Raw genomic sequence first — 115,007 nt, 5'->3', positions numbered from 1 at the left:
TAGTGGTACTTGTAATTTTTGATTGAATACTGGCCATTGTGAATGAGACGTTTCAGAAGCTGTAGCCTGTTATTACCTTCCTCCAAAGAGGGTTTTTTTTTTTTCTTTTCCTGGAAGGCGACTGGAGTATTGGCAAATGTTGATCCTTTTGAGACTTGATTGCAGGCATCGTTAGATCTGGCCTATTGGTAAATTTTTCCCTTTACTCTTAGGGTATAGCTCTTGCTCCTGCGGTTTGGCCTCTCTGGGGTTTCAGTTAAAGCCTCCAGTGTTTACCAAGACCACTGCATCTTGAACTCTGTATTAGTTTCCTGTGCCTGCCATAACAAAGTACCACAAACTGGATGGCTTAAAACAACAGAAAATTCTGTCACAACTCTGGAGGCTTGAAGTCCAAATCAGGGTATCTGCGGACCCATGCCCTCTCTGAAGGCCGCATGCCTTTCCTTTAGTTTTGGGTATTGGCAGCAATCTTTGGCATTCTGTGGCTGCATCACTCCAATCATTCTCTGTCATCAGATGGTGTTTTCTGTGCCTCTTCTCTTACAAAAGCACCAGCCATATTGGTTTAAAGACCCACCCTACTAGAGTATGACCTTATGTTAACTAATTCCAACTGCAAAGACCCTATTTCCAAATGTAGTCACATTCTGAACTTCCAGGAAGAATATGAATCTTGGGAGGACAGTGTCCAACGCAATACAAACTCCAGCCTCTGTCTCCCCAGCACTTCACAGCTGCTAAGTCTCTGTTTGGCTGTTTAGCCTCCTAGCTGCTATTTTCTCCCAGGGTCCCTGAATCTTGACTGTACATGAAAATTTTGAATCAGGTAATGACTTGAGGGGCATTTGTAGGGAGATCTCTTTTTCTGTGATTCCCTTCTTTTAAGGATTTTGCCTTTCAAGTTCAAGATCCTTTGACTGGTCCAAAAGCTGACCTCTGTCTCCTTACTCAACAAGACTTCCATATTCAGCCTGCATTCATTTCCTCTGTGCTGCAATTGGGAAAATGTGCTGCTGAGGGAAAAAGCCAGGGTAAATGTGGAGCCTATCTCCTGGGTTTTCCTCTCTTGGGGATTGTAGCCCATCAAGTCCTGCCTGAGTTGGTTGTGCTGTAGTGCCTTCTCCGTGCTTTATATATACTTGGATTTGATAGAATGGTTAATCAGATACAAGATAAGTTGGTCATGGCCAGCAGTGGGAGTCACCACCTGAAAACTGTATACTTGTTTACATGTTTATTGTCTCTCTCCCCCTCTATGCCTTCCCCCACTAAAATGTGAACTCTACGAGGTAAGGCATTTTGTATAGTTAAGTATCCCTAGAATGGTTCCAATAACATAAAAGGTGTTCAATGAATATTTATTGTATTCAACAGTCAATCATTGAACTTCAGAGCAAAGGAAAAAATAAAAGCCTGTTGATACTGGAGTAATCCTAGAACCCCAGTACGTCGAATCGATTCTGACTCATAGACTCATAGCGACCCTACAGGACAGAGTAGAACTGCCCCATAGAGTTTCCAAGGAGCGCCTAGCGGATTTGAACTGCTCAGGGTGACCAGGTGGTAGTCACTTTACAAAATGTAAGTCTTATTGTGCATTTTTATAGCCTCAATAAACAAAAAACAGAACTTGCCTAATGAAAACGAAGTCTTCTGTAGGGAGCTGAGACTAGTCCTTATCTTTGCAATCAGTCAAACTCTGAACATGGTGACTCAAGGCCTGATCTGATGGCTGGGAGGCCCAACTTCTCCAGCTTTTTAAACCAAAGCCTCCTGCCCCATTTTTGTAGTTCCGGACTCCTCTTCCTATGGGAGCCCCATTTTCTTCTATTATCCCATAAAAGATTGGTTGCTTACAGAGCTATTTCATGACATCTTTTTCAATGCCAGCTCTGAATTGCTGGGCTCCCTTCTCTACTAACTAGGCCACCTTCATTAACTGTATAGTGTGGTCCTGTATTAATGAACTCATTCATCTATTGGTTCATTCACTTGGGAAGTAAGCATTCACTGAGATTCTATTATGTGTCAGGACCATGAAAGTAATTACAGGTCAGATAAATGTTAAGAAGAAGATAGGGTACGATAGGAACTAACCCAGTCAGGGAAGGGGGAGATCAGGGAGCAGAATACCGTTTATTCCATCTTCAAATAGGAGTGTGTTTACCTCCCCAAATCATAGATTATACTTTTATGGTTTGGTTGAAGCTGGGAATTCTATGCTGTTCTGACTTGCACTTCCCCCATAGTCTCTACTCCTCTCTAGATGGCAGCTTCATTCTCTCAAGCTTTTCCGTGTGGTGAGGGATCCAGCTCTGACAGCCCTGGGGCCATACCTTCTAGTTTTAGGTCCAGCAGAGAAAGGGAGACGACTCTTAGGCACAGCACAATATCTCAGCCAAGACTCCAAATTGCTTAAATTGGATCGTAGCCATTCCTGAACCAATCACTGTGGCCAGAACAATGGTGTTTTCATTTGCATTTCAAATCATCTGCATTTCCTGAGTTTTTTTCCCCTAAAGAAAATTGCCTGCAGTGGTATAAAGATTCTGCTGTTCCCAGAGCATTTATTCTATAGGACAATATCAGGCATTGCATGTATCTTTGGACCTTTTTATGGAAGTATAGAAAAGGCTTTTATTTTAACAAGGTTGAGAACTTAGTATTGGCAGATGGGCAGATCTTAATTTTATTTTCTTCATTGAGTCAAATATTGACTTGTAATGATATTTCTGCATAGTATATACAACCCCTACAACAGATATTTTGTCAGTTTAAAAATTGTGGAGAAACCCAGTCTATAACCAAGAGGACTTTTTTCCCCCTCCATTATCTAAGTTGGTAAATCTATGGTGAGAGCGAGAACATTCCTGCAATTAATTTGATTTTACTCTGCTTTGCTGCCCCTCATCCAGGAGTCTTCTGACCCAAACCCAGCCTTTTTTTTTTTTTTTTTTACTAAGTCTGTGTTAATTCTCTAGAAATGCCATTTTTACTAATTCTGTGTTACACATGGGCCATGCATGTTCTTGTATCTAACAAAATTCTGTTTTTGAAAAGAAGAGTTGATTTCTTTCTGGTAAAGATTCAATTCCAAAATATTTCCTCGAGTCTCAACATGGAAATAGATTAAAGGCAAAAGGAAGTTTAAGTTGCTGAAACTATTCCATTAAAGCTTAAAATCTACAAACTTTTTTCCTTCCTTTAGTACAGCGTTGCTTTTCTTTGTGGATCCCCAAATGAAACCACTTTAATGAAAGAAAGGTGGCAAGGCATGAAGCAAAACTATACATCAATACTTTTCTCTGCTGTGACCTCAGGGCTCTCAATAAAATGTGTTTGCAAGTCCCTAAATAATTTACAAAATGAGTTTTCCTGGCTTTGATCACTTTTGAGCTGTTACCCAGGCAGTGGTCTCATTTTGAGGAAAGGATGCCTTTTCAGAGAGCAGCAAGGTGGTGAAACCCAACTTTGATCTGTGTCCTTTGATTGTGGGAAAAATACGAATGTAATTCACATATGGTTTTCTAATCAAACCGTGTAATTTTTTGTACCTTCAGTTGGCAAGGATAGCTAAGGCGGGTCGTGTAGACATTTGTATTTATGCCTTCAGGCTCACACGCAAAGAGTTCCTACTTTCTAATCCTAACTACATATTTCCCAAGTAATGACAGCTGATGGGTTGGTTGGTGTTGCTTTAAAAAGTGATTTAGATGTCTGTAGTTTCTACTACGTCGAGGAAGTCATTTCTCACTGTTTAGAATTTAAAAACAATTGGTGGAATCCAGGAATTCAGTAAATGCCAACTAGAGAGGGAAATCTAGGCTTGAGTTTTTATAACAATTTGGACCAGATAGTGATTTTTTTTTTCCTTTCTACATCATATACTGAAATACCTACACATTTATATTGTGTAGGTCATTTGTGTCTTTTAAGCTATGTACATTTTCAGTGGGTGGAAAGATTAAATGTAAATTCTGCATTTAATAAATTAACAACTGAATTAAGCGTTAAGTACACGTAAGTCCATCAAATATGTAACATTTATCGATTAGTAAAATGCTAACCTTCATCATGAATTGATAGAATCTTGATTTTAACCCTGTTGTCAAACTTCCCGCTGAAAGGGTTTCCCTCTCTATAGGAACTGGCTGATAAGGCCTTACGGTGTAGCAGGGTGGGAATATATTTTCTATTGTTCTCAGAGGAAGTTAAAACGCAAAAGGTCTGAATGTTCAAATAACTAAAAACTCTAAGTAAAGAGAAATAGAATGTATTTTTTTTTTTTTGGTGTTCATTTCCGTATTAGCCTTAGGACAAAAATTCAGTTTTAATATCATAATAAGTTTGTTTCTATTCAGAATTTAAGGTAATCTGTTTGAGTTTTACCGTGAATTTCTCAGTTGCATTATCTTACCAATTTAGAGTTTAGTCATATTTTTTTTCATCTAAATAAATTTTAGAATAAATTCTGTAATTGCCTAGGTCTTTCATGATACTGAATGGGAAATTAAGTATTCATAACTCTCATTTTGGCAATTAATCATAAACTGCTTGACTATTCACTATATAACTGTCTTGTCTCCACATAAGATTATAAATACCTGAAAAGTAAGGTTAAAACATTGCGGTAATACCCAGCATTTAGAACTTGATTACTTTCTTTAAAATGTTACTAAAATTAACAATAATTTCTAATATTGCATTATCAAGCATATGCCCAAATTGCTTATGGTAAAGTTAAGTAGGAAATTCTTGATCTTCCTTATCTTGAATCCTTAAAAATTGTCTTTTTTTTTTTTTTCAAATCTAAAATGCATACGCATCTTGAATTCTTCATATTTTATGAAGGAGCCATGTAAATTTCCAATATAAATTTCAGAAGGAAGGTGAGAAAGTCTATTAGTTATTCTCACTGATGGCCATTTTTGAGTACTCTAGGCTCTAAAGCCAGAAAAATTCAAGTTACTGACCATCAAAATCCCATAGAGTCCATTGAGCCAATTTGACAGCTGTTCTTTAAGGTAGGAGGAGGATATGATAGAGAAGAAATGGTGAAAGCTTTTTGTCTCTGATCCTGAGGGATGATAAGTAAAGAAGAGAGAGGGAGATTGTGAGTCACATACTTCTAGAGTTTCAGGAGTTCCGTATGCCGCAAAAGGTGACTACAACAGGATTTTTAAAGAAGGCAGCTTCTAATGGCGTTCACACCCTCAACATCAGATTTGGCTCCGAGGATCTTTGGTGAAGCTTTAGAAACCATGGTGCTTAGTTCTTTGCTAGTGGCCGAGGAGCTAAACCCCAGGGCAAACCTTCCACCTGCAGAGGCCCCAAGACCTTAGTCTTCTGGGATCCAACAGCCTCCCCAGGAATTGCCACATTCTTCTCTTACCCTGAGAACAAAACATGTTTCCTCTCATGCATCTCATAAAATGAAGTTAGCTCGGAATCTAGAACTCAAGGATTTTAAGACCGACTATGGAACCCTGGTGGCTCAATGATTCAGAGGTCGGCTGCTAACCAAAAGGTCGGCAGTTCGAATCCACCAGCCACTCCTTGGAAACCCTGTGGGGCGGTTCTACTCTGTCCTACACTGTTGCTCTGAGTTGAAATTGATTTGATGGCGATGGGTTTATCTATCTTAATGAGTCAGAATCATCTAGAAAGCCCTGAACAACAACAACATCTATCTTTAAAAAGAAAATGAGAAAAATGCCTCATGTATTTACGGCAGGAAGAACAACACCAAAAACAACCAAGTGTTGAAATGGCAAATGTTTTATTATATATATGTTTACCACACACACAACTCCCCCTCCTGCACCACCGCCCCCCCCCCCCGCCCAGTAAAACAAGATACCTTATCCAGTGGTGGTGGGTTGGGGGTGGGGGTAGAGGGAAACATTTAAATTTTCTCAGTGGTTAGATTAAAAAAAAAAGTATTGGTTACTTATTGTACTGTAGCCACAGAATATAAATTTTACGGTTTGTACTTTTTGGAATCTACTGAAATGCTCTTAATGCTGCAAAGAGATAATCAGTTCTTTAATTCTTCCAAGTGTTTACATTAACCCATACATTACACATGTGTATACATATATGTCAGTATATTTTAAAAATATACTTTAATTATATTATTCAATTCCTCTAGCAAAAATAATATTCACTATGGGCCAGGCGGAAACCCTGGTGGTGTAGTGGTTAAGTGCTAGGGCTGCTAACCAAGAGATCAGCAGTTCGAATCTGCCAGGCGCTCCTTGGGAACTCTATGGGGCAGTTCTACTCTGTCCTATAGGGTCGCTATGAGTTGGAATCGACTCCACGGCAGTGGGTTTGGTTTGTTTTGGTTTATGGGCCAGGCACTGTTCTAGAAACTTCAGATGAATTACCTCTTAAATGAGGTAACAGCCCTTTGAGGCTGGAGATGTCATTACTTCCACAGGTAACTTGATTGGTAAACTTGGAAACAATGAGAGGTTAAGTCACAGCTAGTAAGTGGCAGAACTGAGTGTGAACTAGGCAGTGTTATTTATATTTTAAAGTCCCTTTGGTTTATGTAAGGAGTTCTGGTGGCACAAAGGTTAAGCACTCAACTGCTAACTGAAAGGTTGACAGCTGCAATCCATCCGGTGGCTCCTCGGAAGGAAGACCTGGGGATCTCCTGTAAAGACCACAGCCTAGGAGAACCTGGGGGGCAGCTCTGCTCTGTCACACGGTTCCCTATGAGTCGGAATCAGCAGGATGGCACCCAGCAATGGCAACACCATGGTTTATGTAGATTTTATTTCAAGCCCTTTCATATTATTTTGAAATAAGTGTAACATGCCTTATTAAGAAATAAAAACAAAATGCTGACTTCAGTTAACCCTCAAATAATACTTAATGTATTTCTAAATTACATATTCCCTCTCTGCTACTTATTATAGTCCCTCCATTTTTGCTTACTTCGTAGAAGTTATCTGAAAATATCTCTGACTTTAAGTATTCTTATATGTTGTCACTTACCTTACATTATTTTTCTCCTTTTCTGTCTTTTTTAAAATTCTAAATATTTAGGAGCCAAAACATTACTAGAACGCCTTAATTACAATAATTTGAGAGCGCTAGTTTGATTTGCCTTTTTAATCTGTGTTCTCTTTGTGTCCTTGCCTGGTTTCTGGGAGGTGCAAGAAAGGCTTTAGCAACCGAGTGACTCATTGGGATCTCCTGAGTCATCAGGAGAGATGGTGCCTGAGGGACAGAAGCTAGACGGGGAGTTAAGAGATCAGGAATCTAACTCCTCCTGGTTGACTGGCTGTCTTTACACGGGGATGCATTTTGATGTGTCATGTTCTATCTTTTCCCCTCTCTAGAATGGCAGTAATTATCCCTTCTCCCTCTACCTTCCCCCCAGAATATAGTAATGATGAATTATTATTTAAAAATAAAATGAAATCATCAATTTCTCCAGAGATAGGTTGGCTATATAAATTCAAGGAACTATTCTCATGGTTTCTTTGGTCTTTCTAGATGGGACTGTAGGATAAGTAGGCACTTGCTCAATGCAAGGAAAGTTTTCATATTCCTTCCAGAGAAGTCTAGCATTCATTTCAAATGGAGCCCAAGGCTGAGGAACCGTGGCATTGTCCTGACTGGTTCTCACTCAGCCAGGCAAGCGTTTCCATGGACTGACCTGTTAAGGTTTTGGCTGGTTTTTCTAGATTTGGCTGTTACTGTGGCATTGTTCTTGAGTTTCTTTTTGTTGCGTATGTAGAACCCCTTTGATTTTTTTTTTCTCTTTTTTTCCACCAACAGAACAACTTCCACATTTACAACTCACTGACATTGATGACATTTTAGAACCCCTATTTTTTTTTTTAATTTTATTTTTGTTGGGAATATAAACAGCGGAACATACAGCAGATCGTTTCTACATATACAATTCAGTGACATTGATTACATTCTTCAAATTGTGCAGCCATTCTCACCCTCCTTTTCTGAATTGTTCCTCCCTCATTAACATAAACTCATTGCCCCCTAAGTTTCTGTAATGGGGTGAATGTGTTTTGAGTGTGGCAAGGACATGAATTTTGGGAGCCCAAAGGGTGTAATGTTGTGGATTGAATTGTGTTCCAAAAAATATGTATTGTAAATCCTAACCTCTATGCCTGTGATTATAATCCCATTTGGAAACAGGTTGCTTTTGTTATGTTAATGGGACAGGATTAGTGTAGGGTGTGTTTTGACCCAGTCTCTTATAAGATATAAGATATAAAAGGAGCAGATTAAGGGTGCAGAGAAGAGGAAGGAGAGATGCCAAACTACATGAAGACAGCCCAGGAGCAGAAGCTCAAAAAAGGCAAGGACCTTCCTTCAGAGCCCACAGACAGCCCTAGAGCCAGCACCCTGAATTCAGACTTCTAGTCTCCTAAACTGTGAGAAAATAAATTTGTTTGTTAAAGCCATCTGTTTGTGGTATTTCTGTTATAGCAGCAGTAGATAACGAAGACAGTTTCCTATCTAATCTTTTGAGTTGCTGTTGTCAATTTGATCCCATACAGATTGTTCTTAAAAGAGCACAATGCTCAAGGCAGACATACTTTACCGGTTAAGCTAAACTATTTTAGAACTCAAAATTTTTTTTTTTTTTTTTTATGATTTTGGAGGTCCCAGTCCCTGTCTGTATCAGCATGCATTCTTTTACACAGCAGAATGCAAGAGCTGGGTGGGACAATTTCCTGCTTGCCTGTTAAGAAAAGACATTTATTGCATACTGTTGTGTTAGACATCTAGTAATGCTATAACAGAAATACCACAAGTAGATGGCTTTAACAAAGAGAAATTTATTCTGTTACTGTCTAGTAGGTTACAAATCCAAATTCAGGTCGTCAATTCCAGGGGAAGGCTTTCTTTCTCTGTTGGCTCTGGAGGAAGGTCCTTGTCATCAGTCTTTCCTTGGTCTGGGAGCATCTCAGCGCAGGAACCTCAGGACCAAAGGATGTGCTCTGCTTCCAGCGTTGCTTTGTTGGTGGTATGAGGTCCTCAAATCTCTTCTTGCTTCCCTTTCCTTTTTATCTCTTGAGAGATAAAAGGTGGTGCAGGCCATGCCCCAAGGAAACTCCCTTTACATTGGATCAGGGAGGTGACCTGGTAAGGGTGTTACAATTCCACCCTAATGCTCTTTAACATAAAATTACAATCACAAAATGGAGAACAACTACAGAATACTGGGAATCATGGCCTAACCAAGTTGGCACATATTTTTGGCGGATACAGTTCAAGCCGTGACAACTGTTATGGGTTGAGTTTTGTCCTCCAAAATGATACATTGAAGTCCTCACCCTGGGTACCTGTGAATGTGACCTATTTGGAAATAGAGTCTTTGCAGATGTGATAAGTTAACATGAGATCATACCAGAGTACCGTGGGCCCTAATCCAATATGACAAAAAAAAAAAAATGTGACTAGTGTCCTTATAAAGAGAGGAGAAGAGACACAGAGAGACAGACTCAGAAAGAATATGGCCTTGTGAAGAGAGGCAGAGATTAGAGTGATGCTATCACAAGCTGAGGAACACCAGAAGCTGGGAGAGGCTGGGGAGAATTCTCCCCTAGGGGCTTCAGAGTGAGCAAGACCTTCCGCACATCTTGATTTCAGACTTTTAGCTTCGGGGACTAGGAATCCCTGGGTGGCACAAATGGTCAAGTGCTTGACTGCTAGCCAAAAGATTGGCCTTCTGAACCCACCCAGACACCTCATAAGACAGACTTGGTGATTTACTTCAGAAAGGCCACAGCCTTGAAAATCCTGTGTAGCACAGTTCTACTCTGCACACATGGGATAGCCTTGAGTCAGAATTGACTCGACTGCCACTAACAACAATAACAAGCCTTCAAGACTATGAGAGAATAAATTTCTGTTGTTTTAAGCCACCTAATCTGTGGTACTTTGTTACAGAAGCCACAGGAACCTAACACTTTTTTTTTTTTATAATCTGTGGTACTTTGTTACAGAGGCCACAGGAACCTAACACATGTACATAAGATGTTCAGAGGTAGGTGTTCCCAGATTGACTGGGTGTCTGGTCAATGTCACAGGGTCCCATGCCCTTTCTTTCCTTCCGCTCCAACATCTGCAGCATGTTTACTTTTTGTCCTTAGGTTTGGTGCTTCACGGTCACAAAATGGTTGCCTACAGACAACTGAGAGTAACAAACTTTGACACTGCTTAAACAAATAAGGTTTTTAATTTTTTTTTTTTTCTGGAATAAGCTTTATTAGATTCTTCACATGTCAGAAGAACATTTTTGGTCTCGATGATGACAACTTGATTTCTTAATAATATTGTGTTTTTGGTGAAAGTTTACATACCAAATTAGGTTCCCATTTAACAATTTCTACACAAATTGTTCAGTGACTTTGGTTACGTTTTCCACAGTGTGAACATTCTTATTATTTCATTCAGCGAGTTCCATTTCCAGTAATCTAGTTTATCTGCCCATTACCTTCTTTTCTTTCTCTATTAGAGTAATTGTTGATTGTTTGGTCTTGTAGATGATTTTTTAAAGGAACGATGCGCTCGTAGGTGATGTTCTTTATTTTATAAGCCAATTTGTTATTTAGCTAAAAGATGACCTCAGGGGATAGTTTCAGTTCAAAGTGTAAGGGGTTTCTTTTTCTTACAATGAGTATAGAGGTCGTCATCTCAATGTCCAACACAGCTTCTCCAGCAACAGTCTCATTGAACCTTTCTGCTTTCCTGTCCTTCGTGAGTAACTACTGAACATCTGAGGACTGTGGTCTCATTCCAGGAACAAAGAAGAGGAAAGATGAAGGGGGAAGGACAAGTGGCTGTATCAGGACTTAGAACATTTCCAGAAACCTCAGCCAAATTCTGCTTATATCTTGGTGTTCTGAACCACGTCCCACAGCCACCTTAACTGCCGAGGAGTCTGGTAACTATAGTTTTTTACCTGGACACATGGCTAGTCCTATAAACATTGAGATTTACTTAATGAGGATAAAATAGAGAAGTGATATTACCTAAACCACTAGCAGTGTCTGCCACACCCATCATAGTCAGGTAAATTGTGGTGCCTGTGGTTTCCTCTGTAGTCAATACTTTGAACATCTATTGCCATAGGAAATGTAAGTCAACATGATTAGATATCAAAAATCAATATACAATTTTATTTTCTTTTTCAAGTTGAACAATAGCAACTTTCTCATTCATGTTTACTTTTGAACAGAATTGAAATTGGCTTTTTTGTTTTGTTTTGTTTTATGGGCACAGTTTTAGATATTTTTCCGCTTTTGTGAGGAAGAGGTTCGTTTAGATGATAAAGTGGATTTGGGAGGGAGGAAATTCATGAGATTGTCAAAGGAGTCTGGGACAGAGACGCCCTGGGACTGCTGCTCCCGCCCACCTCCCCGCAGTACCTGAGCATCCTTGAATCTCCCTTTGGGCCACAGACCCCTCAGTCCTGATGAGACTGGAGATGATTGGAGCTTAATCTTAGAGCAGCCTGTGAGTCGTCAGGTGGCCCTGTACTGTGCTGGACACAGCTATCTGGCTGAGTTTGTATGAATGCTCCTTGATAGTGTCATAGGCAAAAGGGCAAAAGTCTATTTACACAAAGCTGGAGAGAAGCCATGTGTACTGCCCAATTGTGTCACAGTCCAAGGTTCTTATCCTAGGAGCTTACATGTAACAGATACCAAACTCATGGGCTCACTGTGGAGTCATCCTTTTGCAACCATGCCACTAGTTTGAAATTTGTTTTCTCCTGCCTTGTTCTTTCTTTCTTGTGTTCTTTTTCTCAATTTAGATCTTATCTTAAAAACCTTACTAGAAATTTCATATTGGAAAGATTTTGGAAGTCACTTTTCTTCCAAGTTTTCACCCCCATTGGAAAAATCCTAAAGGTCTCATCTGGGCTCCTTCTGTTATACATCTAAAGATGAGGCACTCATTATCTTACGAATCATTCAGTTCTGATTAACATGCACATACAAAAAAAGTGTTTCTTGTATGAAACTGATATCTGCCATTAGATTTCATCGTCTCATACTGTAATGGACTGGATTGTGTCCCCCCAAAATATGAGTCAACTTGGTTAGGCCATGTGTGGTTGTCCTCTATTTTGTGATTTTCCTATGTATTATAATAATCTCTGCCTGTGGTTAAAAGGATTAGGGTGGGATGTAACACTCTTGCCCAGGTCACGTCCTCAGGTCATGCCCTGGATTTAATGTAAAGGCAGTTTCCCTGAGGTGTGGCCTGTACCACCTTTTATCTTACAAGAGATAAAAGGAAAGGGAAGCAAGCAGAGAGTGGGGACCTAGTACCACCAAGAAAGCAGCACTGGGAGCACAGCACGTCCTTTGGACCTGAGGTTCCTGTGCTGAGATGCTCCCAGACCAAGGCAAGACTGATGACAAGGACCTTCCTCCAGAGCCGACAGAGAGAGAAAGCCTTCCCCTGGAGCTAACACCCTGAATTTGGACTGGTAGCCTACTATACTGTGAACAAAAAAAAATAATACTGTGAGAGAATAAATTTCTCTTTGTTAAAGCCATCCACTTGCGGTATTTCTCTTATACCAGCACTAGATGACTAAGACACATACCAACTCTGCAGCTCCCAAGATCCAATATCCTAATGACTGGATATTATGGTTGCTAGGTTTTCCCTTTTGCATAAGCTCTGCTGATTCAGAGAGTGTTAAGTGATAGTTTACAAATCTCTATTAGGTAATCTGGAAGGAAAGGACATAGGAGCAAGGCAACAATTCTGTGTCAAAGCTGAAAAATCTGATGGGGTGTGGAAGAGAAAGAAATTGGTTAGTGCCATGTGCCCTGCTGGCTGTCAGCTTCAAAATTAAAATGTGGAGGGCATGTCCTTGCAGGGATCCTCATTTATATTCGTCTCTATTTTCAGCAAGACTTTACAACAGATTGTTCCTTTCTTTCTTTTTCTCAAGGTTTATAACTTGAGACTTTCAAGAAGGAGAAGTTAATTTGGTTAGGAAGGAAGAGGGAAGGCACTGTGAGTGAGGTGAGACTTGAATTAACCTTGAAGAATGAATATGAGAGTGTTTGTTTGGGTGGGATGGGAGAGTTGAATAAGATACATGGACAAATACAATCTTTTTTTAATATTGTGCTTTAGGTGAAGATTTACAGAGCAAATTAGTTTCTCATTAAACAATTAATATACATATTGTTTTGTGACATTGGTTGCTAACCCCGTGACATGTCAACACTCTCTCCTTCTCAACCTTGGGTTCCCCCATTACCAGCTTTCCTGTCCCTTCCTGCCTTCTCCTCCTTGCCCCTGGGTTGGTGTGCACATTTAGTCTCGTTTTGTTTTATGGGCCTGTCTAATTTTTGGCTGAAGGGTGAACCTCAGGAGTGACTTCATTACTGAGTTAAAAGGGTGTCCAGAGGCCAGCTCTCAGGGTCTCTCTGTCAAACCAGTAAGCCTGGTCTTTTTTTGTGAGTTAGAATTTGTTCTATATTTTTCTTCAGCTCTGTCTGAGACCCTCTATTGTGATCCTTGTCAGAGAAGTCAGTGGTGGTGGCCAGGCACCATCTAGTTGTGCTGGACTCAGTCTGGTGGAGGCTGTGGTAGTTGTGGTCCATTAGTCCTTTGGACTAATATTTCCCTAGTGTCTTTGGTTTTTTTCATTCTCCCTTGCTCCAGATGGGTTGGGATGAATAGATTATGTTAGATGGCTGCTTGCAAGCTTTTAAGACCCCAGCTACTAGTTGTGAAAGTAGGACAAATACAGTCGTTTTTATTAGGTCCCCTTGAGTGGCTTGGAAACTCTGGTGGGAGAGCGGTTAAGAGCTACGGCTGCTAACCACAGGTCTGCAATTCAAATCCACCAGCACTCCTTGGAAACTCTATGGGACAGTTCTACTCTGTCCTGTAGGGTTGCTGTGAGTTGGAATTGACTCAACAGCAATGAGTTTGGGTTTTTTTGTTTTTGAGTGGCTCAGTCACACTCAAACATTCTAGCCACTGTGACCCAAGGTAAACATACAGCCCATGTGCGACCATTGCCCACATCCTTATCCTTTACTTTCAGGAAGGCACAGAGTTTGCTAACACACTGATACTGAGATAAAACTGAATTACCTGTGAATACTCAGTGGTTCTCAACATCCTGCCACTCCCAGGAGACACACATTACAGATCACTTCTAAGGAAGACATTCCCAAAGGTGCACCTTGGATACCTGCCCTTCTATGCAAACTACCTGAAAATTCATCTCCTTCTTTCTTAAAGCAGATTGGAATACAGAGGAGAGTGAAATTGTACAGAAAAACAAATGTAGGTTCTGTGTGTGTTTTTGAAGTGTTGTTACAACTGATTTTAATTAACTATGTTGAAAACCATAGTAGAAGATTATCAAAAGGATAAAGACTACCTAAAGAGTTCATCGAAAGATGTTTATTCAGGGCTTACTATAGCAAAGGAGTCAACTACACTGGCTCCTTTGGGTAGAGACTCAAAGGGATTTGAAAGGAGAGTGGGTTTTCTAGAGTAAAGGAAGAAGTCTTAAGACAGTCTTTGGTCAATGTTCTATTTGGGTGGGGTTTTCTCTTAGAGTGGGATTTTTGGAAGAAATGTGGGGTGGTGGGAGTTGGTGGATTGGGGTTCTCTGATTGACTTTCAAATCCATTTGGTAGTCCTTGATTGGTGCACTATCAACTGGCACATAACTAGGGGCCTTCCAGACTGCAGAAGGTCATAGAGGTTTTCTGTTTCCACTAAAAGAATATCTGATCCTCAGCTTTGAGGTCAGAGTTAATTAAGCAACTCCTCAGGATTGACATATTAAACTGTAAGCTCCTTTTGTGGCAGAGTGTACCTCAGAGCCTGGTATATAGTAAACCAAACCAGTTGCCATTGAGTCGATTCCGACTCCTGGCGACCCCATGTGTGCAGAGTAAAACTGTGCTTTGTAGCTTTTTCAAGGCTGTGACCTTGAGAAAGTAGGTTGCCAGGCCTTTCTTCTGAGGCACCTCTGGGTGTGTTATGGCCACCAACCTTTTGGTTAATAGTTGGGTGCTTAGCCATTGGAGCCACCCAGGGACTTGGTATATAGTAAAGAGCCATAAATATTTGTAAAAAATGAGTTTACAAGAGAGATTTTTTCTCCAACATTTTACTGTAAAATTTTTCAGATATAAAAGTTGAAAGAATTGTACAGTGAGCACCCGTATACCCACCGCCTAGATTCTACAATTAAAATGTTACTGAATTTGTTTTATCAAATATCTGTCTGGTTATACATGCCACAAGAGGAATTTTTATATGCCACTTTTGATTAAACTAGTAAGAAAAGAAAAAAAAAAAGATGGACTATGGCCTTACTGCCTACATGAGGAAATCTAGTTCAAGAGAATAATAAGCAGCAGTTTCAGAGATATCTTACTGTCATAAACCAAACATGGGAGCGGCTCAGATCCTATCTGAGGCTATTAGTGTCCAAGAACCTCCGGCAATTAAGGTATGGATATGCGAAAGGTCCATTTATGGACATTATTGTAGAGCTAGGATGTACTCACTTTAAAAATTATTATTATTAAATTTGTAGGGGGAAATGCCAATTAAAAAAAAACCATATTAAGCAATTTAAGCTTAATGGAGCAACTAGAATCAGTGTTAATAGGAATTTTTAAAGATGCAATGAAAGGCAGCTTAATTCACAAATGAAGGTCAACCCTGTAGGTTAAATGAAGCAGGTGAAAGTTGAATATGTCTGCTGAATCAAATACTATTTGGAGGCTATTCATCACGATATATTTGCGTGTTATTTCCTCCTTTTTTTTTTTCTTGAATGTTGTGTATTTCTGCATTATTGGTCTGGAGTGCCAGATATTTGTCTACTATAAAAAGTTTAGCATAAATGACTTGTTCACTGAAAACTGAAAACATTGCTGAAAGAAATTAAAGAAGCCCTAAATAAATAGAAAGACATCCCATATTCATGGAGTAGAAAACCTACTGTTGTTAAGATGTCAGTACTACCCAAAAGGATCTATAGATTCAATGCAATCCCTATCAAAATTCTAACAGATTTTTTTTCAGAAATGGGAAGGCCAATTCTCAATTCACATGGATTTGTAAGGGGGCCTTGAATAGGTAAAGCAACCTTGAAGAAGAAGAACAAAGTAGGAGGACTCATATTCCCCATTTTCAAAATATGCTATAAAGGTACAGTCATCAAAACAGTCTGGTATTAGGACAGTATCAGGACAGACATATAGACTAATGGAACAAAACTGAGAGTCCAGAAATAAATCCATGCATGTATGGTCATCTTATTAATGACAAGGGTGCCCATGCCCATTCAGTGGGGGAAAGAATAGTTTCTTTAATAAATGGTGCTGGCACAACTGGATCTCCACGTACAAAAGAATAAAGTTCAACCCATACCTCACACCATATGTGAAAATTGACTCAAAATGGATCAGTGATGTAAATATAAGAACAAAAATAATAAAATGTTTAAAAGAAAACATAATGCTTTGAGACTTCATTTTCAACAATGAATTCTTAGATATGACACCGAAAGCACAAACAAGATGAGAAAAATTGGACTTCATCAAAATGAAAAGCTTTTGTGCATCAAAGGACTTCATTAAGAAAGTGAAGAGACATCCCACAGAATGGGAGAAGATATTTGATAACCATATATCTGATAATGGTTTAATATCCAGAAAATATAAAGAACTCTTACAACTTAACAACAAAAAGACAAACAACCCAATCAAAAAAAAAAAAAAAAAAAGGCAAAAGACTTAAATAGATATTTTTCCAAAGAAGAAACATGAATGGCTAAAAAGCACATGAAAAGATGCTCAGTATCATTAGTCATAAGGGAAATGCAACTCAAAACCACAATGAAATACCACTTCACCTCCCCCCCTCTCCCCGGCAAGGACGGTTATTATCAGAAAAATAAGTGTTGGCGAGGATCTGAAGAAATTGGAAGCCTCATCCATTGCTGGTAGGAATGCAAAATGTGCAGTCACTGGGGAAAATAGTTTGGAGGTTCCTCAAAAAGCTAAACATAAACCCATTGCCATCAAGTCAATTCTGACTCATAGCAACCCTATAGGACAGAATAGAACTGCCCCATAGGGTTTCCAAGGTACACCGGGTAGATTCGAGCTGCTGACCTTTTGGTTAGAGGCCATAGCTCTTAATCACTGTGCCACCAGGGTTTCCAGAACTACCATATGACCTAGCAATTCCACTCCCAGGTATATATCAAAAAGACTTCAAAGTAGAGACTCCAACAGATACTTGTACACCAACGTTCACTGCAGTATTATTCACAAGAGCCAAAAGGTAGAAACAACCCAAGTGTCCATCAACAGATGAACAGATAAATATGGTCTATCCATACAATGGCATATTATTCACCCTTAAAGAGAAATGAAGTTCTGATACATGCTACAACATGGCTGCACCTTGAAAACATTATGCTGAGCTGAAATAAATCAGACAGAAAAGGACAAATATTGTATGACTCCACTGATATGAAATATCTAGAATAGGCAAATGCATAGAGACAGAAGTTTATTAGTTGTTACCATGGCTTGGGGGGAGGAGGAAAGGGAGAGTTATTGCTTAAGAGATATTGAGTTTCTGTTTAGGAGGATAAGAAAAAAATTGGAAATGGATAGTGGTGATGGTTGCATAGCATGGTAAATGTAATTAATGTCATTGAATATAAAAAAATGGTTAAAATGGCAAATGTTTTCTATATTTTAACACACACACACACACAGTCTAGCATATGGCCTCTGACCATGGACAGAGGACTCGTGGATTCTATCAGAAGTCAGTGTAGCTTTTGGGGAGTATGGAGTCAGATGCCTTTGGTTTGAGCCCAGACTATGTCATTCTTAGCTAAGGCAAGTCATATAGCTGCTGTGAACCTCAATGTCTCTATCATAAAACTAAGATAATAAATAATGGTACTTACCTCAAAAGGCTGTGATAAAGATTAAAAGAGATAATGCATGTAAAATGCCTGGCTCATAGTGACAATCAGTAAATACTAGTTACAATCAGTTAAAATACGGTAAAAAAAAAAAAAAATATATATATATATATTTGGGAGGAAAATGATAGAAAAGAATTCTAGTTTTCAGCTGGAAGGATACTCAGAAATCCTCTACTCTAGCCCCTTGACCTACAAATAAGAAAAATGATATCCAGACATTAAATAATTTCCCCACAATAACAGTTGGTGCTATTATAGGATGAAAACCAAAGTGTTTTTATTCCCTCAGTAAAGCTCTTTTTATCCCTGGGCATTTCTGATTTGAGGATGCTGAAGACAGTCTGCTGTAGTGGTAAGGAACACAGTTTTTGATCGGTCTCTTCTTGTCTGAAGCAGAAGAGAAAGAAGGAAACTAAAAACTCAGAGAAGAAACTAGTATACAGGACTAACAGTCTACATGAACCACGGTCTCACCTACCCTGAGACCAGAAGAACTAGATGGTACCTGGCTACCACCATTGATCATTCTGATTAGGGTCACAATAGATGGACCCTGATAGAAAGGGAGAAAAATGTGGAACAGAACTCAAACTCTTAAAAAGTCCAGTTACTGGACTGGTTGAGACTAGGAGACTCACTGAGACTATCGCCCTGAAATACTCCATAAATCTTGAACCGAAACTACCCTCTGAGGTTACCTTTTACCTAAATAACAGATTGGCTCATAAAATAAAGAATATTACCAGTGACTACTTCACACTTTTAAAAAACCATCTATAGGAGACCAAATGGTCAGCAATTACTCTAAAGCAAAGATGAAAGGGTAAGGGGACAGGAAAACCAGATTACTGGAAGCAACAGATCCAGACGGGAACTAATGAGAATGCTGACACATTGTGAAAAATGTAACTGATACCTCTGAATAATTTGTGTAGTAATTGTTAAACGGGAACCTAATTTCCTGTGTAAACTTTCACAGAAAATACAATAAAATATTATAAAACAAAAACAAACAAACACAGTCTTTGGAAACAGAGAGACCTCAATTCACGTCCAGTCTCCTGCACTCATTACGTGGCTTTCCATAACTTACACCTTGGTCTTCTCTCTCTAACATGTGTGAGGCGGTTCTGAGATTAAATGAGATGACAAGAATAATACACGTTGCATAATGCTTTGGCATATAGTAAGTTCCCCATTATGGTAGTTATTCTTCATAAGAAACAGGAAAAGGACATGGAGAAGGAGGAGTTTTAAAGGAAGCACATATTCGCTGGTTCTCATCATAGATCATGAAAAACTTAATCCTGAGAAGACTGTAGTGCCATTTTCAGGTCTAAAGAGAAGATGGACTTAGAAGAAAAGAAGAAAAAAGTAGAACGGAAAGAAGAGTAGAATAGATGCTGATGCAAAGTAATCGATGATCATCAAGAATTGCTATTCTTTTGGGGGGGCCTTGAGTTTGGCTAGGGCTAGAAGATCACGAACATGGTACAGTTTGATTCCATTGCAAGTATGACTTGCTCACAAACATCCTCCCTCCACCATAGTCCTACATATGTTGCTACTTTTTCCTTGACTCCTACTTGAGCTTAGTTTTGGGATTATTTGAATACAAAATCGCTGTCTCAGAAGGACCACTATTACAAAGAATTTTAGAGCCAGAATGTATCTCAGAGGTCCTCAGGCTCCATGCTTTCATTTTATATCTGATGAAAAGGTCTTGTCTTGGTTTGGGTTCTCCAGAGGAGCAAAACCAGTGAATCATATATAGATATATATGTGGAGAGAGAAATTTACTTCAGAGAAATGGCTCACACAGTTGTGGGGGTTAGCAAGTCCCAAATCTGTGGGTCAAACAACAGGCTGAACACTTCTGCTGGCTCTCATGGTTGCAGGGTTTGACGAACCCAAAACCTGTAGGTTAGGTGGCAGGCTGGAGGCCCCTCCTGGGTTACGTTGCAAAACACGGAGATCAGAAGATGAGAAGACTGTGGGGTTGAGAGAGAGAGCAAGCTTTGTCAAAGCATCCATTTGCATACTGGAGGAAGGCCACAACCCCGAGAAAACCCCCTTTCTAATTGATTGGTTCCTCCCATCAGATCACAAAATGGGAGACGATTACGTAGTGTCCGTCGAACCACTGAGAATCGTAGCCTAGCCAAGTTGATTTATAGCATTAACCGTCACAGGTCCTATATTAGCAAAAGGTACAATGATTCAGATAAATCAGAGATTATGTGGGCTTTGGTCGGAAGAACTAGGCCTGAACCACCTGTGCATCAAAGGTTCTGTGGATGAATGCTTTTAAAGTTTTAAGCAGCAAGAGTACAAGAAAATATTTAGGAAAAAAGTTCATTGTTAGTTGGATTAGCCTATATAATGATGCCTTTCTACTATCCTATAAATTTGTTTCACTGGAATACAGCACTGTCCAATTGTAATAGATATCAGAAAACTCACTCGTTTCTCCAGTAGATTCTAAATTTTTCAGGGACAGAGAACGTGTTTCTTAGTTGCTTTGCAACCCTTGATATAGTATACTGAATTAAAAAAAAAAAAACGTTTTGCCGTCGAGTCGGGTCCGACTCATAGCAACCCTATAGGACAGAGTAGAACTGTCCCATAGAGTTTCCAAGGAGAGCCTGGTGGATTTGAACTGTCAACCTTCTGGCTAGCAGCCGTAGCACTTAACCACTACGCCACAAAGGCTTAGCTGTGCAAAATACAGTACTACATAAACTGCTTGTTCAGTAAAAGAATGAATTAACCTAAATGTCTTTGGAATTCAATTGAAACTATTAAAATAGACAGGCAAAATGGATAGACAGCTAGAGCAAGTCTTTGTCCATGAGGCAGTAAATTGTGTAGTTAGGTGCATAGTACATGAGGTTTTGACTATGCCACATGGGCAATAAAACTTTCTGTGATGTATGAAACCCAAGGTTGAGAAGGTAGAATGTTGACATGTCGTGGGGTTGTTGACCAATGTCATAAGACAATATGTGTCCTGTTTAATGAGAAACTAGTTTGTTCTGTAAACCTTCATCTAAAGTACAATAAAATATACGTATATTTAAAAAAAAAAAAACTTTCTGTGATGATGGAAATATTCTATATCTGTGCTGTCCAATGGGAGCCACTGGCCACATATGGCTATTGAACACTTTAACTACGGCTAGTACAAGTGAGAAAACCCTGGTAGCATAGTGGTTAAGAGCTACAGCTGCTAAACAAAAGGTCGGCAGTTTGAATCCACCAGGTGCTCCTTGGAAACTCTATGAGGCAGTTCTTCTCTGTCCTATAGGGTCACTATGAATCGGACTCGACTCCATGGCGATGGGTTTTAGTACAAATGAAGAGCTGTAAAAATGGTGCGGCCAGGGGCGTCTGACCTCCTCTAATTTCACAATCAGGGAGGAAAATCAAGATCAACAGCCCAAGGCTGATTCCTATGAGGCGGAGGTTAGATGTACCTCCTTTCTCCAACCTTTTTACCAATTCTGATACTAGCCATCCCTCCCAAAGCACTCTGTACTTCTCTGCTGGGTTCGATCATTTGTTGCAATGGCCACACAGAATTCACAGACGATACTCACATTTAAGGGGTTTATTAGGGAAGTAACAGGTTACAATTCAGGATCAGAAGAAGCTCAGGGTGCAGTTCTTCCATCAGGACAGACTCTTCTCAGCCATGCCCACAGGCAGGGCTCTCTCTGGCCCTCAGCCTCTGCCCTACTCAGGCAAGTGTTACAAAGTTCTTTAGCTCCACCAATAAGTGCCCAGAGGCATCCCACTTTGCCAAAGACTCTCAGCTCTCAGGTTTCTTGGGTTGGCAAGCCTATCTCTGCCAAGTGCCTGGAGGCATCCCACTTAACCAGCAAGCCTCCTGCCCAAAGACCCTCAGCTCTCTCACTCCATGAGTTGGGAAACACATTGTGCTATCTCCTGCCAGTCTCCTGGTTCTGCTGCCTCTGCTGCTGCCGTTTCTCACTGTCTCCAGTGTTACAGCTTCCTCTCTCTGTCTCTTGGGTCCAGGAGGTTCCCAGAGCAGGGATCTCAGGTTCAAAGGACGCACTCTGCTCCCATCTCTTCTTCTTGGTGGTGGGTGGTGAGGTCCCCCACATCCTGCTGCTGGGATGGCTCATTTTAAGCCTAGTGGCGTGGCAAAACTGACCAATACACTCATTAGGGTTCCATTATACCATATTTACATGGTACCACCCCTGCAAGAGTGCCATGCAGCTTATTTGCATTATTATCAAGGTATTCAGTTCCCTTGGTGGGTCACGAGCACCTTATTTGCATAGTCCCATCCAGTCGTTTGGTGGGAGTTGCAAGGCCATATAAAAGCTATCCATCGCATCTGAAGAACAAAAATTTTAGTTTTATTTAACATTAATTAATTAAATCTAAATTTTAAATATAGCTACATGTAACATTGTTATTGTTAATTGCTATGGAGTCGATTCCGACCTGTGGTGACCCCATGTGTGCAGAGTAGAACTCCTCCATACAGTTTTCAAGGCTATGATCTGTCTGAAGCAGATCACCAGTCCTTTCTTTCGAGGCAACTCTGGGTAGGTTTGAACTGCCAACCTTCTGGCTACTAGTCAAGCACTTAACTGTACATATATATAGAGAGAGAGAGAGAGAGACTCACAGGATATATTAAATAAGTCATGTAGGGTTGCACTTCAAGTGTTTGTAGATTTTGGAACACATTTCCTGTGACATCATAATTATAACCATAATTTTAACAATAGCAACAATTATTTATTGAGTGATTTCTAGGCATTGAGCTAAGTGCTTTATAGGCATTATTTCAGTCGATCTTTACAGCAAAAAAAAAAGCAAAGATGTCACTCTGAGAACTAATGTGCACTTGACCCAAGACATGGTGTTTTCAATTGCCTCATGTGCATGCGAAAACTAGACAATTAGGGAAGACTGTAAAGAATTGATGCCTTTGAATTATGGTGTTGGCGAAGAGTACTGAATACACCATGGACTGCCAGAAGAATGAACAAATCTTTCTTGGAAGCAGTACAGCCAGAATGCTCCTTAAAAGCAAAGATGGCGAGACTTTGTCTCACATACTTTGGATGTGTAATCAGGAGGGAACAGTCCCTGGAGAAAGATATCATGCTTGGTAAAGTGGAGGGTCAGTGAAAAAGAAGAAGCCCCTCAAAGAGATGGACTGACACAGTGACTACAATAATGGGCTCTAACATAGCAAAGATTGTACAGATGGCATGGGAGCAGGCCGTGTTTTTTTCTGTTGCACATAGGGCCGCTACGAGTTGGAACCCACTGAACAGTACCTAACAACAACAGTGTATTGCCGTGTCATTGATTCCTACTCATAGTGCCCTCATAGAACTGTCCTGTAGGGTTTCCAAGGCTGTAATTTTTAGGGAAGCCAACTGTCACATCTTTTCTCCTGTGGAGCTGCTGGTGGGTTTGAATCGATGGCGTTTTAGTTAGCAGCTCTGAGTGCTTAACCACTGTGCCCACAGGGCTCCTTACTAGGAAGATATTACCATCCCCATTTTAAGGGAACAGAACCAGAGAGCTTAAGCAGTTTGCTCAAAGTTACACAATGAGCAGCAAAGACAGAATCTGCTGTCTTTTACTCTGAAGTTTTCATTCTGAGGTTTGTTAAATGTCCTCTCTCACAGTATGAGAACACATTTGTTAACTCTTTGTTTGTCCACATGCTTTAAAAAAATCATTAATTGAGAAATCAGTTTTAAACTTGGAAACATTTTGGAAACAGGGATCAGAGTGGCTGTTGCAGAATGAGTAGATAGAAAACATTGTTTGTTTATGCTCCTTTTGATGGTGAAACGTCAGTCTTTGGAATTTGCCCTGGAAAATTTTCCTTGAGAAAGTCTTTTGTTTGGCTTTAGGGTTTCTAGTGTTGTTGCCAACACAAAGAATCTTTCCTATGAAAATGAGCTTCCTATCAATCTTCTTTTAATGAGTGAAGAATTATTTCTTGACTGGACAACATTTCAATAAATACATATTTTTTAAATTGCAGAATTATGTTAAGGAAAAATATTAGTAAATAAATTACCCAAAGTAAAACGGGCACATTTTTTAGTTCTGTCTTGCCTAGAATACCCTTTCCAAGAAGTCTAGGGTTTCCATACACACCCAGTTCTATCTTCATATACTTGTCTTCCTTTGTACACACAGTGCTGCCAAGGTCATCCTTACCACCTTGTTGTCTTTCTTATTCACTCAATTGTTGAAAAGCCTTTACAGAGATTATAGTACACGTTATTGCCTCACCAACAACAATTTCTTCATTCTTTTTTTTTTTTTTTTGACAAAAAGGCCATGTTGGTAGAAATGGCCACAACTAATCTCCAGGGATGGACACTGGTTGGTTTAAAAGCATAAGTGCTTAACATTTGTTAAACAAAACAAAACAAAGCAAAACAAACAACAAACAAACAAAAAGACATTGCCAAGCCCTAAGCTGAAGTAAGAACCTAAAGTAAGTTACCTCAGATTTTTTGAAAACCATACCCACACTTTGTGACATAAATGAAAAAAATGACCCATCAAAAGAAGGACTTTCCAGTTCTCCAAAGAACCAATCAGTGCTCAAAGCCTAGAACCCCTAGTATAGAATAAACACTCCTCTGTTCTTATCTATCCCTTTTCCTTTTCAGCTGAGGGACACTCAATGAAACTGGCTTTTGCCTGGCAAGGAATCAGCAGTATTCATCACATACCTGTTACGTACCAGTCATTGTGTTAGGCATTGAATGAGATAAAAGAGTAAAGAAAAAGAAAAGAGTAAAAAAAAAAGGAAAGAGTAAACAAGAAAAATATGATTTTCATTCTCATGGAGTTTATAGGTCCTAGTTTTTTTTTTAGTGTATAATAGATTGCAAATATCAACTCTGAAAAAAAGCTAGAATAGAGAGAAATTTGCATAGCTTCTTATACATAGTAGCCTTTCTTACAATAAAAACTTCCTCCAAAACTCTTACTGAAACAGAGAGTTGGTCCCCTAGTAGCCCCTAGTAGTGATGTGTAGAGTATTTTTCCCGTTACGACACTGAAAGCCTTTCAGATGGGTGCTCCTAATCTATCACAACTAAGCAGGTAGACATTTACAAATCCTGCTGAACCCTTAGTTGTGGATTTCTTTTTACACTGGAACACCAAGGAGCTGTAAGGTTAATACAAATCTTTAAAATTCTAACGTGTTCACAGACTGGAAACGAAAAATATTAGCAACATTATTTGGATTCTAGGAACTAGAAAATGTGACCACCCTAAGTGGAAACAAAATTTGCAAGACAACTATTATTGCTTAAGAAGAATGTGAAACAAAAAGGTACAGAAGGGGTATATAGCACAAAGCACATTTGCTTTTTTAAAAATTATTTTATTGCAATAGCTAAAGTGTGTTAGCTTATCTGTGGTGCTTTATAAATATCATAATAGCAAGCAAGGCATTAAAAACATGACAATAAAACACAGCCCAACTAATCTTTATCATAACTGCTTCCATTTTTTTTACTAGTTGTGCCTTCCCTAAAAGATATTTTAATTCACTTTATGAAAATTAAATGGTGATACTTAGACAAAGGCTCCAGGAGAGTGCTCAGGAAAACTTTCTGCACACTATAGATTCCATGCATCTGTTCATTGCTCTGGATATAGTTGGGAATACAAAGGAGTATAGACATGGTCCCCATCTTACAGGAGCTAATAGTTTAGACAAACAATACATAATTTCACAACAAGTTAAATCAAAGGTAATAACTGTACCAACAAGTGGTATTTTCATTAGGCAGAGATGGGACCCATCACTGTGCTGGAATAACCAGGAGGGCTTTGTGGAGGAAGGACATGATTGTGTCCAGGAAATGGATGAGTTCTGGGATAGGTATAGAGGAGAAGTGTGAAGGTGAAGCCACAACCTGAGCAAACGTAGGAAGAAGAAGACGTTTTCAACATTAGTGAATTAATTTCCTTGGTTGTGGTATAAGATCTTTTCGTTGTTGTTAGTTACCATTTGAGTGCATTCTGACTCATGGCGACCCCGTGTGTGCAGAGTAGCACTGCTCCATAAGGTTTTCAAGGCTGTGACCTTTCAGAGGCAAACTGCCAGGCCTGTCTTCTGAGGTGTCTCTAAGTGGGTTGGAACCGCAAACCGTTTGGCTACTAGTGGAGTGCTTAACTGCACTACCCAGGCAGTTGGTTGAAGATCTAGGCTGGAATTGAAAATGGAATAGTAAATTGGATAGTGACACTGTGGCAATATTTGACTAGCTGGGGGAGGAACTTGGGTTTTATCTTGTAGATCAGTAGTTCTCACCCGTGGTCGGAAATCAGGATCATCAGGAGAACTTTATAAAAATCGTTCCTGGACTACCTGAGATTATTGCCCTGAAATAATCTTTAAACCTTGAAACAAAACTAGCCCCTGAGGTCACCATTTAGCTAAATAACAGATTGGCTCACAAAATAAAGAATATCATCCGTGAGCACTGTGCTTCTTTAAGAAATCATCTATATGGGACAAAAGGGTCAACAATTACTTGAAAACAAAGATGAGAATGGGGACAGGGAAACTAGATTAATGGAAATGGAACAACTAGAATGGAATATTGTTCCTGCAACCAGAACAGAATATGTTCATGCATTATGAAGAATGTCACCAATATCACTGAACAATTTGTGTAGAAATTGTTGAATGGGAACCTAAACTGCTGTGTAAACTTTCACCAAAAACAATAAAATATTATTTAAAAAAAAAAAAAAAGATTCCTGGGCCCCTTGTCAACTACAGTATCCCCTGCCTATCTGTACTTTTGCTCCTGCAGTTTTAGTTACCTGCAGTCATCCATGGTTCAAAAATGTCAAATGAGTACGTGGCATGATGAAATCTCATATCATTCTGTTCCATCATTCGCATAAGTTTTATTACAGTATATTGTTATAATTGTTCTATTTTATGATTAGTTACTTTTGTTAATCTCTTACTGTGCCCAGTTCATAAATTAAACTTTATCATAGGTATGTATGTATAGGACAAATAGTATATATAGCGTTTGGTACTATCCGAGGTTTCAGCCATCTGCAGGAGGTCTTGAAAAAATATCCCTCTCAGATAAGGGAGGCTACGGCACACCAGAAACTTGGTGAGACCTGAGGCCCTAGAATCTGCAGTCTTTTAAAGTTCCTTAGATGGTGCAGCCCATGGACCAAAGTGAGGGACCCCCTGTTGCAGGTAATGCAGAGATTTAGAACATTTTTGACATAGAATTCCAGAAAAGTTTAGTTTTGCGGAAGTGAGGCCCAGGAGGATTATTGGGGGAAATATTCCTGAGTTTAACAGGTCAGTGGAAATTATCTACTACCTCAGCCCATTCACTATTATCTTTTCAACAGATATTTATCAAGTACCTTCCATGTGCAAGGCATACCACTGATGTGTGGGAAGAGTCTCCTTACCTTCGTGATACACTTAGGCTTGTTTTAATCAAACATTATTACCGAACCTATGAAGTTTAGTTTTTAGATGCAAGGATGAATGATCTCTCATTGTATTGCCTTCCACTGTCTGGAGATCTACAAAATCAGAGGACCTGATAGGTTTAGCTTTTTTTTTCCTATTATTTGCCCAAGTCTCTTAATAGTGTGATCTTTGCTGGTGCATCATAGTAGTCCACAAAGGACAGTGCCTTTCATCTGAGGGTGCAGATATTCAAATAGAGAAGAGCTCTAAACTTGATATTAGGTCAATTAACTGGGGTGTCTCATGAAACCATGACTATAAACCTCCAAACCAACAAACCAAAACCCATGAGGTGTTTGGTTGTACATAAGCAGCCTCAGGAATGCTGGTGGCTCAGTGGTTAAGAGCTATGGCTGCTTGCCAAAAGGTCAGGAGTTTGAATCCACCAGCTGCTCCTTAGAAACACTATGGGACAGTTCTGCTCTGTCCTATAGGGTTGCTATGAGTCGGAACTGACTTGATGGCAAGGGGTTTGGTTTGTTTTTTGGAAGCAGCCTTAGCGGCTGCTCTTTTTTTTGTTTTTTTAATTGTTGTTGTAAATATGTCTATCACACAACTTTTGCCAGTAGCCCAAATGGATTTTTATCTTGCTTAACCAGTTGCCATGAAGTCGGCTATGACTCATGGTGACCCCATGTATGTCAGAGTAGAACTGTATTCCACAGAGTTTTCATGGGGTGATTTTTGGAAGTAGATTGCCAGGCCTTTCTGCCTAGTCTGTCTTAACCTGGAAGCTCTGCCCAAACCTGCTCAGCATCATAGCAGCATGCAAGCTTCCACCCACAGATGGGTGGTGGCTGTTCATGAAGTACATTGGCTGGGAATCAAACCCAGGTCTTCCGTATGGAAAGTGAGAATTCTACCTCTTAACCACCACTGCCCCTGCTTCTAACTGAGGAGCCCAGGTTCTTCATACTTGCAAAACTCTTGAAAGCTCCTCTTGTTTCTGGGACACGACAGATCGTATGTTCTCTATAAATATTCAAAATCCACGAGAAGAGATCTGGAAGTTACAGTTCAGCGTTCACTTTCTCTGACACCCTGAGACAAGTTCCTGAGGCAAAGGAGTCTCCGCAGAAATTCTTGAATTTAAAAAGCACGGCAAGTGTTTGGTTAATTACATCCTGAGTAATGGATTGGAAGTGCCTCTTTCCTCCTGCTTCCCCAAGGGTCCACCCTCTCTGCCATGAATGGTTGCCCCACCCACTCATCCTTCATCTTGCTCAATTGTCACCTACACAAAGCCCTCCTTTATCTTCCAGGCAGTGCTAATGGCTTCCTCCTCTGTGTCCCCCAGCCCTTTGTATGACGCCATATTTAGAACTAAACAAATTGTGCTGTCATGATTTGTTTATCTATCTGTCTCTCTCAGTAAGTGATGAGCTCTTTGGAGCTAAGCACTATGTCCTCATCGTTTTTATACACCTATCTTCTTTTGTTGAATAAATTGTTGCATCTATTCTCAAATCTTTCTGAACATTTTCAGTGCCTGCCCCTTGTCTTCAGCGTAAACTCCAAGCTTAACTCCTGTTACGTACCTCAATACCCCAGGCAGACTGGGAAAACCTCTATAGCCCCCCTCTTTTCCTTTACCAGCAAGGCTCCCTCTGCTTGGAATGCAGCTCCCCAAACACCAAACCACCCCCTTTCCCTGTTCTGGGTTGTCTTTTCCTCATTCTTGAGATTGGTTACGGGCACACCCCTGGGTGTTGCTACAGTATTGTGTGTTTTTCCCAAGATATCATTTAATACAGGCTTATTGTGATTGCTATGTACTTGTCTACCTTGCCCTCTAGAACAAAGACCCTTGAGCTAGCTCGATGCAGAGTTTCTGCCTCCTAGGAGAGACAGACGATGACTCTTACAAAACCCATGAAACTTTGTAATAAAATAGAAAGGAATCTGAAATTAGGAAATGGGTTCTTGTCTAGGTTTTGCTACTTACAGATGGGGAGGAAAAAAAGGTATACAAGTTTACCTTTTTGGTGGTTTCTCAAAAAGTTAAACATAGAATTGGTATTAAAAAAAAACCCAAAAAACCAAACCCGTTGCCATCGAGTTGATTCCGACTCACAGTGACCCTATAGGACGGAGTAGATCTGCCCCACAGAGATTCCAAGAAGTGTCTGGTGGCTTCGAACCACCAACCTTTCAGTTAGCAGATGCAGCTCTTAGCCACAGAATGGGTATGTGGCCCAGCAGTTCCCCTCTTAGTTATATACCCAAAAGACTTGAAAGTAGGAACTCAAACAGATACTTGTTCATGGATGATTATTGCAACATTGTTCGCAAGAGCCAAAAGGTGGAAACAACCCAAGTGAACATCAACAGATGAATGGATAAACAAAATGTGGTCTATCCATACAATGGAATATTTTCAGCCATAAAAAGAAGTGAAGTCCTGATATGTGCTACAACATGGATGAACCTTGAAAACATTACACTGAGCGAAATAAGTCAGACACAAAAGGACAGATATGTTATGATTCCACTGATATGAAATATCTAGAATAGGCAAATGTATAGAGACAAAAATTTAGTAGTGGTTAACGGGCTGGTAGGAGGGGGGAAGGGGGAGTTACTGCTTAAAGGATACTGAGCTTCTATTTGGGGGATGAAAAACATTTGAAAATGGTTAGTGGTGATGGTTTTACAACATGATGAATGTAGTTAGTGTCACTGATTTGTACACATAAAAATGGTTAAAATAGCAAATGTTTTGTTATATATATACACTACCACTATTAAAAAAAAAAAAAAAAAGGTTGCCTAAGCATAAGAGTAATTTAGAAAAAGTAGATGTAAGTGAAGAAAAACAAGCCCCTTCCAGGAAGTAGAACCCAAAATACAAGGACAGTGAAAACAGACAAGTCAGTTTAGCAGCAACTGGGGTTAACAGAATGCCACAGGAAGGGAACGCCCACTCTTCCTGTTACCATAACATAATAGTGGAGGAGCCATAGTGTAGACGTATGCCCAGGCAGGCTGGTGGCACTAAGATTGCCTGAGGAAGGTCTGGGAAAGCATGCCAGGAGAAAGAAAGAGAACAAAGAGTAGGTTTTTGGTTTGTCTAAAGATAGGATGTCAAGCCTGGGGGATATTTGTTTATTCCACTGAAGAAGCTACTGGAACAATCCATGCCAGCCATTGGCATTGCTGCATGGACGAAGATAGTGGTGTTCATGCTTTGACAACACTTGGAACGTGGTCAGGTTGTGGCAGCTGCCTTGACTTATGGCCCTGGGCATGGTCAACTCTCCCTGTGTGTCTGAGGGCTCGCTTAAAGGCTTTGAGCCCTAGAAAAATGAGGATATATATTTACATTACCTGGACCTCTGGTGGCACAACTGTTAAGCACTCACTTGTTAATGAAAGAAAGGTCAGTATTTTTAACCCACCAGCAGCTCTGCGGGAGAAAAGACCTGGCAAGCTGTTTCTGTAAAGATTACAGCCTAGGAAACTCTATGGGGCAGTTCTACTCTTTCCCATGGGGTGAAAATCGACAGCACACGCAACAACGTATTGACATTAGTAACTGTATTCAGCATTAGCTTCGAACATTTGGTAAACATAATATTGCTTAAAACAAAAAAAGCCAAACCCAGTGCTGTTGAGTTGATTCCGACTCATAGTGACCCTATAGGACGAAGTAGAACTGCCTCATAAAGTTTCCAGCGAGCGCCTGGCAGATTCGAACTGCCGACCTCTTGCTTAGCAGCCGTAGCACTTAACCACTATGCCACCAGGATTTCAGCCATGTATATGGCTTATATGGCTGCTCATGGAATTGAATGGAGCTCTGAGGGCCGGACCACGTGGTGTGTCTCTGTGTCACCACAGAGCTGTGCAATGTGGCTCCACACACAGGGGATATTTGAAAGTGGAATTTACTCGGTGACGAACACAGATCCATTTCTCTTAAATTCCTCATGCTTTAGCTACGTTGGCCTTTATTTTTATACCTTCTTCCCTTTATTGGTGTATTCATTCAACAGATACTGGTTACGTGCCTCTCATGTGCCACTCACTGTGCCAGGGACGGAGCCATGAAAAAGTAGTAGTGTGGCTTCATTTAAAGGGGAGAATGATGGTGGTTCGTTTACATCGCATGGGCTCCAGAGTCAGACTTGGAATTATCTCCTAACTCTGCTCCCTGCCATCCGTGCAACCTTGAGCAAGTTACTTACTTCTCCATACCTCAGTTAGTTGTCTAAAAATGAGAATAGCCAAGTACTTGCCTCATAAAGTTGATATGAGGAGTCAGCGAGACAAGGTATGCAGAGCACTAATGTGATCAGCACTCGGGAAATGCCTAGGAGCCTTGGTGGCTCAATGGTTAAGCACTAGGCTGCTAACCAAAAGATTGGTGGTTCAAACCCACCAGCGATTCCGTAGGAGAAAGACCTGGTGATCAGTTCCTGTAAAGGTTACAGCCAAGAAAACCCTATGGGGCAGTTCTTCTCTGTCACATGCGGTCATGATGAATTCAAAACCAACTGGATGCCACCTAACAACAAGACAGGAAATGCCAGTTACTGTTTGTTGTAAAATAGGTATATTTTCCCTACTCTCCACATAGAAGAATGATCCTTAGTCAGCTTAAATTTGAGACTAAATTTTTTATTCAGTGCCTGCCTTGGGTTTTGAACCCAGTTCTGTTCGACTCTCAAAGATGGGCTCCTTTCATAGTGTCATGCTGAACTCCCGGTGGTCCCTAAGCTTAAGGAACTTTCTTTTGATTGGTGGAGAATCCATTGGCCTTCTTTTCTTATTCCTTGCCTTCCAATCAATGCATATTCTCCCTGCCCCCTCCCTTTTTTTCTGGTACAGCCCTAATGCTGTTTAAGGGCCTGCCTTCCTATTCAGGGCCAGATTCTCAGGGAAGGCGATCCTATTCTCTCAGAGTATAAATCCTGAATAGGTTAAGTCAGTCTTAATTATCACATTTTCTCTGGGTAAACAGGCTCCTGGCAGGTTCCTATGGAGTGCAGGGAGAGGGGGAATCTTTTGGAAAGGTTTCCTAACTCTAAAAAGGAAACACAGCTGTGAATGACTGCACAGGACAATGGAGAGAATCTGAATCCTTGATGACTTGTTGCAACCACCCTACCTGTTAGCATATCACGTAACAGAATAATAAGTTATTGCATTATTCTATGAACTTGGCAATATGCAAACAACGTTCTTGGGGAAATGCCTGCTACTTCTGTTGTTTTTCTCCCTTTGTCCTTATTCTCTGTTCAGCATGCTTACCAGGGCACAGAAGGGTGATATGAAACCATCTTTTGACTCATTCTCACATCGTCCATTAAATTATAATTTTGGCCAACCTAAAAAGATGGTCAGCAATTGGTGTTTTAGTTTTGATACTGTTCATTAATAGCATTTCCTTTAGTCTCCACTAGATTCTTCTTATATTGTTCACTTCATTGATTTTTCTGCTCCTAACTATAAACATTTTTATTTCCATAATCCTTGCTGGAGTAACATTCCCTTTTCCTGAGGAAAAGCTTGCGTAGACCTGCTTCTAAATCAAAGGCCTGACGCACTAAAGGTAATCTCAGGACTCCTTGTGGACCCAGTGACAACAAATGGCGTCATTACGACAAATTGAATTCTATTCTCCAAAAGAAAGGCTTGCCTCCTCCCATGGATCTGCTTCTACTTATACCACTGTACCTGCACTGACTTTGTGTGAGCTACAGTTGGTCACGGGATCTGTCCCAAAGTATGTGTGCTGCATGGGTCAGTAATTTTATCATTTCCACGCCTACTACAATTTTTCAATATAGTTGGAGTAAATATTAGGACTTTGGTTTCCCCTCGTGTAAAAAAACAGGGATTTAGGTAAAAATATTTCTCCTTCTTAAGAGCATTAATTCATTCCTTGTTATTTCAGAAGCGATCCATGAAATACAGATTTGTAAAACGAAAAATTTTCCATCATCTCATCACCCACCGTTAACATTATGATTATTCTTTCTAATTTTTATATACATATTTATTTATATAAATTTGTATTTATATAAAAATTAGAAATAATCATATATATATATATATATATGTCCATTGCCATCTACTCAATTCTGACTCATAGTGACCCTATATGACAGAATTGAACTGCCCCATAGGGTTTCCTATGCTGTAATCTTTACGGAGGAGGTCATCAGGTCTTTTCTCCTTCAGAGCTGATGGTGGGTTCAAACTGCTGGCCTTTTAGCCCCTGAGGGCGTAACCGTTTCACTACCAGGGCACTCTTACTCTTTCTCTGTACATATCCTGAAAACATTTTCATTATTATTTTCATTTTTTCTGTGTTTCTTGTGTATAACAAAATGAAAAAAATACTCTTTGGTGTGTGTGTGTGTATATACACACACACATACTATATGGTATATACTATACACAGAAAATGAATACTGTATGGTATATACACAGATGCATGCTTTTCTATGTGTACATTTTTTTTTTTTAAATAACAGAAATGACACTATATACATATTCTGCCCCCCTCACTAGTTGAAATCACCTTCTGGAGACTGTCTTCCTTATCTTATTCTCTACTCTGTCCTAATTCCTAGAGCAGTGTCTAATTAAATAGTTGTCAACTCACTGCTTTTATCCCTGAACAATTTGCTGTAATTTCTTTCCATAATAATTAATACAGATTGTGGGAAACTGAGGAGCTATCTTACGTATATGCCTGGATGTCACAAATGACTAAGCATTCTGCTGCTAGCTGAAAGGTTGGCAGTTCAAACCCACCCAGAGGTACCTAGAAGACAGGCCTGATGATCTGGTTCCAAAAGGTCACAGCCTTGAAAATTCTGTGGAGCAGCCCTTCTCTTCACACATGGGGTCACTATGAGTCTGAATCAGTTTGAATGTGATTAATAGCAACAAAAACATTGTCAGGTAGATGCATGGCCAGGGCTGAATTATCATGTCTGTAGATAAAAGGTATACTTAAAATGATTAATTTTTGATAAAGTTTGGAAAAGGCTTTTATCTAAATTTCTAAGCATTTTTATAACTTTTTATTTTGGAACAATTATAAATTCACAGAAGGTTGCCAATAAATATAAAGAGAGAACCTGTATGCTCCTCCCTCCCCTCCCCCAATGTTAATATCTTCTGCAACTGTAATAGTACCATATCTACACCAACAAACTGACATTGGTACGATCCATAGAACTTATTTAGATTTCACTATTATATATGCGTTCATGTGTGTGTGTGTTTGTATGACATGCAATTTTATGATATGTATAGCCTTGTGTAATCACCACAATCAAGGTCCCATCATCACAAGGCTCTCTTATGTTACCCCTTTATAGCCACATCCATCTCCTCTCCTTATCCCTGACCCTTGACATCCACTTATCTGTTCTCCATCTCTATAATTACATGATTTTATGAATGTTACACAATTGGAATCATGCAGTATGTATCTGTGGGGTAAAGAATTTAACTTTAGACAAAGAATTTGGTTTTTTTCCTTGGTTCCTGAGAAAGAGCCTCTAAAACCTTGAAATTTCTTCAGTGATTGAAGTGTCTTTGATGAGGTCTCCAGACCACTTGAAGGTTTATGCTCCCAAGGTGACTCAGATAGGGGCTGGTCAGGCCAGCAAGCCCATCTCGTGATATCAGCTGACCTCAGGGGAGTGGAACTGATCCAATCAATCATGACTATGTAATGAGGCCCCAGTAAAGGCTCTGTACAACTGAAGCTCCCTGGGCTTCCTGGTTGGTGAAAGACATCTATGTACGTGGGATGGTAGCATGTCCGTTTTTGGGGCATGGAAGCTCTGCATTGGGAACCTTCCCAGACTTCACTCTATGCTTCTTCTCATTTGTATTCTTTTTGCCATAATAAAACTAATTGTAAGTATATTGCTTTCTGTGAGTTATGTGAGTTGTTCCTAGCAAATTATTAAACCCAAGGGAGTAGTGGGAACCAGCAGGTCAGAAGTGAGAGTGCTGGGAACCCCAGAATTTATGGCTGGTATCCTGAGGGGATAGAAGGAACTCTTGAATTTGTAGCAGCAGATCAGAAGTTGGGGTATCATGGGTACCCCCAAGCTTACAGCTAGTGTCTGAGGTCTTGGACAGACTTGGCAGCCTGGAGGACTGTGTCCTTTAACTTGTGAGGCCTGACCTTGCTCCGGATGGTTAGGTCCAGGGGAAGAAGCGCTGCGTGTGCAGCTGGTGTTAGAACAGAAGTGGCAGAGAAGTGAAAAGTAAGGATTTGTTACATCCTTACTTGGGGACCCTGCTGGTGTCATGGGTAAGAGCTATGGCTGCTAACCAAAAGGTCAGCAGCTCGATTCTACCAGGCGCTCCTTGGAAACTGTATGGGGCAGTTCTACTCTGTCCTATAGGGTTGCTATGAATCGCAATTGACTCGATGGCAATGGGTTTTTTTTTTTTTTTTTTGGTACACGTAATGCATTTGATGTTCATATACAGCTTATCTTTAAACTTGGTCATCCTCCCAGTATTGTAGAATTAAAGCTGGTTGCCTGCCCACACTTTCAGAGTTAAATATAATGAAGAAAGAATATTTTATGACATGGCTACTCAAAACTGCTATTTTAGGACTAATTTTATTTGTGAATATTATTTGAATGTGTCAAAGTGCATTCATCCTTTGAAGCATATTGTGATTAATGACATGTTAATTTCCCAAATATTCCTTCTCATTTTGGAGGTTCTTTATTCCAAACAGACGACACCAAACCCCTTGGTACTGACCTTGAGCACTTCTCTGCCAACCCATCTAGGAAACAATTCTGCTTTTTCTTACATTATTGCTGCCTTAGCAATTTATTCCACAAAAGTCTGGACCTTACCAACACCAGCGTCTGTGAAGTTTCAAAATGGATCCCAGATCTTAAAAAGCTACTCAGTGTCACAGAAGAAAATCTTGTCAGCCTAGGCTCTTCATAGTTTCTATCCCAGAGACTTCTCTGGTTCTTCCAGGCATTTGAATTTCTCAATTAAACCACAGAGGGCCTAGATGTGCCTGCTGATGGACAAACTACTCCATGGAACTTAACGTTTGAGTGTCTGTGTGGGAATTTGTGTAGATAAGCTGGGCTACACTTAACCTATGAGTCAGGGTTGACTTACGGCAATGGGTTTTTAAAATCAGGCTAAAAACCACAAGCCAAACCTGTTATAGTTAAGTAGATTCTGATTCATAGACATCTGATGTATTGGACACATTAGAACTGCCTCAAATGGTTTCCCAGGCTGTAATCTTTATGGAAAAAAAACAAAAAATGTAACAAATTATGGATAACATTGCAAAGAATGGGAATTCCAGAAGACTTAATTGTGCTCATGAGGAAACTTTACATAGATCAAGAGGCAGTTGTTTGGACAAAACAAGGGGATACTGATTGGTTTAAAGTCAGGAAAGCTGTGTGTCACGGTTGTACCCTTTCAACATACCTATTCAATCTGTATGCCGAGCAGATAATCCAAAAAGCTGGACTATATGAAGAAGAACGGGGCATCAGTATTGGAGAAAGACTCATTAACAATCTGCGTTATGCAGATGACACAACCTTGCTTGCCGAAAGTGAAGAGGACTTGAAACACTTCCTAATGAAGATCAGAGACCACAGCCTTCAGTATGGATTGCACCTCAACATAAAGAAAACAAAAATCCTCACAACTGGACCAATGAGCAACATCATGATAAATGGAGATAAGATTGAAGTTGTCAAGGATTTCATTTTGCTTGGACCCACAATGAACAGCCATGGAAGCAGCAGTCAAATAATCAAATGACGCATTGCATTGGGTAAATCTGCTGCAAAAGACCTCTTTAAAGTGTTGAAGAGCAAAGATGTCACCTTGAAGACTAAGGTGCACCTGACCCAGCCATGGTATTTTCAATCACATCATGTGCATGTGAAAGCTGGACAATGAATAAGGAAGACTGAGCAAGAATTGACGCCTTTGAATTGTGGTGTTGGTGAAGAATATTGAATGTACCATGGACTGCCAAAAGAAGAAACAAATCTGTCTTGGAAGAAGTACAACCAGAATGCTCCTTAAAAGCAAGGATGGCGAGACTACGTCTTACATACTTTGGACATGCTGTCAGGAGGGATCAGTCCCTGGAGAAGTACATCGTGCTTGGCAAAGTACAGGGTCAGTGGAAAAGAGGAAGACCCTCAACGAGGTGGGTTCACACAGTGGCTGCAACAATAAGCTCAAGCATAGCAATGATTGTAAGGATGGCGCAGGACTGGGCAGTGTTCATTCTGTCATGCATAGGGTTGCTATGAGTCAGAACCCACTCCACGGCTCCTAACAACAATGTTTACGTAAGCAGACTGCCACTTCTCTTCTCCTGCAGAGTGGCTGGTGGGTTGGACCGCTGACCTTTTTATTAGCAGCTGAGCACTTAACTACTGCACCACCAGGGCTCCTTGAATTTAGACCAAAGGCCCAGTTAGTCTGGGGCTGGAATAAAATGTTCTCGCAGGATTTTTAGGCTTGGAGTTAATCCTTCAGGAAGTCATCAATGTGTTGGTAAAATTGAAGAAGCTATTAAACTCACTTGAGAGCTTCCCAAGGGCTGGCTCCTCAGCCCTGCAATGAGCCTGTATTGGATGAAAGGCACGTGCGTGTTGTACAGCGTCCACCTTACCCTGCACTCCCTGAGTACACTGCATCTCAGGGAATTTCATTTAAGTGGGAGTTCTTTACTTGAGGTTTCACGATGGGCTTGAGAAGCTTAGGAAACCACCTCCACATATATTTTGCCAAATGTGCAGTTTTCTGGGGCAAGGGATGTATGACTCCTAAAGGAATGTTATTGTTTGTTACCATAGAATCGGCTCCAACTCATATTGACCTTATGTGTAACAGAACAAATGATCCCTCTTGGTGCAATGGTTAAGCACTCGGGTATTAGCCAAAAGGTTGGCAGTTCAAACCCACGAGTGGCTCCATGGAAGAAAGACCTAGCGATCTGCTCCCATAAAGATTATAGCCTAGAAAACCCAATGGGGCAGTTCTACTCTGTTACATGGGGTTGCTATGAGTTGGAGTCTACTCAACGGCACACAACAACAACAAATAACTAATCAAAATGTTGCCTGGTCCTGTGCCATCCTTACAGTTGTTGCATCCTCATTGTTGTAGCTATTCCTAAAGGTTTAATAAATAACACTGCTTCTCAAATTGGAGTCCATAGGTATGTTCATGAGGGATGTGAAATGTATATGAGAATACTTAAAAGCTGTGTTTTTATTTGAATAACAATAATAAAGAAAAAAAAAACAAGTTATCTGGATGATGCCTTATGTCCTAAAACTACCATTCAGCTTCTGTGTTTGTATTTTTATTTTTAATTGAAATGATTCTCAAGGGTCATTTTAGGTGATACCATTTAACTTCTAATGTAGTGCTTCTCAAACTGTGTATGGCAGCAATATTCTGGGTTGACCTATGAATTCTCAGGTTTGAAGAAACTGCATTAGAGACTGACTAATTAATTCAATAGTTATTTTTAAATGTTTACTAAATCAGTTGCCTTTGAGTCGATTCTGCCTCATGGTGACCCCATGTGTATCAGAGTAGAACTGGGCTCCACAGGGTTTTTAATGGCTGATTTTTTTGGAAGTAGATTGCCAGGCCTTTCTTCTGAGGTGCCTTTAGGTGGACTCGAACCTACAACCTTTTGGTTATTAGCTGAACAGGTTAACCATTTGCACCACCAGGGACTCCTAAATTTTTACTAGGTCCCTCAAATTGTTCCAGTTACTGAAATACAAACACGGATGAGGCCCAGGCTTTGTTCTCAAGGAGTTTTTGTTCTAATGGATCAGAAAGATGAGAAGCTCATATTTATGATCTTTAGAGGTTATGTAAGGGTGTTACAGAAAGCCAGGAAAGAACTGTGAAAGACGAACATCTTGCTCCATTTGGGGGGAGAGCAGGCTTCTAAGCAAGGTGTCACTAATGTGAGGACAGAAGTCAGAGGTCAGAGGTCAGAGCAGGCATTGGCATTCCAAACGGAGGGCAGAATATGCAGAGCCATAGAGGCACATGAGAGCCCAGGACCTGAGAACTGCCAATAATTCTATGTGTGTGGAAGTAAATCATTTGACTATCACCTATCTGCCCATTTGTCATACTTTCATGGCTTCTGAGTTGGTATGATGCTGGAAGCTATGCCAATGTTATCTCACACACCAGCAGGGTTATCTAAAGTGGACAGGTTTCCAGACTAAGCTTCCAGACGAAGGCAGACTGGGAAGAAAAGCCTGATGATCTAATTCCAAGAAGTAGCCAATGAAAACCCTATGGATCATAACAGAATATTGTCCAATGGGCTGCTGGAAGAAGAGCCTCTGAGTTGGAAGGCACTCAAAATACAAAGTGGTCACAACAATGAACCAAAGCATACCAAGGATTGTGAAGATGTTGCAGGACTGGGAAACTTTTTGTTCTGTTGTACATGGGGTTGCCATGAGTTGGAGCCAATTTGACAGCAACTAACAACAACACGAACAACACCACCAACAACAGGACAGTCAAGATTTGACATTCAAGAGGTGCAACCAACATGGCACCCTAACAGATGCATCATGCTGTCCCTCTGCAGCAAAGTCCCAAAAAACTAAACAAAACAGATACAAATGTCAATCCTGGAACTTTAAGCATCAAATGAAGAGATAAAAAAACTAGATCAAACACTAGATGAAAGAAGAAATGGAAGGAAAACAGAACAAGGAAAGATGCAGAGTGGAGGTCCCCGCCAACTAACACAGCACAGCATCACCATCTTGGAGCACCACCAGCAATGACCCTGGACAGGGAGTGCAGGAAGGCAACTTCATGGAGCTCCTAATAGGAGACAGAGCACCTGGTGACCAGAGAAACACACGTTTGCACTTATCACCCTTCTGCCTTCTATGTCACCTGCACCCCTTCCCACTGGGCCATGGCATGCCACCTTGGCTTGAGTGCCACCAGCCCACCACCAGCTCAGGTCTGCCTTGCCTCCATCTGCTGTCTCCCACTGCACAATTTCCTTCCCCTTTCTTTTCTTTCTCCCTCCCAGCTAGCCCTGTACACCACCTCAACTCCTGCCCACCAGGCCATGCTACACCTCTGTGGGTAGAGAGACACCAACCTGCCACCACCCCAGGTCCCTCCTGCTCTCACCTTCTGACTCCTGCTGTGCCATTTTTCCCCTTTGTTCCTTTTCTTTCACCCCTCCCACCTAGCGCTGTATGCTACCTCCTCCTACTTTCAACTGGCCCCTGCTGTGCCACTGTGGATAGAATGCCACTGACATACAGGTCCACCCCCACCTGCTGGCCCCCATCATGCCACTGTTTATATTATTTTATTTTGTTCTTTTCTTTCTGCCTCCCACGTAGTTCTGTATGCCACCCCCATTCCCAATGGCCCCAAGTCTGCTCCCACCAGCTGGCTACCCCCCCTTTTTTCTTTCTCTGTCTTTTCTTTCTCCCCCACCTAACCCTGGACATCACCCTCCCTTCCCACTGGCTGTTGCTGTGCTGCCACAGCTAGAGCACCCTTGGTGCTCAGGCCCCCTGCTGCACTGGGCCCACACAGCTCTTCCTCTCCTGCCACTCAGTCAGCTGCTGAATGGTGGCAAATGAGCCCATACCACTCCCTGTTTGACACCCATGTCTGATGAGGCGCTGTGACCACTCCCACACTGCTGGACCAACATCAGGGGGCAGACAGTGCCCTCCCAGTCTGCCCTTAGCCACTTTGCCAAAACAGTGTACAGGGAAGCAAGCTTGCCCTGCCTGCTGCTACCCTGCCCACCAGACAAGGTGGTGAGACCTATCACGCCCACAGATGAATAAGCAGTAAAACATGCCTGGTCTGAGCATCCTGACATATCAAAACAACACAAAGAAGCAGGATGAAACAAACAAACATAAAATCAATAAATAAAGATACCTTAATGTCTCAGAGACAGCAGACAATATCAGGAGACCCTGGTGGTGTAGTGGTTAAGAGCTACAGCTGCTAACCAAAAGGTTGGCAGTTCAAATCCAAAAGTTCAAAAGGCACTCCTTGGAAACTCCATGAGGCAGTTGTACTATGTCCTGTAGGGTTGCTATGACCCGATTCTAACACATAGCAAAAACATATTAAAAATCAGGACAAGATGGCTCCAGCAAGTGACCAAAATAAAGAATCAGGTGACAGAAGAAAAGGCAGTAGAACTACCTGATATGGAATTCAAAAGTCTAATATTTAGGGCTCTCCAAGAGATTAAGAGGAAACCCTCGTGGTGTAGTGGTTAAGAGTTTGGCTGCTAATGAAAAAGTTGGCAGTTTGAACCCACTGGGCACTACTTGGAAACCCTACAGGGCAGTTCTGCTCTGTCATATAGAGTTGCTATGAGTCAGAATCAGTTCAATGGCAACTTTTTTTTTTTTTCCCAAAGAGCTCAAGGAAAACACAGGCAAAACCAAGGAAAAAATAGACAAAATCATGGAAAACGTAGCCAAAATCAAGGGAAATAGACAAGGCAATAGAAAAATAATACAAGAACAAAACATCAAAATAAATAAAAAATTAGAAACCATACAAAAACAACAACTAGAAAGCCAAAAGATAAACAACAAAATTTTAGAAATGGATAACTCAATAGAAGGTTTTAGGAGCAAATTTGGAAGACAGAATCAGTGAGATTGAAGACAAATTCATGAGTGCCACTTTAAGGAAAAATCAAAGAATGAAGAAAACCTAAGAATTATGTGGCACACAATCAAGAGCAAAATTTGCATGTGGTCAGAGTTCCAGAACAAGAGGAGAAGATGGAAAACACAGAGAAGATTGTTGAAGATTTGCTAGCAAAAACTTTCAAAATATCATGAAAGACAAAAAACTGACCATCCAAGAAACTCAATGAGCCCCACATAGGATAAACCCCAAAATAAAGTCACCAAGACATATCATAATCACACTTGCCAAAACAAAAGACAAAGAAAGAATCCTGAGAGCAGCTCAAGAAAACCAAAGTCACTTACAAAGGGGAAGGAATCTGATTACTTGGCAGAAACTACGCAGGCAAGAAGGAGATGGAATAACATATATAAAACCTTGAAATAATTAAAAAAAAACAAACTGCCAACCAAGAATAATATGTTCTGCAAAACTCTCAAATATGATAGTGAAATTAGGGCATTAGCAGATAAACAGAAATTAAAGGAATTCATGAAAACAAAATCAAACTTACGAGTAATTTTAGAGGCAGTCCTTTGTTTAGAGAACCAGCAAGAAGATCAGTAAACAACTAGAATCTAGGACACAGGACAGCATCAGCCAGATGCCAACTTAAATAAAGACCTCTCAATAATAAAACAAAGCTAAAAGACTTAAAACCACAGAAACAGAGACATCAATCTGTAAATGACAACATCGAAACAACAAAAGAAGGAATAAATAGTGTAGGTATAGAACTTTCAAATGGAGAGGATGTCAAGAGGATATCAAGTAATAAAAGGCTAGTTCATACTTAGGAAGATAGGGGTAAATTTCAAGGTGACCACAAAAAAAGTTAACAAACCTACTCATCAGAATAAAAAAAGAAGAAAAACATAAAGTCTCAGTAAACAAAAAACCTATAACAATGAAAGAAAAGAAAGAAAATTTCACAAAGAAAAGGAACTCAGCAAGGAAAATAAGAGGAACAAAGAAAACGTCAGCACCACACACGCACAAAGCACAATATGACAGCAATAAACTCATACTTATGAATAAAAAAAAAAAAATTTTTTTTTTTTTTTTATGAATAATCACACTGAATGTAAGTGGCTTACATGTGCCTGTAAAGATACAGAGAGTGGCAGAATGGATAAAAATGCATGACTCATCAATATGTTATCTAAAAGAGATACACCTTAGACACAAAGACATAAAAAAAAAAAAATAGCTATGTTAAAAAGCAAAGTATCAATGTATCAAGCAAAAAGTAACCAAAACACGGCAGGAGTGACAATACTAATCTCAGATGAAATAGACTGTAAAGCAAAATCAGCAACAAAAGACAAGGAAGGACATTATATAATGATTAAAACAACAATCCTGCAAGAACACATAACCTTAATAAATATCTATGCACCCAGTGACAGGGCTCCAAAATACATAAACCAAACTCTAAGCACTGAAAAGAGAAATAGACAGTTCCACAATAATTGTAGGAGACTTCAACATACCACTCTCAGGAAAGGAAAGAACATCTTAGAAACTCAAAAAAGGTACAGACGATCTAAAGGCCAAAATCAACCAACTTGACCTCACAGACATATGTAGAACACACCACCCAATAGCACAAAGTATGCATTCTTTTCCAACGCACATGGAACTTTCTCCAGAACAGACCACATTTTAGGCCATAAAGCAACCTTCAATAAAACCCAAAACATTGAAATAATACAAAGCATTCTCTCTGATCACAATACCATAACAGTAGAATTCAATAATAGAAAGAGCAAGGAAAAAAAGAAGTCAAATACATGGAAACTGAATAACACCTTGGTTAAAAACAACTGGATAATTGAAGAAATCAGAGGGAATAAAAATATTCCTAGAATTTATAATGAAAACGCATCACACCAAAGAAAATCTTTGGGACACAGCAAAGGCATTGCTCAGAGGTCAATTTATAGCAATAAATGCACATATCAAAAATAAAGAATGGGGCAAAATTAGCCGTACTACTCGAACAAATAGAAAAAGAATAGCAAAAGAAGCCCTCGATTGCCAGAAGAAAGGAAATAATAAAGATTAGAGCATAAATAAATGAAACAGAGAACAGAAAAACAATAGAAAGAATCAACAAGAACAAAAGTTGGTTCTTTGAAAAGATCAACAGACCATTAGCCAAACTGGCAAAAGAAAAACAGGAGAGGAAGGAAATGACCCAAATAACAAAAGATGGGGGGCATTACAACAGACCCAACTGAAATAAAAAGGATCATAACAGAATACTATGAAAAACTGTACTCCAAATTTGAGAACATAGAGGAAAGACAAAATTCTAGAAGCATACTACCTACCTAAACTAAGACAAGCTGAGATAGAAAATTTGAACAGACCCATAACAAAAGAGGAGATTGAAGTGGTAATTAAAAAAAAACAAAAAAAACAAACTCCCCCCCAAAAAAAGCCCTGGCTCAGTGTCCTAACTGGAGATTTCTACCAAACATTCAAGAAGAGCTCACACCAGTACTACCCAAATTTTAGAGCATAGAAAAGAAAGGGATACTCCTGAATTCATTCTATGAAGCCAGCATAACCCTGATACCAAAACCAGGCAAAGACACCACAAAAAAATAAAATTACCGACCAGTATTTCTCATGAATATAGATGCAAAGATTCTCAACAAAATTTTAGCCAATAGAATCTGGCAAAATAACCATGACCAAGTGGGATTCATACTAGGTATGCAAGGATGGTTCGACATTAGAAAATCAATCAACGTAATCCACTCCATAAATAAAACTAAAGAAAAGAATCATGGTCATCTTAAGCAATGCAGAAAAAGCACCTAATAAACTCAAACACCCACTCTTGATTAAAAAAAAAAAAAAAAACTCTCCATAAAATAGGAATAGAAGGGAAATTCCTCAACATAATAAAGGGCACCAATACCAAACCAATGCCAACATCATTCTCAATGGAGAGAGGCTGAAAGCATTCCCCCTGAGAAGGAGAACAAGACACCACTCTTATTTAACATTGTGCTGTAAGTCCTAGCCAGAGCAATAAGGCAAGAAAAAGAAATAAAGAGCATCCCAACTGAAAAGGAAGACGTAAAACTATCCCTGTTTGTAGATGATATGATCTTATATATTGAGAACCCCAAAGATTCCACAAGAAAACTACTGGAACTAAAAAAAAGATTCAGCAGAGTAGAAGGATGCAAGATCAACATACAAAAATCAGTTGGATTTCTATACACTAACAGAGAGAACTTCAAAAAGGCAATCAGGAAAGCAATACCATTTATAACCAGTTGCTCTTGAGTCTTTTTTATAATCGCCCCTAAGAGGATAAAATACTTAGGAATAAATCTAACCAGGGATGTTAAAGACCTATACAAAGAAAGCTACAGAACAGTATTGCAGAAAACCAAAAAAGACCTACATAAATGGAAAAACATACCAGGCTCATGGGTAGGAAGACTCAACATTGTGAAAATGTCAATTCTACCCAAAGCAATTTATGGATATAATGCAATTCTGATCCAAATGCCAACAGCATTATATATCAAGATGGAAAAACTAATTACCAACTTTATATGGAAAGGAAAGTGGCACAAGATAAGCAAAGCATTATTGAAGAAAAAGAACAAAGTAGGAGGCCTCACACTACCTGACCTCAGAACCTACTAAAAAGCTCTGGTAGTCAGTACAGCCTGGTACTGGTACAACAACAGACACATAGACAAATGGATAGAACCCAGTTATAAAGCCATCCACCTATGATCAGCTGATCTTTGACAAAGGACCAAAGTCCATTAAATGGGAAAAGATAGTCTTTTTAACAAATGGTACTGGCAAAACTGAATGTCCATCTGTAAAAAAATGAAACGGGACCTATACCTCACACCATACACAAAAACTAGCTCAAAGTAGATCTAAGACTTAAATATAAAACCTAAAACGATTAAGATCATGGAAGAAAAAATAGGGACAACACTAGGGGCCCTAATACTTGGCAAAAATACAATAAAAATCATAACTAACAATGCAGAAACACCAGAAGATAAACTAGATAACTGAGAACTCCTAAAAATTAAATGCTTGCGCTCATCAAAAGACTTCACCAAAAAAGTAAAAAGAGAACCTACAGACTGGGGAAAAAGTTCTGACTATGACATAGCTAATCTCTAAATAGAATACTTCAACACCTCAATAATAAAAAGACAGAAAATCCAATTAAAAAATGGGCAAAGGATATGAACACACACTTCACAAATAAGGCATTAGGTAGCTAACAGACAAAGCAATAACAAAGAAGAAATGTTTGCAATCATTAGCCGTTAACCCAGAACCCAACCCAGTGCCGTAGAGTCGATTCCGACTCATAGCGACTCTATAGGACAGAGTAGAACTGCCCCATAGAGTTTCCAAGGAGAGAAATGCAAATCAAAACTACAATTAGATACCATCTCACCCCAATATTACTGGTGCTAATAAAAAAAGGAGAAAATAACAAATGTTGGAGAGGTTGCAGGGAGATTGAAACTCATATTAACCGCTGGTGAGAATGTAAAGTGTTAAATCACTTCGGAAAACGATATGGTGGATCATTAAAAAGCCAGAAATAGAAATACCATACCATCCAGCAATCCCATTCCTAGGACTATGTCTTAGAGAAATAAGAACCATCACACAAATAGACATGTACACACCCATGTTCATCACAGTGCTGTTCACAATAACAGAAAGATGGAAGTAACCTAAGTGCCCATCAACAGATGAATGGATAAACAAATTATGGTACATATACACAATGCAATACTATGTGATGATAAAGTACAATGATGAATCTGCAAAACATCTCACAACATGGATGAAACTGGAGGGCATTACGCTGAGTGAAATAAGTCAATCACAAATGACAAATATTGTATGAGACAACTATTATAAAAACCCAAGAAAAGGTTTACACACAGAAGAAAACAATCTTTGATAGTTATGAGGGAAGGGAGGGGTGGGGAGGGGAAATCACTAACTACGTAATAGACAAGTGTTAACTTCGATGAAGGGAAAGACAACACACAATATAGGGGAAATCAGTACAACTTGACCAAGGCTAAGTCATAGAAGTTTCCTAGACACATCCAAACACCTTGACTGGGGTCTTAAAAGTCATGAGCAGCCATCTAAGATATTCCATTGGTCCCACCCAGTCTGGAACAAGGGGAAATGAAGAAAACCAAAGACAAAAGGGAAAGATTAGTCCAAAGGACTAATGGTCCACAAGTACCAGAGCCTCTACCAGACCGAATCCAGCACAACTAGATGGTGCCCGGCTACTACCACCAACTGCTCTGCCCAGGCTGGAGAAAAATATAGAACAAAATTCTAACACACACACGCACACACGACCAGACTTACTTGTCTGACAGAGACTTGAGAAACCCCCAGACTGTAGCCCCCTGACACCCTGCTAATTCTGAACTGAAGCCCCTCCTGAAGTCCACCTTTCAGCCAAAGATTAGGCAGGCCTGTAAAACAAACAATAAAACATGTGAGGAAAGTGCTTCTTAGTTCAATCAAACATATAAGGCCAAATGGGCAACATCTACCCAAAAGCAGAGATGAGAAGGCAGGAATGGACATGGAGAACCCAGGGTGGAAAGGGGGATTGCAATCAATGTCACAAAACAATTCGTGTATAAATTTTGTAATGAAAAAGTAATTTGTGCTGTAAACTTTCATCTAAAAAACAACAAAAAAAGAAATATACAATTGAACCTGGATTAAGCCATCTACCTACTAAAGGGGTAAAGACTACATTTCCATCTCTGTATGGTGAACAATCAATCCATTTTTTGAATTGAATAAAATAATGTAAGACTTAAAAAAAAATTGCCACACATCAACTAAAAGTTTGAAAATGGAGGTACACAAAGGAATCAGGAACTCTGGTGCTGCCACAGAACATTCTGGGGTATCATTTTTCTTATTCCAAAATAAGGAGGTTGAACTATTTATTTTATAAAGTACCTTCCGGTTCTGAAATTCTGTGATTCTAAATTGCTCTACAGAGCTAGCTGTTCTAGCAGATTTTATAACTGTATAAAATTTCTCTAAGTCACAAATCCAGTGTAAAATTGTTCCATTTCTGTGTACTTTTTTTTTTTTCTTTTCTATGCCAGTTCCACAAAGCGCAGGCCTCTTTTTGTTACAATCACACCTACGATTTATTGTGAGCCAATTAAAATAAATATTTTACCTTGGAAAAGGAAAAAAAAAATTTTTTTTCCCCTAGACTGGTGCCAACCTACATTCCACACTTGGCTCCATCATTTAATCAACTGTGAACTTTATCTGCAGTTGGAAAAGACATTAGGAAATTAATGACTCATGGCCCCACCAGAGCTGTTTTAGGTCAAGAGGACACAGGCTGCACCCCTTCTCCCCTCAAGGGGAGCACGTGGCAGAACTCTGAATGGGAACCATGGCGACCTTTGCTGGAGAGCAAGGGAAATGAGTCATAGGGCTTGACCAAGACCTACTACCTCTGTCTCCAAATGTAGAAACAATGATAAAACCGATGGCTGCCTGATAACAAACGGGAGTTGAAGAGTGGCACAGAAACACAGGAGCATGATATCTTTTGAAGGGAGAACTTTGAAACTTTATACAAGGTGCTTTGCTGTTTTGCCATGCAAACCAGCTGCCTGTCATTTGACTACTGCTGGGATTCCAGGTTCCTCATATGTAGAATATCAGGTTTGGGACAGATGGTGTTTAGAATTAAATTTTTTTTTAGCCATTAAATATTAACCTTAATACTGAATACCTTGCCCATGCTGTTTTTGCAATAAGGAAAGTAGGTATCTCCTTGTTACTGGATGGTAACAAAGCTGCCAGACATATGATTGTTGCTCAAAGAAATATTTATGCAAAGGAAAAGATAAACCCCTATGGTTGGGAACATTAGTCTTGTTTAAGCAAACCAAAAACTGGAGGGCGAGACGGGAGGAGGAAAAGAGCAAAAGGAATTTCGACTGGCGTTTAGATTGGCCAAAGGATTGTGAACCATTAGAAAGAAAGGCAAAGCCATAACCAAGCAGAAACAACTTCTGCCATTACTGTGCAGTGTGGAGAAGCAGGTGTAAATGATGGCGGTGACCAGTAGGAGGCATGGACCCTGGATTTAATCTTTTTTCGACGTTCCATTGATGATGGGGAAGGACTGCTACAGGGATGGCCTCTGTGGAAGTGTCTGACTGTTGCAATCAAATAACCTTGCTGTAATTATTCTTACATTCCTGCTGGGAAACTGCTGTATATATTCATTCCATTGTATGTTTATTGAACATCTACTTATGCGTAACTGAATGAATTGCCTTAGTCTCTATAAAGATAAGTAATTCTTCCTTGCAAGAGGTTTGTGATCAAATGAGGGAAACAGTTAATGACAAAACAGTATAATAAAAATGCTATTGCAGAAGTATAAATAAAAAGAACAATAAAAAAAAAACTATTGTTGGCAAAGGCTTTATGATGATGAAGTTTAAGGTCAGCTATAAAGGATGGGTAAGATTTTGAAAGGCAAATTGAGAGGAAAAGCATTCTAGAAAAATGGAACAGAGAGAACAAAGGCATTCCTTAAGGGACTTTACAAAACCCTTCAAATCTGACATCCGCATAAATTTTCTGCTCACAATTCTCCCCACCCACTGAACTTCTTGTTCTCTCAAACCCTGGGGCTGGGAACACTTTTCTTCCAAAATTCTTCACCTGGAAGACACCAGATGGGATCAGAGGTTGGGAAACATTTTCTGTACAGGGCCCAATAGTAAATGTTTTAGTACATTTAATATATTTATATTTAATATATTGCAGGTTATATGGGCTTCATCACACTATTCAAGTCTGCCTCTGTATGTATACAGTAGTATGAAAAAAAAAATAAAACCCCGTTGCTGTCAAGTTGATTCTGACTCATGGTGACCCTATAGGATAGAGTAGAACTGCCCCATAGAGTTTCCAAGAAGCGCCTGGTAGATTTGAACTGCCAAACTTTTGGTTAGCAACCGTAGCTCTTAACCATTACTTCACCACGGTTTCCAGTATTATGAAAGCAGCCATTAAATATGTTAACAAATGAGCATGGCCATGTTGCAATAAAACTTTCTTTTCCAAAAGAGGAGAGTTTGGGTTGGCCTGGGGATTGTAGTTTGCTGAAGCCCACTTTAGAACTTCACTCTTTCCTGGAATCCTTCCCTGAACTACCCTCTCTAGATTAAGTGTCCCTTCCTATCATTTACAAAACTGGCTGCATTTTTTTGTCCTCCAATGGCCTGAAAGCCATTTTACTCCTGAGTATTTCACTGTGCATGACTCAAGTTGGATGTTCAGTTAATATTTGCTGAATGAATCCATGAAAGGAGGAGTAGCGCAGGAGCACAGCACTCAGGGGTCACGTTGGTTGTGGAGTGTACTAAGAGATGAGGCTGGAAAAGTAGCTTAAGGCCAAAGTAGAGGACGTTGAAGACAATTCTAGATACCAGGGTTGGTTTTTGAGCACAGGAGTGGCATTTTAAGATTTAGGTTTTAGAATATTCTGACAGCAATGTGAAGGATGGCTCGTGGAAGGGTGAGGTCCGAGGCAGTGGGGATAAGAGACATGGGGATAAAAGCAATATGACTTGTGCTTTGTAACTGTTTTGTAGCAACGTAGGTGTTTTCTATCTGTGGTCTCTGTGTTTTGATATTAGAGATGTCCTGCAATGGAAAGCAACAGTGATTCAGAACAGGGTTAACCCTAAGTCTCCTCTCCCCGCTTCCCTTTTCCCATCCCCTTACCCCACCCCAGGAGTAATGCTATTACCGCTGTGCCCAGCACCAGAGGAGAAACAAGGCGTAGGAGAACAGGACAGAAGGCAACTGTGCTATAGTAGTTATTGATTAGAATAAACCATAAGATGCCCCCTTAAAATATAAATCTTGTATGTTAGTGAGGAGGGCTATTCTGAGTTACCTGCAAAAGAGGGGACAATAGGGGACTGAACCAGTGATGAAAGGGAAAGTGCCCAGAAATCTGAGGCTGGGCAGATGGCCCCAAGGGTTTTCAGGGGATTCTTTCCTCACTCACTATGATTCTCCAAATTCTCCGTAAGTCGCTGGTGTCCAAAAGTCCTTTAATGAGAAGAAAAGCCTTTGATTCCACAATTCCACATTGCAGATAACACGACATATTGCATGGAACAACACATGTATATTTCATGGGGTATACTTACCCTAAAAAGTCATTGTTTATCTGTAATTCAAATTAAACTGGTGTCCTGAGTTTTATGGCAATCCTAGAATACACACATCAGAACTTCCAGCCTCTGCTGTATTTGTATGCGTCAAATCTGGCAACCTACTGTGTTGTCTGTAATCATGATTATACACACACGCGTGCGCACACACACACTATTAGAATCTTTAACTTCAAATGCGGAATCTTCCAACAGACATGTCTGATCAAGACATCTCTATTCCTGTCTTCCTGTATTTCTTATTTTACCACTGCCATTTTTCTAGTCACCATTAAATGGTTAAAAAAAACAACTAACAAGACACCTGTTCACCAAATTAAATACAATATACACACTTAGAGCACCTGAAACCAAAAAAATCCGTTGCTGTGGATTCCACTCTGACTCGTAGCGAAGCCACAGGGCAGAGTAGAACTGTCCCATAGGGTTTCCAAGACTGTAATCCTTATGGAAGCAGACAGTTATATCTTCCGCCCATTGAATGGCTATTGGGTTCTAAGCGCTGCTCTTTAGGTTAGCAGCTGACCCAGGTTTCTACTTCGGTCTGGGAATTACAGTATCCTCTGACAATAGTACATATGGATCCCGGAAGTTTTCACTGTGGATAGCAATTTGACACATTTACTGCTCTGGACGTTCAGTTCAATGAGGTTCTTGCAGAAATGAATATTTGTTTGTATGTTTATTTACTCATTCATCCATTATTTATTATTATTATCTATCATCCATATCTGTCTGTCTGTCTAATCTATCTATCTATCTATCTATCTATCTATCTATCTATCTATCTATCTATCTATCTATCTATCTATCTATCTATCTATCTATCTATCTATCTATCTATCTATCTACCTACCTACCTACCTACCTACCTACCTACCTACCTACCTACCTACCTACCTATTTCCCTCTCTCTACCCATCCAACAGATAATTCTTCAGATAGTATCTTTAGTGAGGAAAGCCCCTGAACACACATGTAGCGTCTTAAGCATCCTTTTTAGCCAGCTCCGTGGGTGAGTGGATACCTTGCCTCCCAGGATAAGTATGTCACAGCTTCGATTACAGCCCCACAATCCATCTCTCAGACCTTCAGGAAATGAGATGGAGCCCAGCAGGCATTTGCTTTATTGGTCTGGGGAAAATTAGTTCTTCAATTTCAAGCCGGAGGGTCTTGGGATGAGTTGTGTTCTAGAAAGATAGATTGCCCTGTGTTGCGCTAAACCTGAATGAGCAATCTTGGAGGTGGGTCGAACAACACAGGCTTGGTGGAGTCACTCAGCCATCACAGTGAAGCACAGAGGAGGTGCCTACCTCTCAGGAGTTGCTTCCTGATGAGAATCTCATATGTGAATTAACTAGTAAAACTTTCTAGTGAAATAAGTTCATTCCTAGGGAAATAATAAAATTGGGGAAGATTTAACTAGAATGCCAATACTTTCTTGTCCTCTTAATTTTTAACCTCTTCTTAATTTTTCAAAAACTCCCACGTAGTAGCTGAGGTTTATGAAAAAGTTCGTTAGAGTACACTCTGGTAACCCTTGCCTTGTATCTGGAGGGAGGGAAAGATTATGGTGTAGTTTCACTTTTCTTTTTCCACTTTTTGTATTGCTTGAATTCCTTTCACAGTGAATATATTTTTCAGGTGTATATATATTTTTTGCAATCAAAAAAAGTAATTTTCTTAGCTGTCGTTAGGTGCCATTGAATCGATTTTTGGCTCATGGCAACCAAAAGTGACAGAGTAGAGCTGCCCCATAGGGTTCTCTAGGCTGTAATCTTTAAGAGAGCAGATTGCTGGGTCTTTTCCCCCACAGAGAGGCTGGGTGGATCCCAACTGCCAGCTTTCTGTTGGCGGTTAGCATGAGCTCTTAAGTGTTGCACCACCAAGGCTCCTTTCACAGGTTTGAAACTTCCTATTTCACTGTTCTACATAAAGTCAACTCTTTGAAACCTCCCAGTGCGTGTACACCTTGGGCTACACCGTGGTGCCCTGCACTAAAAAATGCTTGTTTTAGACTGGGTTCTCTAGAGGAGCAAAACTAGTGAAGCATATATGTAAATACATATATACATATAAACATATATATATTATATTTCTTATATTATATACACATACATGTATGTAAACATATATAATACAAACGTATATATTATATATATGTAGTCTAGCTCCCCCCCACCCCCGCTTATCCACGGTTTTGATTTCTGTGGTTTCAGTTACCCACCATCAACTGCGATTCAAAAACTTCAAATGAGTATGTAACTGTCTGTTCCATCATTCACATAATTTTTATTACACCATATTGTTATAATTGTTCTATTTTATTATGAGTTATTGTTATTAATCTCTTACTGTGCCTAATTTATAAATGAAACTTTATCATAGGTATGTATGTATAGTACTAGGACAAATCATAGAATATACAGGATTCCATACTATCTTCGGTTTTAGGCATCCACAGGAAGTCTTGGAACACATCCCCTGTGAATAAGAAGGAACTACTATTCTTTTCTTACTATTTTTTTTTTTTTTTTACTATATAAATACCTCAGGTCAGGTGGCAGGCTTCTCATGTCTCAAGAACAAGAGGTTAGATGGGGAGAGTGAAGGAGGAGAGAGAGAGTTTTTCAGAACACCAATTTATGTATTGAATACGGGCCACACCCCCAGAGAAACTCCGCTTTCAATGGATTGGGTTGCTCACCTCAGATCACAAAATATAGGGTTATGTATAGTTTATAGTGTCTGCCAAACCACTGAGGACCATGGCCTAGCCAAGTTGACGCATACCATTAACCATCACAATGCTCAAGGAGTATTAGCTGAATGAAATAATCAACAAGAAAGCAAATTCGTTTCTCACCATCAGACCTGCCCTTGCCTGTCTTATCGTTGTTATAGACCTGAATTCTGGCTAAAATGAATGGAAAATGAAGGGAGGGGAGAAGCCACAGAATGCAGACCTCAGAGGTGTGTGTAGAGATGCTGCACCTCCCACCCACCTCACCCTAAATAATACTAGAAGATCTATCTTGCCTGTACATGCCTCTTGGTTGTGGTTTTGTTATTTTAATTAGGCATCTGCACCCTGACCTTCGACTTCCTCTCTGCCTCCACCCCCAGTGCAGCCCTAGCTACCTTGTCCTAGCAACCCTGGTGGTAAGGCAGGCTTGAACTCTCTATCTCTGCCATGGGCATGAGGTGTGGCCACAACTGGAGGCAAAGAAGCACAGAGTCATGTAGCGTGCCACGTCTGTATCCTGCTCCCTCGCCACCAACACTCTACCCTGCCTCCCTGGCAGTACCCAGGCACAAACTTTCCAAATGAGCCACCTGCCATGGACAGAGCCCTCTCACAGCCTGACTGCTTCCCTAAAGAGGTTACTGAGCACTAAAAACTCAGTTGTGGACGAGTCAGTTTTGACTCATGGCAACCCCATGTGACAGAACGGAACTGCTTTGTAGGATTTTCTTGGATGTAAGCTTTATGGAAGCAGATTGCCAGGCCTTTCTTCCATGGTACCTCTGGGTGCGTTCAAATTGTCAATTGTTCAGTTAGTCAAGGGCAAACAGGTTTCGCCACCCAGGGCCTGCCCAGCACAAACAAGTATGCTGTTTTTTTTATTCAAAACTTAGGCTTCCAAGTCTAAATCACTTTTATATGTGGATTTTTTCAAATCTTCAAGGAATAGTTAACTCTTAGGTCAATTAAATTGTTCCAGGGCATAGAAAACTTGTCAATTCATTCTTCAAAATGAGAATGATCCTTATGGCAAAAATCTGATGAAGGACTGAAAATTTAGAAGTTCATATACATACATAATTGCTACCTCATAGAATTTCAATTTCAACTTTAAGAATTTTTTAAAATTTATTTCAAATTTGGAGATTGAGAGTTGGACAAAACAGAATTAAAAATACGTTAAAAAAATTCAGTTCAAAACTAAGCTAAGCATGACTAAGCTAAGCAAAACTAAGCTAATCATATCAAGAGAAAAAGAAATACTGGACTTACTTTCTAATAACTCTAAGAAAAAAGCTTTTGCAGCCTCCAACCCCGTTGTCCAGGAGGGCAACCCAGGGAGTGAAATCAGTGATGCCTATTCAGTATTTGTGTAGTAGAACGCAGCCTCAAGGCGTAAGGCAGCATTCACCCCAGCACTTGTCACATGGGCATTTGGCCATTTTCCACTGCACTCAATGGTCAAGGGCCAGGTCCAGGCGAATTGAGGGTCAGCCAAAACAGAGGAGGTGAAGGGCTCACCTGCACCTCAATTGGCTCTGGCAGGCCAGCCATGACCCTTGGTCATAACCAGAACCCTGCTGAGAAACTTAAGCCAGGAACAACCCTAAGTGCCTTAGAGCTCTTGAGAGAGAGCCCTGTTGTTGTTGTTAGGTGCTGTCGAGTTGGTTTTGACTCATAGTGACCATGTACAACAGAAGGAAACACTGTCTGATCCTACGTCATCCTCACGATTGTTGTTATGCTTGAACCCATTGTTGCAACCACTGTGTAAATCCATCTCATTGAGCATCTTCCTCTTTTCCACTGACCCTCCACTTTACCAAGCATGATATCCTTCACCAGGGACTGGTCCCTTCTGATAACATGTCCAAAGTATGTGAGACAAAGTCTTCTTGTCCTTGCTTCTAAGGAACATTCTGGCTGTACTTCTTGCAAGACAGATTTGTTTGTTCTTTTGTCAGTCCATGCTATATTCAGTGTTCTTCCCAACACCACAACTCAAAGGTGTCAATTCTTCTTCGGTCTTCCTTATGCATTGTCCAGTTTTCTCATGCATATGAGGCGATTGAAAACACCATGGCTTGGGTCAGGTGCACCTTAGTCTATAAAGTGAGATCTTTGCTTTATAACACTTTGAAGAGGTCTTTTGCAGCAGATTTGCCGAATGCAATGTGTCATTTGATATGAGTGCTGCTTCCATGGATGTTGATTGTGGATTCAAGTAAAATGAAATCCTTGACATCAGTCTTTTTTCCATTTATCATGATGTTGCTTATTGGTCCAGTTGCAGGGATTTTTGTTTTCTTTATGTTGAGGTGTAATCCATACCGAAGTCTGTGATCTTTGGTGTTCATCAGTAAGTGCTTCAAGTCCTCTTCACTTTCAGCAAGCAAGGTTTTTTCACCTGCATATCACAGGTTGCTAATTAGTCATCCCCCAATCCTAATACCCCATTCTTCTTCATATAGTCCAGCTTCTTGGCTTGTTTGCTCACCATACAGATTGAATAGGTATGGTGAAAGGATACAGCCCTGATGCACACCTTTCCTGACTTTAAACCATGCAGTATCCCCTTGTTCTGTTCGAACGACTGCCTCTTGATCTATGTACAGGTTCCTCATGAGAACAATTATGTGTTCTGGAGTTCCTATTCTTCAGCAACACTCAAGCCCCCACAGTACAACTAACTGACAGGCATGTGGGGGCGAGAGAAAGGCATAATAACTTTAATTCTTTATGATTGAATTGTACAGTATCCACAGATCCTCCTTCCCCTTTGTCATGGATTGAGTTGTGTCCCCCCAAAATATGTGTCAACTTGGTTAGGCCATGATTTCCAGTATTGTGTGGTTGTCCTCCATTTTGTGGTCGTAATTTTATGTTAAAGAGGATTAGGGTGGAATTGTAACACCTTTACTAAGGTCACATCCCTGATCCAATGTAAAGGGAGTTTCTCTGGGGTGTGGCCTGTACCACCTTTTATCCTACAAGAGACAAAAGGAAAGCGAAGCAAGCAGAGAGTGAGACAGGATTGAAAGTTTTGGTGAGGATGGTGGCCTGAAACACAGTTAGCACCCACATTGCAGTCCATGCAGGCAGTGTCCTCATCTGTGGGTGGCCTTGGTGCTTGAACATTCTGTGCGTCAGACCCCCAGGAGCAGGTCTGGAGAAACTGTTCACCAAATCCAGGGGGAATGTGAAGAATGCATGAAATATTTCTGCTTTTTTCCTTCTCCTATTACCTGCTACCACAGTGCTCATTAAGGTTCCTGCTTGACCAAGATGGATAGGAAATGTTTATCACACCATTTCTTTTTGTTTATAGTCCACAGAGTTAAAATGCCTGGGCTTGGACCAGGTCTTGATACAGGGGAAGCCCTGCTCCTGACACATACTCTCCTTGCCCCTACTCTCTGGCCTCACTTTCTGTTCCTTTTTCCCTTTTACTGGCATTAACTCCTTCATCTTCGTCCAGTGAGCCCTTACTTCCTAAATCCTTCTCTGGGCAACTGGGAGTATATAAAAAAATAGCAAGGTGTATATAAATTTTTGTAGGAGAGACTGACTTGATCTGTAAACTTTCACTTAAAGCACAATAAAAACGAAAATTAAAATTAAAAAAAATCCCTCTCTGGGTAAAAACGGCCATCTTTTTCACTCTTTGAATGAAACTTCTTCAAATGAAAAACTGTATTTATCTCTGGTTGTAAGATTATTGTTGTTATTTGTTGTTGTGCACCATGGAGTCAATTCCTACTCATGGCAACCCCATATGACGAGTAGAACAGCCCCGCAGGATTTCCTAGGCTGTAATCTTTATGGAAGCAGAGCAGCAGGTCTTTCTCCTGCAGAGCTGCTGGGTGGGCTTGAACCACCAACCTTTTGGTTAGCAGCCAGGTGCTTAACCATTGTGCCACGAGAGCTCCTATAAGATTATAAGCCAAGTGTACTGTTTGAGATTGTGTGGCAAAGAGCTCACTTTACCCACAGAGGGCACTGGCCTTTGTCCTGGTTCCTGCTGGGACTTGAAATACTAGTAGCATAGCTTCCAGCATCATAACAACTCGCAGCTACCTCAGTGTGACAGACTGACAAACAACCTGACGGACTTCTAGAATCACCTAAATACTGCTGCATCTGTCTGGCTACCAGCCACTTTCCTGTGGCTGTTGGCTTGGCCCACATCCCGGGGCGTCCATGGCTGGTTAAGGGATAACCCTTCCCGAGATGCATGGCGACCCCAAGGACTCGTCAAGTTTTCCAGGACTTCTCCCTAGAGACCTCGGGTTGGGGCTTCCCAGATCTCTGTGACTCTCAGCTAAGTTTCAGGTTAGTTTTGGGGCTTCCGAGGGCACTAACTATGCTCTGGGAATTGGAAATGTGGTATGGAGGTGATGCTTAGGATGAATATTTCTAAAACGTAATTATGTTCCTCTTTGCTTACAAGTCTTTAAAAGCCCTTCATGCCAACACCAACCCTTGCAGCAGAGCGCACCTTGGAACCATTTTCCTATTGCGTATTGTATCCCTTGGGCAGCAAGTTATAGATTACAGATTTAGGGAAATAAAGTTATTAGAGAAAGCAGTCTTTATTTGTTTTACAAGCTTATTTAACCATAGAATCCTTTTGAAGAACTCAATATCTAGTATTTAAGATATTTTGAAATGTTTTAGAGGCAGGAATCCAGGTGGTGCAATGGTTAAGCGCTCAGCTGCTAACTCACAGGTTGGTGGTTCGAACCCACCAGCTGCTCCACAGGAGAAAGATGTGACAGGCAGTCTGCTTCTGTAAACATTACAGCCTTGGAAACTCTATGGGCAGCTCTACTCTGTCCAGTATGATCGCTCTGAGTTGGAATCGACTCCCCAGCAACTTTTTTTTTTTTTTTTAAATCATTAGATGAATAAATGTGGAGAGAAAGAGATGAAGGAATATGACATCTCAAAAAATGACATGGATGTATTAACCATGTTTAAGTTAGCAGGTCTATCTTTATTTTGTTGCACCTGTCTATGTAATATTCATGTAGTACAACTCACAGTGGAGGGATGATGATTTCCTTTAGAAGGCATGTAAGAACAGTAAATGAAGGGTGTTAGATAATGCTTACTAATAAAAAATACCAAACCCATTGCTGCCGAGTCAGTTCCAACTTATAGTGACCTGATAGGACAGGGTAGAAATGCCCCCACAGGGTTTCCAAAGCTGCAAATCTTCACGGAAGCATGTTGCCACATCTTTCTTGTTCAGAGTGGCTGGTAGGTTTCAACCACCCACCTCCAGGTTAGCAGCAGAGTGCTTAACCACTGCTCTACCAGGGAGCCTTTGATGATCAATACCATTACAAAAAAAAAAGCTTCTAAAGGAGGCAGCAGTGCTGGTTTGTTGATAGAATTCTTGCCTTCTGTGTGGGAGACCTGGGTTGAGTTCCCAGCCAACGTGCCTTAAGCGTAGCCACCACCCCCCTGTTGGTGGAGGCTTGTGTGTTGCTACGATGCTGAGCAAGTTTCAGCGAAGCTTCTAGACTGAGATGGACTAGGAAAGAAAGCCTCATGATCTACTTCCAAAAATCAAACAGTGAACAACCTATGGGTCATAACAAACATCGTCAGGCTTGGACACCTCATCAAGAGGGATCAGTTGCTGGAAGAAAGCATCACATTTGGTGAAGCAGGGGGCTGGTGAGGGAGATCCTTGGTGAGATGGATTGGCACAAAGGATGGACTTGAACATGCTGGCGGTTGTGAGGATGATGCAGGACTGGACAATGTTTTATTCTGTTGTACATAAGGTCACCGTAAGTTGGAGTCAACTTGACGGCAGCTAACAGCAACAGTCAAATACACCCTCTAAAAAATTATTTGCTCTTTGAAATACATCTTAAATCATTTTCTACTCCAAAGTCATAAAATCTTTTTTATTTTTTATAAAATGTTTTAATGGACTTGGTTTTCATGCCTAGGTTTTTAATAGACTTTGAATTAGTCTAAATTTGCTAGTCAAATTTATAGTCTAAATTTGTTTCTGATAGGCTGTGTGAGGGATATAATATTTTCTGTATGGATGATCAATTTTCTGTATGGATGACCAATAATTTCTGTATGGATGACCATCATGACGAATATTTATCAAAAAAACCAAGTGTGTCTTTGCTCTCTAAATCACTGGGCTGCTTGCCTATCCCAGCTACACACCCCACTCTCCTGTTCGACTGTGATTTTGCAATAATTCTTATCCAGCAGGCAAGTTTCTATTCCCCAATCACCACTTCTCTTTTTCAGAAAATGTTTGAGCTATTCTTAGCTTTTTGCTTTTCTATAAGAATTTTAGAATACGTGCATCCAGTTAGAAGAAACACCTTGTTGAATTGTTTAAAATTAGAGTTACGCTGATTTTTTTTTTAATTAGACTTTAGTTTTTAGAATAGTGTTGGGTTTATAGAAAAGTCAAGCAGCTAGTACAGAGAGCTCCCATATACCTCCTCCCCACTGTGTAGTTTCTCTTATTGTTAACATCTTACATTAGTATGGTACATTTGTTACAATTAATGAACCGACTTTGATATGTTATTATTATTTTACATTTTATTTTATTTTTGTTGTTGTTGAGAATATACACAGCAGAACATACACCAATTCAACAATTTCTACATGTACAATTCAGTGACATTGATTCGGTTCTTCGAGTCAGGCAACCATTCTCTTCCTCCTTTTCCAAGTTGTTCCTCCTCCATTAAGATAAACTCACTGCCCCCTCAGTTTCCTATCTAATCTTTAGAGTTGCTGTCGTCAGTTTGGTCCTATATAGATAGATCTGAAAAGAGCATAATGCTCAAGGCATACATTCTTCAACTAGTTAAGTTAAATTAATATTATTTTTTAATTTTATTGTGCTTTAGGTGAAAGCTTACAGTACAAATTAATTTCTCAATCAAAATTTTATACACAAATTGTTTTGTGACATTGGTTGCAGTCCTCTCAATGTGTCAGCACTCTCCCGCTTTCCCTTTACACCCCATGTTCTCTATGTCCATTCGTCCAGTTTTTCTGTCCTTTCCTGCCACCTCATCTTTGCATTTGAGCAGGTGTTGCCCATTTGGTCTCATATACTTGACTGAACTAAGAAGCATGGTCTTCACGTGTGTTATATTGTTTGTTCTATAGGCCTGTCTCATCTTTGGCTGGAAGGTGGACTTCGGGAGTGGATTCAGTTCGGAGTTAGCAGGTGTCCAGGGGCCACAGTCTTGGGGGTTCATTGATTTTTTAAAAGATTAAATTCGTGTAAATGTATGAGTCTTTTCATCTAAGAATTTGGAATATGTGTCTGTTTTTTGTGTACTTCAATGACGTTTGTAGTTTTCTCCAGAAAGGTCTTGCCCATATTTTGTTAGATTTCTTTCTTTTTATCTTGCACTTTATGGAACTGCATGTTTTCCCTTTTTTTGCACTTTGTATTTGGTTATAATCTGTTTACTCTAAAGCTATTGCTGAACTCTTTTAGCAGTTGTGCTTGTGTTTTAAAGGGTGATGTATTTTCTGCAAAGTTAAGAATCTTGTATGAATGTTATCTCTAACTTTCCACTTTTTATTCCACTTATTTTTTTTTTCTTCTGACTTTAATTGGATGAGTTAGGGCCCTGATACAATTAGGAAAAGAAGAACCATTACTCGTTCTTGATGTGGGGCCTTCTTGCCCCTGACTTCAGTGGGAATATGTGTTAATGTCTTTAGCAAAAGCAAATGAACAGGAGAGACCTTGTTTTCTTCATCCTTGCTCTGTGGTGTTCAGACAGATCAGAAAAGACACTGAGGAGACAAACAGAAAACTCACGACAAGGAGGGCTTCCAGCAAAATGATTTTGCTCCTATTGAGCTGTTGATCTCAGGCTACCTGTATAGGACAACAAATGACTTTTCAATACTAGAAAAAAAAAAAATTGCTGTCGAGTTGTTTCTGGCTCTTGGCGACCCCGCGTGTGTCACAGTAGAATTGTGTTCCATAGGGTTTTCAAGGGCTGATTTTTCCAAAGTAGGAGATTGCCGGGCCTTTCTTCTGAGGTGTCCCTGGGTGAACTGGAACCTCCAACCTTTCTGTTAGTAGCCAAGTGTGTAACTGTTTTCACCACCCAGGGACTCCCTTTTAATACTAATAGCCATTTATTCAGGATTTTATCAAATTAATAAGTGAACACTATACTCAGAAAACATGGTGGGCAGTACTTAGTATGGCGCCGTGAGAAGGGAATCACACCGACAATGTTCTATAGCTGATGGACACCTGGGAATGCCATGAACGGTAATCTCTTCTTCTAGTGATCTTATAAACAGAGGCAAAATGGTTCAGCCCATGGCTAGCTCATGGTGCTCAAAGCTTCTCCTTTGTATTGTATTTATTTTCTTTATACCGCGAGTTTGGACCTTAAATATAATTTAACCGGGGCCCATGTAACTTTCAAACTTCAAAATGAGCATCTTTCAAAAGTGCTGATGTGGGTCATTAGTAAAATTTGAATATTTGAAATAGAAAATAACTCAGTGAGGCCCTTCTAGAAATAGAAATACAAATGAAAATTAATTCTTACAATAATTTCTCAGGAGAAGGCAGTGATCATAGACTTAGTAAGATTTCTGTCCTGCGTGCAATGTCCTGGTGAATCGATTGTGCATTATTTCCTTAGAACATGCAGAAGGAAACAAATAGGATCTCTTAATGCCACAAAGACAGATGTTAACAGGACCCGACAGGCTCTTGGGCCGTCCATCCGTTGTGCAATTTGTTGCTCGGCTACTAAGCAGGTGGCTGACTGTATTTCTGCTCACACTTAGCAGACTGACACTCTGAACAAATATTTAATTTTAAGAAAGTGCTTGGTGTACCCTCTTATCCTCTTTCTTTTAAACAGATAAGTCTGCCCTGTAAGAAAAGAAATTAGAAAGAACTTGGTGGTGAAAAGAAACCCAACCAAACCATGGATTCCACAGAGGCAGTTTTCTGCTTAATGGTGAATGAACTTTCTGTTTGTTACTGCAAAGCCCCTGAGGCCAAGTCAATGTTCTAAGAAATGGTTTCCTCCGTTCTGTGTGGGAATCTCACAGGGCTGAGTCAGAGCACAGGACACTGAAGTCAGCTATTTCAGACCCCTGTCTTTTCTCTGTGGTTTCACCTTGACTCTCAGAATCCTATCTGTCCTCAGCTGCACTCAAATATAACCTTGAGGCCCAAGAAGGCCTCCGCCTGCCACCAAATTGTCATCATCCTCCCCTTCTTTCTCTGCTGCTCTACTTTAGCCATTTCTACCTCTGATGTTCACGCAGGCTGGCTTGATCACATCCTGGCTCTGTGTCTCACTGGCTGAAGACCACAGGTGTAACTAAGGTATGGCAGGCAGAGTGTGTGACCTGGGGCGCCACTGGAGAAGGATCAGTTTCAACTGGCCATCGCCATTTCCATCGCCAGGTGTGAGAGATCATTCAGCAATTTAAAACTAACTGCCATTTTTTTTTTTTTTTTGCCATAGGTGCTAAGGAGCCTCGGTGGCACAGTGGTTAAAGCAATGGACAGCTAACTGAAAGGTCAGTACTTAGAAACCACCAGCCACTCCATGGGAGGAAGATGTGGCCGTCTGCTTCTGTAGAGATTTACAACTTTGGAAACCCTGTGGGGTATCTATGAGTTGGAATCGACTTGAAGGCAGTTGGTTTGCTTTTTGGTGGCCATAGGTGCTATTTTCTGTAAATAGGTCCCTGATAGAGACCCAGAGTAGGTTTCTTGATTTTATGAGCCTCATTCTCCTCATCTGTGAAACAGAGAAGATAACATCGATTTCACTATACTTGTGTAAAAGTAAATGAGATGTATTTAGATCATTTGACTGGTATTTATCAAACTGAAGTAGGCACTCAATAATCTATTATATCCCTCCTTAAAAAAACAAAATAAACAAAACCAGTTGTGAACAAATTTTGGCTCATGGCAATTCCATGTGTGTCAGAGTAGGACTGTATTCCATAGGGTATTCAATGCGTGATTTTTTGATGTTGATTGCCAGGCCTTTCTTCCAAGGCATTCCTGGGTGGACTTGAACCTCCAACCTTTTGGTTAGAAGCCAAGCATGATAATCATTTGCATCACCTAGGGGCTTCTAATCCACATATAGCCATGGATTCCTTGGCAGATTATATACCTTTTTTAGTTTGCTAATTTACAAGGACTATGTTTTTAAAATCTCAACTTAAGTATGTACATTAAAACAAATGATATTGATTAAACCACCTAGAATTGTATTCTTACGTAATGATCATCAAAGTAGTGCAGTGATTCTTAAGCTGGCATGTACACTGGGATCTCTTAGAGAGTTCTAAAAAGACATGTCTTAGTTTCATCCTTAGAAAGTTAGATTTATGGGTTTGGTGATAAAGCCAAAATAGCTATGGTTGAAGAATATCTTTGACGGAGATTTTGGTGTTCATTTCTTTGCTGAGGACTAGCAATAGACGAAATAATACCGCTATATAATATAAAACTTATAATTGTGATTGTATGATATTTATTGTACTCAGATGACAAGGTCTCTAGCTATAATAAAACATAACAGATGAATCATAAGGCAAAATCACAGTTAAATATAACATTGTCTTGCACGTTTCATTTTTGCAGAGCACTTTACAAGCATTATTCTGATTTGTTCCTACAATGATCATGAATCAGAGGGAGGAAGAATTCTCAGGCCGTTCCTTAGAAGAGAGCAACAGGGAGCAGGCACAGCCGTGTGCAAGTGGGCGTCTTATGGGACCTGATCCAGGTCAATGTTAAGTTTACCAAGTCATGCGGTTTTAAACACACTTCTGGTAGTTGTTATTCATTGCCCAGTGTCTCGTTGTCTGTTTGCACTAAACTCTTAAAGTTACAGCCATCATTGCTAACGGCCTCTTTATCGTTATATTCTGCAATTTAAAAATATTTCCCAAACCTCCAAACCTGCAGCCTCCACCTGGCACCTACCAGAAAGCCCTTCACTTGAAATCAGTCTACTCCTCTAAGATTCTAGCCACAGGAGTAGATAATCTGGCTCTGCCAGATGCAAACCAGCTTGTCCAGGGGACATCAGCTCTCACTAGAGAGTCCAGAACTCATTTGGGAGAGCAGCTTCTGCAGTATTTTAGTCCTGGTACTGGTAATGAGATTTAGATGTATCACAAGCCCATCGTTTCTCCTGTTAGCTGCCTGGCTGAGGGAGATACTCTTATCATAGAGCTTGGATGTTGCTGAACATGCTCCTGCAGAATAAAATGGGATTTGGCTGTGATTTCTAGATTTGGGAATGGATAGTTTTTAGATTCAATATATACTCATTTCCTATGACTGTCTCTAAAAGAAAAAAAAAAAAAAACCAACAGAGATTTTTAACAATGGGTATAAAATCACAATGTCAAGGAAATAATAAACTTGTAATCTTTTAATTTTAAACTTCAATTTTAAAAGCATTTGGCTAAATATAGTTGTGCTATTATTAAAAGTCGTGGCATTCAATTTGTATTCTCTTAGGTGCATAAGTCAACACAATCAATGAGGTATCATTATTTGGTAGTTCTTTGCAAAAACGATGATAATTCTAATAATTCTACTTTTAAGGGGGAAGGGTAGTATTTCATTGTGGGAACAATAAAACTAACTTTCAGCATCAGCTTCTCCAGCACGTGTGCGTGCACACACGCACACACACACACACACACACACACACAGTAAACAAAATATTAACCCCTCCCCTGCCATCGAATCCACCAATAAGGCTTGCTGATTCTATCTCCAAATACCTTGAATCTGTTTTCTTTTTTCTATCTTCCCTGACACATCCTCCTGGTCTGCCACACTAACTTCCTAACCACATCTGGCTTTCCCTGCTTCCACTCTGGAGTCCCTGGGCGGTGCAGATGGTTGACATGCTTGGCTGCTCACTAAAAGGTTGGGGGTTCGAGTCTACCCAGAAGCACATTGAAAGAAAGGCCTGGTGATCTACTTCTGAAAAATCAGCCAATGAAAGCCCTGTGGAGCAGTTCTACTCAGACACACCTGGGAGCTCCGTGAGTCAGCACTGACTCAACACCAGCTGGTTTGGGTTTTCACTTTCTGTACCCCGTCCCTGTTCATTCACACAGCAGTAAAAAAATAAAAAGAAATAAAAAATGCAAATTGGATCACAGGATTCCCCTTGTTCAGTGGTTTCGCCTTGCACTTGGGACCCGGAATTTCCTTTCCCTTCACTCACTGTATCAGCCACACTGGCCTTGGGCTTCTGTGACATGAACTATTAATCTTCCCCCACCCCTCTGGCCTGAGTGGTTCTTTTAGGTCTCCACTTAAATGTCGCTTCCTTGAAGAGGTCTTTTCTGTTAAACTCTGCCCTTTTCTTTTAGTCTCATCACAATGTGTGGCAGCACCAGGGTGGTGCAAATGGTTATCGTCTTCTAGTGCTAACCAAAAGGTTGGAGGTTCAAGTCCACCAGAGGCACCTTGGAGGAAAGGCCTGGCAGTCTATTTCCAAAAAGTCAGCCACTGAAAACCCTACGGAGCAGTTCTACTCTGACACATACCGGGGTGCCATGAGTCGGAGTCGAATGTACCATAACTGATTTGGTTTTTTGGTTATCACAGGGTGCATCGTAAAGTCATGAATTTGTTTACTCATTTAGCACAAGCTCTATGAGGGCTTCCACCTGTCTGCTTTTGCTCATTACTTTGTACAAAACAATGAACGAATGAATATTGAAATATTTCAAATTCGAGTGGAACTTGGGCAACATGCATGATTCTAAGTTACACAGGTCAAAAACTGGCCCTCATTATTCCAATAGGACTTTCTCAACAGGCTTATGTTGACCCCAACTCCCCTTCTCCCTAGAAGAGGACAACAAGGGGAAGCCGGATGCTGTCGAGTTGGTTCCGATTCAGAGTAGAACTGCCCCATAGAGTTTCCAAGGAGCACCTGGTAGATTTGAACTGCTGACATTTTGGTTAGCAGCTGTAGCTCTTAACCACTGTGCCACCAAGGTTTCCAACTCAGAGGGACCATATATCTAAGTTTATATTTAAATTTGTATTTATTTCCCTCTCTCACTTAGTTTCTAGTATTGTTTTTCAATGAGAAATCCAAGTGCATTCTTGTGTGAAGTATTTTTAACAAGTTGATATTTTTTTAACATACTGTAACCATCTATCAGTAAGTCTAAAAATCAGTTAGATATACCCAAAGGTAACATTTTTAAAAAGACAGTGTAATCATTTTCTTTAAGACCTTTGTGCCCAAAAGGAATTTGGGATAATTTTGCTTTGAAGCAACACTGACCTCCTGTGGCCAGGAGAGAGTCCTTTCAAAAACAAGTTTTTTTCCTTTTTCCAAAACCTTTTTAGTCTAATAATTTCTCTATCATGTTAATATTTATTTATTTATTTTCAGCTCACGCAATTTATTTTAACTTAGTGGAAATGCTAAAAGTATGAAAAATATGAAGACAAAATGCCATACTAACAATGTTGAGATATATACCAATATCTATATTATTGTGTTGTTGTCAGGTGCCATCAATTTTGACCCTAAAGGACAGAGTAGAACTGTCCCATAGGGTTTTCTTGGCTGTAATCTTTATGGGAGGAAATCACCAGGTCTTTTTTCCTGTGGAGCTGCTGCTGGGTTCGAAGCACTGACCTTTTGGTTAGCAGCCGAGCACTTAACCATTGTGCCACCAGTGTTTTTATATATACAGGTAGTCCCTAACTTACAAAGTATTCAGTTACAATGAACTGCGTTTACAACTTGTTTTTGTACATCCTACATACAGTGATGCAGTGTGTAATTTGCTGATATTCTCAGATGTTCATTCTCAGATGTTCAAAGATCAGATTTATAAAGATACTGATAATAAAAGGCAATAACAATGAAAACTAAAAAAAAATAAAAGAGGTATTCGACTTACATCAGAACTAATTTATGACGGAGTCATCAGAATGGAACCCCATTGTAAGTCGGGGACTACTTCTCTCTATATATTACTTTCTATATCTATGTTGTTGTTGCTAGGTGCTGTCGAGTCAGTTCTGACTCATAGTGATCCCATGCACAATAGGATGAAATACTGCCCGGTCCTGCGCCATCCTTACAATCATTGTTATGCTTGAGCCCATTATTGCAGCCGCTGTGTCAATCCACCTCGTTGAGGGTCTTCCTCTTTTTCGCTGACCCTGTACTCTGCCAAGTGTGATGTCCTTCTCCAGGGACTGATCCCTCCTGGCAACACGTCCAAAGCATGTAAGATGCGGTCTCACCATCTTGCTTCTAAGGAGGATTCTGCTTGTACTTCTTCCAAGATGGATTTGTTCATTGTTTTGGCTGTGCATGGTATATTCAATATTCTTCGCCAGCACCACAATTCAAAGGCTTCAATTCTTCTTTGGTCTTCCTTATTCGTTGTCCAGCTTTCACATGCATATGATATGATTGAAAATACCATGGCTTGGGTCAGGTGCACCTTAGTCTTCAAGGTGACATCTTTGCTTTTCAACACTTTAAAGAGGTCCTTTGCAACAGATTTACCCAATGCAATGTGTCTTTTGATTTCTTAACTGCTGCTTCCACGGGTGTTGATTGTGGTTTCATGTAAAATGAAATCCTTGACAACTTCAATCTTTTCTCCATTTATCATGATGTTGCTTATTGGTCCAGTTGCAGGGATTTTTGTTTTCTTTATGTTGACGTGTAACATATACTAAGGCTGTAGTCTTTGATCTTCATTAGTAAGCCCTTCAAGTCCTCTTCATTTTCAGCAAGCAAGGTTGTGTCATCTGCATAACGCAGGTTGTTAATGAGTCTTGCTGCAAACCTGATGCCCTGTTCTTCTTCATACAGTCCAGCTTCTCGGATTACTTGCTCAGCATACAGATTGAATAGGTATGGTGAAAGAATACAGCCCTGATGCACACCTTTCCTGACTTTAAACCAATCAGTATCCCCTTGCTCTGTCTGAACAACCACCTGTTGATCTATGGAAAGGTTCCTCATGAGCACAATTAAGTGTTCTGGAATTGCCATTCTTTGCAATGTTACCCATAATTTGTTACAATCCACACAGTCGAATGCCTTTGCATAGTCAATAAAACACAGGTAAACATCTTTCTGGTATTCTCTGCTTTCAGCCAGGATCCATTTTGACATCAGCAATGATGTCCCTGGTTCCACATCCTCTTCTGAATCCAGCCTGAATTTCTGGCAGTTTCCTGTTGATAAATACTGCTGCAGCCACTTTTGAATGGTCTTCAGCAAAATTTTACTTGTGTGTGATATTAATGATATTGTTCGATAATTTCCGCATTCGGTTGGATCACCTTTCTTGGGAATAGGTATAAATATGGATCTCTTCCAGTCATTTGGCCAGGAAGCTGCCTTCCATATTTCTTGGCATAGATGAGCGAGCCCTTCCAGCGCTGCATCCGTTTGTTGAAACATCTCAGTTGGTAGTCCGTCAATTCCTGGAGCCTTGTTTTTTGCCTATGCCTTCATTGCAGCTTGGACTTCTTCCTTCAGTACCATCGGCTCCCGATCATATGCTACCTCTTGAAATGGTTGAACATCGACTAATTCTTTTTGGTATAATGACTGTGTGTATTCCTTCCATCTTCTTTTGATGCTTCCTGTGTCATTTAATATTTTCCCCACAGAATCCTTCAGTACTGCAACTTGAGGCTTGAATTTTTTCTTCAGTTCTTTCAGCTAGAGAAATGCCGAGTGTGTTCTTCCCTTTTGGTTTTCTATCTCCAGCTCTTTGCATGTGTCATTATAATACTTTGTCTTCTCGAGATGCCCTTTGAAATCTTCTGTTCAGTTCTTTTACTTCATCATTTCTTCCTTTTGCTTTAGCTGCTCGATGTGTGAGAGCAAGTTTCAGAGTCTCCTCTGACATCCATCTTGGTCTTTTCTTTCTTTCCTTTCTTTTCAGTGACCTCTTGCTTTCTTCATGTGTGATGTCCTTGATGTCATTCCACAACTCGTCTGGTCTTCAGTCATTAGTGTTCAGCATGTCAAATCTATTCTTGAGATGGTCTCTAAATTCAGGTGGGATACACTCAAGTTCGTATTTTGGCTCTTGCAGACTTGCTCTGACTTTCTTCAGTTTCAGCTTGAACTTGCATATGAGCAATTGATGGTCTGTTCCACAGTCAGCCCCTGGCTTTGTTCTGACTGATGATATCGACCTTTTCCATCATCTCTTTTCACAGATGTAGTTGATTTGATTCCTGTGTGTTCCATCTGGCAAGGTCCATGTGTATAGTTGCCGTTTATGTTGGTGAAAAAAGGTATTTGCAATGAAGAAGTCGTTGATCTTGCAAAATTCTATCATTCAATCTCCAACATTGTTTCTATCGCCAAGGCCATATTTTCCAACTACTGATCCTTCTTCTTTGTTTTGAACTTTTGCATTCCAATCATCAGTAATTATCAATGCATCTCGACTGCCTATTCGATCAATTTCAGACTTCAGTAGCTGATAAAAATCTTTTATTTCTTCATCTTTGGCCTTAGTGGTTAGTGTGTAAATTTGAGTAATAGCCAAATTAACTGGTCTTCCTTGTAGGTGTATGGATATTATCCTATCATTGACAGCGTTATACTTCAGCATAGATCTTGAAATGTTCTTTTGACAATGAATGCAATACGATTCTTCTTCGAGTTGTCATTCCCGGTGTAGTAGACTATAAAATTGTCTGATTCAAGATGGCCAATATCAGTCCATTTCAGTTCATTAATGCCTAAGATATTGATATTTATGCTTTCTATTTCATTTTTTACGATTTCCAATTTTCCTAGATTCATACTTCTTACATTCTAGGTTCCCAATTATTAATGGATGTTTGTAACTGCTTCTTATTTTAAGTCGTGCCACATCAGCAAATGAAGGTCCCGGAAGCTTTACTCCATCCACGTCATTAAGATCCTCGACTTTACTTTGAAGAGGCAGCTCTTGCCCAGCTGTATTTTGAGTGCCTTCCAGCCTGGGGCACTCATCTTCCGGCACTATATCAGACAATGTTCCGTTGCTATTCATAAGGTTTTCACTGGCTAATTCTTTTCAGAAGTGGACTGCCAGGTCCTTCTTCCTAGTCTATCTTAGTCTGGAAGCTCAGCAGAAACCTGTCCTCCATGGGTGACCCTGCTGATATCTGAATACCAGTGGCATAGCTTCCAGCATCACAGCAACACACAAGCCCCCACAGTACGTCAAATTGACAGACACATGGGGGTTATATATCTGTATCTCTATATCTAATCTATGTATACATATATCTCCATATAAAAAAGGTATAATTCTAGCTCACCAAGGCAGCACTTAAGAAAAAACCCTATTGTTCTTTGTTCATTGTCGAGGGCTGGGGGCACGGAGCGGGAAACACGCCCCACTGTGTGGAGCCTCATAATGCAGGGGATATAGTCTTTAGAGTGTGGTTACTCTAAGTATGTGGCGTTTCCCCATTTATGGCTCATTAAGCAAAGATTCTTCAAAGTAGAGATTAGGGAGGCTGTGTAGAGATTAAATATGTTTCTGGTGTCACAGCATGCTAGGTCAAAGTGGACTTAAAGGCCGTTTGCATTTTTTGCTTACTTCACATGCTTCTATGTCGAACTTCAAAAATTTCTAAACTTCTCAGTGACTTACAGATTTCTAATAACTTATGGTTAACGTTAGAGATACTCACAAATGTAGACAATTCTATTTCCAATTTCATATTACAAGCGCTTATCCATATGCATTTCGAAAGGATAATAGTGTGTTATGGGATTTGAGATCATTATAGAAACATACAGAACAAACTTGGAATATCTTTTGGGGGTCACTTATTCAATCCCCTGTATCAGTCTAGCTGCAAAGCCCACATTCTCTCCATACCCTGCTGCTTCACAGCCAATAGCTGTGCCATGCAATTTGGTATTTGATTACATTCTCTCTAGACTTGTAGCTCCAGATTTCACGTGGCTTCATTACATTTAAACTCCTAGTTGTCTTAGTTACCTAGCTCTGTTATAACAGAAATATCACAAGTGGGTGGCTTTAACAAACAGAAATTTACTTTGTTGACAGTTTTGAAGGCTAGAAGTCCAAATTCAGGGCACCAACTCTAGGGGAAGGCTTTCTCTCTCTGTTGACTCTGGAAGAAGGTCCTTGTCTCTTTGAGCTTGTGCTCCTGAGAGATCTTCACGTGGCTTGGCATGTGCCTTCCCCCATCTCTACTTCTTTCACTTGCTTGTTTAATCTCTTTTATATCGCAAAAGAGATTGACTTAAAACACACCCTACACTAATCCTATCTCATTAACATAACAAAAGCAACTCATTCCCAAATGGGAGTAGAGGCATAGAGGTTATGATTCACAACACATATTTTGGGGGGACACAACTCAATCCATAATAGTAGTTAAGTGTTGTGTATACATATCAATCATCTTGTAGCCCCTCCATGCTGAGCACAGGAACCACTCAAGAGGAAATGCCAGGCATTATTACAGTGAAACATTCTTCCATGGGAGAACCTTCCTGGAATCCTACATCACAGAATATAGGAAAGGAGAAACAGTTTTAATTCTTGTGGAATCCGGATTTCTGAGCTCCATGGAGTTGGGTGACCTAACCAGGCCATTACCCTGAGATATTCTTTTGAACCTTAAGCCTTGAGGAAGCTGGTTTCTAAAGTCACTTTTAACTCAAATGACAGCCTAGTAAGCAGCTAGTGGAGACCATTTTGCCTTCGGTTTTAGGCTCTTTTGAAGAATTATCTATGTGCAGTGCAGCCAGTTTTGAGAAAGAGACACTCCAAGATCAGGCTAGAAGCTGTGCTGTAGGGTAAATTGTGATTATACAAAAACCGTTCTGGCCCCGTTTCCATGGCAATGTCAGTAACATGGGGTATAAGACTCTTTTGGCTCCCTAGTAGAATTGTTCCATCAAGTCCTGGAACCTTGTGAGGTGTTTCAATAAATGAATGCAGCTTTGGAGGTGCTCACTCGTCAATGCCAAGACACTTGGAAGATAGCTACCTGGTCAACTGACTGGGAGAGATCCATATTTGTGCCCATTCCAAAGAAAGGTATTCTAGCAGAAGGTAGAAATTATTAAACAATAGCATTAATATCACACACAAGTAAAATTTCACTGAAGATCACCCAAAAGCAATTGTAACAGTACATCTACAGGGAACTGCCAGAAATTCAAGCCTGATTCAGAAGATGTGGAAAGAGGGGTATCATTGTCAATGTCAGTTGGACCTTGGTTCAAAGCAAAGAATGCCAGAAGGATGATTAAAAAAAAATTACCTGTGTTTTATTGACTATGCAAAGGGATATAGCCAGAATGCTCCTTAGAAGCCAGGGTGGCAAGACTTTGTCTCACATATTTTGGACATGTTATCAGGAGGGATGAGTCCCTGGAGAAGGACATCATGCTTGGTAAAGTACAGGGTCAGCGGAAAAGATGAAGACCCTCAACGAGGTGGATTGACACAGTGGCTGCAGCAATGGGCTCAAGCATGACAAGGATTGTGGGGATGGTGCAGGACCAGGCAGTGTTTCATTCTGTTGTGTACAGGGTCACTATGAGTTGGAACCAACTCGACGGCACCTAAGAACAACAACAATCAATCAATCAATTTCTATTACTGGCTTAATATGATTTTTGTTTTAACAGAAATTAGGTGACATCATCTATGGATAAAGCCAATCTTTTATGTAAGTGAAGGACAAGATGTTCTCACACCCAAAAAAGGAAGCATGTTGGGAGTCCTGAGGAAGGCACTAATCCTTATTTACCTTCTACAACCTGCTACATCCCCATTTCATTTCATCTTTACCTAATTAAGGCTTTCTCCATCAAACTTTAGAACAGCAGGGGGAAAAAACAATGAAGCGTCTAAAACAGCTAAATTGCAGCTGATGTGGGCACAGTAGGTTAGCTCAGCAAGATTGAAGAAGACACCTTTTGCCATCCGTTTTGAAAATAATTCTTGAAAAACAATTGAATCTTAAGATATCACACTTCTTATCGATCAAACACAGGCTTTTATTAAAAAGACAAAAACCTAGGACTGTGAGAGAAGCTTCGTCTTTGTATTGTCACTCATATGAGAAAGGTTTTAAGCTAAATAATAAAACTGCTTATAACTTTTAGCCCTAAAGTTCCAATGATTTCTTTCTTTGGTGACTTCACTTGAGGGAAGCTAAAAATAGTGGGATTAATTCTGAACACAACAAAGCCTGATTCAGAATCTCAAAACTCCATTTGCATTTTAAACATTCAAGAGTAAGAGCTTTTGTTTGTTTGCTTTTGTTTTTTGCTTAGCCCTTGAGAACGCAATGATAAAAGACAGCACTTTTAACTAAAATGAAGTGGAGTGTAACTGGAGGCTGACAGGTAGATGGTGGGGGGTCTGCATGAAAGACTTCCCCTAGGATACTCAGTTTCTGAGATTTTCAAGTGGATTGTTCCCCAAAGTGGAGGAAGAGTAAATATATCTCCAGTTAAATGTTTTGTTGGAAAGAAGCAGAGACAGCTTTTTAAAATGACTAGATCAGCGGTGAGAAAATAAGGCAAAGCAGAGTTCCGTCTTCCCGTCGGTTTGCCTTTTTATACCTGTTTTTCTGTTTGGTGTACTCTTTCTGGCTCTGTTCTTGAATATCATCCTATCTTAAAATCATTCTCCTCACAATGTCAATGTGTGAGTTGTCCGAGTTCATCTTTATTTTCCAGTAGGTCATTATTTAATTGTATGTTTTTATCCCCGTGGCTTAGAAGGGCTGTTGTTCGTTTTCTAGCAGCACCCCCTTGTGGCGCTTCTATGCATTTCATAATTCTAAATGGTTTCCCGTTTTCAAGGGCAGGTTAAAAGTGGTTTATAAATGATGTTTTATTTTGTTTTCCAGTTGTCAATTTAATTACTCTTCTCCATGCTGTATCTCTTAGTTTAGCCTAACATCCATTCGTAAAGTGAGGAGAACTAGTCTACCATTATTACATTTATGAATGAAACCTATGGCTTGAGTCTAAAGTTTGTGTAAGGACTGAAGATATTATTGGTATAAAAGTAATTCCGCTGAACACTAAGCCATTGTCAAATATCTGTACCAAAGCTTTTAAACACTTGAGTATTTTAATTCTAAAATACTCTTCTCAAGACCAAAGTATTTTTAATAGTTGTGATTATATGGTATGTTGTTGTTGTTTTTAGATGCCATCGAGTCATTTCTGACTCATAGCGACACTTTGTACAACACAATGAAACACTGCCTGGCCCTGCACCATCCTCACCATTGTTGTTATGCTTGAGCCCATTGTTGCAGCCACTGTGTCATCCCGTTGAGGTTCTTCCTCTTTTTCACTGAACTGCAACTAAGCACGATGTCCTTCTCCAGGGACTGGTCCCTCTTGATAACAGGTCCAAAGTATGTGAGACAAAGTGTCACCATCCTTGCTTCTGAGGAACATTCTGGCTGTACTTCTTCCAAGACAGATTTGTTCGTTCTTCTGGCAGTCCATGGTATATTCAATACTCTTCACCAACACCATAATTCAAAGGCCTTTTTTGGCCTTCTTTATTCATTGTCCAGTTTTCACATGCACATGAGGTGATTGAAAACACCATAGCTTGGGTCAGGTACGCCTTAATCCTCAAAGTGACGTCTTTGCTTTTTAACACTTTAAAGAGGTCTTTTTTTTTGCAGCGGATTTGTCTAATGCGATGCGTGGTTTGATTTCTTGACTGTTGTTTCCATGAATGTTGATTGTGAATCCAAGTAAAATGAAATCCTTGACAACGTCAATGTTTTCTCCATTTATCATGATGTTCTTTATTGGTCCAGTTGTGAGGATTTTTGTTTTCTTTATGTTGAGGTATAATCCATACCAAAGGCTATAGTATTTGTTCTTCATCAGTAAGTGCTTCAAGTCCTCTTCACTTTCAGCAAGCAAGTTTATGTTGTCTGCATATCACAGGTTGTTAATGACTCTTCCTCCAGTCCTGATGTCATGTTCTTCTTCACATAGTCCAGCTTCTGTGATTATTTGCTTAGCATACAGATTGAGTAAGTATGGTGAAAGGAGACAACCCTGACACACATATGCTGATTTTAAACCATGCAGTATCCCCTTGTTCTGTTCAAACGACTGCCTCTGTGTACAGGTTTCTCATGAGCACATTTTAATATTCTGGAATTTCCACTCTTCGCAATGTTATCCAAAATTTGCTGTGCACACACAGTCAAATGCCTTTACATAGTCAATAAAACACAGGTAAACATCTTTCTGGTATTCTCTGCTTTCAGCCAAGATCCATCTGACATCAGCAATGATGTCCTTTGTGCCACGTCCTCCTCTATCTGGCTTGAATTTCTGGCCGTTCCCTGTTGCCATACTGCTACAACTGCTTCTGAATGATCTTCAGCAAAATTTTGCTTGCGTGTGATATTGCTCGATAATTTCCGCATTCTATTGGATCACCTTACTTTGGAATGGGCCCAGATATGGATCTCTTCCAGTCAGTTGGCCAGGTAGTTGTAGTCCAAATTTGTTGTCATAGATGAGTGAACACTTCCAGCTGTATCCATTTGTTGAAAAATCTCAACTGGTATCCCATCAGTTCCTGGAGTCTTAGTTTTCGCCAATGCCTTCAGTGCAGTTTGGATCTCTTCCTTCAGTACCATTGGTTCTTGATCATAAGCTACTTCCTGAAGTGGTTGAACATCTTTTTGGTACAGTGACTGTGTATTCCTTCCATCTTCTCTTGATGCTACATGTGTCGTTTAATATTTTCCATGTAGAATCCTCGAATATTGCAACTTGAGGACTGAATTTTTTCCTCAGTTCTTTCAGCTTCAGAAATGCTGAGCGTGTGTTCTTTCCTTTTGTTTTTCTAACTCCAGGTCTTTGCATATTTCATTATAATACTTTACTTTGTCTTCTTGAGCTGGCCTTTGAAAGCTTCTGTTCAGCTCTTTTACTTCATTATTTCTACCGTTTGCTTTAGCTACTCGACGTTAAAGAGCAAGTTTCAGAGTCTCTTCTGGCATCCACTTTGGTTTTTTTTTCTCCTTCCTGTTTTTTTAATGACCTCTTGCTTTCTTTATATATGATGTCCTTGATGTTAGTCCACAACTCATCTGGTCTTCAGTCTTTAGTGTTCAGTGCATCAAATCTATTCGTGAGATGGTCTCTAAATTCAGGTGGTGTATACTCAAGATTGTACTTTGATTCTTATGAATTTGTTCTAATTTTCTTCAACTTTAGTTTAAAATTGCATAGCAGCAATTGATGGTCTGTTTTGCAGTCAGAACCTAACCCTGTTCTGACTGATGATATTGAGCTTTTTCATTGTATCTTTCCACAGATATAGTCCATTTAATTCCTGTGTATTCCATCTGGTGCGTCTATGTGTGTAGACGCCATTTATGTTGTTTAAAAAAAGATATTAGCAATGACGAAGTTATTGGTCTTGCAAAATTCTATCATGTAATCCCCGGCATTGTTACCACCAAGGCCATATTTTTCAACTAACGTTCCTTTTTCTTTGTTTCCAACTTTCGCATTGCAACCACCAGTAATTTTCAGTGCATTTGATTGCATGTTTGATCAATTTCAGACTGCAGAAATTGATGAAAATCTTCAATTTCTTCATCTTTGGCCTTAGTGGTTGGTGAGTAAATTTGAATAATAGTTGTATTAACTGGTATTCCTTATACGTGAATGGATATTATCCTATTACTGACAGCACTGTACTTCAGCATAGATCTTGAGATGTTCTTTTTTGACGATGACTGCAACGCCATTCCTCTTCAATTTATGGTTCCCAGCATGGTCCAATTCAAAATGGCAAATACCAGTCCCTTTCAGCTCATTAATGCCTAGCATATTGATATTTTTGAGTTCCATTTCATTTTTGATGACTTCCAAATTTCCTAGATTCATACATCGTACATACCACATTCCTGTTATTAATGGGTGTTTGCAGCTGTTTCCTCTCATTTTGAGTCATACCATATCAGCAAATGAAGGTTCTGTAAGCTTGACTCCATCTATGTCAATCATTAAGGTCGAGTCTACTTTGAGGAGGCAGCTCTCCTCTAGTCGTCTTTTGAGTGCCTTCCAACCTGAGGGGCTCATCTTCTGGCACTATACCAGAGAATGTTTCACTGCTATTCATAAGGTTTTCACTGTTTAATTTTTCAGAAGTAGACTACCAGGTCCTTCTTCCTAGTCTGTCTTAGTCTGGAAGCTTAGCTGAAACCTGTCCACCATGGGTGACTCTACTGGCATTTGAAATACCGGTGGCATAGCTTCCAGCATCAGTCACATCCAAGCCACGACTGCACAACAAGCTGACAGATACGTGGGGATTTAATGGTATAGAATTCCTTTAATACTTACTTGAACTCAGGAAATACATTCTCAAGACTTTGTCATTAACCACTAAAATGTTTATCTTGTGTAACACAACAAGCTTGTAACCATTGCTGTCAAATTCCTCGACTCCAGCAACCCTATAAAGCAGAGTTGAACTGCCCCATAGGGTTCCCAAGGCTGTAATCTTTACAGAAGCAGACTGTCACATCTTTCTCCAGTGGAGCCATGGGTGGGTTCCAACTGCCAACCTTTTGGTTAGCAGCCTAGCTCTTAACTACTCCACTAACAAGGCTCCTTAGCTGTAAAAGTTACATCTTAGAAAACACTATGGGGGCAGGTAGTTCTACCCTGTGCTACAGGGCTGCTGTAAGTTGGAATTGACTCAAGGTAAATAGGGCTGCTGTGAGTCGGAATCAACTCGACAGCAACAAGTTTGGTTTTTGGTTTTTTTAATGGGTTTTTGGTTTGGGTTAGTCTTCATGGAAGCAGATCACCACCTCTTTTCTCCTGTTGAGGTACTAGTGGTTTTGAACTGCCGACCTTTTGGTTAGCAGCCAGGAGTTAACTACTGTGCTACCACAAGCTCATAATTTAAATTCTGTTTAAAATTATTTGGATTAAATTGTCTGTTTAAAATTATTTTGGAAATTAAATTAATGAAAATTTCACTTGTGAGAGGTATAGATTCCTCAGACCAAATTAGGACGACCACAGACTTTAAATATCTTTAAAAACCCCATGTTTCAAGTCAAAGAATTAAAACTCAGAATTATGCATTTCATATAAACTGAATATCTGGTCTCACGCTTTGCTCTATCTCTACATATTTTGGTAATCTAATGAAACTAATGTTAAAAATGCTACTTGATGATTTCTTTCTTTTTGGTTCTAGCCATTTACTGTTGCTCTAGCTACCTTTCCATCTGTCCTTCAAGTTTTTGTCTTGTTTGGTTAGTGTAGATTAGGAGGTCATTCTGAAATCATTTAAAATAGGATTTTTTCTAGACTACATTACATTTTACACTTGGAGGGTACTAAATGGATGCTTAAAATAATTGCCATTGAGCCGACTCTGACTCATGGCTATCCCATGTGTGTCAGAGTGGAACTGTGCTCCACAGGGTTTTCAGTGGCTGATTTTTTGGAAGTAGGTTGCCTGGCATTTCAGGTTGGGTTTGCACCTCCAATCCTTTAGTTAGCAGCCTAAGACATTAACTGTTACACTACCTAGGGACTCTGTCTGCTAATATGCCACTGAAGAAATGACACCAGGTGGAGGAATTAGAAGGCAGAAGGAATTCTGAGAGGCGTAATTCTAAAGAATGGGGCCTCTCAGTGGGTGGCTGAGGAACAGCAATGAAGGGAAGGTAAGTCACAGGGTAACTTCTATAAGCAGTTAGGTGGGAAAAGGAGGAGGTGGAGACTTGAGAGTAGATCAAAAAATGATAAGAAAGCGAAAACCAGATTGGTTTTTATTGATTTAAGAACTAGAAGTATTGAGTAGATGTACAGAGAAACATGAAAAACAAGCTGTTTGGTATTGCTGATTTGAAAAGAAGAGTAAATTACTTCATTAAAAAAAAAAAGTGCTTTAAATATAGGAAAAAAACCCTGCAAATTGAATAGAGCTTTCTTCTTCTCATTGTGAAAGGTCATAGCAGTTCTATTTCCAATGTCCAATTACCAGGCACAATCAGCACAGTGAAGTAGAGTCAACTCAATTTCAGTCTTAGGCATTTGCCTCAGCTTTAACTAGCTTTGGTATTACTCACTGCAATTTTCTCATCAAAAAGTTAATTTTAGGAGCAAAATGTCAAGAAAAGATGAAAAAGAAGAGCCTGGTTTTGCGGAGGCTGGTTTTAAAAAAAAATTTGGGCTGCACTTCTAAACTACCTGTCAAATCAGTCACCCATGGAAACTTCTAGAATGTTTTTGCTGTGATGGAGGAAATATAAAGCAAGGTAGAAAGCCAAGTCCAGGATGTGGTTGGCAGAGCTTTTATAGATCTCTCTTCCTTGGAAATCCATGTTCTTTTCTATAGTAGGCAGGTATGCGTATGCTTTCACATGTGGGTGTGTGCACCTACGTGTGGGTGTGTGCACCTACGTGCGTGTGTGCATGCTGGCTTTGAAGGGGTGGGTGGCAAGTGAGAAGGGGAGCGTCGGGCATTTTGCCTTTCTGTGTTTCTTTGGTGTGTGTAAGACGATGGATTCACCTAGTTTTTGATCCTTTCTATTTATCTATGTACAAATCTAAACTTAAAGTCAATGAATTTTTTTTTTATTCCTTTGAAGAACAGAGAAGCAGCTGTCTATTAGAGGTAGTTGTGGCTTGTTGTTTTGTAGACAATTTTACCACCATACAACAGGGGTAAAAGGAAAAGAATCTAACTTTTTGTGAAGAGATCAAATACGCCTTCTTAACTTCTCCACCATCACATCCTGATTGCTCAGACTTTTTTTTTTTTTTTTTTTTTACAAGGTTTGGGCTGTTTCATTTTGAAATGGAAAATATGCAAACCCCTTCCACCCTGCACCCCAAAATTGTTTCCCTGATCCCTTCGTACACACATTATTTCTGACATGGCTGAGAATGGCTGCCGTCCATCCTGTTGTTTCAAGGACTTAATAAAGCTTTAGGATACTGGGTCAAGGACAGAGCTATTCCTTGTGGGAGAAAATCTTGAAGAGTACTACACTGTTATGCCAATTCTTTTTCCTGAATTCATTTAGTTTTTCCAGAATTCAAGGAAATCGTGAATTAGAATAAAATGGAACAAAAATAAGAGCAACATACCAAATGAATTAAAAATCAAACAACAAATCAGGAAAGTATTTGACACAAATTTAACAAAGTGGATTTCCTCAGTATGTAAGAATGCCTATAAATTGACCAAATTTTGATTAGTCTTATTGCTCTTTGTAAAATGATAAATCACAGAATTTGATCGATAGTAGATAATTTTCCCCAGGAAAAAATAGATGAGTAAACTAAGAGCCAGAGGGCCTTACTCATTGTCGCTAGATTAGTAGGAGGACATTTAGAGTGACTGAAGACATGCGGCTAAGTGGTGTCATTGTCATCTGGGCATTGCAGCCTTTCCTTGCTCCCTGACTATCCTCACCTTCTCATGACAGACATGCTGCTGTCATCATTCCAAGGGAAATCAGGACCCTCCTCTGGCCCCTTCTTTTAAAACGCAACTGCTGGGATGCCCAACAGCTCCATCTGAGGGACGCGTGAATGAGTTTATGATGTATACTCTTCTTGGAAATTAACCAGGAAGGCCAAAAAACATTAGAATGTGGGCTGTGGGCTAGATACGAAAAAGAGGAGAGTAACTGAAAAAAAGGGAGAGTATAAAAAAGAAATGCTGCAATTCATAACATTGATCATATATGGGTCTTACACTATTGAGTTGTTTTTGCTGCTGTAGAGCCGGCTCCAGCTCACGGCAACCTTGTGTGTAACAAAATGAAACGTTGCCTGGTCCTGAGCCACCTTTATGATCCTTGGTATGTTTGAGTCCATTTTTGTGACTGCTGTGCCAATCCATCTCATTGAGGGTTTCCCTTATTTTCACTGACCCTCTACCAAATATGATGTGATTTCTAGTGATTTTGGAACACTGGTAGACAGTGGTTAAGAGCTACGGCTGCTAACCAAAAGGTCGGCAGTTTGAATTCACCAGCTGTTCCTCAGAAACCCTACGGGGCAGTTCTACTGTGTCCTGTAGGGTCGCTGTGAGTTGGAATCACCTCGATGGCAACCAGTTTGGTTTCCAGTGATTGGTCTTTTCTGATGACAAGTTCAAAGTAAGTAAGCCCAAGTCTTGCCACTGTACTTCTAAGGAGCATTCTGGTTGTATTTCTTTTAGGATAGATTTGTTTGTTCTTCTGGCAGCCTATGGTATATTCAATATTCTCAGCCAACACCACAATTTGAATGCATCAATTTTTCTTCCGTCTCCCTTTTTTTCATTGTCCAGCTTTAGAGTGTATATGAGGCGATTATGACAAGTAATGTTTAAAGTGTCAACATTTCCCATGAAATAATAAAAAAAAAAAGCCTGTAAAAACCCATTGCCATCGAGTTGATTCCGACTCATAGTGACCCTATAGGACAGAGTAGAACTGCCCCGTAGAGTTTCCAAGGAGTGCCTGGTGGATTCAGACTGCTGCCTTTTGGTTGGCAGATGTAGCTCTTAACCACTATGCCACCAGGGTTTCCATTAAGAAAAAAACCTAGAAATAATTATTTTTTTCATTTTTCAGAAAAGTTAAAAATGTGACTGATTGAGACCGACTAATTTCATTTTTCTCAATTCACTCCTAATTTAAAATGATGACTCCTTCCCGCAGTCATGTGAGAAATCCATTTAATAAATTGGAGGATTAGAGCAACTTGATTTTAGTATATTATTCCTAGTTAACAAATTAGGAAATCTTGAATATGTTAACATTCGAACTTCAGCCTAATGAATTTTTACATGGTCACGAAGTGGTACTAAGAACTTACAAATGAATGAAGAATTCTCAGCCTGTGGTCTAGGAAAATTTTATTTTAATGAATAGACATAGCTCTGAATGTCTATTATTAACATACAAACACTGCCAGGTTCTTTTTTTTTTTTTTAATATGCCATCATTTACAAAAGTTTAGCGTTTTAATATGAAAATTCCACATTAAATCTTCATCAGCATCAATAAATCATTAGCTCTATTAACACCAGGCAAGGCATTGAGGAAATGTGGCAAATAAGGTTGCAAGATTTTTCTTTTGTGCTTTTGGAAAACATCTCTGAAAGATATATTCAAAATAAAAAGTTATACATCTGTCTGGCACTTTTTAGTACCCCAAATGTTTGTATCGTATTACACCACTTAATCCTTATGACAGCACAGTACGTTTGGGAGAGAGAGAGTTTGTATCATTTCCCAGACGAGGAAATGTAGACTCCCAACGCATAAATGAATTGATCAAGGGCACATGAGTAGTAAGTACAAATTTAGGATTCTGCAAAAGGTATTTTTTTTTTCTTCCCTACATATACATCTTTTTTTAAAAAAAAAAAATTATTTTTTGTTGTTGAGAATAGAAACAACAGAACATACACTAATTCAACAATTTCTGCATGTACAATTCAGTTACGTTGATTCCATTCTTCAAGTTGTGCAACCATTCTCACCCTCCTTTTCTGAGCTGTTCCTCCCTCATTAACATAAACTCACTGTCCCATAAGCTTCCCATCTAGTCTTTTGAGTTTCTGCTGTCAATTTAATCCCATATAGATAGTTCTTAAAAAAAACACAATACTTGAGGCAGATATTCTTTACTAATTAAGCTAAACTATTGTTTGGCTTAAGGAAAAACAATAAAAAATTTTAAAAATATTCAGGAGATATTTTTGGTTAATAAGGTTTAAAGATTATTTCAGGGCAATAGTTTCGGGGGTTCATTCAGCTTCAATGGCTCCAGAAAGTTTAGATTCCATGAGAATTTGAGATTCTATTCTCCATTTTCCCCCTTTTGGTCAGGCTTCTTCTATAGAATCTTTGATCAAAATGTTCAGTAATGGTAGCTGGGCACCATCCAGTATTTCTGGTCTCATGGCAAAGGGGGCAGGTATTCATAGAGGCAATTAGACATTCAACACAGGGTTTTTATAGATCCTAATTTAGCGTCCTTTCCAGAAAATTATGGTGGTGTTTTTCTATGTTTAGCCATAAGCTCTATTTATTTTTTGTTTTACAAATTATGTTTACAACATATATTCCCTTCACTCTTGGGGATATATGTTGCTGCTTCTATTTGGAACCTAGGTCCGTAAGATGCAAACCATAGCCATGTGCACTGTCCCCTTGTCCCTCCCTCTGTGCTTAAGGCAGAAAGAAGTCACTGTGAATTAGCAGCAAGGCTGAGCTCACCTGGGATATTTTTACAGTACAGGGTCTTTAGCCTGTGAAGAAAATGAAATGGTAAAAAAAAAAAAGTTATAGCCTGGTAAATTTTTATTTGCACCTGCAAGGCTGCTGTAAAAACTACACTGTGTACTCCCCTTTCCTAGGAGTGTGCAGTTTATGTGTATTTAGTGTTTGTGGAAGGAGCCCTGGTGGTGCAGTGGTTAGGTGCCGGGCTGCTAACTGAAAGGTTGGCGGTTTGAACCCACCAGCCACTTGGTGAGAGAAAGATGTGGCAGTCTGTTTTTTCTGCAAAGATTACAGCCTTGGGAACCCCCTGGGGCAGTTCTACTCTGTCCTATAGGGTCTCTGTGAGTCAGAATTGACTTCGTGGTAATGGTTTTTTTTTTTTTTTTTGAGTGTTTGTGGAGGTGACTGTTTTCCTTTGAAAACTCCCTCATTTATTTATTTGAGTGCCTGATTTGGGGACTGGTTTTAAATTTTTTGATAGCATCATGCCAAGGTAGAGGGAACACACAGGCTGCCTGGGCTGACGGTTGTTGGGGTAATCAGCCTCTCCAGAACCTGGCCAACCCTCCCACCTGTAAAAGCCAAATTTACCTTCCAACCACACGAAAAACTAAAATAAGAGTGGCCAAAGCAACAATGTTGCTCCAAAGCATTAAGATCTTTGCTTGGCCCGACACGCACACAGACTGGGTCTTGGATATTCCGTTCTGGTGATGATTTGTTGTAGCTAATTTAGTTAGGAGGATCCCTGGGTGGTGCAAACGGTTAACGTGCTAGACTGCTAACCAAAAGCGGGGGAGGGGTTTGAGTCCACCCAGAGGCACCTCAAAAGAAAGCCTTGGCCATCTACTTCTGAAAAATCAGCCACTGAAAGCCCTGAAGAGAACAGTTCTACTCTGACACACATGGGGTCGCCATGAGTAGGGGTCAACTCCACTGCAAATGGTTTAATGAAGATAGAGTTGTTAGCAGCATGTACCTCAGGGACTTGGCCTGCAGCAGGGCAGGAACTGTGAAGAATCAAGATGTGATGACACAATGGCCAATACATCTGTGTGAGAAGCAGAAGCATCAGAAAGAGCAGGAAGGGAGCCAAGCCATGCCTGAGGTGGTCTCTTTTATTTTCTGATCTGACTCATATGAGAGACAAGAACCCTCTTGTACTCAGTGTGGTCTCCCTCGATGCTACAGGGCACAGTCACTGGTCTTTGGATTTGGCAAACACAGCACAGCCATGGCAGCAGCAGGGAGACCACAGGAGAGGCCGTGGGCCAGCCGAGGTCCTCAGGGATGGTCCAGCTGGGCCCAGTCCCTCCCCTCTGCTCTGTCCCTTCCAAGCCTGTCAGAGTCATTTCCTGATGCCCCTCTCCTTGATGGCCGATAGCCGGGTATGCTGTTGTTAACTAGGGGCTGCCAGTTGCCCCAAGCTCTCCCTTCTTCCTCGGCTGTCCGAAAGGGCTGCCAAGGAGATCAGCACAGTCTCACATTGATTTACTTTCTCTGCTTCTGTCACAAAATCCAGAGGGACTGTGGCTGAGGCATGGCACTCTCGAGAGCAGGAGAGGCGGGCAGAGATGGAAGGAAGGAGGGCAGACTGGATCAGAAGGCTTAGATTTTACCGGCATAGATTTTATTTTGTAGCCGAGTAAGTGGCATTCTTAACAAACTGATTCTTTAAATAATTTGGGGATATTTTGGGATACTAATATTGCACCAACGTGTCAGACTAACTACCTAAATCAAGTGTTATGAGATACTAAAACATGTTTTAGGGAAGTGGTTAGACTTTTATTTCCTGATATTACTTTACTGAGGGTTCGTAACTTCCTTAAAAAAAAAAACTTTATTTTTATAATTATGCTTATTATAGAGTATTTGAGGAGCCTTGGTGGCACAATGGTTAAGTGCTTGCTAACCTAGAGGTTCACGCTTCAAACCCACCCAGCAGCTCCACAGGAGAAAGACCTGGCAATCTGTTCCCGTAAAGATTACAGCCTAGGAAACGCTATGGGACAGTTCTACTCTGTCATATGGGGTCACTGTGAATTGGAATTGACTTGACGGTACTCAATAACACAACAGCATACAGTACTTGAAAAATACAGACAAATATAACAAAGAAAATATAAATCACCCATATTTCAACCATTTTGGAAGTGTTGTCTTATATTTTTGAAATACATATTCATATCTAATATGATATTTGAAATATATCACATACAGAGATTTTGGATCTTGCCCTTTCTAAAACAGTTTTATTGGGGCATAACTTAACACCACAATATTTGCTCACTGTAAATGTGCAATTCAGTGAGTTTCAGTAATTGTATGGACCTGTGCAGCCTCCATCACAAAGCAGCCTGGAACGGCTCCATCCCTCCAAGATGTACACGTATACCCATCTGCAATGAATTCTCACTCCAATCTGCAGCTCTAGGGGACCACTCCTCTGCTTTCAGTCTCTATAAATCTGCCTTTTCTGGACATTTCACAGAAATGGAATCATAAAATATGTAGCCTTTTGTGTCTGGCTTCATTCACTTAGCTTAGTTATTGAGGCTCATCCATGTTGTAGCATGTATCAATTGTTCCTTCATTTTTCTTGCAGAATAGCTTTCCATTGTATGGATATGCCACATTTTGCTTCTCCATTTCCCTGTTTTTGGCTACCATGAATGTTTCTTGCTGTGAACATTCATGTACATATGTTTTCTTTTCTTTTGGGTAGGTTCCTAGAAGAACTTCTGGATTGTATAGTAAGTTTAGGTTTAAATTTTAAGAAATTGCTGGACTCTTTCTGAAGTTGGCCATACCATTTTAAATTGCCATCAGCAATGAGTAAAGGCTCGCCATACCCTTGTCAATACTTGTTATTGTCTCTTTTTGATAATAGCCATCGTAGTGGGTATATGGTGGTATCCTGTAGGGGTTTTAATTTGCATTTCCCTAATGACCAGTGATGTGAAGCATATTTTCATGTGCTCTTTCACCATTTGTATACCTTCTTTTTGTTCAAATCTTTTGCCCATTTAAAAAATCGAATTGTCTGTCTCATTATTAAATTATATGAGTTCTTCAGCTATTCTTAATACAATTCCTTTATCTGGTATATGGTTTCCAAATATTTTTCTCAGTTTGTGGCTTATCTTTTCATCTTCTTAACGATATTTTTTTGAAGTGTGGAAGTTTTTAATTTTGAAGAAGCCTAATTTATTATTATTTTTTATGGATTGTACATTTGGTGTTATATCTAAGAACTTTTTGCTCAACTCAAGGTTTGTACAATTTTCTCCTATATTATAGAAGTTTTATAGTTTTAGCTTTATAATCCATTTTGATTTTTTTGGTATGGTGTGAGTTAAGGATCTCAGTTCTTTCTTTTTTTGTGTGTGTATACCCAATTTTTGCAGCATCGTTTGTTGAAAAGACTATTTCTCATCAAAATACCTTGGCACCTTAATGAGAAATATCAACTGACCATTGATGCGAAGGTTAATTTCTGGACTTTAAATTTTGTCCTGCTGATCTTGGTGTCTATCCTTATGCCAGTGCCACACTGTCTTGTTTACTGTGGTTTTACAGTCGTTCTGAAATTGGGCCGTGTAATGCTCTAACTTTGTTCTTCTTTTTCAAAATTGTTTTGCCTGTTTTAGGTCATTTGCATTATTAAAATATAAGTTTTGGGACCAAATTGTCAATTTCTACAACAAATCCTGTTTTGATTTTGATAGGAACTGCACTGAAGGTACTTATTTATTTTCTCCTGACATTTTCTCATGTTGTTATGATTCTGATACATTTAACCGGGATAATTTTGGTGCATTCCTGGTGGGAAGAGGGAGCTGGACTAGATTACCTTCCAGTTTTAGAATTCACTCAATATTTGCCCCATGATACATATATTTGCAAAAGAGATCATGGGTCTCTGTGATTGAGACATTTGTGGCTATATGTTTTTCAGTTTTTTTAAAATCTGAATTCTCCCTGGCAGGTTCAGAGGGTAACCTGGAGGAGAATGACAGCTAAAGAAATTCTAGAGGCTGCAAATTAAGTTGATGCGTCCATCAGTACCTCAGGTGATGACTCCTTCTGCTACCAAGAGTGTGGGTTGCCAGAGAGAGCCCTCAAGATGACACAGATGCGTACCACATTGCTCAGCGGGCTGGGCAGACAGCAACTGCTATCAGGAAAGCATCTGGTAGACTTGGGGAGAAAGAGGATTGCTGCTATTTCCTGACAAGATCTGTGGGAGGCCCAGGGATGGAGTGCTTCGAGCAATGAATTGACCCTCTGCCTTCTTCCAGATCAAATGGTCCAGGATGGAGTTTATAGCTCTTATTTCTGATGCTATAAGGTTCAAGGCAGCAACCTTGGGAGCACTTAGGCTCAATTTGATTTTTATTGTTTCATGAAATGGGAATTGCTTTCTGCCAGTCAGTAAAGCAGCAGGTGTCCCGCTCGTGTAATGGATATGGACGGACCATCACTGTTTGTGATAGCAGTTTAACCGCCTGGCAGTCTTATTAGTGGGGATGTTGGAACTACAGGATTTTCATCCGCCTCAGGGATAATTCTTTATCCATGTCAGCATTAACGTTGTTACATCTAACAGGTTATGGCCACTTCAGAAAGAAGGGCAAGTTCAAAGTCTCTGAAGTTTGAAATGCACCAGAAGAGGAAAGGAGCTGAGAGAATGAGGGACCTGAGCAGTCAGGAGGTTTATTGGAAACGTGTCTGAAATGTAAGCCAAGCAATCAAATGTTCCAGGAAATAATGGAAAAGCCAACCTAGCAGGTAAAAGAAACGTTATTGAAGAAATCAGCTAAACCTCAGAAGAGAAGCATAATGCTTAAGGCAAAAATCTTTATTAGTTTAGGGATGGAAAAATGATCAGTCATTTTTCCTGGATGCAAAAAAAAAAAAAAACAAAACATCCGAAATGTCCTCAGTTCTCAATTACCTGCCCCAATTGAGCAGATGTCCTATTGAAGTGTACATGAAAGAACAGGTTATAAAAGGAAGCTTAACTTGGCTTTACCAAAAAACCCACTACTGTCGAGTTGATTTCCAGCTCATGGTGACCATATAGGACAGAGTAGAACCGCTCCATAGGATTTCCAAGACTGTAATCTTTATGGAAGCAGACTGCCACATCTTTCTCCTGTGGAGCAGCTGGTGGGTTTCAACTGCTGACCTTTCAGTTAGCAGCCAGACACTTAGCAACTGTGCCACCAGGGCTCTTTAACTTGGCTTTGGAGGGCAATAAAAACCTCCTCATCATATCGCTGTTAGCTGCTGTTTAGTCAGCCCTCGATTGATGGTGACCTCATGCACTATGGAATGAAATACTGTCTGGTCCCTGTGATCCGTTCTGCATTGGACCACTGTGATCTATATGGGTTTTGTTATAAAACTGATTTTCAGAAGTAGATCGTCAGGCCTTTCTTCCTGGTATGTCTTAGCCTGGAAGCTCCACTAAAACCTGTTCAGCAACTGGCAGGCTGTCATTTTCCTGTTCATCATGTTTGTTGCCTGTCCTTTCCTCACTAGCACGCAAGTTCCATGAGGGCAGGGATCTTGCTTTGTTTTAGTCACTGATGTATCTTAAGCACCTAGAGCAGTACCTAGCACATAAAAAAAAAAAAAAAAAATTTTTTTTTTTTTTTTTTTACATGGCACTCAATAAATAGCAGATGGAGGAAATAGAGACCCATCGAGGGAGAAATGGAGGATACTTAGCCAAATGGGGACATGAAGGGTTATAAGGTCTTACCGCAGAAGCCAGATGATGCTGAGGAAGGAGGAGGGATGGTTTCAGTGTCTCTGGTTCTCTGATAAAATGGGTCTTTCCTGCAGTTGTCAGGAGAGAAGCCCCTCTCCTCTCCGTGGTCTTCACAGGTCAACAGCAGCAACACAGACCAGGAACAAGTCCTGTGCAACTCCATAATTTAGTGGGCTGTCCTGAAAAGAAATTTTTTTTTTTTAAGAGCATTAAGGGGTAGGGAGGTGAGGCCCAAGCAAAAGTAATCGATCCCTCCTTTTAAAATGTATCGCTAAAGCCCAATCAAGAAGTTACATTTTGAGCATAGTATTTGTCCTTATTTTCAAACCGCTGCATTATAATCAAGTTCTGTTTTTCAGGTCTATGTTTAAAATCTATAGGCCTTACCTGTGAGTCAAAAATTGACTTGAGGGCACACAACGACAATTTAAGGACAGGTCAAAAAAGTGGCAAATGCAAAGTAGGTTTAAATGCCCTGCCTTATTTTCTTAGTGCTACTGTAACAGAAGCATCACACATGGGTGGCTTTAACGAGCAGATATTTATTTTCTCACCATTTAGGAGGCCGGAAACCCTGGTGGCGTAGTGGTTAAGTGCTATAGCTGTTAACTCAAGGGTCGGCAGTTCAAATCCACCAGGTGCTCCTTGGAAACTCTATGGGGCAGTTCTACTTTGTCCTATAGGCACGCTGTGAGTTGGAATCTAGTCCACGGAGCTGGTTTTGTTTTTTTTTTGGCTTTAGGAGGCCAGAAGTCTGAATTCAGGGCGCTGGCTCTAGGGGAAGGCTTTCTCTTTCTGTCAGCTCTTGGAGAAGGTTCTTTCTTCTCAGCTTCTATTCCTTGGCTCCTTGGCGATCTTCATGTGGCGTGTAACCTATCTCTGCTTACTTCTCTGTGCTTCTCTGCTGGTTTTATATCTCAGTGATGATTGACTTAAGACACACCCTGCACTAATACTGCCTATTAACATAACAAAGAAACTCATTCACAAATAGGATTATTACCACAGATATAACCCGTTGTCATCAAGTTAATTCCGACTCATAGCGACCCTACAAGACAGAGGAGAACTGTCCCATAGGGTTTCCAAGGAGCAGCTGGTGGATTCAAACTGCTGACCTTTTGGTTAGCAACCTGAGCTCTTAATCACTGCGCCACCAGGGTTTACAATACACAGTTTTGGGGGACACAATTCAAATTGTAACATACCCCAAAGGGATGTTCCTGGGATGCTCTTACAATTTGCGTGGGCTTGTTAATAATGGATTCATCTTACGAGGACACTAAGGATCAGAGGGGCCTGATAATTTCTTTAAAGCTGCATTTACTGACTGGTGATGCCAAGATGTTGATTAAGCTTCTAGTTCAATGGCTTTCCCAAAAATGTTGTCTGAATCATAGGAGCATCAGTGTTCAAATCCCAGTGGACATGCGAATAAAGGGGTCTTAAAGATTAATCAATGCGATTTTCTCATTTTGTGAAAAAAGAAACATGCTCAGGGGGTGATTTGTGGATGGCCCCACATGGGTCAGGTCAGTGCTGGAGGGGCCCAGGCCTCCTGATTCCTGCTGGGGGCTTTTCTGTCTCCTTACTCTCAGACCCCCAGATCAATGCATGGAACATATACACTTCATTCACCTCTTGAGGATTACTTTAGCTTAGTTCTAGCTTATACATATTTCAATAATTAATTTCTAATGAATTTCTGTAACTTTTTTAAATGTAATTTTCCTCAAGTGCTTAGAAGCTATTTAATCTACATATTTACAAGAATATTTTAACTACAAATTAGATTTTTTTTCCCCCAATAAAAGTAAATGGTTCATTACTGAAATTAAGATTTCTTATCAGTGCACTATTAGCCTATAAATAGAATGTGGAGAATGGTACAGGTATCTCTGTGGGTGTTTGGCCTGAGATAGTTTAGAAAGAAACCATGGAATATTTGCTTGATTGAGACTAGGCAAAAAAGGAGGCAGTCTTCTTCCTCACTAGAAAAAAAAAAAAAAAAAATGTTGGATCTTTACACTAGTAGGAACTTATTTAAATTATCTCCACAAAGATGTTAAAAGCCCATGGAATGTTCTAGAAATCTGAAGCATCAGAGCAGTACATCAAAGCGGCCTGGGAAAATGGCTGCAATGTGTGTTCCTGGGCAGATTCTGTGAGGTAGGGTGGGAGGCAGGCCATTGCTACCTTCACCCATGCCAACAAATATAGAGACGATTTGCGTTAGTTTTCTAGGGAAGTCATGACAAAGTGCCAAAGACTGGGTGGCCTAAAACAACAGAAATGTATCCTCTTACAGTTCTGGAAACCAGAAGCCTGAATGCAGGGTGTCTGCAGGGCCATGCTCCCTCCCAAGGCTCTAGGAGAAGATCCTTCCTTATCTTTTCCAGCTTCTGGGGGCCCCAGGAGTTCCTTGGCTTGCGGCCGCATCACTCCAGTCTCTGATTCTGTCTTCACCTGGCACTCTGTCTTCCTCATCTGTTCGTGTTTGTCTCTCTCCCTCTTAGAAGGACACCACTCATATTGGATTAGACCCACCTCATGTTAACCTAATTATGTCTGCAAAGACCCCTTTTCCAAATAAGGTCACATTCACAGGTCAAAGGGGTTAGGAATTCAACATATCTTTCTGGAGGCCAAAATTCAACACACAACATCGTTTATTGAGAACTGCTCTGTGCCAGACACTGTAATGAGCATATGGCCTTGAGGTGTGGAAATGTTAGGTAACTTGGCTCCTAATAGGGGAGCAGGCATCTTACCCAGGCTTACCTGGCTACAGCTCTACCCCTCACCATTATCTCAGCCGTGCTCATGCAAGGTAATAAACATTCCCTGGATGCTTCTTAAGCCTTCAGATTCCTGGTTCTGCTCCCTGAACACTCTGGTGCAGTAGTGTGGGAAAGAAATCCAGGAATGGTGTTTAAGGGGGGTGTGAGCTTCACTTTGAGAAACGTGGGCTATGCATCTTCCATCTCAACTTTCCAACCTCTGGAGCTGCGCCCTCTAGAGCCCACTCACCCCTTCTTGGACCAGCCGTCATCCTGAGCTGCAAAGGGCAAAAAATGCATTATGACTTCTGCCCTGGTGTCAGCAAGGAAACGTGAAGGCCACATGCAGACTCAGGAGTTAATGACACAGCCTTGAGGGGGATGTTTTCTCACTTTGTTCTTGAGTCTTCTTTCTGCTTGGGCCTGGGGACCTACCCTCCCTGCCCTCCCGCCATGGCAAAGGGGGCGCCCTGTCTTCCACTGAGTTGCTCCCATCTCAGCCCTCACGGAGACAGCTCCTGGCTTCTCTGCTCCCCTAGCTCTGCCAGGTGATGGGTGAGTCTCCATCCTTTAAGCCCTGCCTAAACCCTCACTGGAGGAGGAGACCATGCCCAGCTTCCCACGTCCACCCCCATCAGGAGGAGGGGACTGCACCCAACCCCATCAGGAGGAGGGACTGTGCCCAACCCCCATGAAAGGAAGGGACTGTGCTCACCCCCAATGGTGGAAGGGACAATACTCTTCACCTCTGCCCTCAGCATCCAGGCTTGCTGGTGGCATGACCCTGTGGTCCAGTATGTATCTCCCAGATGAGTGCTGCCCACCTACCTGACTCCTGAGTGGTGACCACTAAAAAGTCCCGACCCTGCTTCATCCCTCACCTGATGTGTGTTAGCTGGAAATGAGCATCTTTGTCTCCTCTCCTCCCTCAAAAACTTGTGGAATCAGGACAGAGACTGTGGTCTTCCTCGGACTCATGTGAGCCACCTGCCTTCCTCGTGGGCCAGGTCCTCCCCCTCTATGCTGCCTTCCTGCCTGAGTCAAAAATCTCTTACAGGATTCATATTCTGAATTTCTGGCCCTTAATTCCATTAGTTTTCCTGTAAAACCATACAGAATAACATAAGTGTTAGGTGCCATGAGTCGGTTCTGACTCATAGCCACCCTATAGGACAGAGGACAACTGTCCCATAGGGTCTCCAAGGAGCGGCTGGTAGATTTGAACTGCTGACCTTTTGGTTGGCAGCCGAGCTCTTAGCTACTATATCACCAGGGCTCCTAATTACACAATTACTCCTTTTTTTATTCTTAATAAAAATATCTGGCTACCTTTAAAAAGTGATTTTTCTGTTGCCCGTGTTTCTTAATCTACCAGAATCTTGCTCTTCCAAGCGATCAGTGGTTCTTTCTTTTACCATTCTAGTTGCCCGTATTTTCTGGCTGGGTAAGCTGTAGTTTCCTAACTTCTAGTTCACAGTCCCAAACTGCAAGAAATTCTGCCTATTGATTTTGTATTTTTAAACTTCAAAGTACATATTTTTATAACAGTTTTAAAGATGACAAATATTAATAAAACATAGGCTATCCCCCCTTTCCCCAGTTCCATATTCCAGATGGAATCATCTTTGGAAGTTTTATGTCTATCCTCCCAAACATCTTCTGTGCATATCCAAATATGTCCGTTTGTAGATATTTACGAAAGTGAAATCCCACTGGTTTTTCTAATACGTATATTTTACTCCATTTTGATTGAAATAGCCATACTTAGCTTTTATACATTTAATGCTTCTGGCAGAGTAAACTCTTAATAAAGGGTTGTGGTGTGCTGCCAAGTTGATTCCAACCCAAAATGACAGAGTAGAACTGCCCCCTAGGGTTTTCTTGGCTGTAATCTTTATGCAAGCAGATTGCCAGGTCTTTCTTATGAGGAGCCGATCAGTGGGTTCGAGCCACCAAACTTTGTTAGCAGCCGAGAGCTTAACCGTTTGCACCACCAAAGCTCCTTTAATAAAGGGAAAATCAAATCAAACGAAACTGTTGCCATAGAGTAGATTTGACTCATAGCAACCCTATAGGACAGAGTAGAACTGCCCCATAGGATTTTCAAGAAGCAGCTGGTGGATTCGAACTGCCGACATTTTGATTAGAAGCTGAGCTCTTATTATTTCTATTATTGCAATTTTTTTACCTAAATGTGACCCTAATACTCCCCAACATGTTTCCCCCTTTTTAAAAATGGGCAGCTGAATAAAATGAAAGCTTCAAAGGATAGCGAAGCAGGGGCTGGGGTCTGGGGAACTTGGTTTGAGAGGACTTCTAAATCAACGGGCAAAACAATTCTATTATGAAAACACTCTGCATCCCACTTTGAATTGTGGCACCTGGGGTCCTAAATGCCAACAGGCAGCCATCTAAAATACATTAATTGGTCTCAACCCACCGGGAGCAAAGGCAAAGGAAGAACACCAAGGTCACACGACAACTAAGAACCCAAGAGACAGAAAGGGCCACTTGAACCAGAGACCTACAATATCCTGAGACCAGAAGAACAAGTTGGTGCCCGGCCACAATCGATGTCTGCCCTGTCAGGGAGCACAAGAGACAACTCCTGAGGGAGCAGGAGACCAATGGGATACAGACCCCAAATTCTCATTAAAAGACCACACCTAATGGTATGATTGCGACTAGAGGAATCCCAGAGACAATGCTCCCCAGAACTTCTGATGGCACAGGACAGGAACCAACCCCGAAGACAAATCATCAGGCATGAAAAGGACTGGTCAGTGGGGGGGAGAGAGATATTGATGAAGAGTGAGCTAATTAAATCAGGTGGACACGGGAGAGTGTGTTGGCAACTCTTGACTGGAGGGGGGATGGGAAGATAGAGAGAGAGGGAAGAAGGTAAAATTGGCACGAAACGAGAGACTGTAAGGGCTGACTAAATAGGGGGAGAGCAAGTGGGAGAAGGGAGTAAGATGTATGTAAACCTACATGTGACAGACTGATTGGAATGGTAAATGTTCACTTGAAGCTTAATAAAAATTAAAAAAAAAAAAAAAAAAAAAACTCTAAAAAAAAAAAAAATGGGCAGCTGAGAGCGTGCCATAACTAACAGCATGATGAACCTGTAAGTTCTCCTTCCTCTGCCTGCCTCCTCCTTTGCATACCTTTGTTAATAAATTTGTTTTGATCTAATGCCAATGACTTTGTTCTTTGTTTGATCTGATGAAGATAACTTTGTTTTGTTCTGTCTGACCACCTGTGACTTACAACCCCTCACAGGGAAATCAGAGCCCAGGTGTCTGACATGTATACCTTCAGCCTGATAAAAGAGATGTCTGCATATCCTCATGTATCTCTCTAGTCTGATAGTCTATTGTCACTATCTTGTAATGAATAACTCCTCTGGCCATGCCATCTGCACACTAGGAAGACACTTCTAACCCTTGTAAAAATTCTATATAAGCTGTAATATAAAATTGCTCTTTGGGACTCCATAGAGACAGTCTGTGTTGCTGCCAGGTCTCTGGTCATGTATACATCTCCTGAATAAGCTTTCTCACTCTTTCTGACTTGGAGTATGTTTCGTTGGCTCTACTGCTCCAGGGCAGGGACCCTAATTGGGCAACATAAAAAAAATATATTGCAGCATATGTAAAATTGCTGCAATCAAAAAGGATTAAAAACCAGTTAAGGTCCTTCTAAACCAGTGGTTCTGAACCTCGGCTGCATGTTGGGAGATTCGGAAAATACTGATGCCTGGGTCTCACCTTCAGGGACTTGAATTTAATTGGTCTGTTGTGTGCCATCAAGAGTTTTAAATGGTTCCCAGGTGATTCTAATGTGCGGCCAAAATTGAGAACCACTGTTGTAAACAGAAGGACCAAAATGAAGATTAAGAGTCATCAATGCTAAAATACAAAATAGAATTAGGAGCAGCCCCCTGGAGAATTACACCTTTTCTTTTTTTTTTTAATTAATTTTTATTAAGCTTCAAGTGAACATTTACCATTCCAATCAGTCTGTCACATGTAAGTTTACATACATCTTACTCCCGTCTCCCACTTGCTCTCCCCCTATTGAGTCAGCCCTTTCAGTCTCTCGTTTCGTGCCAATTTTGCCATCTTCCCTCTTTCTCTATCTTCCCATCCCCCCTCCAGTCAAGAGTTGCCAACACACTCTCCAGTGTCCACCTGATTTAATTAGCTCACTCTTCATCAGCATCTCTCTCCCCCCCGCTGACCAGTCCTTTTCATGCCTGATGAGTTGTCTTCGGGGATGGTTCCTGTCCTGTGCCATCAGAAGGTCTGGGGAGCATTGTCTCCGGGATTCCTCTAGTCGCACACCTTTTCTTAATTAAAGACTTTTGGTATTCACATGACTCCCATTAGTATGAGGCATTCCTAGAAAACAAACAACAATGAAACTCCCCACCACTTAGGTAGAATGTCTTTCAAAGGCACCACCCTCAGGTAGTCATAGGCGGGTCTGATGCACACACCTGTGCCTTTTCTACCTCTCTGGGTGTGTCAGCCATTAACCCATTGGCCAGATGTGTGTCACTGCACCCCTTCTGAAGGATCGTAGAAGAAGGAGAAGGCAGTATTGGCTGGCTGTTTAGGTCAGATGTACGCAGGGTGTAGAGAAGAAGTACCACCACCCCCACCTGTTACCCTTGAGTCAATTCTGAATCATAGTGACCCCATATGACAGAGTAGACTGCCTCGTGGGGTTTCCTAGGCTGTCATATTTATAGTAGCAGATCACCAGGTCTTTCTTCCGCAGGCCACTTGGTGGGTAACCGAGAGTTAAACCATTATGCGACCAGGGTTCATTGTGCATTTATGACCATTTAACATGGTTGAACAGGGAAGGGAGCATGTTCTCCTTCCAAATGTGGCACACGAAGGGCACTGGCGACCCATAGACCTGACATGTCACGGAAGGGCACTGTTCTGGAAGCTCTCACACTGCTCGAGTACTTAATCCTCAGTCATCTTCACTGAATCTACAAAGTGCAACCCTTTGTTCTCTGAAAGAGTCAGGAAAAGTAAAATGATGGCGATTCAGAACTAGGGTTTTGTACGTACACATTCACGTGCATATTATTTACATGTGTAATTGATTTAAAATCTAGGTTACATTTTGAAATATTTTCCCCAGATTTTCCTTAAGAATTTTTATTGAAATTTGGTCTAAATGATTTAAAATAATAATAATAAAGATTTCCTTGTTCTTTCCAGTAGATTCTTACGGCAGTGCCACAAAGTGCCTATGTGTTCACGCCTGACTGAAATTTTCCCTGAGTCAGAGAGGCTTTGCTAAACCATGGTCCTTAGGGAATCACAGAACATCACAGAATAGCTTACTATTCTGCTGCGGAATATCTATTAGGAAATATCTACTAGAATATTTACTTATACTAGATGGGAAACCCTGGTGGTGTAGCGGTTAAGTGCTACGGCTGCTAACCAAAGGGTCGGCAGTTCGAATCCGCCAGGTGCTCTTTGGAAACTCTGTGGGGCAGTTCTACTCTGTCCTACAGGGTCGCTATGAGTTGGAATCGACTCAACAGCAGTGAGGTTTTATATACTAGATATTCTAGTATTAGACTATATTCTATATAGATATTGACGGAAGAAAGGCCATAGCTATCTGCTTCCATAAAGATTACAGCCAAGAAAACATTATGGAGCAGTTCTGGTCTGGAACACACAGGGTCGCCACGAGTCCGGTGTTGACTGGATGGCAGTTAACAACAATAACAACACCATCTAGATACTGAGACATAACATCTAATATTTTATCACAGAATACCTAATAGAATATATACTGTTTGATCACAAAATACTTTGCTATTGTTAATAAGTATAATATCATAAAACTTGGTGATAGTGAAGGGCTGGTCAGTTTGGCACAAGGTCCTACAGATGAAAAAGAATGTGTTTCTCTTTATTTAAGTCCCAACTGTAAGGAACAGATGGAGTTTGGCATGAGTCCGGGCATAATTACAAGTCTCGATTCCTTACAGAGCTGAATGAAGGAGAGGGTCAAGCTTACTTGTGGTCCAGAGTCAAAGCAGTCAGTTCCGAGCAGCTCAGACTCAATTAGGTGGAGGGCACTGCCAAGCCAGCTCTGTGACCACAGTTTAGAGATGTCCTACCTGCAGTGGAATGAATGCCTGTTGACAGTTATGATCCATCAACCAAGCAGGAGTTTCCTGCTCTGAGGGGATCAAAGCTTCCACTGAGAACCATCCTTGGCAGTGGCCCCTGGCAGTTGGAACTCCCAAGCCATTCTCAATGCTGGAGGTGACCTGGCAGCAACTGGCATGCAAGGGCTTGGAGCCACTTCACATCCAATTCTATCTTTTTCCACACTGATTCAAAAGACTCCAGGGGCCTGGATAAGTGTGATCTTAAGATGATAGCAGTCCCTGGGAAAGTCTCTTAGGCATGTAAAACATGAGCAAATAGAAGAAGGGATGGTTGTTTAGATGTAGCTCACACTGCACTGACACAGATTTGAAAATAAAATAGGATTATAGCTCTCAGGATTAGTATGAAATTAATCAAGTTCTTTCTTCAATACCAAAGACACAAATGTCCAGAAGGAAAAATTGATCTCTCTTTTTAACAATACAGTTAATAATTCTACAGAATAATCATTCTCACAAGGAGATCATCTTTTGTGAGCCAGATAATTTAGAAGAAATTCATCCTCTGATTAACTTGTGTTTGTGATTAATGTAAACGTTAATTTTTATTGCCGTTAATGACAACCAGGCAGCACTCGTTTAAGGAATGCTGGACTCTGCTTGCTGAACAATATCAGTGTTTGGGAAGTGAGCTTCCTGTTTACAGCAGATAGTCATCAATGAAATACCAGCTTGGACGTTTTCCTGGTTATTAACCTTTGAAGAAAGGGAGCCCATCAACATTTTATTAAACCCATTTTCTTTAATGTGGTCTTCTTATTTACTAATCATTCTTCAGTTTATGCATTTCCCTGCAGGCAGGATTTTAGGACCATTTTGTTTCTATTTTTTTCTCCATCTTAACATGTAATCATCGTTGGTATTTCAGATGCTAATATACATGGAGAGAGAAAGAATGTTGGAGTCCGAAAATCTCTATTTTTTCTTTTTTTGGAACTAGCCTCTAGATCCCTTGCATGTCTGTCAGTTTGTTGTACTGTGGGGGCTTGCAAGTTGCTGTGATGCTGGAAGCTATGCCATCGGTATTCAAATATCAGCAGGGTCACGCATGGTGGACAGGTTTCAGCTGAGCTCCCAGGCTAAGACAGACTAGGAAGAAGGACCTGGCAGTCTACTTCTGAAAAGATTTAGCCAGTGAAAACCTTAAGAATAGCAACAGAACATTGTTTGGTATAGTGCCAGAAAATGAGCCCCTCAGTCTGGAAGGCACTCAAAAGACGACTGGGGAAAAGCTGCCTCCTCAAAGTAGAGTCAACCTTAATGATGTGGATGGAGTCAAGCTCTCAGGACCTTCATTTGCTGATGTGGCACTACTTAAAATGAGAAGAAACAGCTGCAAACATACATTAATAATCAGAACCTGGAATATATGAAGTATGAATCTAGGAAAATTGGAAATCACCAAAAATGAAATGGAACACATAAACGTTGATATCCTAGGCATTAATGAGCTGAAATGGACCGGTATTGGCCATTTTGAATCAGATAATCATATGGTCTACTATGCCAGGAACGACAACTTGAAGAGGAATGGTGTTGCATTCATCGTCAAAAAGAATATTTCAAGATCTATCCTGAAGTACAACGCTGTCAGTGATAAGGTAATATCCATGTGCCTACAAGGAAGACCAGTTAATACAACTATTATTCAAATCTATGCACCAGCCACTGAGGCCAAAGATGAAGAAATTGAAGATTTTTACCAACTTCTGCAGTCTGAAATTGATCGAGCATGCAATCAGGATGCATTGATAATTACTGGTGACTGGAATGTGAAAGTTGGAAACAAAGAAGAAGGATCAGTAGTTGGAAAATATGGCCTTGGTGATAAAAACAATGCTGGAGGTGGCATGACAAAATTTTGCAGGACCAATGACTTCTTCATTGCAAATACCATTTTTCACCAACATAAAAGGCGACTATACACATGGACCTCATCAGATGGAATACACAGGAATCAAATCAACTACATCTGTGGGAAAAGTTGAAGGAAAACCTCAATATCATCAGTGAGAACAAGGCCGGGGCCAGCTTCAGAACAGACCAACAATTGCTCATATGCCAGTTCAAGCTGAAACTGAAGAGAATTACAAGTGGAAGAGAACCAAAGTATGAATTTGAGTATATCCCACCTGAATTTAGAGACCATGTCAAGAATACCTTTGATGTGTTGGACACTAATGACCAAAGACCAGACGAGTTGTGGGATGACATCAAGGACATCATACATGAAGAAAGCAAGAGGTCATTAAAAAGACAGGAAAGACCAAAATGGAAGTCAGAAGAGACTCTGAAACTTGCCCTTGAACATGAAGTAGCTAAAGCAAAAAGAAGATATGATGAAGAGTTGAAAAGAAGATTTAAAAGGGTAGCTTGAGAAGACAAAGTAAAGTATTACAATGACATGTACAAAGACCTGGAGATGGAAAACCAGAAGGGAAGAATATGTTCTGCATTTCTCAAGCTGAAAGAACTGAAGAAAAAATTCAAGCCTTGAGTTGCAATATTGAAGGATTCTATGGGGAAAATATTAAACGACTCAGGAAACATCAAAAGAAGATGGAAAAAACACACAGAGTCACTATCCCGAAAAGAATTGATCAATGTTCAACCATTTCAGGAGGTGCCATATGAGCAGGAACCAATGGTACTGAAGGAAGAAGTCCAAGCTGCACTGAAGGCATTGGTGAAAAACAAGGCTCCAGGAATTGACAGAATACCAGTTGAGATGTTTCAGCAAACGGATGCAGCGGTGAAAGTGCTCACTTGACTATGCCAAGAGATAGGGAAGATAGTTACCTGGCCAACCGGCTGGAAGAGATCCATATTTGTGCCTATTCCCAAGAAAGATGATCCAACCGAATGCGGAAATTATCGACCAATATCATTAACATCACATGCAAGTAAAATTTTGCTGAAGATCATTCAAAAGCGGCTGCAGCAGCATATTGACAGGGAACTGCCAGAAACTCAAACTGGATTCAGAAGAGGACGTGGAACCAGGGATGTCATTGCTGATGTCAGATGAATCCTGGCTGAAAGCAGAGAATACCAGAAAGATGTTTACCTGTATTTTATTGACTACACTAAGATATTCAACTGTGTGGATCATAACAAATTATGGATAACATTGCAGAGAATGGGAATTTCAGAACACTTAATTGTGCTCATGAGGAATCTGTACATGGTTCAAGAGGCAGTTGTTCAAACAGAACGAAGGGATAGTGCATGATGTAAAGTCAGGAGAGGTGTGCGTCAGGGTTGTATCATTTCACCGTACCCATTCAATCCATATGCTAAGCAAATAATCTGTGAAGCTGGTCTATATGAAGAAGAATGGGACATCGGGTTTGGAGGATGACTCATTAACAACCTGCAGATGACACAGCCTTGCTTGCTGAAAGTGAAGAGGACTTGAAGCGCTTACTGATGAAGACCAAAGACCACAGCCTTCAGTATGGATTAACCTCAACATAAAGAAAACCAAAATCCTGACAACTGGACCAATGAGCGACATCATGATAAAAGGAGAAAAGACTGAAGTTGTCAAGGATTTCCTTGGATCCACAATCAACAGCCACGGAAGCAGCAGTCAAGAAATCAAAAGACGCATTGCCTTGGGCAAATCTGCTGCAAAAGACCTCTTTAAAGTGTTGAAAAGCAAAGACGTCACCTTGAAGACTAAGATGCGCCTGACCCAAGCCACGGTGTTTTCAGTTACCCCCTATGCATGTGAAAGCTGGACGATGAATAAAGAAGGCCGAAGATGAATTGACATCTTTGAATTGTGGTGTTGGAGAAGAACATTGACTATACCACCCACTGCCAAAAGAATGAACAAATCTGTCTTGGAAGATGTACAATCAGAATGCTCCTTAGAAGCAAGGATGGGGAGACTACGTCTTACATACTTTGAACATGTTGTCAGGAGGGATCAGTCCCTGGAGAAGGACATCATGCTTGGTAAAGTAAAAAGTCAGTGTGATGGATTGAAACAGTGGCTGTGAAGGGGCAGTGTTTCGCTCTGTTGTACAGAGGGTCACTATGAGTCGGAACTGATGTGATGGCACCTAACAATAACAACAGCAAGCTTCTACATAAAAAGCAATAAGTATCCATTTAGGGACCATTCCTGGCAAAGTACGTTCTAACTACAAAAGTTCAGGACCCAGACTCTTAACATATGTGCTCTGTAATTACGATAGCAACAAAGGAGAGTGGTTACATACGGGTGCAAGGTGAAGCAATGACATCTGATGGGACCACTGGCATGATAAATTAATGTTTAAGAGTTTAGACATTGGGACCAGAGAATCTGGGGTTCAAATTACCGGCTGTAAGATCTTGGGTGGATGACTTAACCTCACTAAGCTTCAATTTCCTCACCTCTAATATGATATTTTTTAAAAAATATGCTATTGAGTTGCTTCGAACTCATAGCGACCCTATGTTTAACAGAATGAAACGTTGAACAATCCTGTGCCGTCCTCACAATAGTAGGTATGTTTGAGCTGATTTTTGTAGCCATTGTGTCAATCCATCTTGTTGAGGGTCTTCCTCTTTCTCACTGACCCTCTGCTTTACCAAGCATGATGTTTCTCTCCAGGGACTGGTCCCTCCTGATAACATGTCCAAAGTAAGTGAAACGAAGTGGGAGCAGAAGCTGCTAGGTGAGTTCGAGCCGCCAAGCTTTCTAGTTAGCACCCTAGTGCTTAAACTTTGTGCAACCAGGGCTCCTGATAGGCCATTACATTCTTAATAATAGTTTTATCCTTAGACAATTATGTATGAACTGCATTGGTCTGTCTGCCTTATTTGATATCCAATTAACGAGATGAACCTTATCTTAGCCTGAATATTTTTGTATTATTTGCATGGTGTTGTTTAAGTTTGTTGAATTTGTGTAGTGGATTTTAGCATGCTGTATTATATTCTCAATTTACACAAGTGGATCAAGAGCTTAAAAGCGTTTTACTGAATAAAGATAGTGATGAAAATAGCAACGCAGAAACTACAAGGCAAAAAAATTCGTAAATGCAAATAGGAACTCCAGGAGAATATGGAATATGAATCTTGAATGCTGATAAAAGTTAACTCTTTGAGTGTGACGATTTTGAACAAGCAGCCCAAAGAACATGTGTGAAACTGGATTTTATAAGGTCCATAATCACTACAAACCTGGTCACTCTAGAATGCTGTCAGGGATGGAATCAGCTCATCAAAGCTTTGAGTCATTTAAAACTAAGCACCATCACTATTTTTGGTAAACCAATTGAGGATTTTTAGAATAACTACAAATTAAACATTTTCATTTTAGAAAGGAACTTCTTTTTCACTAATGGTGGAGACGTAACCAAAACTACAGAGAGATCATAGAAAGGTGAATTCCTTAAAGAAAAAACAGGCGCAATTTATGTATTTGATTGCTAAGAGGCTTGTAAACCCAGCTGCAAAAGCAGACACTTTTTTTTCCCCCAGGGAAAAAGGCAATCAAACTATCCACAAGTTTCCACTCTTAAACGTTCAAACCAGGGTTGAAGGTTGCATGACATGAGCGGTCAATCCTGGAAAATCAAGGCATGGATGTCTTGTGTGTGATGGTGTCAGCTGCTGTTAGAGTTGGCTTCAGCTAATGGTGACCCCATGAACAACAGAACGAAACATTATCCGGTCCTGAACCATCTTCATGATTGCTGGTATGCTCGAGTCCATTGTTATGACCACTGTGTATTTTGAATGCCTTCCAACCTAGGGGCTCATCTTCCAGCACTATATTGAACAATACTCTTTGTGAGCCATAGGGTTTTCATTGGTTAATTTTTGGAAGTAGCTTGCCAAGCCCTTCTTCCTAGTCTGCCTTAGTCTGAAAGTTCCACTGAAACCTGTCCACCATGGGTGACCCTGCTGGTTTTTGAAATACTGGTGGCATAGCTTCCGGCATCACAGCAACACGAAAGTCACCACAGTATGACAAACTGAAAGACACATGGAGATGTGTGCATGTTCATTAAGTGTGGGCAAAACCCCTGATATAAAGGGCTGAGTATGAAACAGCTCCCTGTGTATGTGGAGTATGTATGAGAGGAAGGTTCTGTTGACTTTTTTCTCACCAAAAGTCCATAAAGCAACAGTTTTTGTTTGTTTTGTTAACAATTTCTTTGCAAGCTATTAATGGCTCAGAAATGTGTTTAGCGAACAAGGGCTTTGAAATAATAATGAAGAGACTGCACTCAAAGGCCAGTCCACATGCTGCTTTATTCCAAGAGAAGAGTTGATGGTGAACAACACGGCTCTTGGTCTGAATCTATTGTTGAAGGAAATTGTGAAAATTGTGAGTGAGGTGAAATAATAGCCATTGAATGCTTTTCTTTAAAATACCTTGAGTGAAGAAACAGAGTATAAAACTGCATTTTTTTTTTTTTCCACACCAAAATACATTGTCTGCTCATGGGAAAGTTACTCACATGAATTTTCACAGAGGTGAAAACATTTCTTCCTGTTCTTGATAAAGGCAGTAAAGATGATTTTGTGCTGTCAGGTGGTTTACAGATATGATTAATATCTAGCCTAGCCTGAACCTACTACCGCCTACGGGTTGAACAATCATAGATTTTCCTGTTGAGGATATGATGTTAGGATTTATTAAGGAGACCAATCTCTGGTACACAAATAACTCGACCACTGAGTGCTCAACTGTTTCCCAATCCTTGATGGGTTTCTTCAGTACTCAGAGAGAGAAATCAATGAGGCCTTACTGGGAATATTTATAAACCACATCCTAATGCAACGATAGAACAGGAAGAAACCCTTTCCAGGCCAAATAAATCAGAGGGAGGATTACCAGTCTGTTTGCCACTGTTTCCTATATTTGTGTATTCTAGCTTCCAGCTTTTGAGTATGACCAAAAAAACTCAAACTAGTTGCCTTTGTATTTTTTCCAACTCATGGTGACCGTATGTGTGTCAGAGTAAAACTGTGCTCCATAGGGTTTTCAGTGGCTGATTTTTCAGAAGTCAGTGGCCAGGACTTTCTTCCAAAGTGCTTATGGGTGGATTTGGACCGCTAGCTTTTTGGTTAGTAGCTAAGTGCCTAACTGTTTGTGCCACCCAGGGACTCCTAAGTATGAGGGGTCTTCAATTTAGCATCTCTCCGGATCTGTAAGTGATTTTTAGTAAGACTTTCCTCACAATTGTTCAATCCATGGTCAAGCCAGATATACAGACCTACATAATAGTCACCAATTGCTGCCTTTTCTGAGGACTGTGAAGTTAAGAATGCTGTAATTATTAGAATAGAATGTTCTATTTATTAGAATAGAGTGATCAACTGTCCTGTAAACCAGGCAGTCTACTGTGCTGGGGATCACCCTTCTCAGTGGCAAGAATGAGAAATTATTTCACATTTAATGTTGATTTATTTTATTAAAATTGCTATACATTTTCTTAAAATTACACTAAATGAGGTGGTCCCTGGAGGCACAAAAAACCCATTAATGGTCCATGGATGCCAGCAACTGTGATACCCAGTGTTTTTAGCTGAGGTTTCCAAATGGTGAGTATGAAAATATTAAAACTGCTATCTGTATTTGTAGTTTATTTCATACTTTATAACTTTCCGTGTTTTGTATTTGCTTCATGATGCACATAATTTGAGTACAGTACTAAGGAATTCCCCGGGTGGCGTACTAACTGAAAGGTCGGCAGTTCAAATTCACCTGGAGGACAGGCCTGGTGATCTGCCTTGAAAGGTCATGGCCTTGAAAACCCTATGGGGCAGTTCTAGTCTGCACTTGTGAGGTCGCCATGAGTTGGAATCAACTTGATGGCAGCTACAACGACAACAGTACTAAGTGTATATAACTGAGTAATATATATAGAATGAAGGTACAAGCACTTTTTTTTTTTTTTTTTTTTGTGGACAGAGACCAACAATCAAAAGTTTGAAGGCATTTGATAAACCCATTAGAAATCCCTCTTACACATTCATATATTGTCAGCACTGTTGGTTTCTTTTAAGCAGTTTAAAAATACTGTATAAATCATATAAGCTGTCCATCTGGTCAAACTTTGTGTTTTTCCTGTATAGAGATGCCCTTTGAAAAAAACTCCCATGTGAATAGTAAGGATCTCCGTTTATTACCAGTGGGGTTGTTCCCATGACACCCAGACGGGGTCACGCAGGGTCACCTCAGCCTTGGAGATGCTTGTCCTGGAGCTACACTGGATTTCAAGTGTTGTTGTTAGTTGTCGTTCAGTTGGTCCCAACTCATGGTGACCTGTACAACAGAACTAAATGTTGCCTGGTCTTGTGCCATCTCCAAGATGCTTGGCGTGTTTGAGCCCATGATTCTCAAGTAGAACTAGGGATTTCTTGAGCCCGGTGGTATACACCTGGAGCACCTGAAGATGGCTGACCCCAACAGTTTTCTACACCCCATTTAAAAGGGCCCTCAGCACACCCAGGGCCAGCAATTCCAATAGGAATACTCCCCTCCAAGTTCACAGGGGCTGTGCAGGGCCGTGCAGTCCTACCCAGATTCCAACAGCCACTTCTTATCCTCCAAACAACCCCTTCCCAGGAACCTCTGTGCTAGTCTTATTGGTAATTAAATATCTTGCACCCTATTTGCTAAGTTTCACAAATTCAAAACTAGGACAAAATGACTTTATTGCTATCATATATGTACAATTCGCATGGTAGAAGTGAAAAGGTTGGAGACAGCTCTTTTTATTTTTTATCATAGTTTTTAATTTTTTTTTGGAAAAGGAATATAAGAATACATTAAAAAATGAACAAGCAGTACCCAACCCGATAACCTATTGCCATCGAGTAGATTTCAACTCATAGCGATTTACCGAAGCAGACTGCTGTCTTTTCTCCTGCGAAGAGGTGGGTTCCAACCTCTGACCTTTCGGTGAGTAGCTGAGCACTTAATCACCGCACCACCAGGGCTCCTCAAGCAGTACCCAAGGGTCTATAATACACAGTGAAACCTAAGTCTCTCTCCTCCTCTCTCTCCTACCTAGGGGTGGATTAACCTGTCAGCACTGTGTGCACAGGTTTACAGTAAGCAAGGTAGGAATGGGCTTAATTGTGTGTCGTTACTTATCTGTAGTGAACAATTTAACATGGGTTTGTGGTGAAAACCAGGTGAAGTTGTGCACTACAGATTAGTAAGTAAGCACAATTAAGCCTGTGCCTACCTTGTTTAATGGGTAATCTGTCCCCGCTCCTACCCCTGTCCCACCTCCCAGTGGCCACCTCCATATTCTTCAGGAGGATGCTATTGATAAAGCAAGCATGCATATCTGCTTTGTAAAAACACAAAATGGGAGTGCATGATATTCTTTGTTCTACACATTTTTCCAGTGAGCAATGTCTCAGAAATCTTTCCACATCTAATCCTACTCTGACCCTTTTAAATGTCTGTACAGAATTGTATAGCTGTACCATGATTTATTTAAAATCCACCTCCTCGATGGAAAGTGTTTCTAGTTTTTGCTTTAAAAAATTACGATGCAATGAACATCCTTGTGCCAGTGTGAATATATGTGTAGGTTAAATGCCTGGGTATGTGTGGACATATTTGTAAGATTAATGATGATAAATGTTACCGAACTGCCCACTGTAAACGTTGCAGAAATTTATTTTCTTGCCAACAATTATTAAAGAGGTTGTTTGCCCATACCCGCTTTAATACACAAAGATTATAAAATAATTTTATTTTTACCAATTTGATAGTGGTTAGATTAAAAGTTTTCTTATTTGCATTTTATTAATCCTTAGGAGATTGGACTATTTACAAATGCTTACTAAAAACAACCTGTATTTCCTTCTTTTCTATGAATTGCCTCTGCAGGTATTTTTACATGAACCCTTTTTAAATAGTAAGGACTTTAGCCTTTCCATATGTGTTGCAAATACTTTTCCCAGTTTGTCACTTGTATCTTGACAATTTGGTAATATATTTTACACAGCTGAAACTTGTTATTTTACGAAGTCAAACCACACAATTTTATCTTTGTAACTTCTGGGCTTTGTGTTTCTCTTGAAAGACCTGCACTGGTACGGTCGTGGACCAGGATTCTGTCCATCCGGCTCCCCAGGGCTCCCACAGTGCTTTGCAGGAGGTGAGTTTAGGATTTGTTAAATTGTCTCGTTTCATTTTAGATAAAAGTATTTAGTCAATTTTAACCCTACAGAACGCCAAGAATGCTTTGTCTCTAGTCCCAAAGGTGAACCTCCCTGCTCCCTGTGCCCCAGAGGTCAGCTCCTCCCCCTCACCCCCAAAGGTCAGCTCCACTATCACTGTGCCCCAGAGGTCAGCTCCACCCTTCCTGTGTCTCGGAGGCCAGCTCCTCCACCCTGTATCCCAGAAGTCAGCTCCTCCAGGGGTCAGCCCCCTCCTTCCCCAGCTCCTCCTGCCCTGTGCCCCAGGCGTCAGCTCCTCCTCTCCTTCTTTTTCCTCAGTGGCTTCTAAACTGAAGAACCTGGCCTGGAACTCAAATGGAGTTGTAGGCAAGAGCCCCTTTAAGTCATAGCATAGGGTTAGATTTTTCTTTTCTAAAATAAATAAATATACACCAGAGGTTTGTTATGGTACAAATATTGTGTTCTTCACCCTTTATGATTAGAAATCATACTGACTTTCTGGTGTCCAGGACAACGCTCTGAACTCATTACCAGGAAGCTTCTTGAAGTGTGGCGATTCTGACCCGATGGTTAATTCTACCGCTTTTGAAAACATCTGACGATTATTGAGTGTCTACACTGTTCAAGGCTGCAAAGACAAGCCTATCATGGGTGCGCTCCCTGTCCCAGTGGAGAAGACAGACGGTGGAAAATTAGAGCACAGGTGGTAAGTGTGGCCGGGAAGGTACTGTGGGAGGGAACATTGGGGCAGGACAATTAAATGGAGGAAGAGTTCACAGAAGGGGTACCTTGTGACCTGGGGCTGGACACAGGTATAAGAAGTCTAATTCTCTGAATGTGCCCTGTTTTTGCAATGGATATTTCTTTGTACAGGAAGTTTTCCATTTGTTTTGTTTAGTAAAGGAACTATAATAGTGAATGGTGACTATCTGTAATTATACCTCTAATTAAAATACGCCTTAGTATTTTTTTCCCCCATATTGTAACATTGTTGTTGTTAGGTGCCACCGAGTCAGTTCTGACTCATAGTTACCCCATCCAACAGAATGAAACACTTCCTAATCCTGTGGCATCCCCATAATTGTTGCTATTCTTGAGCCCATTGTTGCAGCCACTGTGTCAGTCCATCTCACTGAGGGTCTTCCTCTCTTTGGCTGACCCTCTGTCTCACCAAGTGTGATGTCCTGCTCCAGGGACTGGTCCCTCCTGGTAACATGTCCAAAGTAAGCAAGACCCTAGTCTTAACATCCTTGCTTCTAAGGAGCATTCTGGCTGTACTTCTTCCAAGACAGATTTGTTCATTCTTCTGACAGTCCATGGTATAGTTAATATTCTTTGCCAACACCACAATTCAAAGGCGTTGATTCTCCTTTGGTTTTCCTTATTTGCTGTTCAGCTTTCATATGCTTATGAGGCTATTGAAAATACCATAATATTAATATGCAGGAATTTTGTGTATCATGATGTTTATTAAATTGGCCAGCAGAGGGCACTGCACATTGACAGTCTCTCCAGCTATCTTAAATCCTCAAGTGCTCAAGTATTGTGAACATGTATTTGCAAGGGCTTGGTTACTCACTTCCAGGCAATAATATAGATCAGAAATTAAAAAGAGTGTGAAGAAGGAAATTAGGTATATGGTAAAATATAATTTCTCTGTTAATAAGATGAAAAATGTCTATATGTATGTCCATACACTGATATGGGTCTACCTGTATTAACTAAAAAAAAAAAAAAAACTAAAAGGAGAGGATAATATAATAACACTAATTTCCTATTTATATCATCATGGTTTCTGTCTAGTCTTTTAAAAAATATTTTTTTGCTTCATAATGTGGTTTAATTCTCAACCTTAAACGAAAAAAATTGCTAATGTATTTCTTTTAAAGATTGAGATAGACATTACTGTTTGAATAGCTTAAAAATACTGTGGTTTTACACAAATTCTTTTCATATCTGTTTTCAAAGATATTTTAATTTCTATTTTTCCCCTATAAATCATAATTTTCTGCCCCCATCTCCCCCCATCAATTTTTTTTTTAAAAGCCATTATTTTTTAAAGCACATTTACATTGTGTTAAACTCGACCGTGTGAAGACTCTTTAGTTAACATGGCTTCATAGTGAGTTAACGTACAGCATTTGTGTTTTTCATTTAAGGAACAAACTGAACTGGCCCCATGAAATGCCACTGGCTTGATTTGCCTTAGCTCATTTATTTGATGTAAACATGGATCCATCACGAATTCAGGGTTGAGACAGTCACTAGGGACCAAGGCCCAAGGCACATAAACACAGTCTAGAACTTACTCAAAGTTTCCAAAGAAGGAAAACATTCAGGAAGGTTGTTGTATAAATATCCCACATTCCAAAGACTGTAAGCTTCGTGTTCTGAAGATTTCCTATTAATTCGTCAGATATGTTTAATGACAGTTTTCTGTCAAGTTCTTGCTAAGTACTCTGAGAGGTGTTTTGGGGAAATCAAAAAATTATAAAACATTCTCTGATACCTTTACACATGCTTTGTTAAACTAGTAATTTTATCTGAGTTTGTCGCATAGCAGAAGTTTAGTTATGTACATAAGATATGGCCCAATTAATATTATTAAATATTACTGTGGAATCTTTAGGGAAAAATAATAATAAATCTGAATAATACTGAATAGCAACTATGCAGTGTGCTTTAAATATAGGTTAAGCCACTACTTTAGATTAAATCATAATTTTTCTTTTAAGATTGGAAAGCAAATTAGCTTTTGCTTCTTTGTTCTTTTTGATGTATATGCACAGCAAGCCCACACCTGTGACGGCCTGAGTACCTGTGGGTACCATCATTCCACAGAGCACCTCTAGCGCCATCTTGTGGCCACCATCTTAAAAAAATTTTTTTGATCGTGGCTTAAGTGAAAGTTACAAATCTCTCATACAAAACTTTATATACACCTTGCTATATACTCCTAATTGCTCTCCCCGTAATGAGACAGCACACTCCTCTTCACCCTCTATTTTCGTGTCCATTCAGTCAGCTTCTGTCTCCCTCTGCCTTCTCATCTCCCCTCCAGACAGGAGCTGCCCACATAGTCTCATGTGTCTACTTGATCTAAGAAGCTCATTCTTCACCAGGATCATTTTCTATCCCATTGTCCAGTCCAATCCCTGTCTGAAGAGTTGGTTTTGGGAACGGTTCCTGTCTTGGGCTAATAGAAGGTCTGGGGACCATGACCTCCGGTGTCCTTCTAGTCTCAGTCAGACCATTTAGTCTGGCCTTTTTACAAGGTGGCCACCATCTTTATGCAACTAGAATGCTTTCGCACCATTGTAATTTTGGCATTTTATATTTCATTTTGGATTGGTGAGGCTACTGAAATGGGAATTCCTTGAGCCTGGTTCGTTATGTACACGTAGGATATTGATACTAATTGCACTGGGAAGAGTAATGACAGCCTTAGGGGTCTGATGATTAGCTTTGAGTCATTAAATTTGAACATTCATTCGTTTAAAGTGATTATTGCTTGTAAATTATTGTTGTTTTAAGAGAAGATTTTCTGTCTTTGTCCCAGATCAACAAGTATTGGTGGCAGATTGAGTACAGCAGTGACATTGCTTCCTAATCACCTCTCAGCATTTGGCCCAGCCTGGTCTGTTTTATACCATGGCACAGTGGGTGCAGAACTCTAGGTGTCTGGCCGGGTTCCAAGTTCTCCATTGTTTGAATAACATTAACGTACCTGACGAGGAGCCCTGGTGGTACAACGGTTAAATGCTTGGGTACTAATCAAAAGGTTGGCGATTCAAACCCACCTAGGGGCTCCTGTTTCCAAAAAGATCGCACTGTTAGGTGAGATTTGCTTCTGTAGAGATTGTTGTTGGGTGTTGTTGAGTCACCGTCTCGTTGATCTCAACTCATAGTGACCTCTTGTGACAAAGTTGAATTGCCCTACAGGGCTTCCAAGGATATAATCTTTATAGGAGCAGATTGCCAGGTCTTTCTCCCGTGGAGACACTGGGTGGGTTAGGTTGGCTTAACTGTTGTACCACCAGAGCTCCTTTCCGTAAAGGTTAAAGCCTAAAAAAATAAAACAAACAAACAAAAAAACCCAAACCTGTTGATATTGAGTTGATTTGACTCACTTTGACCCTGTAGGACAGAGTAGAACTACCACAGAGGGTGTCCAAGACTGTAATTCTTTACGGAAGCAGACTTCCCCATCTTTCTCCCATGGAGTGGTTGGTGGGTTCAAACTGTTGACCTTTTGTTAGCAGCCCAGCCCTTAACCACTGTGCTACCAGGGCTCTGTCCGTAGAGTTTACAACCAAGAAAACCCTATGGGCCAGTTCTAATCTGTCACATGAGGTTGATATGAGTTGGAATTGACACAATGGCATCCAACAACAAGGACAATGCACCGGACACAGTAAGAACTCAAGAATTCCACCTCCTCCCCACCCAAGGCAGGGCTAATAGTTCCCTTAGGGAAACAACAATAGTTTATTGTGGTTTTGACATGGGCTCTGAAGTCAAACTCACCTGGGCCAGCCTGTAATGAACTTTGTGAAGTTAGGAAAATAATTCTGCTAAAACAGTGTCATGCAGAATAGTTTCACTGCCCTTAAAATGCCCTGTGCTTCACCTATTCATCCCTACCCTGAACCCCTGATCATTTTATTGTCTTTATAGTTTTGCCTCTTCTAAAACGTCACATAGTTGGAATCATATGGTATGTAGCTTTTTCAGACTAGCTTCTTTCACTTAGCAATGTGCACTTAAGATTCCTCCCTGGCTTTTGTAGCTTGATAGCTCATTTCTTTTTATTGCATGGACGACCACAATTTGTCCATTCACCTCTAGCTTTCTATAGTATTTTAACTGCATCCTTCCTTTCGTTACCCACTACTGTGAGCCAACAGAGGAGGAGAACTGTGACTTATACATCACCGTGGCTTGAGAACTGGGGAGAACACTTTGCTAAATATTAGGTCTGAGATAAATACTTGTTTACATAAAAGAATAGGAAAGGAAGTACTTTAAATTAGCTACAGTAGCATTCATCTTGGTAGGTGGTGCTAAGTGACATGTTTTTCTAAAGGGCTGTTGTAAATTATTTCAGCTTTAGCTTGTTTTCTTCTTGGATAGTTGAAGGGTTTGGTGGTCCTGGGAGCAGAATCTGGCTGCTGAGCCTGCAGAGCTACAGAACTGACCCAGGGGCTGGTCAGCAGCTTGGCGGCTGGACACCTGTTTCCTGCTGCTTCAGTGACGCTGCTATCGGGAGGGCACCTGTACCTCCTGGAAGATGGCTTGTGGTGACTGATACACCTCTGCTTAGAGAAGAGTGAGCGTGGTCAGAGGATACAGAGAAGAATAGCAGATGAATGTAAAAATCATA

The 115,007-nt window shown here is 40.4% G+C and overlaps 1 long non-coding RNA gene across 1 annotated transcript; it reads left to right on the top strand.

The window, feature by feature from the left end:
* The first annotated feature begins 10,258 nt into the window (after positions 1-10,258).
* LOC135232839 (uncharacterized) lies at positions 10,259-90,362 on the top strand. The gene is made up of 4 exons (XR_010323434.1): positions 10,259-10,936; positions 63,854-63,908; positions 64,993-65,137; positions 88,685-90,362. It is a non-coding gene; the product is annotated as an uncharacterized LOC135232839 (long non-coding RNA).
* Positions 90,363-115,007: the final 24,645 nt, after the last annotated feature.

This window comes from Loxodonta africana, chromosome 11 (genome assembly GCF_030014295.1).
Source record: "Loxodonta africana isolate mLoxAfr1 chromosome 11, mLoxAfr1.hap2, whole genome shotgun sequence".
Lineage (NCBI taxonomy): Eukaryota > Metazoa > Chordata > Mammalia > Proboscidea > Elephantidae > Loxodonta > Loxodonta africana.
The sequence above is the reverse complement of the archived record's forward strand: the minus strand, read 5'-3'. Positions and strand labels throughout refer to the sequence as shown.